General features: G+C 44.9%; 4 protein-coding genes and 1 pseudogene across 5 annotated transcripts in view; 2 read left to right on the top strand and 3 right to left on the bottom strand.

The window, feature by feature from the left end:
- Positions 1 to 11,357, bottom strand: part of LOC119521238 (cytochrome P450 2G1) — a 22,008-nt gene extending 10,651 nt beyond the window's left edge. The window contains exons 1-7 of the mRNA XM_037819311.1: positions 11,063 to 11,357; positions 6,684 to 6,904; positions 5,103 to 5,265; positions 3,777 to 3,926; positions 2,618 to 2,778; positions 2,194 to 2,370; positions 1,333 to 1,474 (exon numbers count right to left, since the gene is read on the bottom strand). Of these exons, the coding sequence (XP_037675239.1) occupies positions 1,333 to 1,474; positions 2,194 to 2,370; positions 2,618 to 2,778; positions 3,777 to 3,926; positions 5,103 to 5,265; positions 6,684 to 6,904; positions 11,063 to 11,174 (1,126 nt within the window). The 5' untranslated portion in view covers positions 11,175 to 11,357. The remainder of the gene's footprint in view (positions 1 to 1,332; positions 1,475 to 2,193; positions 2,371 to 2,617; positions 2,779 to 3,776; positions 3,927 to 5,102; positions 5,266 to 6,683; positions 6,905 to 11,062) is intronic.
- Positions 11,358 to 33,963: 22,606 nt separating this feature from the next.
- LOC119521167 (cytochrome P450 2B1-like) lies at positions 33,964 to 49,948 on the bottom strand. The gene is given in 8 exon segments (XM_037819221.1): positions 33,964 to 34,283; positions 35,751 to 35,892; positions 36,953 to 37,088; positions 37,090 to 37,132; positions 38,015 to 38,207; positions 41,567 to 41,743; positions 48,984 to 49,144; positions 49,858 to 49,948. Coding segments are annotated over 8 exon segments (1,125 nt in total). The 3' UTR covers positions 33,964 to 34,101.
- A 1,971-nt stretch (positions 49,949 to 51,919) lies between these two features.
- Positions 51,920 to 68,049, bottom strand: LOC119521229 (cytochrome P450 2B11-like). The gene is made up of 9 exons (XM_037819294.1): positions 67,836 to 68,049; positions 61,126 to 61,288; positions 60,835 to 60,984; positions 59,121 to 59,281; positions 57,447 to 57,623; positions 56,735 to 56,876; positions 55,229 to 55,416; positions 54,884 to 55,025; positions 51,920 to 53,012 (listed from the first exon to the last, which is right to left on the bottom strand). Exons 1-9 carry the CDS (start codon positions 68,004 to 68,006, stop codon positions 52,831 to 52,833), a joined length of 1,476 nt encoding a protein of 491 aa, XP_037675222.1. The 5' UTR covers positions 68,007 to 68,049; the 3' UTR covers positions 51,920 to 52,830.
- Positions 68,050 to 75,408: 7,359 nt separating this feature from the next.
- LOC119521467 (enolase-phosphatase E1-like) lies at positions 75,409 to 76,561 on the top strand. Of its 2 annotated transcripts, XM_037819786.1 has the most exons (2): positions 75,409 to 75,491; positions 75,669 to 76,561. In XM_037819786.1, the coding sequence occupies exon 2, from the start codon at positions 75,849 to 75,851 to the stop codon at positions 76,362 to 76,364; it is 516 nt and encodes a 171-aa protein (XP_037675714.1). In that variant the 5' UTR covers positions 75,409 to 75,491; positions 75,669 to 75,848; the 3' UTR covers positions 76,365 to 76,561. The 2 variants fall into 2 exon arrangements, with proteins under 2 accessions (XP_037675714.1, XP_037675713.1); XM_037819785.1 differs by lacking the exon at positions 75,409 to 75,491 and having other exon boundaries at positions 75,526 to 76,561.
- A 27,887-nt stretch (positions 76,562 to 104,448) lies between these two features.
- LOC119521166 lies at positions 104,449 to 135,694 on the top strand (annotated as a pseudogene).
- The last annotated feature ends 8,485 nt before the right edge of the window (positions 135,695 to 144,179 follow it).

Raw genomic sequence — 144,179 nt, 5'->3', positions numbered from 1 at the left:
AATAGTTGCAAATCATATATCTGTTTAGGGATTAATATCCAGAATATATAAAAACTCATACTATAAGTCAACAAAAATAAGACAAACAACCCAATTTAAAAATGGGCCAAGAATTTTGATAAACATTTCCCCAAAGAAAATATGCAAATGGCCAGTAAGAAAATGTAAAGATGCTCATCATCATTATCCATTAAGGAAATACAAATCAAAACTCCGGTGAGATACCACTGCACACCCACTAGGATAACTGTTATTTTAAATACAAAAAATAACAAGTGTTGGCCAGGATGTGGAGAAATTGGCATTCTGGTGGGAATGTGAAAGTTCAGCCACTGTCAAGAACAGTTTTATCATTCTTCAAAAACTCAACCGTAGAATTACTGTGTGGCCTGGCAATTCCACTCCTGGATATATATGCCAAAGAATTGAAAGCAAAGACTCAAATAGATATCTGTATATCAATGTTCAAAACAGCATTATTCACAATGGCCAATAGTGAAAACAACCCAAGTGTGTATCAACAGATGAATGGATGAAAAAACGTGGTGCATATACACAATGGAATATTCCTCAGCTATATAAAGGAATGAAGTTCTGATATGTGCTATGACATGGATGAACCTTGAAAATACCACGCTAAATGAAATAAGCCAGACACAAAAGGGCAACTATTGTATGATTCCACTTATATGACATATCTGAATTAAGAAAATTCAACAGACAGAAAGTAGATTAGAGGTTACCAGGGGCTAAGAGGAGGGGAAATGGGGAAGTATTGCTTAATGGATACAGAGTTTCTATTTGGAGTGATAAAAAAGTTTTGGTAATGGATGGTGGTAACAGTAGCACAACCTTGTTAATAAAATTAATCCCACTGAATTGTACAGTTAAAAATGGTAAAATGCAAATTTGATTTTATATATATATAAAACAACAGTAAAATATTTTAAAAAGAAAAGCTAGGACAATGGATGTAAGACTGGAAAAGTTACAGTTTTGGAAACTGGTTACTCTCCCATCATCTGTATCAGGATGGATCTTTTGACTTGTTTTTTGTACTTCATTTTTCAGGACTTAAGGAAAATAATTAGTTATTAATCCTTGGAGTTACCCAAACAGACCAGATTACCACTTAATAGAGATGGAGTATACTTGACTCAGTCACCAAGTAGAGGAGTGAATGAAATAGCCTCCCAGGGCTGCTAGTCTGAGATTCTGTCTTCATAATATGCCGAAGAGTCTGAAACCATGGGATTCTAAGGTTTCAAGAGTATGTCTTCCTAATGTTTAGGAATGGGGGACACCCAGGGAGCAGATTGGGGTCCCCCTCACCTTCCACCTCAGGATGCTTCATCAGCAGCAGGAATCCGTAGCGGAGGGTGGAGCTCACGGTCTCCGTGCCAGCAAAGAAGAGGTTGAGGGTGGTGAGGACCAAGTTCTTAAGGTTGAATTCCGTGTGGGGGTTATTTTTATCCTGAAAAGGAGGCAGATGATAAAGAGAATCACCCTTTTCTGTCTTTATCTTCTTACTTCCTCCCTGTGTTCAGGGAAGGACTTTGGGAAAAGACTACCTGTCTAAACCAAGTGTGTACCTGGGCAGAAGAAACAGTGAGAGCCATGATCCTGAGGCGGGAAAGTTCCAGGAAGATTAGAGAAACAGCAGGGAGGCCAGAGTGGTTTCAGTGAAGTAAACAAAAGGGAGGCTGAGGGAGAAAAAAGTAGAGAAGCTTTGCAAGAACAAAAGTTCTAGGACACTAAGGTATATGCTTCTAAACTTCCAAGTGAAATAAGAATATAAATTTCTAAATTTCTAAAATGTAAGATTCTACAAGTCAGATGTATTAATCTTCTAAATTTCTAAATATCTAAAACTTTAAACTTATAAGTTTCTCAAATCCTGAGACTAACTTTATCGTTCTGCTTTTCAACAGTTTGAAGTCTCTGGCACACATGATTAGAAAAGAGTAAGATTTTAAGTTCCCATGATTCTAAAATGTTTAGATTCAAAGATTTATTCCAAGTTGTAAGAGTTTATACTTTTTGGAGTTTCTGTATTTTATCTTTGGATATAAGTGAACCATTGAAAATAATGCTTGCTCATTTGTCTGCAGCATGTTTACAGATGGGTTTAGAGGGTGGGCCCCTTGGATTGAGGAGATGAGAGAACAGAATTGGGGGAAAAGGTGAAGGTACCTGGTGCATCTTGATGAGGAAGCAGTCAATGAAGTCCCGAGGATTTTGGGGGTCAAGGGATGCTTCATTGATCTTGACCCTGGAGGCAACGAAGTCCTTGAGCTCCTCTATCAGATAGTAAATGTGATTGTGTCTTCCTGGCAGGTACTGCATGACTATGGAGTACATGTCGTAGAGCTGTGAGGAATGGGATATGGGGCTTGTCAGCGGTGGGCACCAGGGTCCAGCACAGGCTGAGTCTGCAGGTGACAGCTGGCACAAGGTCCAGCACTGCGTCTGAGACTGGGCAAGTCCCTTTGCTGCTTGGAGACTCAGACATTGCTACTTACCTCGCAGGGCTGTGGGGAGGATTAGGTGAGGCTTAGGAAGGGGCTTAGGTAATTAAGGTTTGGGGGAGGTGGGCAGAGAGGTGGCTGGTGGGCACCTGTGCCCAAGATGTGCTCATCTCGATGAAACTCTCATTGATAAGCCTCAGCAGGCTCAGGAACTGCTTGTCCTCATAGTCGAAGCGGCTTCCGAAGACAACAGAACTGATGACGTTGGAGACGGTGCGGCTCAGGAAGAAGGTGGGATCAATGGGGGCACCTGGTAATGGGAATTTTCTATATTGAGGCAATGATTAGGACCATGGGGTGTGGAATCACTCAGTCCTAGGTTTGAGTCCTAGCTTAATTGCTTATTAGCACACGAGTCACTTCATTTTTGATGTGTTGAGCCTAGACATCCCATCTGCAAGTAACCACTTTATTGATTTATGAAGATTTGATATATTATGCATTTTGAATAGTTAACATAATGCCTGGTATGTGGTAAGCATCAACACATGCTAATGGAGCTTATTTTTTTTTAATTATTTATATGTGTTTGTGGATAGAAGTCACAGATTTGGTAAAGAAGTGCTGAATACAGAAAAGATTGCCTGGATGGTGGGTCTAGCTCCATCACTGATTCCATTTAGACTGTTAAGAAAATCCAGGTCTCATTTGCTCCATCTGTGAAATAGGGCACTTGGTTCAGGTCATTGGATTTGGGAATATGGCCCCCAGAACAGTGCACATACATATTGACACGTTTTCAAATGATTTCTGTGGGATACATGGACATGTAAAGCATGTAGACCCCGTTAAGCATGTGTGGAGTTCAGGTGAGGAATTCTGATTTAGAGAAAATTTTATGTCTATCTATTCATCTCTATATACCTCAGCTTCTGTCTTTTCTTTCTAGACTCCAGTGGTTCCTGACCTTATTTCTGGGTCATACTTTCATTATATTAAAAAACAAATGTGGGATCCTGTCTCCAGAAAATAGAAGAAATTCACATATGGCCCGGTCTGCATACAATTTCAGGGGCTCCCTGAGATCCACTGAGATTCAAGTTCTCTGAAAAGGAGTATCTCTCAAGATTTTCACATTAACTTTTTAACACGGAACCTGGTTGGGAATCTCTGTGAGTCCTAGATCGGTCTTTTCTCATGCTCTCCCATTCCAGAGCTCCCTCCTACCAAGGTCTCACCCTTAGAGACTGAGCTCTCTACATCCACCCTGTTCCCTTGTAGACCCTTGTAGACTTGTGGCCTCTGTACCCTTGGTCTTCCGAAATTCCTCCATTAGGAAGCCGGCCTCCTCCTGGATCCGCATCTCAATGCTCCGCTTCCCCATCCCGAAGTCCCGAAGGATGGTGAGGGAGAAGCGGCGGAGAATCCTCCATCGTTCACCGTTGGCCAACGCTACACCTGCGAGATCTCAGTGTCAGGCTTCTGCCATCTGCTCCCCCTTTTTGCACCCAACAAGGTGCTGACCAGGAGTGGGGCAGGTTGTGAAACTCTAGACTCTACTCTCAGGAACCCCCTACTGACCTCCAGGGGTGGGGAAGACTAAGGTTGCCTCCCTATAAGACCCTCAAAAACCAGCCCAGGACTGAAGTAGAGGGAAAGGGAATCAAAATAGGAAGGATTGGGAAAGATCACGGAGAGTTTCTCAGAGGACAGAGAGTTGGAACTGGATAAATAATTTGATGGATGCAAAGATGGAAGGAGGGGTGGATAGACTGCTATATGGAATACCCTGGGATGGGGACGCTAGCTGTATACTTTCTAAATAGTACTATATTTTCTACATATATATATGTATATACATACAAGCTCAGACCTGGGCATGAATATAAACCTACACAAAAGGAGTTTCAATGTAGTAACAAATATTCAGAAACTATCACGTGTGAGTGGACTGGTGAATGGAAAGAAGAGTTTATGTCTGGATTTATGGATGGATGGATGGATGGATGCATGGATGAAAAAGTTAATGGATGGATGGCTTGAAAACTGAATGGAAAAATGGTTGGAAGATGGACACATGTAAAGATTCATAGATGGATGAATGACTAGCTAAAGCATGTGTAGATGGATGGATGGATGGATGAGTGGATAGACTGAAGAAAAGGTGTAGAGATAGATGGGTAGATGAATGGATGGGTGTATGCATGCATGGGTGGATGGATGAATAGATAGATGGATGAGAGGAGTGGTGTGAGGCTACTTGGAAGATGTGAACAGGAAAGGGAGCTACCTAAACGGGGCAAGGCCTATGTGTGTGTGTGTGTGTAGGAGGGTAAGAAGCTTCCTTCTTAGAAGGTTGGCTATGAGGGCTTGAGGGAGTACACAAAGAATGGAGTTAATCCATTAAAAGAATAACACATAATGTGGAGTAAAATGTCTAGGATACATGTCCTGGTTCTACCATTTCCTCACTGTGTGATATTGTCTAATCTTTCTCACCTTCAGCTTCCTCATTTACAAAGTTAGTATAATACACAGTCAATGCAATACTGCATGTAGAGTACTTAAAAGAACCTGGGGCATAGAAAGTATATTATAAACATATTTGTTGTTATTAGTTTTGTCTTTACCTACCGTGACCTTGGAAGTTTCGCTCTAAGGAAGCCATTTCTCCACGGCCACTGAATTCATCTGCTCGGTCTACCAGGGCCTCCTTCACTGCTTCATGTCCACATAAAACAACCACTGGCCGGGGACCCAGGTACACGGTGAACACTGGGCCATATTTCTTGCTGAGCTAGAAGCAGAGGAGAACAGTAGAGGAGGCGGTTAGTTGGTGCACCATATACAGACCAATCAAGGATTTTAGAGTGTTTCAGAGGGAAGACAGAATTAAAGGTAAGCCCTGAGGTTGGCAGTACTACTAAGAAAAAAGGTGCACAAGCCTTGGCTCCTGTGACACGGGGCAAATCCCCTCCCAGCTCACCGGCAAGATTAGATAAATCCTAAGGGTTTAGGCTTCTCTCTCTGAAATGCTAAGTTTCTAGCATCCTGAGATTTCATGATAATGAATCTTGAAACTCTAAGACAACCTGACAACGGTTGTAGTTGTCCTTAAGAATTTAAGGTACTGTTGGTGGGAATGTAAAATGGTATAGCCTGCTGTGGAAGATAGTTTGGCAATTCCCCAGAAAGTCAAGTATAGAATTACCATATGACCCAGCACTCCCGCTTCTAGGTATATACCCCAAAGAATTGAAAAACAGGGACTTGAACAGAAATTTGCACATTGGTGTTCATAGCAGCATTATTCACAATTGCCAAAAGATGGAAGCAACCCAAATGCCCATCAACCGATGATGGATAAGCAAAATGTGGTATATACACACACGGAATGTTATTTAGTTGTAAAAAAGAATGAAGTTCTGATACATGCGACAACGTAGATGAACCTTGAGGACATCAGGTTGAGTGAAATCAGCCAGACACAAAAGGACAAATATTGTATGATCTCACTGGTATGAAATCATTAGAATAAGCAAATTCATAGAGTCAGAAACAAGAATATAGGTTACCAGGGGCTGGGGTGGGGGTAGGGAATGAAGAGTTAATGCTTCAATTGTAGAGTTTCTACTTGGGCTGATGGAAAAGTTTTGGTAAGGGAGGGTGGTGATAGTAGCACAACACTGTAATGTAATTAACAGCTCTTATATATATTTGAATGTGGTTAAAAGGGGAAATTTTAGGTTTTGTGTATATTACTAAAATAAAAATTTAAAAAACACTTACTTATGACTGACTGTATGATACAAACAGGGAACCTGAATATAAACCATGGATTATAGTTAATGGTACAATTATAATAATATTCTTTCATCAATTGTAACAAATGTACCACACTAATGTAAGGTCGTAATAGTAGGGGTGGAGGTACGTGGGAACTCTGTATTTTCTGCATGATTTTTCTGTAAATCCACAACTTTTATAATTAAAAAAAAAAGAATTTAAGTAATGTGATTCCAAAGTCCTGAGATTGTTAAGAGTCTAAAGTTCCAACATGCTAAGGTTGTGTTTTCAAAATAATAAGATTCTGCAATTACTGAATTATAAGCTTCATAAAATCTGAGTCTCCCATAACCCTGTAAGTTTCTAAGCATATCTGGCTAGGAAATTAGGTGCGTCCAGCACGGTGCAAGAGGAGGGAGAAAGACTCACCTTCATGAGAGACTGATAGGTGGCATCTGTGCGGACTTGGAGCAGGTTCCCCAAAAAAGGCAGAGGTGTGGGACCAGGGGGCAGCTTTCCTCCCTTGTTAGTCCGTTTCCAGGCAACGAGGATGAGCAGACACGACAAGCAGAGGGCCAGAAAGATGGTGAAGGCCCCTCCAAGCTCCATGATGTAGGCCAAGAAGCTGTATCCAGGGACCCGGATCCTGGCTAAATAGTTTTTGGGAGATCAGTTAGGCAGAAATATGAACACCCTGAGATTGAAGCTTACTGGGGCCAACAGGGAAGAGATTGCTTTGTGTAGGGCTGGTTATATAACCAATTAGGATTAGTCCTCTTTCATCATATTTCCAGCCTCCCAGTTCTTCTTTCCCCAGCTCAACCCCTGGTTTCAACATCTTTTGGTAGAGTGTGGGAAGCGGCTGAACATCATTGTTAGGCTCTTGCATTTAGGATCAGATCATCTGGGTTCAAGTTTCAGCTTTATCCTTTTCCTCATTTTCTGAGTCTCCTAAGCTTTCCTGAGCTCAGTTTCCCTATCTGTCAAATAGAGTAGCCATATTGATTTACAAAGTCTTGCTAGAGAACATAGCGACTCCTTACTCTTTGCTAGACCCCAATCAGCTTTTTATTTAATGAAGGAAGTTGATGCAAAGAATACCAACAGAAATAAATCAGTCAAAAGAATTTTATTCAACAAATTCTTTTGTCCTCATCTCAAAATTAATATAACTAATGATAATAATAATAGTGTTACTTGTGTTGGTTTATCAGAAGTTTGCTGTTGAGTGTGTGTGTGTTTGTGTGTTCAAAGTCTAAGATACAGAGTCCACGTCTCAGTCCCTATCTCTTGATGGGGAAACCACCTCCTGAGACAGGGCCTGGTGTTGTTCTCCTTAATAACCTAAATAAGTGTGGTTCTCCACAGTTTTTACAGCAAATATTTGTAAATCTTCTTTATTGTCCTGAGATGAAATTACTGGGTATCATATCCTACTGTTACATATTATTAAACAAAATCCAGTGCCCTTCTCATGTGTCTGGACTCTCAGGCTTGGAAATGAATCCCTGAAGGAAACTAAAGATTTGGGGAATAGGATTTGGCTGGCTGGGCAGAGGTGTCCTGTATCCTGAGCATTGATGGGAATTCTGGGAAAACTGAATGACTCATACAGCTCCATCTTCTGGGTTTTGGATCTGCTGCCGAGGTTGTCTTTTCTTGGGTTTGAGACTCAGCTCTAGGCTGCCTCCTCTTTGATTCTCCTAGTCTTCACCTCTCCCTCCCAATCTGACCCCCCTCCACACCCATGGATTGGTGTATCAAACCAGATACCAGTGAAGACATTACCCCCAAGCACTCCAAAACATTTGAATGCCTTTTTTTCTGGTAGGCAAGGTATTACTCAATGGTCCATACTATTTCAGGGAGTTTCACAACTCCCTCTCCCCCAACAAACTTCCACCCATTCAGGACTGGTCTAACTGTCCTGTGGTGGGATGTGTGTGTGCGGAGGGGAATCTGGTCTTTGTATTCAGTCAGGAAGGGGTGGTGAAAGTATCCTTGAAACAGTCCCCTTGCCATCCCCACTACAGGCAGGCAGCCAAGAGTAGAGGCACTTGAACTAGGGTGGGAGCATGTTCAAGAGGAAAAATAATTGCAGAGGACCTGCGACAGAGAAACGTATAGAGGCAGGTCATGCCAGGTGTCATGACGTGGAAATAGAGACCAAGATTGAGAGAGGCCAAGAGTAAAGAGAGGGGCAGAGAAACGGAACAGATGAGATCAATATAGAGTTGGGAGAGAGTAAGAGAGAGAGATTGATTCAATGAGTCAACGATAGAGAGAGACCCAGAGACCAAAGGAAGTAAAAAAAAAAAATTAAAAAAAAGACAGAGAGAGGGAGATACAATCAGAAAGAACCACACACCCCTGGGGGTAGTTTCAGCGAGACATAGAAGGAGACTAAGGAAGTGGACTTAGTGGGCGAGGGAGAAACAAAGGAACACAGACATCTCAATCTCTCTCTCTCTCTCTCTGTCTCTCTCTCTCTCCCATGAATCAAAGACCCAGAGAAATAAATAAACAAACAGAGGCAAAGAAACAGAAAGAGACAACCCTAGGGCTTGAGATGGAGAGAGGGTGATTTGGGTTCCATGGATGTGTACATGAAATGGTACCTGAGTCATTTTATGCCTCATCCATGCCTCTCCCTTTGAGGCTAAGAAATGCTGTGATGCTTTCCAGGGCTGTCTTTATTTATTTGAGTGTCACATGTGTGCCAGACACAGAGCTAAGTGCTTGACAAGCAGTATATCTTCTAATCCAAACAACTAGCTAATAAGGCAGGGTATGGTATGTGGCCAGAATGACTCAAGTCACCTTAAAACAAATGTTCTGGTAGCCTGGGGCTGCTGGATGGACTTTGTTGGGGGAGAGGGAGTTGTGAAACTCCCTGAAATAGTATGGACCATTGAGTAATACCTTGCCTACCAGAAAAAAAGGCATTCAAATGTTTTGGAGTGCTTGGGGGTAATGTCTTCACTGGTATCTGGTTTGATACACCAATCCATGTATCATTATATTTGGCAAAAGGTTTATATTTCAGAAACAACTAGATGTCCCCTAATATCTGTCCCCCTTCTTCCATAGTAATGGAATTCTATACAGTCACTTGGCTATCCAAAATAGACTACATTTCCCAGCCTCCCTTGCAGCTTGGTGTGGCCATGTGGCCAACTTCTGGCCAATGGGATGTGAGCAGAAGTGGTGACAGCAACTTTTACTTTGGGCTCTCTTAAAGGAAGGGAGCAGGTTTTCCTTCCCTCCAGGTGGAAGGGGGGTGTGGAAATGGCAAGGGCAGCACCCTAAGGAGGGAGGAGTAGCAATGTGGAAGGAGCCTGGGTCTTTGACACCATTTGACTTCCTGATCAGCCCTGGATTGCTTACAGGTGAGCAGCTTTTAACTGAAGAAAATTAAACTTTCATCTTATGTCAGCCCCTTTAAACTGTTATTTTGGATCTTTGTTATAGCAGTTAACCTATTTCCTAGCAAAGGCAGCTTCTACTGATCAAGAATGCTTGAAAATCACTGGACCAAATAAGTGTTCCTCAAACATCATCCATTTGCCTATTATTTTTTTCCATGTCTGAATACTACCAATATATTTATTTAATATGTTTAAATTGATTCTCCTTATAAGAACTTAGATTTATTTAATTAAAATGGACTCTCTATATCCCTCCCTTTAATGGAAAATTAGTTGTCCTCTATCACAACCAGAAAATACCTGTGTATTAGTTGTCTAATACTGCATAACAAAACACCTCAAAACTTCGAGGCTTACACAATAATAATAATTCATCAGTTCCCATAGTTTCTGCACGTCAATTTAATTCAATGCCATAATTTCATGTGCCCATTGGAGAATGCTCCTGGTTCTTACACCTGTCCCCAACCTCTTATCCACGTCTCCTCTCACTCTCAAATTCCAGCTCTGGGTGTCAGCCTAGGACCACAGCATGTCAGAGCCTGAAGGGGCTTGAGAAATCTTTTTAGTTCCAAGTTTCTCAAAAGGTATGAAATGCATAATATGAGCCAGTCCCAGCGCAGGGTATAGAGAAGCAGTTGTGAGGTATTGCAAGATGCGTTGGGGAGAGGATGTATGTATGGATTTGGACATTGCCAGTGGAGATGTTAAAAATGTTTAACTACTGGTGCAGCACAGCTGAGCATGCATTTGAGATAGAGCAGGGTCCTGGCGGCCCCTTTAGTTGCTGCATTATGGTGATATTGGTGAGAGGTAATCCTGGAGAAGGGGCAGAGTTAGTGGGTTCCTAACGTCTGTCAAAGGAGGCCTCTAACCACCTGTAGGACCACACCTGTACCTATGTGCTGAATTCTAGCCCTTGCCATTGTCCTCAAGCAGCTCCCTTCTCCCCCCGGTGGGGCTGTCTGTAGAGTTTGATGCGGAACTTGTAGGTTAAGGGAGTGGTGTGCTGGAGTTGGCGCAAGAGCTGATTATTAATTTTTCAGGAATTTTGTGAGCTGGTTGTTAAACACAGCCATTATTAAAAATTAAATTACACAAACCAAATTAAATACATTGTATTAAAAACAAAGCTAATAAACACTCAAAGCTCATCACTTCCTAACTACCACATTTTACTATTATCTATGCTCTTGAGGTTATTTATGCCAGTTTCTATCTGTTGGTGGAAGGACATCTCTTCCTACATCCATGTTCAACAATATCACATTGGTTCGTCACTTGAAATTAGCCATGGTGGATGAATTTATGCCACAGAAGTCTGCAAACTCTATAGATTAAAGCTCCCCCCACCCCAAGAGCTGATTGTTAAACAATTACCAGCATGCCACAGGGGTTGCATTTCCAAAGCTGGAGATCCAGGTTTGCAATGCGTGTCAGGTCTCAAGGGAGCACGTGGGAAGTTCTTCAGATGCTGCGATCGTGGCTGCATTCAATGTACATTTGGGGTGTGCCTGCCAACTGCTGGCTGCTGTTGTGCATCTGTCGGATTGTTTCACGCCTCCTCTGCTTCTCCCATAGAGAGAGCCAGAGGAGGAAGCTAGAGGTGGGATTCTGAGACCTGGTGAGATTGCAGAGGCTCCTAAGACCACCGAGACTCTTCAGATGCCATGGAACCTCCTTGGCCTGGAATGTGATGTCCCAAGCGTCTCTATGGATTCAGTTGCCCCCGGGTCATCCCTTCTGTGTGGTTTTGCTCTGTTGCCTGAGTGATATAAACAGTAAAATGATACCAATTCTGAAACAGCCAAGACTAGGAAAACTGGGTAGCTACGATACAGCTGGGAGCTTAAACAGCAGCACGCAAACAAATGTGCTCGACGGGTGCAGCTCATAGCCCCCGCATGAGCCCCATCCCCAGACTGGGCTCCAAGGATGCTTGCACCACTTTTTTTTTTTTTTAAATCTTCATTTTATTGAGATATATTCACATACCACACAGTCATACAAAACAAATCGTACTTCCGATTGTTTACAGTACCATTACATAGTGGTACATTCATCACCCAAATCAATCCCTGACACCTTCATTAGCACACACACAAAAATAACAAGAATAATAATTAGAGTGAAAAAGAGCAATTAAAGTAAAAAAGAACACTGGATGCCTTTGTTTGTTTGTTTGTTTCCTTCCCCTATTTTTCTACTCATCCATCCATAAACTAGACAAAGGGGAGTGTAGTCCTTATGGCTTTCCCAATCCCACTGTCCCCCCTCATAAGCTACATTTTTATACAATTGTCTTCGAGACTCATGGCTTCTGGGTTGTAGTTTGATAGTTTCAGGTATCTACCACCAGCTACCCCAATTCATTAGAACGTAAAAAGGGTTGTCTAAATTGTGCGTAAAAGTGCCCACCAGAGTGACCTCTCGGCTCCTTTTGGAATCTCTCTGCCACTGAAGCTTATTTCATTTCCTTTCTTTTCTTTTCTTTTTTTTTTTTTTTCTTATCTTCATTTTATTGAGATATATTCACATACCACGCAGTCATACAAAACAAATCGTACTTCCGATTGTTTACAGTACCATTACATAGTGGTACATTCATCACCCAAATCAATCCCTGACACCTTCATTAGCACACACACAAAAATAACAAGAATAATAATTAGAGTGAAAAAGAGCAATTGAAGTAAAAAAGAACACTGGGTACCTTTGTCTGTTTGTTTCCTTCCCCTATTTTTCTACTCATCCATCCATAAGCTAGACAAAGTGGAGTGTGGTCCTTATGGCTTTCCCAATCCCATTGTCACCCCTCATAAGCTACATTTTTATACAACTGTCTTCGAGATTCATGGGTTCTGGGTTGTAGTTTGATAGTTTCAGGTATCCACCACCAGCTACCCCAATTCTTTAGAACCTAAAAAGGGTTGTCTAAAGTGTGCATAAGAGTGCCCACCAGAGTGACCTCTCGGCTCCTTTTGGAATCTCTCTGCCACTGAAGCTTATTTCATTTCCTTTCACATCCCCCTTTTGGTCAAGAAGATGTTCTCTGTCCCACGATGCCAGGTCTACATTCCTCCCCGGGAGTCATATTCCACGTTGCCAGGGAGATTCACTCCCCTGGGTGTCTGATCCCACGTAGGGGGGAGGACAGTGATTTCACCTTTCAAGTTGGCTTAGCTAGAGAGACAGGGCCACATCTGAGCAACAAAGAGGCATTTGGGAGGAGGCTCTTAGGCACAACCATAGGGAGGCCTAGCCTCTCCTTTGCAGCAACCATCTTCCCAAGGGTAAAACCTGTGGTAGAGGGCTCAACCCATCAAACCACCAGTCCCCTATGTCTGTGGTCATGTTAGCAACCATGGAGGTGGGGTAGGCGAATACCCCTGCATTCTCCACAGGCTCCTCAAGGGGGCACTACATCATTTTTTTTCCTTCTTTTTGTTTTCTTTTTTTTTTTTTTAATTTCCCTTCTTTTTTAAATCAACTGTATGAAAAAAAAGTTAAAAAGAAAACAAACATACAATAAAAGAACATTTCAAAGAGACCATAACAAGGGAGTAAGAAAAAGACAACTAACCTAAGATAACTGCTTAACTTCCAACATGTTCCTACTTTACCCCAAGAAAGTTACCTAATATAGCAACATTTCTGTGAACTTGCTCCTACTATATCACTCAGAAATTAACAGACCATAGTCATTCCTGGGCATCCCCAGAACGTTAAATAGTTTATCTGTTCTTCTTGGATTATTGTTCCCCCTTCCTTAATTTCTCTCTATTGCTAGTTCCCCTACATTCTACATTATAAACCATTTGTTTTACATTTTTCAAAGTTCACATTAGTGGTAGCATATAATATTTCTCTTTTTGTGCCTGGCTTATTTCGCTCAGCATTATGTCTTCAAGGTTCATCCATGTTGTCATATGTTTCACGAGATCGTTCCTTCTTACTGCCGCGTAGTATTCCATAGTGTGTATATACCACATTTTATTTATCCACTCATCTCTTGAAGGACATTTGGGTTGTTTCCATCTCTTGGCAATTGTGAATAATGCTACTATGAACATTGGCGTGCAGATATCTGTTCGTGTCACTGCTTTCCGATCTTCCGGGTATATACCGAGACGTGCAATCGCTGGATCGAATGGTAACTCTATATCTAGTTTTCTAAGGAACTGCCAGACTGACTTCCAGAGTGGCTGAACCATTATACAGTCCCACCAACAATGAATAAGAGTTCCAATTTCTCCACATCCCCTCCAGCATTTGTAGTTTCCTGTTTGTTTAATGGCAGCCATTCTAACCGGTGTTAGATGGTATCTCATTGTGGTCTTAATTTGCATCTCTCTAATAGCTAGTGAAGCTGAACATTTTTTCATGTGTTTCTTGGCCATTTGTATTTCCTCTTCAGAGAACTGTCTTTTCATATCTTTTGCCCATTTTATAATCGGGCCAACTGTACTATTGTCATTGAGTTGTAGGATTTCTTTATATATGCAAGATATCAGTCTTTTGTCAGATACATGGTTTCCAAAAATTTTTTCCCATTGAGTTGGCTGCCTCTTTACCTTTTTGAGAAATTCCTTTGAGGTGCAGAAACTTCGAAGCTTGAGGAGTTCCCATTTATCTATTTTCTCTTTTGTTGCTTGTGCTTTGGGTGTAAAGTCTAGGAAGTGGCCGCCTAATACAAGGACTTGAAGATGTTTTCCTACATTATCTTCTAGGAGTTTTATGGTACTTTCTTTTATATTGAGATCTTTGGTCCATTTTGAGTTAATTTTTGTGTAGGGGGTGAGGTAGGGGTCCTCTTTCATTCTTTTGGATATGGATATCCAACTCTCCCAGCCCCATTTGTTGAAAAGACCATTATGACTCAGTTCAGTGACTTTGGGGCCTTATCAAAGATCAGTCGGCCATAGATCTGAGGATCCATCTCCGAATTCTCAATTCGATTCCATTGATCTATATGTCTATCTTTGTGCCAGTACCATGCTGTTTTGGCAACTGTGGCTTTATAATAAGCTTCAAAGTCAGGGAGTGTAAGTCCTCCCACTTCGTTTTTCTTTTTTAGAGTGTCTTTAGCAATTCGAGGCATCTTCCCTTTCCAAATAAATTTGATAACTAGCTTTTCCAAGTCTGCAAAGTAGGTTGTTGGAATTTTGATTGGGATTGCATTGAATCTGTAGATGAGTTTGGGTAGAATTGACATCTTAATGACATTTAGCCTTCCTATCCATGAACATGGAATATTTTTCCATCTTTTAAGGTCCCCTTCTATTTCTTTTAGTAGAGTTATGTAGTTTTCTTTGTATAGGTCTTTTACATCTTTGGTTAAGTTTATTCCTAGGTACTTGATTTTTTTAGTTGCTATTGAAAATGGTATCTTTTTCTTGAGTGTCTCTTCAGTTTGTTCATTTCTAGCATATAGAAACATTACTGACTTATGTGCATTAACCTTGTATCCCGCTACTTTGCTAAATTTGTTTATTAGCTCTAGTAGCTGTATCGTCGATTTCTCAGGGTTTTCTAGATATAAGATCATATCATCTGCAAACAATGACAGTTTTACTTCTTCTTTTCCAATTTGGATGCCTTTTATTTCTTTGTCTTGCCGGATTGCCCTGGCTAGCACTTCCAGCACAATGTTGAATAACAGTGGTGACAGCGGGCATCCTTGTCTTGTTCCTGATCTTAGAGGGAAGGCTTTCAGTCTCTCACCATTGAGTACTATGCTGGCTGTGGGTTTTTCATATATGCTCTTTATCATGTTGAGGAAGTTTCCTTCAATTCCTACCTTTTGAAGTGTTTTTATCAAAAAGGGATGTTGGATTTTGTCAAATGCTTTTTCAGCATCTATTGAGATGATCAATTGATTTTTCCCTTTTGACTTGTTAATGTGTTGTAATACATTGATTGATTTTCTTATGTTGAACCATCCTTGCATGCCTGGAATAAACCCCACTTGGTCATGGTGTATGATTTTTTAATGTGTCTTTGGATTCGATTTGCAAGTATTTTGTTGAGGATTTTTGCATCTATATTCATTAGGGAGATTGGCCGGTAGTTTTCCTTTTTTGTAGCGTCTTTGCCTGGTTTTGGTATTAGATTGATGTTAGCTTCATAAAATGAGTTAGGTAGTGTTCCATTTTCTTCAATGTTTTGAAAGAGTTTGAGTAAGATTGGTGTCAGTTCTTTCTGGAAAGTTTGGTAGAATTCCCCTGTGAAGCCATCTGGCCCTGGGCATTTATTTGTGGGAAGATTTTTGATGACTGATTGGATCTCTTTGCTTGTGATGGGTTGGTTGAGGTCTTCTATTTCTTCTCTGGTCAGTCTAGGTTGTTCATATGTTTCCAGGAAATTGTCCATTTCCTCTACATTATCCAGTTTGTTGCCATACAGTTGTTCATACTATCCTCTTATAATTTTTTTAATTTCTTCAGGATCTGCAGTTATGTCACCTTTTTCATTCATTATTTTGTTTATATGGGTCTTCTCTCTTTTTGATTTTGTCAGTCTAGCTAGGGGCTTGTCAATCTTGTTGATCTTCTCAAAGAACCAACTTTTGGTGATATTTATCCTCTCTATTGTTTTTTTGTTCTCTATGTCATTTATTTCTGCTTTAATCCTTGTTATTTCTTTTCTTGTACTTGGTTTAGGATTGGTTTGCTGTTCATTTTCTAGCTTCTTCAGTTGATCCATTAGTTCTTTGATTTTGGCTCTTTCTTCCTTTTTAATATATGCGTTTAGTGCTATAAATTTCCCCCTCAGCACTGCTTTTGCTGCATCCCATAGGTTTGGTATGTTGTGTTCTCATTTTCATTCGTCTCTATATATTTAGCAATTTCTCTTGCTATTTCTTCTTTAACCCACTGATTGTTTAGGAGTGTGTTGTTAAACCTCCAGGTATTTGTGAATTTTCTAAGTCTCTGATGGTTATTGACTTCTAATTGTATTCCATTGTGGTCAGAGAATGTGCTTTGAATAATTTCAATCTTTTTAAATTTATTGAGGCTTGTTTTATGTCCCAGCATATGATCTATTCTGGAGAAAGTTCCATGAGCTCTAGAAAAGTATGTGTATTCTGGTGATTTGGGATGTAATGTCCTGTATATGTCTGTTAAATCTAATTCATTTATCAGATTGTTTAGGTTTTCAATTTCCTTATTGGTCTTCCGTCTGGTTGATCTATCTATAGGAGAGAGTGATGTGTTGAAGTCTCCCACAATTATTGTGGAAACATCAATTGCTTCCTTTAGTTTTGCCAGTGTTTCTCTCACGTATTTTGTGGCACCTTGATTGGGTGCATAGACATTTACTATTGTTATTTCTTCTTGCTGAATTGCCCCTTTTATTAGTATGTAGTGGCCTTCTTTGTCTCTCAAAACATCCCTGCATTTGAAGTCTATTTTATCTGAGATTAATATTGCTACACCTGCTTTCTTTTGGCTGTAGCTTGCATGAAATATTTTTTTCCATCCTTTCACTTTCAGTTTCTTTGTGTCCCTGTGTCTAAGATGAGTCTCTTGTATGCAACATATTGATGGTTCATTTTTTTTGATCCATTCTGTGAATCTATATCTTTTAATTGGGGAGTTTAATCCATTTACATTCAACGTTATAACCGTGAAGGCATTTCTTGAATCAGCCATCTTATCCTTTGGTTTATGTTTGTCGTATTTTTCCCCTCTCTCTATTAATATTCTTTATTGTACCCATACCGAATCTCTTTAGTACTGAACCTTTCTCCAAGTCTCTCTGTCCTTTCTTTGTTTCTCTGTCTGTAGGGCTCCCTTTAGTATCTCCAGTAGGGCAGGTCTCTTGTTAGCAAATTCTCTCAGCATTTGTTTGTCTGTGAAAAATTTAAGCTCTCCCTCAAATTTGAAGGAGAGCTTTGCTGGATAAAGTATTCTTGGCTGGAAATGTTTCTCACTCAGAATTTTAAATATATCGTGCCACTGCCTTCTTGCCTCCATGGTGGCTGCTGAGTAGTCACTACTTAGTCTTATGCTGTTTCCTTTGTATATGGTGAATTGCTTTTCTCTTGCTGCTTTCAGAACTTTCTCCTTCTCTTCTGTGTTTGACAGTGTGATCAGTATATGTCTCGGAGTGGGTTTATTTGGGTTTATTCTATTTGGGGTTCGCTGAGCATTTATAATTTGTGTATTTATGTTGTTTAGAAGATTTGGGAAGTTTTCCCCAACAATTTCTTTGAATACTCTTCCTAGACCTTTACCCTTTTCTTCCCCTTCTGGGACACCAATGAGTCTTATATTTGGACGTTTCATATTATCTATCATATCCCTGAGGTCCATTTCGATTTTTTCAATTTTTTTCCCCATTCTTTCTTTTATGCTTTCATTTTCCATTCTGTCATCTTCGAGGTCACTGATTCGTTGTTCAACTTCCTCTAGTCTTGTACTATGAGTGTCCAGAATCTTTTTAATTTGGTCAACAGTTTCTTTAATTTCCATAAGATCATCCATTTTTTTATTTAGTCTTGCAATGTCTTCTTTATGCTCTTCTAGGGTCTTCTTGATTTCCTTTGTCTCCCGTACTATGGTCTCATTGTTCATCTTTAGTTCTTTGAGTAGCTGCTCTAGGTGCTGTGTCTCTTCTGATGTTTTGATTTGGGTGCTTGGGCTTGGGTTATCCATATCGTCTGGTTTTTTCATATGCTTTATAATTTTCTGTTGTTTTTGGCCTCGTGGCATTTGCTGAACTTGATAGGGTTCTTTTAGGATTTGTAGACCAATTGAAGTCCTTATCTCTAATTTTTCAGATCTACAGCTTTGTGGAGTACACTGTCTCTAACTAACCAGCAGGTGGCGTCCACAAGGCACCTGTTCTCCACAAGCCAGTTCTCCCCTTCTTAGCCTTTTTGGTGAGTGGGGGAGTGAGTCTTGTGGGGTCCAATTGGTGTACCAAGCTTGCGTGTGTAGTTGGTGTTGCCCGCCCTGTATATGGGGCGTGTTTCTGGGCAGTCAGGGGGGGGGGGGTGGCTCTAACAATCAAATCTCCCTGGTGATCCTAGAGTTTTAAAGCTGCTGCAATAGTCTAATCCTTCAGTTCAGTCCTGCCACAGTTTGTCTCTGCCACTGACCCACAAGTCCTTGGTATTGGCGTATGGCTCCTGAGACTTGCAAGTGGGCCCCTCTTCCAGGCCGTGCACCCCGGGTCCTCTGTTGAGGGATGACTGTGCTATGTCACAGGTGAGTGCCGTCCCCCCAGGGCAGTTCTGGGCTGCTGGGCTGTGTAGGGAGGCTCCCAGTCTGCTCAAATGATGGCTGAATGGGGCTTTGTTAATTCACACTGCTCTACCTTCCCAACTCTGGGACAATCAGCTGAGGTTGCAGGGAAGGCTAATGTCCACGCCCAGTTTTGTGGTGTGTGCCTGTTATTTGAAGCACTTCCGTCACACTGAGTTGTCTGGGGCAGTTCTGGGCTATGGGGCTGGCGATGGGCAGGAGTGTTTCCTGTCCACCAGGATGATGGCTGTGAGCAGACACCCCCCTTTTCTTTGGAAGTTGTGGTGTTTAGTGAATTTTCTCAGCCACTGGATTATTGCGTTTTGTCTCAGAGCTCTCCTAGTTCTGCTCTTGACTTGACCTGCCCAAATTGCAAGTCTTTGAAGCTTTCTGTATTGGGCTTCTTAGAGTAATTGTTTTAGAAAAAGAAAAAGGATTAAAAAAAAAAAAAAAAAAGGGCCCTCCTCAGAGATCTAATGGGTTATTGAAATGCTAAGAGACAAAGCAACCAGGGCCATTAAGGAAAGGTCCACAGGGCAGAGAGATCAGCTTTTGTTGGGGATTTGCATATGCGCCTCAGGGCCTGAGCTTGGGCCTGAGCTCTGCCCTTCCCCTTTCTATGCTCACCAGAACTCCAAAAATCCTCTGCTTTTATTTTGGAGTTTTTCGTGTTGTTTTTTTTTCTATGCCTGTCTCCTCTCTGCTGTGCTGGCTGCTCTCAGATTCTCTGGTGTCTGGTCTCCGTCTAGCTATGGTTGGAGTTTGGATCAGCAGAATGAGTTTTCGATAAGGGCTGCCACTGCAGTTCTCCCTTCTCCTTCCCGGAGCTGACAGCCCCTCCTCCCACGGGACTGAGCCTGGCAGGGAGGGGCGTGGGTCCCCTGGCTGCAAAAACTTACAGATTTCACTGATCTCAGCAGTTCCACGTTTTCATGAGTGTTGTATGAAGTATGCCCAAAGTCAGACTGCTCTGTGGTGTCTAGTCCACGCAGTTCCTGGCTTTCTACCTACTTTCCTGGAGGAGTAACTAAAACATACAGCTCACCAGTCTGCCATCTTGCCCCGCCTCCTCATTTCCTTTCACATCCCCCTTTTGGTCAAGAAGATGTTCTCCGTCCCACGATGCCAGGTCTACATTCCTCCCCGGGAGTCATATTCCACGTTGCCAGGGAGATTCACTCCCCTGGGTGTCTGATCCCATGTAGGGGGTAGGGCAGTGATTTCACCTTTCAAGTTGGCTTAGCCAGAGAGAGAGGGCCACATCTGAGCAACAAAGAGGCATTCGGGAGGAGGCTCTTAGGCACAATTATAGGGAGGCCTAGCCTCTCCTTCTTGCACCACTTTTATGTTCCAGTTAATCACTGGAGACCCTGAGTGCCTGTGTTAGCAGGAATCTAGTATTTACCTCTCTCCTCCAAACTGCCCAGGAATCCAGGGGCTGGCTCCATCCCAAGGTGTCAGTTTTGATTCCAGGAACCAGGCAGACAGAGAACAGGTGAGTCCCACCAGTCCACGTCTGTCTTCACTCCCAGGTAGCGTGTGAATTGGGTGCTGCCCACTCGCTCCACTGCAGTGTCAGTGTCCTCTCTTGTTGCCAGGACAACACAGATGGCACATTCATAGGGCTTAACCAAGCGGAGATCAACAGTGGGCCAGTCTACAGAGGTGTAGGCAGAGTTAAGGGAACCGTTGGGGAGTGACGAGGCACCCAAAGAGAAGCAAGGGTGGGAAGCGGTCACCACCTCTAAGCTGAAGGGACAAGGCAAGGGAGAGATGTTACTGGAACCACGGAGGAGAAGCCCTGGACCTGTGGCTGGACAAGAACGTAGCCACTGCCAAAACCATGGTGAGGCAGGGAAGGACCCCTCTCTCTCCTTCTGGGGCCTCCCGTTAGCTGAACCCAACTGGCAACCTTAAGTCCAAGGATGCTGCAATCCATAGAAGTCAGCAGCCACTACCTTCTTGCCTTGGGGCAGAGAATGGAGCTGGGGGAGGGGCCCAAGAGGATGTCTAGCACACTCACCTGGATGTCTGTGTAGACAGTTGTGGTATCACACCTGGTCTCCAAGGCTAGAGCCTTTGTAGCTCAAACCCACACTGTCTGCAGCTGTTCCCCAGAGCAGGATCGTTGCCTGGATCCCAGTGTCATTGGTCCACCATGTTGAAACAACTCTCACCATGGGTTTCCAGGTCCTGATATTGAGGTCAAGTCACCAACCTGTAATTCCGCTTCTCTCGTGATAGTTCCCTTTGAGCCCTGAGTATCCTCTTTCTGCTAGAAAACCCCGGTCAGAGCCATTGCAGTCCCCCAAAGGTGTTCTTATAACACTCAACTCCAAAATGGAATGATGGCATCTTCCCTCCCAAGTCCACTAGACTCCAAATAAGCCAGATTTCACTGTAAGTCTATGGTAACAACAACCCCTCAAATCTCAGAGGAGGCTGTCTGTCATGTGTCCCTCATGCTGTTTTGCGCCACACATTTCATACACCACAGTGGGACCCAGAGGAGGAAGTATATAGGGCGGAGTCAAAAAACTAATTTTAGAAAATTCTAGAAAACTATCACTCATGTTGCATGCCATCAACTGGGGCTCTGCTCCATTGTCTTCTTACTCTGGCACCACAGTGAAGGGGCAGCCCCAAGTTGCGGCATGCTGTAGAGGTGACAAGCAGAGACTGAGATGAACCACAAAACCCCATTAAAGCTTCAGCTCAGATGTGACATACAGCATATCTGTTCATATTTCATCGGTCAAAGCAGGTCACATGGCCAAGCCATACATGTGTGTGTGTGTGTGTGTGTGTGTAGGGACATATGCTAAATGGGATTTCTTACATGGGAGGGAGCACTCATTGAGAACAAGAATACAATCTACCATGACTCCCAGGCAAACAGCCATGATCCCCAGAAGAGTTCTCAGATCAGAAACCAGGTAGATAAAACACAACATAGGAATAAAAACCAGTTACTCAACGTGGCAGAGTAGAAAGATAGAGGCACCCAAGTTCTTTTTTTTTTTTTCTGTCTTTATTTTATCACTCATCTGCCCAAACGCTGGATAAAGGGAGTGTCAGTCACAAGATTTACACAATCACATGGTCACACAATAAAAGCCATATAGGTATACTATCATCATCAAGTTCAACTGTTTCAAGTATTTCCTTCTATCTAATTCTAATACACTCGGAACTAAAAAGGAATATCTATACAATGCATAAGAATAACCTCCAGAATGACTTCTCGACTCTATTTGAAATCTCTTAGTCACTGAAACTTTGTTACATTTCTTTTCCTTCTTTTGGTCAAGAAGGCTTTCTCAATCCCATGATGCCAGGGCCAAGCTCATCCCTGGAAGTCCTATCCCACATTGCCAGGGAGACTTATATTCCTGGGAGTCTTATTTTTTTTTTTTCTTTTCCCAAGTTCTTAAGTATTCATGGAGCCCCTGGAATGCCCACCTCCAGACTTCCTTTACAGGGGAGAGAAATAAACTTTTATCATGTGCAAGCCATTCTTAATTTAGAGTCTTCCGTTACATTCAGCTGAGCCTAATCCTAACTAATATACCCAGTGTCTTTCTAATATATTACTTTTCTTGCTTACATCAGCTCACTTGGGCCTTCTGTCCCTTGAAATCTGAAGAACATTTACCAATACAGCCTACAACATGGTGACAGGAGCTAATATCATCTAACGGTTACTAGCACTTACAACCTGCCAAGCACTCTTCTAAGTACCATACATATAGTTACTGATTTTATTCCCAGAGCAACCCTATGAGGTAGGTTTTATTTTTAGCCCAGAGGTGTAAACCAAGGAACAGAGAGGTTGAGTAATTTGCCCAAAGTCACACAGCTAGGAAGTGGCAAAGGTAGGAATTTGCCAGGCAGTTTGGCTCTAACACATAACATAAAATTGACCGTTTAAAGTGAACAATTCCAGACATTTAGTACATTCGCAATGTTGCACAACCACCACTTCTATCTAGTTCCAAAATATTTTCATCCACCCCAAAAGGTAACCCCACACCCTTTAAGCACTTACTCCACATTTCCCCTTTCCCAGCCCCCAGCAACCACCAATTCACTCAACCACGGTGATGTAGAGACTCCACCGAGAGAGCACAAGTGAGGAGGTCCGGTTTCTCTGTCTATGCCTTTGTGTCCGTTTCTAATTCTCTCCTTTATTTTCTCTGCCTCTCTCTCCCTTCCTCTCTCTGCCTATGACTTGGTCTCTTTCGACTCTCCCAGTGCATGTCTTTCTGGATTACTGCAGAATTTCTGCAGCTGCCTGATTCAGTGCTCTGCTTGTCCATTCCAAAGTCCTGTTCACAGGGTGAGTGGACAAACCACAGAAGAAACATTTAGAACTTTTAGCATTGGAAGAGCTCCTTGGGTGGACAGGGGAGGTGAGGAGGAGAGACATGGAGGGAGAACTATTATGGCTTTGCTCCTCATGATGGAGTCATGGCTTCTTGCACCAGTGTTCCCTGCCCAACTTTGTGCAAGCTCGTTTTTCCTGGTCTCTTCCAAATCCTCTTGTTGCAATCCCGGTGGGAAAGGGAAGGACCTAGAAGCCCAGAACACACTTGCTGTGTGACTTTGGAAAAGTCTCCCTTCCCTGATAGCTGGGCCTCAATTCTCCAAAATCTAAAAAGCAGATGTTCAAAATTAGGAACTGCATTGATAGGTCAAAGGAGAAAAAAGATATGATCTTACTGTGAGCCAGGCAGGGTTGTAGACACTGGAGATCCTGCAGAAAGCCAGATGCAGTTCCCACTTCTATCACGCTCATTGCTTAGAGGAGGTAGACAATAAAGAAATCAGCAAGTACATGAACAAGGTGTCAGCTAGGGAACATGTAATAAAATAAATCAGAGTAAGAAGATTAAAAATAACGGGGAAGAAAAGAATTGAAAAGCAGCGACTCGAACAGATATTTGTATATCAATGTCCATAGCCACACCATTCACAATAGTTAAAAGGTGGAAACAACCCAAGTGTTCATCAACAGAAGAACTGGTAAACAAAATATAGCATATCCATCCAACAGGATATTATTGAGTTGTGTTCCAGTTTGCCAGTGCTGCTGGAATGCAAAACACCAGAAATGGACTGGCTTTTATAAAGGGGGTTTATTTGGTTACACAGTTACAGTCTTAAGGACATAAAGTGTCCATCAACAAAGGGTACCTTCAATGGAGAAAGGCCATTGACATCCGGAAACCTCTGTTAGCTGGGAAGGCACGTGGCTGGTGTCTGCTTGCTCCCAGGTTGCGTTTCAAAATGGCGTTCTCCAAAATGTCTGCATCAGCTTCCAACAGCTGTCTTCAAAATGTCTGTCTCAGCTCCAGCTAGCTATGAGCTCCTTCTGTCTGAGCTTATATAGAGCTCCAGTAAACTAAACAAGGCCCATGCTGAATGGGCGGGGCCACACCTCCATGGAAATTATCCAATTGGAGTTATCACCTACAGCTGGGTGGGTCACATCTCCATGGACACTGAACCAGTAAGTCCCAACCCAACCCACACTAATACATCTACCTCCACAAGAATGCATTAAAGAATATGGCTTTTTCTGGAGGACATAAATATACAAACTGGCACAAGTTGAAAAAGGAATGAGGTTCTGACACATGCAATAACACAGAGAACCTTGAACTGAAAATAGCCAGACAAAAAAGGACAAATATTGTATGATTGCCCTTACATGAAATACCTGGATTAAGCAAATTCACAGAGACAGAGAGTAATTTAGAGATTACAGGGGCTGGGGGAGATGAAGGCGGCAGGCAAGAAATAAGAAGTCATTACTTAATGGGCCAAGTTTTTGTTACGGGGTGATGAAAAAGTTTTGGTAATGGATGGTAGTGATGGGAGCAAGATATGATGAATGTAGTGGGACTGAGAGTATCTTCTTGGCCAAAAGGGGGATGCAAAATGAGACAAAATAGTTTCAGTGGCTGAGAGATTCCCAATGGAGTCGAGAGGTCACTCTGGTGGACATTCTTATGCACTATATAGATAACACCTCTTAGGCTTCAATGTATTGGAATAGCTAGAAGTAAATACCTGAAACTACCAAACTCCAACCCAGCAGTCTGGACTCCTGAAGACAATTACAGAATAATGTAGATTACAAGGGGTGACAGTGTGATTGTGAAGACCTTGTGGATCACACCCCCTTTATCTAGTGTATGGATGAGTGGAGGAATGGGGATAAAAACTAAAGGACAAATGGGGTGGGATGGGGGGATGATTTGGGTGTTCTTTTTTCACTTTTGTTTTTTATTCTTGTTCTGGTTCTTTCTGATGTAAGGAAAATGTTCAGAGATAGATTGTGGTGATGAACGCATAACTATGTTATCATACTGTGGACAGTGGATTGTATACCATGGATGATTGTATGGTGTGTGAATGTATTTCAATAAAACTGAATTTAATAAAAAAAAAAAAAGAAAAAAAAAGATATGATGAATGTAATTATTATGACTGAATTATACACTTGAAAGTAGTTAAAATGAGAAATTTTGTGTTTATAGATGTTCTCACAATAAAAAAAAATAAGTAATTTTTTTTTAAAGTCACTGGGAGGGCTACTTTAAATAAGGTGGTTCAAGCAAGGACTCTTTGAAAAGGTGGCCCGTATGCAGAGAGCTAGAGGATAAAAGAGAAGTCAGTAAAATAAAAACGGAATTAAGGCGGAAAGAGAACTGCAAGAGAAGAGCAAGGTCAGCCATCCTGAGGCTTGGAAAGGGCTGGGTGGGAGCAGGGAGCAGAAAGAAGGCAGCAGAGCGGGGTTGTGACGAGTGTGGGGGGCAGTGGCAGACGCCAGATTGGGGAGGCAGACAGGGGCTTGGTCCTAGAGACTCCTGTGGGCCCTGGTAAGGAGGTGAGGGTTTCATCCTTTGTGTCACTCCACTCGAAAATCAGAATCCAGAGAGAAGTTCCTTGACTGATCTAGGTTGGCTCCTATGACCCAGGGGCCCACGCACGGGGCATCTTGATTGACATTTGCAACAAGATTGTGCCTAGTTGGCAATGGCAAGACACTCAGTGTGAAATCCAGCTGCTGCAACCTGAAGAGGGAGGAATGGCAGCTGGGGCAGGTGTGTGTGTGTGTGTGTGTGTGTGTGCACAAACAGTAGTCATCCATGATACATGTGCCCATCCCCAGTTTTTCAGTGGGAAGAAAAAATTTCTTAACGGTAGCAATTATTTCAAAATGATGTTAACAATAATTTCTCTTTTGTCCTGGCTGTGTGTGATTCAGCCACCCAGACAGCTTTTATATGTTTGTTTCTCTCTCTATCTGAGCACGCTTCTTTCTCTTTTCACGCCACTCTTTGCTCTCCTGTGAACCTTGGGAGAGTCTGTCAGAAGTCCCCGTTGTTCAGTGCGAGGAGAAGCGGCCACATGCCATCAAGCTCATTCCCTCCTCAGCCCGACAGACAGCGGCCCATGGTCCTTCCTTTCTCTCCCAAGCCCTTCTGACTTTGTGGCGATTTTAAACCATGTCCACAAATTTCCTGACACTCCTCCCATCACGGGAGAAATACATGGGCCAACGTTACTGGCTGGCGTCTGATGACAGAGCCTAACTGGGTCGGTTAAGTCAGGATAATCTCCCTTTGGATGTCTGCAGACTGACTAGAGACCTTAATTATATCTGCAAACGTTGCTTCGCCTATGCTATATTCTCTTGGCTGGAAGCAAATCACAAATCCCCGCTCACACTCAGCTGAGAAAGGAAAAATTCCCACCCCCTGGAATCCAGGAGCAGACTTCATCCCTCAAGCCGGGTCTTGGCATTCACTGGTTGAACACAAACAATCTCACAAAACATCATCATCTGACTGGAAAACTCCGTGCCTGTGGTGAATCAAGACAAAAGCAAGGTCACTCCCCCATCATGTCTGATCACAGACGAAACATGAATATTGCCCAAACCACAAAATACCAGATACCCGCCTCTCCCAGCTAACACGACTGACTGCTGCTTCTTTTGCCAATTACAGCTTGACTTCAGCCTCGTCTGCCCTCCCCATAGATAAGGGTTATTATTAAGATACCCAAGCACAGAATTAGCCCTGCTTCCTGACAGCATCCAATCCAGAGAAAAACCCCATTTTCTTAAAACCTATCCCCCCACCCAAATCACCTAACACAAACTGAAACCCTCTAAGTCCTTTCTAACACCCTCTTGCTGAGATGTTCCGCAGTTCCCCACAGTGTCTGTTCTCTCTCACTATAATGAGCCATGAACCATAAACCCAACTTGTGTAATACAGGTGTATTCCTCACAGTCTTTGGCTGGAGGGCACTGACACTGTCTTAGGGACTATTTGCAGGAAACAGAGACCCAGTTTTAAAAATGCAAATAGAAAGCTGCAAAGGAATTTCATGAAACCTCTTCTGGAAATAGGGCTCCATCCCAGTCTCTCGTTTTTCACCTCTCTCAACCTGCCTGCTTATTCTCCTCTCTGTAGATCAGCTCCTCCTAGAAGCCTTTAAATTTGTGATCATCCAAATTATGGCTCAAATATGTCTGGCTTTCCCTGCCATTGCAATTTACTCAAGCAGAGTGATTATGGGTTCAAAGTCTCAGTGGAGAGGATGGATTGATTCAACCCCTGAATCGGTTCCCTGCCCCCTCTCCATGCCAAGTGTTCAACTTTAGTCCAAACTGCTGTGGTCAAGCAGTGAGGTAATGCAGTAAAAATTACATGACTGCCTAGGACATCCCTTTGGCAGAGGCTATGGGTGGGAAATAATTTCCAAAACAACCCTTTAGCCAGAGTCCTGCCAACCCCATGGACTGCTCATCCAAGCTCAAGAGAGTTGCCTTTTGGATTTTGTGTCAGTCTGGAAGCTGTGGACCAGGGGACAGGACACATGATGTATATGGCGGACACTTAGGCAGAAGGGGCCAACCATCCCTTTGCTCAGAGAGGGTGGGTGGGTGTGCAGATACCAAGACTCTTACAGCTTCCTCTCTGATATACTTTACCAAGTATTTTCTGGACTCTCTCCCAAGCACTGAATCTTTCAGCATTCCTAAAACGGGTGGGAGAAACAGGGAAGACCTGGATGTGGTGGTCTATGTTAACCTCAAGGTGGGACCCTGTTGCAGCCCATGAGGGCTTTGCCAGTCCAGAGGCCAAAGAAGACCCCAGGCATCGTCTGATACGTGAACTTTTATTCAGGGCTTACCAACAGGGTGAGAAGTCGCGGAGAGATCATGACAGCTCTCTTACACCGGGTGGGCATTGCATTGCAGGGAAGTCGACCGCACGATTAAAGAGGACAGCAAGCCAGTTATAAGGATTTGAGACAAAGACATTCCTAAGGGTACAAGCATGGGAAAAGAGTCTTGACAGGGGGAGGAGGGTGGTGATCGATAAGGGGGTGGTGATCGGTAGATAACTACAACATTTGGGATCCAGGAAGCAGGTGGACTAGATTAACATTTGGTGGCGGAAGGTCTGGGGTTACATTTACATCTTGCTCTTCTGTGAGACCAAGAGTTTCTCAGCTTCTGCTTACTTCCCGTTTCACATTTTAAAGGTACATTTTAAGGTTAATTCACCTTTTCCTCTTTACTGGCTAACAAAGATGATAGGTTAAACATTTAGCTGCCTGGGTCACTCAGACTGCTGTGCACCAGGATCTGCAGGCCTGTTTTGCTCAGGCCATGGACTGCCACAGACCCTGAAAGAACTCAGATGCTGAAGGTTTACGTATTCTTGTCCTCCTCGCCTTTAAGTTCCTCCACGCCTTCTTCTCTGTGTTCTGTTTTCTTCACATACTTTCTTTTGTCCCTATGTCTGTCTTGCCATCTTTTTCCTCCAGTTTCCCCACTTTTAAAATCTGTCCATTCATTTCCTGAAGGGAGACCGAATAAGAAGTGAACACTTTAATTTTTATTCTTATTACTTTTGTGTGTGTGATAAAGAAAATGTTCAAAAATTAATTTTGGTGATGGACGCACAACTATATGGTGGTACTGTGAACAACTGATTGTACACTTTGTATGACTGCATGGTATGTGAATATATCTCAATAAAAAGAAAAGAAAAAAAGAAGTGAACAACAGCTGAAGGCTTCTCACCGGCCCAGTGGGAGCTCAGACCCCCACCCCTATTCAGTGTGGACTATTGGGGCAGGTCTGCTTACCCCAAAAGAACAGAATAATGGCCTTATCCTCCTCAAACGTCTCTTCCTCATCCAGATGGTAGCGGGGAGAAGATTTTGGCTTTTCATAACAGTGAAGTTTTGAAGGCCTGCACTCAAAGCAGGGTATACCTGGGGTTGGGAGGTCATAAGAGAGTGGCACAAAGTCCTGTTCTAAAAGATAGCCTGGATATGCATGCAGGGACCCCCTGAGGAACTGGGGGAAGATGTGGAGGTGTTGGGCTTCCTCACCTGGATTGTTGCTGATGTTCTCACAAACACTGAGGACTGGCGGTTTGGTGTGTTGAGCCCTCTATCATGGGACTTGCCGTTATGAAGCTCGTGACTGCAAAGGAGAGACTAAACCTGCCTACAGTTGTGCCTAGGAGTCTCCCCCTGAGTACCTCTTTGTTGCTCAGATGTGGCCCTCTCTCTCTAGCTAAGCCAACTTGGCAGGTGAACTCACTTCCCTCCCCCCCTACATGGCACCTGACTCCCAGGGGTGTAAATCTCCCTGGCAAAGCAGGATATGACTCACAGGGATGAATCTGGACCCAACATTGTGGGATTGAGAACATCTTCTTGACCAAAAAGGGGATGCAAAATGAAACAAAATAAAGTTTCAGTGGCTGAGAGATTCCAAATGGAGCCAAGAGGTCACTCTGGTGGGCACTCTTATGCACTACATAGATAACCCTTTTAGGTTTTAAATGGTTCTGTAGGCAGAAGTAAAGCCCTTTGTGAACATTACAATGGAATTAATGAAATGTGCACTTTTCAATAAGGAGAGTCACTTCATAACAATGCAATTTGCCAAGGTTTTGTGTAAACTGCAAACTTGCTTATAAATTGCTTGTAAACTTCACAGTGCTTCCAAATGCTCAATCCTTTATAAAATCTAGAATCATTGTAAATTTTCAAGTACTTTGCCAATTTTAAAGTATTTTAGATCTACAAATTGCTCTATAAACAACAAGTTCAGTATAATGCAGTATACTCTGTACACATCAAAGAGTTTTCCTAAGGGCAAAGGATTTTTAAAAATGCGAGGTGATTTATCGCCATTGAATTGTTTTGTAATGATAAAGTGCTCTTGAATTGCAAAACACTTTATAATTTGGAAAGATAAGTAAATAGCTTTGGGCTTTCTAGTGATCAAATTATTTACAAGAGGCAAAGTCCCATACACAGTGTAAAGTACCGAACATGCTAAATAATTTATAAATAGCAGTGTTTACCAATGGTAATGTGCTTTGTTAAGCACATGATTTGTTAATTATAAAATAATTCTAAAGGGTATAGTTTTTGAAGGTCTTAACCACCTGAAAAATGGTCTTGAATACCCTAAAATAGTTTGTCTACAAGTGCCTAAAAAAATGTTTATTAAGTAAAAGGATAATTTGGATTTTTTGCAAACTCTAAAGTACTTTGCAAACCATACAATGATTTGAAGCACCATAAATCTTAGTAAACATAGTTGTACTATAGATTGTAAATTATAAGGTTTTTGTAACCAAATTGATCATAGTTGAAAAGTGTTTCGTTAATTGTAATGCACTTTGACAACTCCACACTTGCTTTGGAAAATACCTAAGGGCATGCAAACTGACAAGCCCTTTGTTTTTAAAACCCTGAGCCCACCCTGAAGTGGTTTAAAATGGCTAACTGCTTCATGAACAGATAGAATGCTTTGTAAAGAGTAAAAACGCTTTTAAAACAGCTAACGCTTTATTAAATCCATTCATCGGTAAAGTGATTTGTAAAGGACAAAGTGTAAGCAACTTTCTACATTTTACATTTAATTTTAAATCTAAGGTGCATAAAAGATAAGGAATCCTGTAAAACTGTTCCTTCTAAATTATAAAATACTTCGTAGATGAAAATGTGATGCTTCTTCAATTATAAAATGCTTTGCAACCCATAAAGCGGTTTGCACACAAGGTATTTGTAAACTGGAAAGTGTTTTGCAAGTGACAGCATTTTCTAACATGCAAATCACTACAGGTACCCTTACTATTTTTACGGCCAATAAGAGCAGCAAAACCTTCCCCGCCCACAGTGGGTCCAGACAACCCCACTTCGGTCACAAAGACATAGTCTCCACAGCCCCCCTGTGGTTGACATCATCTCTGAATCTTTGACTCTGTATGTCTCTATTTCTCTCTTTCTTCTTTTGCCTCCATGCTCCCTTCTTCATGTCTCTTTCAGTTTTTCTGTCTCTCATACTCACTCTTTCTTTCTCTCTTGAATTAGGTTTTTCATTATTTCCACCTCCGACTTGTTCTCCAGCCTCCTCCAGCAGGTGTGGCACCTCCTAGTGGAGTCTGTCCCCTTTGCACCCCTTCCCAACCTGGACTCCCCCCTTCCCTTTTTCATGGCCCAGACGGGCTGCCCAGGCTGCCACACGCCTGCCTCTCCCAGTCGTTGGAATCCCGGCTTCACCCGCCACTCATTGATTTGCTTGAGGCTGGTTCAAGCATCCCAGTCTCATCCCTTTTGGGGAGCCCCTTGACTAGTCCACCCATCTCTCCTCGGTCCCACATGGCAGAGCCCTTGGCAGAAGGACGATGCCCTGTTTTCTGTCCAAAGTTGTGGCTTTCACAACTCTCCTTCCAGCCGCCTCTTCCATTTGAGCCTGAATCCTGCTGTTTGTAGCCCCAAAGAAGAGAAGGAACTTCTTTAACTCCACTTGTGACCTCAGGCAAGTGCCCTTTCCTCAGCTGTAAAGGGGGAGCTCAGGCTCCCTAAGACCCATATTTTGAGATTCTCCGCCCCTGCCCCCAGCCCCTCTGCTTTGGCTCACGTGCTGGCCTCTGGGTGAGGGAGAGAAGGATGGAACAGGGTAGAGAAGGAGGGCACTCTGGCCAGCTGGGAGCCCCTGTCCCCACATCCATCTGACAGCTGGATAAGTAGAAAATATTCAATATAATTCTTTAGCTGGAAAATGGTTAGTATAGTCTTCAACAGCCAATAGAGGAAAAAAAAAACTGTTTATTAAGATCACTTCACTCAAGCAGCTCTGAGTTATTTTGACCATGAAAAGCCCTTGTTAAAATAATTTGCTGTTGCTCTAATCTCAACAACAAAAACTTATTCTCTGCTCCCAGGAACTTTCCCAGCGTTGCCTGCAGTAAGATATGAGGGATGTAACCATATGGTCTCATAATCAGGACCTTGAAAAACAAGCCTGAATGAGGGGAGGACCTGAAGATAACAAGGAGATGCGGACCAACCAGCTTTCTCCCTTCTATTTTTTTTTTTTTTTTTCCTTTCTGCTTTCTTCTGGCTTCTGGCCATTTCTTTGTCTATTTGGGGTTATAAAAGCCCAGATAATTCTTCTCACTGTGAACTGGTCTTGGAAAGCTTTTTTTTTTTTACCTTCCAGTTCCTTGTTGATGCGTCTTCAATAAACTCACCTTTTCACCAAAGCAAAGAGACTTGTTTCTCTTTTGATGCGGGATCGTGTGGGCCTGATTAGAACCGTGTTTTCAAACGGTAACACATCCCTTCTGCCCTTCTCCCTGAGACAACCTTCACAGGGCTCTCCAGAATGGACAGGAGGGAAACTGAGGCACAGTGCTGATGGGAAAGGCCACCCCTCCCCATGGCACCCCACCCTTCCTTCCTTATGGGCCAGCGGCCTCCAAGTTTAAGAGCTCAGGTCGGGTGCCAGCGGACCTGGGTGCGAGTCAGGCTGTGACCTCCGGCTGGTGGCCTCTCCTCGCTGAGCCTCAGCCCTAAGACAAGGTTTACTGACTGTCAGTCACTCAAACAGTATTTCCGCTGGGCGGGTGGGCGTCTAGCCACTGTCTAGGTGTCCTCTCACCGAGTCCTCGTAACCGCCCGGGAAGAGCATCTGCAAGGGGAGGTCTGGCTCTCGGGTCTGAAGGCGGAGATGGAAGAAGGCCTTCCTTCCTGCACCCCCACAAAGAGCAAATCAGGGACAGCCCCTGCACCCCAGGTCCATGGCGGCCAAAAGGGGAGTGGACTCAGGTGTCCGTCAGCTGATGAACAGTTAAACAAACTCGGCTTAGAAATACAAAGGCATATTGTATTCATACAACCCATGGTATGTTAGAGTTTACAATATGGGGAATGGAACACCATTCTTCCATAAAAAGGAATGAAGCACTGATCCACGCTGCAGGGTAGAGAACCTGGAAAACCTGATGCTGAGTGGAAGAAGCCAGGCACAAAAGGCCACGTGCAGCTCGATTCCATTTATATGAAACCTCCAGAATAGGTAAATCCAAAGGAGATAGAAAGCAGACTGGTGGTTGCCAGGGGCTGGGAGAAGAGGGCAATGGAGAGCAACTGTCTAATGGGTCCAGAGTTTCCTTTTGGGGAGATGAAAATGTCGTGGAACCAGCCAGAGGTGATGGCTGCACAACACTGTGAATGGACTAAATGACACCGAATCGTACACTTTAAAATGATACATTTTATGTTATATGAAATTTACCTCAATTTGTTTTTTTAAAGGCAAGGCAGCACAGATAAGCATTTGGCCCAGAAATAGTGGAACTTTATGTTGACCTCAGCAGTTGGAAGGGATGAAGTCAGAGAGGCAGGGGAGGTGTTTTAGAGTCCCATGGTGCAGGGCTCAGAGACTGAACCGGCCTTTTCAACCTAAGGAAGACGCAGGAAGGAGGGGGTGGGGAGGGTGGATGGCGGGGAGGCAGGGCCACGGGTTCTGCCATTGCAATCCTGTACAAGCCTGGACCAAATTTGGGCCTCAGTTTCTCTAACTTTGCCAAGGGTGGTGTGAAGAATAAATTATTGAAGGTTTCTGTTGGCCCTGAAACCCTAAGGCTTTATCCTCGGTCAATTGTGAAGGCATCTGAAGATCAACGGTGACTACAGCAGGCTGCACGGAGGACAGACTACAGAAGGGACTTCCCACAGGGCAGCGTGAGCAGGGGGAAGGAGTTCGCCAGTTCCAGAGGCTGGAGGAAGGATCCTGAGGGGGTTCTGCACCCCTTCTCCCCCTCCTTAGCCGGGCAGGAAGCAGAGCTGGTACAGGGGAGGCACCTTTCCCAGCCCGTTCTCCCGGGGTGTGAGGTTGATGTCTTCTGGGGCCTTGGGGCCGCCCAAGGAGAAATTCTGCAGAATCGAAGTGAAGAAGAGAAAGAGCTCGGCAGGGGCGACATTCTCTCCCAAACACAGGCGTTTCCCTGGGGGGGGGGAGGGATTGAAGATAGGGTGTCATTGGGGAGAGGACCCAGTTTCTCACCCCTACACCCCCAGGGCATTTGCCTGCTCATTTACATGGATTTCCATGTGAGATATTTCTGTTCATATTGTCCTCAATTCAAAGACCCTGGTTGTCTCTGTCTCTCTCTCTCTCTGTCTCTCTCTCTTTCTTTCTTTCTTTCTCTCTCTCTCTCTCTTTCTCTCTCTCCTGCCTCAGCCTGTCCCATAACGTCCCCTTTTCTGTCCCTTTTGGTCCCTTGTCATTGCCTGACTCACATTCTGTCTTTCTCTGTGTGTCTTGGGTTAGGGACATCAACAACTAAGCCAATTAGCTTGACAAAGTGGGAACAGTGCATGAGTGCCTGTCAAGGTGCCCGGCTCGCAGGCAGCAGTGAGAGCAAGTCGGGGGAAGCCGAGCCCCCCACTCCGGAACTGCTACTGCAAGGGGGCACCAGCACACCTGTCCCGGCTGGTAAAACACTGAGCTACTTCTGAACAGGTTGGTCTACAGATACTGCCCCAAGCTCCAGAGGGCCGCCTCGACCCCTCCCCCAAATCCCCAGGCGCACCCCGCAATCAGCCAGAGGGGTAAGCCTCCCACACCCACTGGTCGCTGCTGCTCGCCCTCGCCCTTGGATTTCTCCTCTCACATCCCCCACTCTTCCTGCAAGACGGGACCACCCAGTGCAATCGTGTCCCATCTAGTAGCCACCGTCTCCAGCACAAGCTTGCGCACGTGCGGCAAGAGTAAAGGATGGGCCGCGAAGGTGAACTGGGCTGGGCCACAGCTGGGGCTGCATCCTGTTACAGGATTTAAACAACGGACTAACAAAAAAACAAAAAAGAAATGTTCCTTCTCTCCCCTTCCGTTCCCTTTCTTTCTTCCTTCCTACCTTTCCTTCATCTATTTTCCTACCTACCTATTATCTATCTGTCAATCCATCGATCTATCACTTACCTTTGTGCGTGTGCACACATTTAATAAAAAAAATTGGGAAAGACATACTCTGAAAAATGAACAGATCTGTTTCTGCCTGATGAATCGCAGGTGAGTGTTTTACTTTCAAATTTATTTCTTGTGGCTTGTATAAAACTTGGGGAAAACAGGGAAAAAAACAATAAAGTTATTTTTATTCTGAAAGCGAAAAAAAAGCACTTTTCCCATTTCTTGGCACACAGCAGTTGCTCGATAATGGGTCCTTTATTTGTCCGCGGTTGTGCATGTGTGAGCACCATTGGTTTTCACTTCTGACACTATCACAGACTTGGCCTCCGTCTTCCTCCTTCACTGTCCCTCCTCTCTTTGCTTCCCCTGCACACTACCTTTGTTCTACAGATGTGTTGCTTTCTCTTTCTTTCAGAAGCCTCATCTTTTTAAAAACAATGTTCATCCAGTAGAAGAGGAGGTGAGCGCTGGCCCCTCACGGGGTGAGAAGAGTACCACTTACCCAGGGAGAATGGAACAAAGGCTTTCCGCTTCTTAGAGTTGCCCTCCACACTCAGGAAGTGGGCAGGATAGAAGGCATCTGGTTTCTCAAAGTGCCGTGGGTCATGGAGGATGCAGCTTATGACGGGGTACACAGCAGTGTCCTAAGAGGGCATCAAAGGCAAGGGGACCCGCGTGGCCGGCAACAAGGAGTGGCCAATTTAGTGGCAGCACGTCCACAGGCACTATCAGCTGCACTCCGTGTGTGGCCTACCGTTGGCGGCTAAAATATTGAAATGTCTGCCCTGTTTGGTTAAGCATGTCTGCTCCAATCCCTCCAGGCCCCGCACTGACCACCCTGACCCCTCTTCCCTGAGACCCTCTGGAGTTCTCCTTGATCCATCAACTAAAAGGTTCAATCTGGCCCAGCAGAGGCCTCCAATGCCCCAACTCCAGTACTAGGATCAGAATCTAATCTGATGGGTTGTTGCCCGGGGGATGACTGGATACTGCAACTGTCACCCCTAGGAATATCCATAGTCAGGAATATACTGAAACCATGAAAAAAGAATGAGTTAGAACCATAAGTATGGACCGGAAGATATGCCCAGATGTACAGTTAAATGAAAAAAAGGAAAGCCCTCTCCCACACACATATATACACACAGAGAAAGATAAAATGGAAAACAAAGTGCAAAATGTGTTCATACGCACATAAAGACAGTTGTGTAAAGAAACTTGCCACACTATGAACACGGATGCAAAGTGAAGGATGGAGCATGAACATCGCGATTTGGGGGTATAGATGTTGTATATGTCCGTATGAATGTGAAACACAGTATGGAAGAGAAATATCAAACTGTAAACACCTTCTCATGAAGGAGGAAGGTAGGGGAGAAGATGAAGTAGCTTAAAAAAAACAGGAGGCTCTATTATAGAACAACTTTCAATAAGTCTGTGGTACTTTCTCAGTAAAAGAAAATCTACCTAATAAAGCTTAAAGCTAATTTCCTGTAAATTTGAAATTATTTCAAATTTAACAGTTTAAGAAAAAGAAATAAGACAGAAGAGAAGGGCGAGGGCTTTGGTATATTTCCAAAATCTCACTCCTCCTCTGCCAGAGAAATCTGGAAAAAAAATTCTCATTGTAATCCAGTGACTGTAAGACACAGGCAGCTGGCATCCTCTGTCCAAGATGCTATGGTCAGAGAATCTTGGTCTCACCTTAGAGAGGAGATATCCCTGGAAGTGGGTGTCCCTGATGACAGCGTGGGGGATGGCGATGGGGACGAGGTCACTGTATCTCTGAATCTCGTGGATGACGGCATCCCTATAAGGCATTTTTGCCCTGTGATGGAAGGCGATGGGGACCGATCACCCTGTCAATCTCTGTTTGGACTTTCTCTAAGGATGGACAGAAGCATCATGAAGTGTCCAGAGCAGTGGGCACAACCACAGCACCACAAAATGCCCTGCAGGCTGGGGGGGGGGCATTAATATAAAATGTTGGGTTGTTGCTCCTTCTCAATGAAAACAGCAGGAAGGAAAGTTATTGGCTTCTTTATGGGGGAATCTTGCTTGAGGTCTCCCCTGTAGTTACTAGAAGGGTTCACTTTGGGTAAAGATGATTGGGTAGAAACTGGATATTCAACACTGAAAGTCAAGTTTTTCTCTTCAACTAAGAATGAGTTGGGGCTGGGACTGGCATCAGATCCTGTCCTCCCACCAACCTGCTGTGTGGTCTGGGTAAAGTCTCTTCCCCACTCTGGATCTTAAATTCCTTACCTAGAAAATAAGGGTTCTGACTAGATGCAGCCTTTTAAATTTGTTGGAAACAGGCAATCTACTCCAAATAGTCAAGTTCCTCGTCAACCTCAAAATGAGCTGTCAAGAGCCAAGTGCTTTTGTAGACTGCAAAATGCTTTGAAATTATAATTCCTTGTGACAATGACATGTTTTGTGAACTGGAAAGCACCTTGAAACCATCCAAGTGGTTTGCAAGTTGCAAAAAACACTTCAGAAAAAGAAAAATATCTTCTAAACCACAGGGTGCTTCAGCAAATGAAAAATATTTTGTGAACTGTAAAGAGCCTTGTCAAATTCAAAGGGCTTTGCAGTGGCAAAGATTTATCATAATTTACAAATCCCTACAGGGGTGGACTTTTATTATTTTTCAGACTAGCCAGGACAGAGCTGTCTGTCCCACCCATCACCCAACAACCTTCCACCACAGCCACAGAGACCCTCAGCTCTCCCCTGTCCACACCCACCATAAGCCCAGCTAACCTGAGACATCAGGGTGCTTGAGAAGGAGTAAAATCCCATAGCGGAGGGTGGTGCTAGAGGTCTCGGTGCCAGCAAAGAGCAGTATGAGGGTGGCGAGGACGAGATTTTGCGGGTGGAAGTCACTCTCAGGAACGGAGTGGAAGAGGACATCCTTAATTTCTCCACTTGCAAAGATTTCCAGTTCCTGGGTGTTCTAGTTTGCTAATGCTGCAGAATGCAAAACACCAGAGATGGACTGGCTTTTATAAAAAGGGGGTTTATTTGGCTATACAGTTACAGTCTTAAGGCCATAAAGTGTCCAAGGTAACACATCAGTAATCAGGTACCTTCACTGGAGGATGGCAAATGGCGTCCGGAAAACCTCTGTTAGCTGGAAAGGCACATGGCTGGCGTCTGCTCCAAAGTTCTGGTTTCAAAATGGCTTTCTCCCAGGACATTCCTCTCTAGCAAGCTTGCTCTTCTTCAAAACGTCACTCACAGCTGCACTGAGTTCCATCTCTTTGAGTCAGCATGTTTATATGGCTCCACTGATCAAGGCCCACCCTGAATGGGTGGGGCCATGCCTCAATGGAAATGTCCTATCATCTACAGTTGGGTGGGGCGCATCTCCATGCAAACAACCTAATTCAAACATTCCAACTTAATCCCCACTATTCTGTCTGCCCCACAAGATTGCATCAAAGAATATGGCTTTTTCTGGGGGACATAATACATTCAAACCGGCACATTCCACCCCCTGGACCCCAGAAAAACATATTCTTTCCAAGTACAAAATACATTCATTCCATCACAATATCACAAAAACTTAAATCATTTCAGTAACAAAAGTTAAGTACAAGTTCCCATCAAAATCAATTACAGGCATGGTGGGTCCTAAGGCACAATTCTCCTTTAGCTTTGGATCTGTGGACTTAGAACAAGTTATATGCTTCCAATATACAAAGGAGGGACATTCACAGGATAAACATTCCCATTGCCATAAGGGGAAAGAGTAAGGAAAACAGGGTTAACAGGACCAAAACAGTTCCTAAAACCTGCAGGACAAACTCCATTAGATTTCAAAGTCTGAGTCATTTATAGAACAACGTTGCATCCTTGGGGCTTGAGAGAGCGGGAGTCTAACCCTTCCTAAGGGCCTTTTCGGCAGCCCTTTCCTCTCCAAATGCTTAGGTGAGTGCTCCAACATACCCACACATTGGGGAGACCACCTTCTTGGCCCCACCCTCCTCAAACATTGGGGCAGCTCCCGGATTCCCTTCCATCTCCGGGGCACAAGCTCAACCCCTTCCGAACAGTGTGGTGGCAGCCAGGCTCTCCCCAATTCCCTGGGAATGTGTTCCACCCTCTTTGGGACCTCAGGTGGCAAAACTCTTCCAGAGCATCAAGGTGGAAAGCCCACCCTCGACCTCCGGGGCAAACTCACCCTTTCCATGTGTGTGGGCTGCTCCACTCTCTCAGCCCGAGACCTCCTGACTCCAGACCTCAACCTCCATGGCTCTGTCTTTGAAGAGATTTTTCCTTTAATTTTTTCCTTGTCTGTCTCCTCCAGTCCAGACCGGCAATGGCTCTGTCTATAAAGATCTCGCAAAAATTCTGTTGGCTTTGCATGAAGCACACAGGGGTCAAAGCCATCAGACAATAGGACTTTCCACAAATCCTTTCTGCTTAACTCCTTTTCCAATCTTGGCTCCTACTGAAATGGCGGCTGGGTTCCACGTTTGGTTACATCCTCACGTTGGGCTGTAGCTTCTGGGATTCCACCCCCTGGAAGCTTGTAATTTTCCAAGCCATCAACTTCTGGTTTCTTTGAACCCAAGAGTTCAGTTCTAAGTTTATCTCTCTCTGCTCACATTTTACTATAAGCTGCAAGGAGAAGCCAGGATACATCCTCCACATGTAGTCTGGAGATCTCCTCAGCTAAGTATTCCAGGTTGTTGCTTCCAGATTCTTCCTTCCATCTGACACCAGGACTCAATTTTGCCAAATTCTGTGCCACTTTAAAACAAGGATCGCCTTTCTTCCAGTTTGCAACAACACATTCATCATTTCTGCTCAAGTCCTCATCAGAAGTATCTTTAGAGTCCATATTTCCACAAACAGTCTCTTTAAAGCAGTTTTGGCCTTTTCTATCAAGCTCTTCACAATTCTTCCAGAAACTTCCCCTTATCCATTTGAAAAGCCATTCCAACATGTTTGGTATTTGCAGACTCAGCAGCAAAAGCACCCTACTTCTGGTACCAAAATCTGTTCTAGTTTGCTAATGCTGCAGAATGCAAAACACCAGAGATGGACTGGCTTTTATAAAAAGGGGGTTTATTTGGCTATACAGTTACAGTCTTAAGGCCATAAAGTGTCCAAGGTAACACATCAGTAATCAGGTACCTTCACTGGAGGATGGCAAATGGCGTCCGGAAAACCTCTGTTAGCTGGAAAGGCACATGGCTGGCGTCTGCTCCAAAGTTCTGGTTTCAAAATGGCTTTCTCCCAGGACATTCCTCTCTAGCAAGCTTGCTCTTCTTCAAAACGTCACTCACAGCTGCACTGAGTTCCATCTCTTTGAGTCAGCATGTTTATATGGCTCCACTGATCAAGGCCCACCCTGAATGGGTGGGGCCATGCTGCAATGGAAATGTCCTATCATCTACAGTTGGGTGGGGCGCATCTCCATGCAAACAACCTAATTCAAACATTCCAACTTAATTCCCACTATTCTGTCTGCCCCACAAGATTGCATCAAAGAATATGGCTTTTTCTGGGGGACATAATACATTCAAACCGGCACACTGGGTCTTCTTTTCAACCTGCTCACCCCCAGATACTCTGTGCCAATTTTTTTCGTTTTCGTCTCACATTTTTTTTTTTTTTCCTTTCTCTATTCAAGGCGAACAGAGAGGCAACAAGAGTGGTCCTGGGAACCAAACTGCATGGACTCAAATGCAGCCCCTCCTCCCTTTACAAGGTGTATATCTTTTTTCGGGCAAAGAACTTAACCCTTCTACTTCCATTTCCTCATCTGAGGTTGTTTTGATATTATGTATGTAAGTGCTCAAGAAACATCAGTGACTAATATTTTCATTATACTATTATCATTATCCTTCTCCGTCCTTGGATGTCTTTATTGCCCTGATCGACCCTCGTGGCTGTCCATCTAGAGGAGATAATATTTGAAAATGTTTGAGGAGTATAGTACTTGCCAGACCAATCAGAATAGACATAGGCCTCCAACCAGTCAGAATAGACATGGGCCTCCAACCAATCAAAACAGACATGGGCTTCCAACCAATCAGAATGGGAGGAAGGGGGGGACGTCCCAGAGGTCCCCTGCTGGACCAGACATTAACTGTTTGGTTGCCGCCTCTTTCCTGGGAGAGGCTGAGGCAGGCAAGAGGTGGGTATGGGGAGGCTCGGGTCGGTGGCTCTTTTTCCAGTCCATAAAAGAAGTATTTCAGTATTTAAGCAACACATACATCGTACCCAAACCTACCAGCTCATTGCCAGTACCGTGCCAATCGCTCTCTTTCCCACCCACCCCCAATCCAGCCTGGCCCTTGCCTTGTCCATCCGGAGCAGGAAGGAATCGATAAAGTCCTGCAGAGTGCTGGGGTCCAGGGTGTGTCGGTGCTTCTCAATGTTCTCAGTGATAAAATCTTTCAGTTCTTGAAAGTGGCTGGACAAATGTGTGTGCATGCTGGGAAAGTATCTCAAGATGACAGAGAGGAGCTCAAACACCTAGGGGAAGCAGGGAAGTTCCCAGAACCTGTTCCACCCTCTCTGGGCTAGGGCTGGGGGCCCAGGGCTTCCACCGTGGGGGTTGAGGTTGTGCACTGCACAACCTAAGGGGAGTCAGTCACCTGTAGCCTTAGGGAAGGCGCCTCCCAGCCGAGCTTACACACACTGCACACACACACTCACATACACACACACCCAGTGGTACCTGCACAGCTGCACTGTCGCAATCACACTCCCCATCTGCTGAGGGTCCTCCCGGTTCACTGCTAGGAGGGTGTAGGGGTTGAAGTGTGCACTCAGCTGGTGGCATGTGGACCTTGAGGTCTGTATTAGTTAGGGTTCTCTTTGGAAACAGAATCAATGAGAGATGTCTCTGATTATCAAATTGTAAAAGTGACTCACGCAACTGCAGGAGCGCACAAGTCCAAATTCTGCAGAGCCGTCAACAAGCTGTCAACTCCAAGGAAGACGTCCGACGAACTCCTCAGGAAACGAACTGGCAACTTCGACGAGCTCCCCAGGAAATGCTTCACTGAGCAGCTGAAGAAGAAGTGAAGGTTCTCTAACCGTCCGGCTTATAAGCCTCCAACTGATCACCCGGACCAAATCCAGCCAATTGCATTCTCTCACTGTGGAAGCATGCCCCTTGATGAGTCATCAGTCAGCTGCAGTCAATTGACTGATGATCCGACAAACCAGCCCGTTGGTTTATTAACCAGCCTCAAATATCCTCACAGCAATCGTCAGGCCAGTGCCCGCTTGACCAGACAGCTAGGCCACCTAGCCAAGTTGATACATGAACCCAACCATCACAGTCCACCCCTTGTCAACTTGGCATTTGTACACATCACCTAAAACCATACCTTCAAAATGAACGTTACAGCTTATGCCTTATGATAAGGGGATAAGACAGAGAAGAAAGCAAAAATATTTTCTTTACAGACAAATACAAACATAATCATAACAAACGAGGAGGAAATATTCATGTCATCATAGTCCTCGTTTCTGTAACTGGTCACGTGGCCGTAGTTCATATTTATCACTACCTTCTTCCACTACCCATTCCATGTTCCCTTTACCCTCAGCAAGCACTTCAGCTGGCTGTGGTTCTTTGCCTGGTGGGGTGACCCAAACCTTCATTCCTGAAGTTTCCTGGCTATTGATAGTCCTGCCTGGATTGGGTTGTTGCAGTTTTCCATTGACTTGAATCACGGGGCATGGTAGTACTAAGAGACGCCCCAGGGGATCTCCTGTATGCCAGGAAAACTCTTCTTTACTTCCATTGTGTAGTTGCAGTGCTATTTCCCCTTGATAGTCAGGATCAATCACCCCAGCCAGTACAGTAATCCCCTTACTTGCCTGTTGATTCAGAGGCATAAGAAGCCCAAAGTGGCCAGGTGGCAGTCTTAACTTCCAGTTCAATGGGATTATTGTTGTGTTTCCTGGTGGAAGCACTCCTCCTTTTGGAACCAAGACTTGTAGACCAGCAGAGCTTAAACTTGCAGGGACAGGAAGCAAAAATTTCCCTAGTGGATCACTAGGAGTGATAGTGAGTGGTGCTACTCCTGTTTCCACCCCTTGATTCCTGGACCCATGAATCCTGGCTATGGGAGAAACAGCACCATAGAGTGGACGCTGATTCAGAGCATACACAGCCTCCTGGAGAACACTGCCCCAGCCCTGCAAGGTACTGCCACCTAGTTGGCGCCGTAATTGAGTCTTCAATAGGCCATTCCACCGTTCTATCAACCCAGCTGCTTCTGGATGATGGGGAACATGGTAAGACCACAGAATTCCATGAGCGTGTGCCCATCCCCTCACTTCATTTGCTGTGAAGTGGGTTCCTTGGTCCGAAGCAATGCTGTGTGGAATACCATGACGGTGGATGAGGCATTCTGTAAGTCCACGTATCGTAGTTTTGGCAGAAGCATGTCGTGCAGGGAAGGCAAACCCATATCCGGAGTATGTGTCTATTCCAGTAAGAACAAATCACTGCCCTTTCCATGATGGAAGTGGTCTGATGTAATCAACCTGCCACCAGCTAGCAGGCTGATCACCCTGAGGAATGGTGCCATATCGGGGACTGAGTGTGGGTCTCTGCTGCTGGCAAATTGGGCACTCAGCAGTGGCTGTGGCCAGGTCAGCCTTGGTGAGTGGAAGTCCAAGTTGCTGAGCCCATGCATAACCTCCATCCCTACCACCATGACCACTTTGTTCATGAGCCCATTGGGCAATGACAGGAGTTGCTGGGGAAAGAGGCTGATTGGTATCCACCAAACGGGTCATTTTATCCACTTGGTTATTAAAACCTTCTTCTGCTGAAGTCACCCTCTGGTGAGCATTCACATGGGACACAAATATCTTCATGGTTTTTGCCCACTCAGAAAGGTCTATCCACATACCCCTTCCCCAGACTTCTTTGTCACCAATCTTCCAATCATGTTCCTTCCAAGTCCCTGACCATCCAGCCAAACCATTAGTAACAGCCCATGAATGAGTATACAGACGCACCTCTGGCCAGTTCTCCTTCCAAGCAAAGTGAACAACCGGGTGCACTGCTCGAAGTTCTGCCCACTGGGAGGATTTCCCCTCACCACTGTCCTTCAGGGATATCCCAGAATAGGGGCTGCAGTGCTGCAGCTGTCCACTTTCGGGTGGTACCTGCACATCGTGCAGAACCATCTGTAAACCAGGCCCGAGTCTTCTCTTCCTCAGTCAACTGACTGTAAGGAACTCCCCAAGATGCCATAGCTGTGGGCTGGGAAAGAGAAGGTAAGGTGGAAGGAGTAGGGGCCATGGGCATTTGGGCCACTTCCTCATGTAACTTACTTGTACCTTCAGGACCTGCTCAAGCTCTATCTCGTATATACCATTTCCATTTTATGATGAAGTGCTGCTGTGCACGCCCAACTTTATGGCTTAGTGGGTCAGATAACACCCAGCTCATGATAGGTAACTCAGGTCTCATGGTAACTTGGTGGCCCATGGTTAAGCGTTCCATCTCTACTAAGGCCCAGTAGCAGGCCAACAGTTGTTTCTCAAATGGAGAGTAGTTATCTGCAGAAGATGGTAAAGCTTTACTCCAAAATCCTAAGGGCCTGCGTTGTGATTCTCCTATAGGAGCCTGCCAGAGGCTCCAAACAGCATCTCTATTTGCCACTGACACTTCCAGCGCCATTGGATCAGCTGGATCATATGGTCCAAGCGGCAGAGCAGCTTGCACAGCAGCCTGGACCTGTCGCAGAGCCTCATCTTGCTCCGGTCCCCTCTCAAAACTAGAAGCTTTTCTAGTCACTCGGTAAATGGGCCGGAGCAGCACACCTAAATGAGGAATATGTTGTCTCCAAAACCCAAAGAGGCCAACTAAGCATTGTGCCTCTTTTTTGGTTGTAGGAGGGGCCAGATGCAGCAGCTTATCCTTCACCTTAGAAGGAATATCTCGACAGGCCCCACACCACTGGACACCTAGAAATTTTACTGAGGTGGAAGGGCCTTGTATTTTTGTTGGATTTATCTCCCATCCTCTGCCACGCAAATACCTTACCAACAAATCTAGAGTAGTTGCTACTTCTTGCTCACTAGGTCCAATCAACATGATATCATCAATATAATGGACCAGTGGGATGTCTTGTGGGAGGGAGAAATGATCAAGATCCCTGCGGACAATATTATGACATAGGGCTGGAGAGTTGATATAACCCTGAGGTAGCACGGTGAATGTAAACTGCTGGCCTTGCCAGCTGAATGCAAACTGTTTCTGGTGGTCCTTGCTGACAGCAATAGAGAAAAAAGCATTTGCCAGATCAATAGCTGCATACCAGGTACCAGGGGATGTGTTGATTTGCTCAAGCAATGATACCACATCTGGGACAGCAGCTGCAATTGGAGTCACCACCTGGTTAAGCTTACGATAATCCACAGTCATCCTCCAAGACCCATCTGTTTTCTGCACAGGCCAAATAGGAGAGTTGAATGGGGATGTGGTGGGAATCACCACCCCTGCATCCTTCAAGTCCTTAAGAGTGGCATTAATCTCTGCAATCCCTCCAGGAATCCGGTATTGCTTCTGGTTCACTACTTTGCTAGGCAGGGGCAGTTCTAGTGGCTTCCACTTGGCCTTTCCCACCATAATAGCCCTCACTCCAGGATTCAAGGAACCAATGTGAGGATTCTGCCAGTTGCTGAGTATGTCTATTCCAATTATGCATCCTGGCACTGGGGAAATAACCACAGAATGGGTCCGGGGACCCACTGGACCCACTGTGAGACGGACCTGGGCTAAAACTCCATCAATCATCTGACCTCCATAAGCCCCAACTCTGACTGGTGGACCAGAGTGACGTTTTGGGTCTCCGGGAATTAATGTCACTTCTGACCCAGTGTCTAATAATCCACGAAATATCTGATCATTTCCTTTTCCCCAATGCACAGTCACCCTGGTAAAAGGCCATAGGTCCCCCTGGGGAAGGCTGGGAGGAAGATTAACAGTATAAATTTTTGGCAGTGTGACAGGGTCCTTCTCCAAGGGTACCCGGCCTTCCCTTCATTCAAGGGGCTCTGGATCTGTAAACTGTCTCAAGTCTGGGAATTGATTAAGGGGCCGTGACTCTCTGCTTTTGTAATTCAAGGGAGATTTTTGTTCACGTGGCCTAGAATTCTTCTGCTTATATAGTTCAAACAAGAATTTAGTCGATTGCCCATCTATTTTACTACTTGGTACTCCATGATCCAGTAGCCAACGCCACAAGTCTCTACGAGTCATGTTATTTTGATTGCTGCTTTGAGCCTGTTTTCCATTATGGTAGCCCTGTCCACCTTGTCTGTGGCGATTAACTGCAGCCACTTGGCTTCTGCTGACTTGGGACCCGATTATCCCCATTGTGTTTAAGGATTCCAGTTCAGTGACAGCAGTTCCTACAGTAATATCTGACCTACAGAGAAGGGCGACTACAGAGCTCTTCAGGGATGATGGAGCTAGTTTCACAAATTGATTCCTTACAGTCCTGGTAAAAGGTGTGTCCTCTGGACATTCCAGGGCTGTGTGAGCAGGTCTTCCATGATAAATCCACTCTAACATTCCAATCTCTCTAAGCCTTTGAATCCCCTCCTCCACATTATAGCAGGGCAGTTCTGGCATTTCAATCTCTGGTAATGCCTGCCACCTTTTGATCCATGTTTCAGCCAGCCACCCAAACAAACTGTTAACACCCTTTCTAACCCCTCGAGCTACAACACTGAATGCAGAATCTCTGCTTAGTGGGCCCATATCAGTAAATTCAGCCTGATCCAACCTTATATTCCTTCCACCATTATCCCACACTCTCAATATCCATTCCCACACATATTCCCCTGGTTTCTGTCTGTATAAATTGGAAAACTCATACAGTTCTTTTGGAGTATAGCATACTTCCTCATGGGTCACACTTTGTACCTCACCCTTTGGGGCTTGTTGGGACTTGAGCCTAGTTATAGGTCTTGAAGCAAAAACTGGTGGTGGGGGTGGGTCATGAAAAGAGTTAGAATTATCTCTCAAGCCATTCACCTCAGGGCACTCTGTTGCATTTTCATCTCTTAAAACACGATTAATCTCTCCAGACAAAAGAGTGAGGGCTGCTTCCTCAGGGGAGGTGATTACAAGATTAGCAGGCATTGAAGGGTCAATCTCCTTAGGTGGGAGTTGCATGGCAGGCTCCTTAGGTCAGACTGGAGGCAGAGAAGCTGTTTCCCCAGGACAGCCCTCTACAGGTAACTCTAACAATGACCCAGCAGAATCCAGGGTTCCAATGTCCTCACTGTCATTATTATCAATCCATATGTCCCCATCCCAAGTTTCCGGATCCCATTCTTTTCCAATCAATGCCTTTACTTTAACAGCAGACACCCTGAGAGGTTGAGATTTTAGTTTACGCTGTAAATGTGCTACTCGCACAATAAGAGACTGCGTCTGATTTTCAGAAACCTCCATCTGCGGGCACAGGAAATAAGATTTTCTTTCAGGGCACAGATGGAACCCTTTACGTCTGTCATACGGTGTTCAAGTTTTGAATTTGAAGCCTTTAGCTCATCCCTTTCTCTTACAACTGTATCCAAAGTATCTAAGAGCAGCCAGCCAACATCATTATACCTCTTAATACTGCAAAACTCCGTGAAAGTGTCGAAAACACTGTCACCCAGAGCCTCGCTTCGTACTAGAGCACAATTAGGAGAATCAAATGGTGCTATTTTGCATATTTCCTTTGCCAACTCCTGCCATGGACTGTTAGTACCCTCTTGATTATTGGAAATAGAGTCATTAGTGCCTCTGAATCTAATCAGAGTAGAAAACAAATTGTAAAAGCCCATTTTAAGATACCATTTCTCAAGAACCACTTCCAGTACCAAGTTGTATTAGTTAGGGTTCTCCTTGGAAACAGAATCAATGAGAGATGTCTCTGATTATCAAATTGTAAAAGTGACTCATGCAACTGCGGGAGCGCACAAGTCCAAATTCTGCAGAGCCATCAACAAGCTGTCAACTCCAAGGAAGACGTCCGACGAACTCCTCGGAAACGAACCGACAACTTTGACGAACTCCTCAGGAAACGAACCGGCAACTTCGACGAGCTCCCCAGGAAATGCTTCACCGAGCAGCTGAAGAAGTGAAGATTCTCTAACCGTCCGGCTTATAAGCCTCCAACTGATCACCCGGACCAAGTCCAGCCAATTGCATTCTCTCACTGTGGAAGCACACCCCTTGATGAGTCATCAGTCAGCTGCAGTCAATTGACTGATGATCCGACAAACCAGCCCGTTGGTTTATTAACCAGCCTCAAATATCCTCACAGCAATCCTCAGGCCAGTGCCCGCTTGACCAGACAGCTAGGCCACCTAGCCAAGTTGACACATGAACCCAACCATCACAGGGTCCAAGGATGTGTGTGTGAATAAAAGTGAGAGTCCATGTGTTCATGTAACTGGACTTGGAAAGCTCTCCTGGACAGAACTTTTCAGGCTGTGCAGTAGTAAACTAATTTCAGCAATGTTTTCCCTTGAGGAAGGGTGTCATTTTCTAATTCCCACAAAGGCCCCATGCAAGCTACTAGCAGTCTCTGGGAGGTTACTAAGTAAGCAATTTCCTTCCCTTCCAGAAACAGAATTCTTCATGCCCTCCTGCTTCCTTGCTCAGAACCAGAAGCACCTTGTCGGCTTCCCAGGATCAAACCACCCCAATTCCTGACCTGCCAGGGAATCTTGGCCTCACCTGGCTGTAGAAAGAGCTGCAGTTGAGGAAGGCTTGGTTCAGTACATTCAACAGCCTTAAGAATTTGGGGTCCTGGTAGTTAAAGCGCTCACCAAAGATGATGGAGCACATGATATTGGCCGTGACAGAGTGAAAGTGGAGCGTTGGGTCCAGATATGCCCCTGGGGAGGAGAGGTCTGTCACGGGGGAGTGCGGTCTCTGTGTCCTTGGGGTGACTCTGATCCGGCTGGTGCTAGCTTACCTTGTTTTGCTGGTTTCTCTGTCTCCCAGGCACCCCTTCTTTTACGAGGCCTCTGTAGCTCGGCTTTTCTCTCTGGGCGTGTCCCTCCCTGTGCCCCTCATGGTTGGCTTGGTCTCTGGCTTGGGCTGGCCTTCTTGGTGCCTCTGTACATCCCTCTGGCCTTTTCTGGCTCTTTCTTTGAGACACAGTCCCTTCTTTTCATTTCTTCTTTCTCTCCTCATGCCCCCAACTCTCCTGTATCCCTCTGTCTTCTATCTCACTGACAATTTGTCTCTTCCCTGGACTCTTTTTCTTTTTATTTCTTCATCTTTTTCTTGAAGTTTCTGCTTCTAGATCTACTTTATCAGTGTCCTCAGTTCTTTCTCTGTTGCTTCTCTCTGTGAGTCCCCGTCTCTCTGTTTCTCCCTGCTTTCTCTGCCTCTCCCTCTCTCCCTCGCAGTCTCTGTCTCTCTTTGTCTACTTCATTCTCTTTCTCTGTTTCTGTCTGTCTGTCTCTGCTCTCTTTCCCTGAACCTGTCTCTGCATCTCCCTACCTCTGTCTCTGTCTCTATCAGTCATATTCTCTCTCCCTCTGTCTGTCCCCATCTCGGCACCCCCTGCCCCAGCCCCCAGCCCCCTCCCCATCAGGCTCACCCTGGGATTTCTGCAGCCCCTCCACCAGGCACTGAGCCTCCTCCTGGATCCGCTCCTCGATGCCCCGCTTCCCCATCCCGAAGCCCTTCATGCTGGCCAGTGAGAATCACCGGAGGACTTTCCAAGAGTTTTCTTTGGTGAAGGCCACATCTGGTTGGTGAGGCATGGAGGGAAGGTTGGGAGGACGCATTGGAGGCTCCCTCGTTCTCTACCTGGTCCCTGGACATGTCCCCCACTCACCAGACCCCTGGAAGAGCGGGTCAACCACGGAGACTTTCCCTCGGCCTGAGAAAGCCTCAGCCTGTTCCACCAGGGCCTCCCGCACCGCCTCGTAGCCGCACAGGATGACGGCCGGCTGGGTCCCCAGGTAGACGGTGAACACGTCCCTGTATTTCTTCTGCAGCTGTAGGGGCAAGGTCCATCAGTCTCTAACTCAAGAGAAGGGCCTTATTCTCTCATGCCTGGATCACACCTTCCAGTTCAGCCTCAACCCCACGGGCTGCAGCCCCATCAGGAAAGAATGGGGACACTCTGTGGCCTCTGTCAAGCGCTCCACCCCGACGCCTTGGCCCAAGGGTTCTACTGCTCAGCTTGTCCAAGAACCTCCAGTCTTTGAATTTTAAGAAAAGCGAAGACTCCCCAGATCTGATCTTCAGTGCATCCAGCCTCCTTCCAGGACCCCAACTCAGAGCTTCAAGCCTTTGAGAATTTCTCTCTCCAGTCTACCTTCCCTCCATCATATCTCATAGGAATTGCAGAAGCTTCACTAGTGGCCAGAATAAGAGAGCTCTCAAGCTCTCTTGCAAAATCTCACCCAGAAGTTTGGCCTGCATCCCCCTTGCCACCTCTGAGCTCTGTTTCCCATCCACCCACCTCCTGCCTTTCCATACCCTCCCCTCAACCCCCATATCACCGTCTGGAAGGATTTGAAAAAGCCCTTGCAGTTTATTTGCAAAATGTTCCCCAGAAATGGCAGAGGCCAGGGCCTGAGAGGGAAGTGGCCCCTGGAGCAGGGGTGGCCCCAGACCCAGAGCAGCCAGAGGCCAACGAGGGCAAAGAGGAGTGGAGAGACAGGAGCATCATGGGCCCCACCGTCCCTGCTTCCATTCTGCTGCCCCTTTCCAAAGGCAGGCTGCTCTGCTTGTTGGTTTGTTTCTGCCCTTGGTGGGGGAGGCTGCACCGGGCATCTTCCTTGGCAGAGCTCCTGGGAACATTCCAGAAGCTACCATGGTGTTGCTCTGTCAAGGTGGCAGGTGCTGAGGAGGTTAGAAAGCCAGTTTCCCATTGGCCACTGGCCAGCTGGAGATATCTTGGGTGGGCAAGCTTTGAACAGAGACACCTCCTTCCAGGAAGGGTTGCGATGCCAGCTGGTGGGTTGTGTGGAGGTGGGTTTAGGTTACTCTACTGCGAAAGTGGCTCTCCACCAGTTTGGTCAGAGGGTACTATTGCAACATGAGGGATCAAGAGGAGCTGGCGGGCAGATTTAGGAGCATCCTGTGCCCACTGGGCATCAGAAAAGAGTGAGATATGGAGAAGGAGACAAGGTCTGATGGGAGAGGACTAGCTCCATTTTGGGTGGGTGGGGATGCTGATTTAGCCATTCATTCATTCATTCATTCATTCATTCCTTGGCAAACACTTTGAACACCTGTCACATGTGTCACAACCCACTCCATGTGCTCAGATGAGCAAGGCAATGAGTTGCCCTTCAAGGACACTGGCATCGAGATGAGCCAGAGGTTCTCTGGGGAAGATCCCATGGGACCTGATAATAAGTGGGTCACTCTCAAAGTTGCATAGATTTCAGGCCAGAGGTGTGGGGCTTTGGGTGTTTATTTGATTCTCAGGGGATCTACAGGGGAAAATCAGGGAGGCCAGGGCATCAGTTTAGAATCACACAGCTCAGGGGCGCAGGGGCTGAGGAGGCCCTTTCATGGAAAGGAGAAGTAGGTGAGATTCAGCCAAGAATGAGGGTGAGGGAGGACTATTCCTGATCTTGTGGGGTATAACGTGGGTACACCTCGAAAACATCCTGCTAAGCGAAAGAAGCCAGACACCAAGGTCCCATATTGTCTGAGTCCATTTATATGAAATATCCAAAACCCATCAATCCACAGATACAAAAAGCAAGGTGGTGGTTGCCAGGGGCTGGGGGCAAGGGGAAATGAGGAGTGACTGCTTAATGGCTTGGGGTTAATAAAAATGTTTTGAGGCTAGATAGAGCTAGTGGTTGAACAACATGGTGAATGTACACATTCTACTGAATTATACACTTGAAAACGGTTAATTTTGTTCTGTGAATTTCATCTTGATTTAAAAAAAAAAGTAAAAAGAGGCTGTGGTGAAGAGTTTGGGTTCTAGAGTCAAACAGAGGGTAAATCTTGCTTTGCCAGTCTCTAGTCATGTGACCTTGGCTAATGGCTGCCCCTGCCTGGCCTCCGTTTTACTCATCTGTAAAATGGGCATGATCATAGCATGGGGCTATCAGAAGGAGGATTCAAGTGGGATCACGTATGAAGAGCCCTTTGGCACAGATCTGGAGCAGAAGGAGTTGAAAAACAAGGGTTGTGGTTCTGTGTAAGGGGCAAAGTCACCCAGCATGAACTGCAGCCTGGGAGGTGGAACTGCTGAGGGACCCTGAGCCAAGTTTCCTCTCTTAGGCCCCAGTTTTTTCTATCCTCATCAAGGAAGGTGTTGGACAGTTTTGAGGTTGCTTCCAAATTCTGTATTTCTATTTCCAGGGGAAAGGAAATGACCTCCTAGAGTCTAGAAGAGTTGCAGCATGATGGAAGGAGGTGAGACTGCAGAAAGGACTTCCCAATGGAGGTGGGAACTAAGGTGGGGAAAGGATACCAGCTTATAGCAGGTCTCTCAGAAGCAGGAAGACTTGGAGGGAACCAGGGGTCATTCTCTACAGAGGTGGGGGCCCTGGATGATGCTGGAAAGCTTGGACTCCTTCTCTTGCCCCCCTCCTCAGCGAGGCAGGAAGCGGAGCTGGTAGTTCGGGGGCAGTTTGCCTACCCCACACTCCCGGGGTGTGAGGTCAATGTCCTCAGGGGCCACAGGGCAGGACACGGAGAAGTGCTGGAGGATGGTGGTGAAGAAAAGGAACAGCTCCATGCGCGCGATGCCTTCGCCAAGGCAGATCCGCTTTCCTGCAGGCAGAGGGCGGGGCGGTCACCAGGGAGGGCGCGGGGCAGGTGCACACTCTGCACGGAAGCTGCCACCCTGCGACATCCCACAGCCCAGACACCTGTGTCCCTGGCCACAGATTTGCATGGGGCTGACCTTGAACCTGCAGTTCATGGTGGATGTTGAGGGGTTTCCTGAACCCTCTGAAACTAACTGGCTATGAATCTTTGGGTGGATGGACCAGGTACATTTTTCCAGGAAAGAGTTTGTCATTTCTATTTGATTCCCAAATAGACCACTGGCCCCCGGGTGTAAGGACACATTTCTGGTTCGGCTCATGTCTGTCTGTCTGTCTCCATGTGTGTAGGTGTGTGTATGTGTGCCGGTTTGAATATATTATGTCCCCCAAATGCCATTATCTTTGATGTAATCTTGTGTGGGCAGATGTTATCAGTGCTGATTAGATTGTAATTCTTTGAGTGTTTATCTGGAATTCACCCCACCCAGCTGTGGGTGATGACTCTGATTGGATAATTTCCATGGAGGTGTTGCTCCGCCCATTCAGGGTGGGTCTAAGTTGATCAGTGGAATCTTATAAATGAGCTGACAAACAGAGGGTACTCAGTGCAGCTGTGAGTGATGTTTTGAAGAGGAGCTTCAGCAAAGAGGGACACTTTGAAGAAAGCACAGGAGCTACAGATGAGAGACAGTTTGAAGATAGCCGTTGAAAGCAGACTCTGGCTCCGGAGAAGCTGAGAGAGGATAAATATCCCAAGTGCAATTAAGAGTGACATTTTTGAGGAACTGCAGCCTGGAGAAGAACATCCTGGGAGAAAGCCATTTTGAAACCAGAACTTTGGAGCAGACGCCAGCCATGTGCCTTCCCAGCTAACAGAGGTTTTCTGGACACCACTGGCCATCCTCCAGTGAAGGTACCCGGTTGCTGATGTGTTACCTTGGACACTTTACAGCCTTAAAACTGTAACTGTGTAACCAAATAAACCCCCTTTATAAAAGTCAATCCATCTCTGGTGTTTTGCATTCCAGAAGCATTAGCAAACTAGAACAGGGCCAATGAGTGGAGAATGGAGACAGAGCCAAGTCAGAGAAGTGAAGGCCCCCTCCGGCTCCCAGCATCCTCGGAATGAATCCAAACCCCTCCCCACTGCCTTCAAGGCCTTGCCCTGCTGAGTTCTTCATACTTATCCCCTTGGTAATCCACCCTCCAGACTAAATGGCCGTGCCATGAATGCTCTTTCCAGAGGCTGGTTGATACTTGCCCATGAGGTCTTATCTTAGAAGCCAGTTCCCCACATGAGCCTTTTCTCACCAACCCCCAAGATTAATCAGTACTTTCCATTTGGTGCTCCTAAAATCCCCTGTCCAACGTTTCTCACAGTTATGACTAACTAATAATAATAACAATTGTCTCTTATGAGCACTTACCTTGTGCCAGACCGTTCTAAGCACTTCACGGGTATTAACTCATTTAATTAAATAATTATTTGGTGAGTATCTGGTGAATGCCCATTTCCCCTGCTGGACTGTGAATTTCCTAGGGTGGGGACTGTGTCTCTGTGATTAGCTTCAGCCCCCAACAGAGCACTGGGCTCAGAGAAGTGCTCCACTGAAATTTGCTTTTGAAGGAAGGAAATAAACTGAGGTTGAGAGAGTTTAAAATATGTGTCCAAGGTCCTGCTTACCTGGATGTACCTTTGGGACGTGATCTCACTTTTCAAGTCCCCTCAGAGAGTCATAGTGAAGGGGGAATGAGATAATGCAGAAAAAGCGACTGGCATATACTAAGTGCTCAGGAAATAGGACTGTCATTGTTTGAGTAGGGGATGGGATCTGCGCTCTGGGGTCTGGGGAAGGGGGTGTGAGTCCAGCTTACCTAAGGAGAAGGGGATGAAAGCGTCATTCTTCTTCAGTGCACCACTGGCATCCAGAAAGTGCTCAGGGTGGAAGCCGTCGGGTTTTTCAAAGTAGCGTGTGTCATGGAGGGCAGAGCTCAGGATGGGGAATACGTTAATGCCCTGGGGGGCCAGGCACAAGAAATAATATAAAGATATGCCCCCTCAATCCCCTACCCCTACCCCAAAAAAAGTGAAAACAAAAGCAAGGGAACCCCACTGTAAACCAACAAAAGGTGGTAATCCTCGGTAATCCACCCTCCAGGCTAAATGGCCATGCCCTGAGAGACAAGAGACGTGACACGTGGGAACCTGGTCGCTCTCACCTTGGGGAGGAGGTACCCGCGGAAGTAAGTGTCTTTGGTAACCACGTGGGGCAGGCTGATGGGGAGGAGGTCCGAGAATCTCTGAATCTCGTGGATGACAGCGTCTGTGTAGGGCATTCTGGCCCGGTCATCCAGGGCTGGAAGGCGATGGGGGCCAATCACCTGATCGATTTCCTTGTGGATTTTTTCTGCACAAAGAGGGGGGACCAGTGAACCCCATTTCAGCAGGGGCAGTGCTTTCTGTGGGCCAGTGAGCCAGGAAAAATCTATAGTCAGCTAGAGGGAATGGCAGCGAGGAAGCAACAGGGACTTGCACCCTTTAAATCTAAGGAATGCTCTGCATTCTCTCCCCACATGCACATATGCGCATGTGTACACACATGCTACAATTTTGCATACTATTTCAGATTAAGAACTCTAGGCTATGAACTTTTGATTTAGAGGGAACTCATGTTTGACTTTCCCTTGTGAGTAAAATATTCCTGAGGATTCAAGATTATCTGTAGAAGAGCTTCAAGTTTTGTCAAAATGCTCCCTCTAAGAGGAGGAGGAAATAAACCAGTATTATTGTGTGTGTTGTATGTAAGGCACTGTGCTAGGTCCTCAGAAATATAAGAGTGGACTAGATCAATAGATTAATCCTTGAAACTGGATAAATAAGTGAATAAACACATCAATCAATCAATCAATGGATGGATCAATTCATGAATGAAAAGACTGATGAATGAACGGACAAATCAATGAGAGGATTGTGTGTTTGTACGTCAACCAAGATGGATCAATGAATGAATATTATTTATAAATGATCCATAGCCAAATAAATTGATGAACATGATAAGTGAATAAATCAGATGAATAAATAGATGGCCAGATTGATAGAGGAATAAATAAATGAATAAATTAGTGAATGGATGGGTAAAAAAAGGAACAGATGGATGAATTGAATCATAGATGAATAAATAAATAAATTCATGAATAAACAAGTGAATTATTAAATGGATAAAGGAAAGAATGGATGAATAGATGGACCATAGGAAGATGAATTTAAAGAATGATTGATGGAAGGGTTAAAGAATAAAACCTAATTCATAGATGGGTGAATGAATGAATGCACCAATGAATCACTGTATCACTGTTTCAAAGGATCGACAGGGTGAATCAATCAATCCAAATAAATGAATGGAAGGGTAGACCCCTGGATGAATCATACATGAAATAATCAGTGAAGTCAGAGATTAATTAATGGATTAAAGAATGGATGGATGGATGGATGGATGGATGGGTCAATCCTTACAAGATGGGAGAAAACAGTGGCAGAACAAAGTGATAGATTCTTCGTTCATCCATCCATCAACAGAACTGGCTGAGATGGGGACCAGTCCAAAGCCTGCAGCGGCCCAGGCGTCACAGGCCAGCCCTCTCATCCGCGCAGACCCCTACCCCGCCTTCCGCCGCCCAAAGGGGAATCCGACGGTCCCTCTGGATGGGCTGCCGGGGCCCGCGCACCTGTGACCTGGGGGTGTTTGAGCAAGAGCAGGAATCCGTAGCGGAGAGTGGTGCTGGTGGTCTCGGTGCCCGCGAAGAAGAGCGAGAGCCCGGTGAAGATGAGGTTGCGGTGGTGGAACTCGCTGTCCGGATTCGATTGCTCCTGGCGGGCGCGGGGGCGCGTCAGGGGCGCATCGGGGGCGCGCGCGGCTCCCCGGGCTCCCTGCCCGCGGCTCCGGGGCCCCCACGCCAGGCGGCGCCTTTGCTTTTCTCTGCCCCTGTGTGTCCGTTCCTCTGTCTCTTTTCTCCCTGTCTGGCTCGATTTCTATCTCGCCTCTTTGGCGAGCTGCACTTTCTTTGCCTCCAGCTTCTTGCCTCTTTTGGTCTTTTCTCCTGTTTCTGGATTTCTGGCTCTTGCCCCGTTTTTCTTCCTGGACCACCCCTCCCCACGCCCTGGTCGCGCTCTCGCTCTCTCTCTCCCTCCCTCCCTCCCTCTCCCTCCCTCTCTGTCTGTCTCTCTCCCTTTCCCTCCCTCTCCCGCCCATTTCCATCTCAGTTTCTCCCATCTACGGCTTCCTTCCTTTCACCTCCCCCTTCTTTCGCTTCCACATCTCCTCCCCATCCTCAGCTCCCCCCTCCCCCCTCTTCCCTAAGCACCCCCTCCCTGCTTCCCTGCTCTTCCTCTCCCCCTTTCCTCCCTCCCTTCCCCCCTTTCCTTCCCTCCGGGGCCCACTTTGTCCATGCGCAGCAGGTAGGTATCGATGAAGTCCCGGGGAGCGTTGGGGTCCAGGGTATCCCGGTGCTTCTCCACGCTGCGGCCGATGAAGGCGTTGATCTCCTGCAGCTTTTTGCAGATTTGCCGGTGTGCGCCCGGGAAGTGCTTCAGGAAGCCGGGGAAGAGCTCGAACACCTGAGGGGAGGAGGGCCTGGGAGGTCCCTGCGCGGAGGGAGCCGCTCTTCTGCCCACCACCCCTCCCCACGCCCCTTGTCGGTCTCCTCTCCCTCTCATCTCTCCCTCTCCATCTATATCTATCTTTTCCCATCCTGTCTCTTCTCTTCTTTGACTTGGACTCCTTGCATCTGGGTCTGTCTCTTTCTGCCCTCTCTTTTCTTTGCGCTGTCTGTGTGTGCCCGGTGTGGTCTTCTATCTGAGCCCCTCACTCTCTGCTTCTGTGTCTCTGACCTGTGCTTCTCATAGTTTTCTCTTGCAGTGTCTTCCCGCCTCATCCTGCTGTTTCTTTGTCTCGGCCCCACGACCCTGCCTGGGTTTCCTGTCGCTCTGTGCCTCGGTGCCCACCCCAGCCTGCTAACCTCTTTCTCCGGGGCTGTCCTCCCCACTTCTCCGCCTCTCTTGCTGTCAGACGCCGGAGAAATGGTGCTTCTACAAGGTGATCCTGCCAACTACTTGGAACGATTCATTTATTTTGGAGATTTTTTTCTATTGCTTTGTCTGATGCTAAATGCAATACCTAACTTGTTGCAAATTTTTTTTTAATACAGAAATTTGTAGAATAAAATGAAAAATTCCTCCTTAATCCCTCCTTCTAGAAATAACCACTGTTAATTGTTTGGTAGGTCTCCTTCCAGACTTTTCTCTCTCTGTGGGAGCAGAACATTAGAATCACCTGCTGTGCTTGTCAAAAGTCTTTGCCCTGATCCCAGACTTTCTGGATCCAAACCGTCCCTAGGAAGTCCTGGGAATCTGTATAGGTGACTCCTGTGCGTGACTCTGATATACACCCCTGTTATACCATTTAATTTTTTAAACTTAACTTACGATGGAAGTGTGTCCAGGTTAGGAGTTAAAGAGAAAATTTATAATTTTGTTTTGAAAGGAGCATATTAATTTAAAACCTCGAAGAATTAAAAAATAAAAACAAAGGAAGAAAAGGAAAAATGGAAAGAATGAAGAAATGTGGAGTCTTATTTGTATGTATCCTCGAGTTTCTTTGGGTGAGGAGCTTTGCTTGATGCAGAGGGACAGAAAGTCAGAGGATGTAGGGATCAGAAAAGTAGAAACCTTGAAAGTCTGATTCCTTTCTCTCTCTCTCCCCATTCTTTTCAACTTTGCCTCTCCAGATCTCTATCCCTGCCCTTCTTCTTGCTTTCTCTCTATCTTCTCTCTCTCCCATGTCTTCCTTCTTGTCTCCCAGTCTCCCTCTCTCCAGGCCTCAGTCTCCCTGTCCGTCTGTATCGTCTCTATCGTCTCTGCCTGTCCGTCTGTATCGTCTCTGCAGCCCCCTCCTGTCTGCCTGTCCGTCTGTATCGTCCCGAAGCAGCCCCCTCCTGTCCGCCTGTCCGTCTGTATCGTCTCTGCCTGTCTTCCTGCCCTCAGCTGCCCCCGAAGCAGCCCCCTCCTGTCCCCGACACTGGCTGTCCGCCCCGCCCCACCCCGCCCCTCCCTGACCTGGCTGGAGAAGGAGCTGACGAGTGCAAAGGACTGGTAGAACAAGTCCAGCAGCCGCAGGAACTGTGGATCTTTGTAGGCAAATCGTTCTCCAAAGATGATGGAGCAGATGATGTTGGCAGTGATGGCGTGGAAGAAGAAAGTGGGGTCCAGGAGGGCTCCTAGGGGGAGGAGGCAGGTCACGGGACACGGGCTCCAGGGCCTAGGGAACATTTGCCCGCCGCCCCACCTCTGTGTGGCTGTCCTCCACAGCTCGGTAATGATAAAGATGAGAATAACAATAGCAGCGAACCCTCACTGGCACTCACTATGTGCCAAGGACTTCCCCTCTGATTTTATTAAATCCTCACCTCATCTTGTATGGTGCAGTTCTATAATAATCCCCATCTTACGGATGAATAAACAGAGAGGTTAAGCCATTTGATGAAGGTTACACAGCTACTAATTGCTGGGGCCAGGACGGAGACCCGGTTTGAGCTGGGTGGCCCTTACCCTGTGTCACCTCTTTGGTCTCAGTTCTGACTCTGTGAACAAGTAACGTCCAAGGGGCAGGAGATGGGGCATAGCAGGTATCCCATCAATTGCTTGTGCAAATTAAAAGGCTCTGATCTCTATCCCTGCCTGTCACTCTTCTCTCCACTTCTAGGACTCTGGTTTTTGGGGACTTGTTCTGCATTTCTTCCTTGATGCCTGTGTGCGACAGGCTCTGCTCGGTCAGGCTGGGGACCGTCAAGCATCAGATCGACGTGGCCTCTCTCCCTGGGTCTCACCATGTCTGTCTGCTCTCCTCTCTCAGCAGCCCCTTCTCTGTTTCTCTCGTTTTCTCTGTCTTGGTTTCTTTCTGCCTTTGTTTCTTTCTGCCCATCTGAGCCTCTTCCACTCTCTCTCTTTGTCTCTGCATTTCTTTCTCTCTGTCTTTGTCTTGGTCCCCAACTTCTCTGTCTGTGTCGCTCTGCTTGTTTCCCCCTGCTTTTCGTCTCCACCTATCTGTCCCTACCTCCCCATCACTCCCTCTATGTCTGCTTCTTCTGCATCTCGCTCCCCTTCCTAGCCTCTCTGTTTATGCCTCTCAATCTCTTGAGACATTTTGATAAGGGAGATGGGAAAGACCTGGTACAAATGAGATGGAGAGGCCAGCAAAGGACATTGTCACCACTATGTCCCAGCTCCACACTCCAGCTCCTCTGGAGAATCCATAAACAACTGAAAGAGTTGCTTTGGCAACACATCCAGCTGCCCGAGAGCAGAACCCCTGCCTGTCCCCTTTGATCACTGTCAGCTCATCAGCGGTTCACCCAGGGGAAGGAAAACAACTGGTTGTTTTCAAAATTCCTGCAGTTTCTACTTTCTTCTCTTCCCTTTCTTTTGTATAAATCCTGTTGTTGCCTTTGATAGATAGAATTAATCCATGCACTGGTTTCCTTTGAATGCAAGTAAATTGCATTCTCATAACTAAGTGTATGTCTTTGCATTATTCTTTGACACTGTCTATGCCACCCACCACCCTAACTCTCGGCTTCTCTCCTACTCATCTCTGTCTTTCTCATTTCCCCTTTTTCTCTGTCTCTGTCTCTATCTGGTGCCCTCTGTGTCTCTGTCTTTATCTCTTCTGCTCTTTCCTGCCCACCGTACATGCTTCTCTATTCTATGCCCCCCACATCTCTCTCTATCTCTCAGTGTTTCTTTCCTATCCATCTCTCCATCTCTGGCTCACCCTGAGTTTTCCGTATCTCCTCCACCAGGGACTGGGCCTCCTCCTGAATCCGCTCCTCGATGCTCCGCTTTCCCATCCCGAAGTCCTTCATGGTGGCCAAAGAGAACCTCCGAAGGGTCTTCCAGCGGTCCCCGTTGGCAAAGACCACACCTGGGGGGTGGGGGGAGGCAGGGGGTGCAGAGCAGATTGGAAGGAGACCCTGCATCCCTCTCCACCCCATCCTCCCCAGGCTGATCCTCCCTGATTCCCACCCTCCACCCTGCCCCACCGCGGTGCCCTTGATGTCCTCACCATAGCCCTGGAAGAACTCGTCAACGACAGCAATTGGTGCCCGGCCGGAAAAGTCCTCGGCTTGGTCCAGCAGGGCCTCCCGGATGGCGTCCGTCCCACACAGCATGACCACGGGCCTCTGCCCCAGATACACCATGAATACGTCCCCGTATTTCTCTCGGAGCTGCCAAGCAAACCCAAACACAGGGTTGCGGGTTAGTCATTAGCCATGGCCCCAAGACCCCCTTTTCCAGGACCCTATAGCTAAAGGGTTAACCCTTGGCCCAGCCAGGGTCTGATGTGACTGTTTGGTGTCCCAAACAGTACAGGTGGTTAAATATTTCTAAGCTCACCCTTGCCCATACCCTTGAGTCTGGCCAGATCTCCCTGGCATCCTTCTTGTGACCATCTTTAACCCTTTATCTGCCTCCTGACAACTTCCCCCAGAGAATGACCCTGAGCAGCCCAATCTGTAGACATGAAGGAAATTGATGGGCCTCTGATGGTCAGCATGAAATTTGAAAAATCAAAATATCAGCACAGCCACTTGGGAAGCTGCTTGGCAGCACTGCCTAAAGCTGAATGTATGTATACTCAGTGGCCCGGCAATTTCACGCCCAGGTACATGCCCGACAGAAGTGTGTACCTTTGCTCACCAAAGAGGAAAAGATGGTCATTGAGGCCTTATTAATAAAATGCTCATCAACAGAGATAGAGAATAAATAAATAGTGATGCATTCACACAATGAAATACTTATACAGCATAAAAAGGACACGCTTCTGCCATATACAACCACATGGGTGAATCTCGTAGGTACAACATTGAGCGAAAGAATCCATATTTCATGATTCTATTTATGTGGAATTCAAAACCAGACAGAGCTAGATACACTGTCAGGATAGCGGTGAACATGAGGGGGGCTTTGGGGACTGGTAGCGTTCTGTTATGTAATCTGCGTACCAATTCCATGGGTGTGTTCAGAGCTGTGTACTTAATTTGCACACTTGTTAGGATGATGTTAAACTTCAATAAAAGTTTACTTTAAAATCATATAAATTGTTATGTTTAACTTAAAAATCTTTCCCATTGATCTCTGCAAAGCCTCCTCACTGGTCTCTCTGCTTCCATTCTTTACATCACCATTTCACTCCCTGAAGCCAGAGTAATCCTATGAAAGTGTAAGTGAATTAATCTCCCTAACCTGTTCCAACACTCTAATGCTCCTACTGCACTGAGAATAAAATCTGAAAATCCTGAACCAGGAGGGTTCCCACAGCCTTTTATGACCTGGCCCCATTACCTCCCTGACTTCTCCTCCCACTACCCTCCTTGCTCACTCAATCCCAGCCTCCACATCGTTCCCCAAACATGCCAAACTTGTTCCTGCTTCGGGAGTTTTGCAATGGCACTTGCCTCCTGGTGCCTTCCACGTGCATCATTTTGTTACCTGCCTGGTAACAAAGCAAAGGCTGAGTCTTTCCCTGACCTCTCAGTCTAGAACCGCTCCAAAATCTCACCCTGCTTTATTTTAATTGTAGTTTTTATCTGCCTAATATTTTCTTGATTAATTTTGTGGTGGTGAATCTGTCTCTTCCAGTGGAACTTCCATGAGCCTAATGACCTTGTGTGCCTTGCCGAGTGCCATCTTGTCAACATCTAGACTATTCCCTGATGCATAGAAGGCGCTTGGTAAATTGTTATTGAATCAAAGAATACATGAATGAGTGGGTCAAGATAGCTGCTGTTTAATGAGCATTTACTATATCCCAGCCTCTATGCAATATCCCATCTAACCCTCACAACAACCATGAGAGGTGCTCATTCTTACTGTCACCGTCCCATTTTGCAGAAGGGAAAGCCGAGATTCTGTGATTAAGAGTTGACCTGGGGGGAGAACCTAAGATGGCAGCTAGGTGAGACAGGGCAAAAAAAACACCTCCGTGAAAAATACTAGATAAAAACCAGAAAGTGACCCAGAACACCAGTTTTAGCGATGCACCAGCTGGACAAGGTCTGCTAAAACCACAGGGACCGTGCACTTGGTGAAACTGGGAGTCTGCATTCTGAAACGAGTGAGTAAGCCGGCTGAAAGTCCAGCGGCCATGCTGTGGTGTGGGGAAACTGGGGGTTGATGTTTGGAGATGAACTAGTGCTTTAAAAAAAAAAAAAAAAAAAAAAAACCAGGAGCGGCTGCAGTTACGACGGTGAGAACCACGCAGTGAAGCACGACAGGAGCAGACTGTGCCAACCTCTCGGTGTCTGGCGTGGAGGATAGACTGCTGCTGATTCCCTTAGGGCCAGGGGGTCAGAGGGGAGAGCCAAAAGGAGAATGAAACCACGCTGCTTGCAGCTGGCTCCCCAGCAGGCTGGAGACACTCCTGCCTGGGGCCGGACCCACAGCCCAGAGCCGTGCCAGGAAACCCAGTCTGATGGGGAGTGTATCCCACAGCACCCACACACACACCACAATATCGGCCGAGGACAGTGGCCTTGGGTGCATACACAGCTAGTTGTCCCAGAGCTGGGAAGGCAGAGCTGTGCGAAAAAGGGGGGATTGAGATGCCCCATTCAGCCATCTTTGCATCAAGCTGGGAGCGCCCCTGTACAGCCCGGCGGCCCGGGGCTTCCCTTGAGGGACAGCATGCACCTGTGACGTAGCACAGCCTTTCCTCAGCAGAGGTCCTGGAAGATCACAGCTGAGAAAGGGGCCTGCTCGGAAAACCCAGGGACACTACGTCAATGCCGGCGACTTGTGGGTCAGCCGCAGAGAAAATCTGGGGCAAAATTGAAGTGAAGGCTTAGACTCTTGCAACAGCCTTGAATCTCCAGGAACATCTGGGGGGTTTGAATAGCAAAGCTGCTCTGCCTCCTTAACCACCCAGACACATGCCCCACATCCAGGGCGGACAGCACCAAAATCACACCCAAACTGAGTTCATCAATTGAACCCCACAAGAATCATTTCCCCACACACCACAAAGACAAAGTTGGGAGAACTGACTTGAGGGGAATAGGTGACTTGCAGATGCCATCTGCTGGTTAGTTAGAGAAAGTGTACACCACCAAGTTGCAGATCTGAAAAATTAAACTGGTATTTTTTACTACTTGAAAGAACCCTATCAAGCAAAGCAAATACCAAGAGGCCAAAAACAACAGAAAATCTTAAAGCATATGATAAAACCAGACGATATGGAGAACCCAATCCCAAACACCCAAATCAAAATACCAGAAGAGACACAGTACTTGGCGCAATTAATCAAAGGACTACAATCAAAGAACGAGAGCATGGCAAAGGCTATAAAGGATATGAAGAAGACCCTAGAAGAGCATAAAGAAGAAATTGCAAGTAAATAAAAAAATAGAAGATCTTATGGAAATAAAAGAAACTGTTGGCCAAATTAAAAAGACTCTGGATACTCATAATACAAGATTAGAGGAAGCTGAACAACAGCTCAGCCTCCTTGAGGACCACAGAACAGAAAATGAAAGAACAAAAGAAAGAATGGGGAAAAAAATCGAAAAAATCGAAATGGATCTCAGGGATACGATAGATAAAATAAAACATCCAAATTTAAGACTCATTGGTGTCCCAGCAGGGGAAGAGAAGGGTAAAGATCTAGAAAGAGTATTCAAAGAAATTGTTGGGGAAAACTTCCCAAACCTTCTATACAATATAAATACACAAAGCATAAATGCCCAGCGAACTCCAAATAGAATAAATCCATATAAACCCACTCCAAGACATAGTCTGATCAGACTGTCAAATACTAAAGAGAAGGAGCAAGTTCTGAAAGCAGCAAGAGAGAAGCAATTCACCACATACAAAGGAAACAACGTAAGACTAAGTAGTGACTACTCAGCGGCCACCATGGAGGCGAGAAGGCAGTGGCATGACATATTTAAAATTCTGAGAGAGAAAAATTTCCAGCCAAGAATACTTTATTCAGCAAAACTCTCCTTCAAATCTGAGGGAGAGCTTAAATTTTTCACAGACAAACAAATGCTGAGAGAGTTTGCCAATAAAAGACTGGCGCTATTTCAGATACTAAAGGGAGCCCTACCAACAGAGAAACAAAGAAAGGAGAGAGAGAGATAAGAGAATTTTAACAGATATATATAGAACCTTACATCCCAAATCACCAGGACATACATTTTTCTCTAGTGATCATGGATCTTTCTCCAGAATTGACCATATGCTAGGACATAAAACAAGCCTCAATAAATTAAAAAAAAAAAACAAAAAAAAAACAATTGAATATATTCAAAGCACATTCTCTGACCACAATGGAATACAAATAGAAGTCAATAATTTTTGATTGGTAACTCCACTATTTACTTCCTACATGATATAAAATATACAAACTCTGATGACAAATCAGTGGTTTTGGACTCAATGTAAAATATGTAATTTTTGACAAGAACTATATAAAGGTGGGGGAATGGAGGAGTATAGGAACATAGTTTATGTGTCCTATTGAAGTTAAGTTGGTATCAAAGGAAAACAAGATTGTTAGGGATTTAAGAGGTTAATTTTAAGCCCCACAGTAAACACAAAGAAATTATCAGAGAATATGCCCATATAGATGAAAAGTAGAGTATTGGTTACAAGAAGTGTGGGAAGGTGCAATGGGGAGTTAAGAAATGAGTGTAGGGCTGCTGTTTGAGGTGAAGGGAAACTTCTTGTAATGGATGGTGGGAAGGTGATAGCATTACAACATGCTAAAAGTAATTAATCCCACTAATGGAATGCTAGGGAGGGGGTGGAATGGAAAGATTTAGGCTTGTATATATGTTCCCACAATTGAAAAAAAAAAAGACAATCTAAATAGATGACAATTGAATGCCAAGGATGATCCTGGATGGGATCTGAGGATGGAGGAGAAGAGGCTCAAAGGGACACAGTTGAGACATAAGGGAAAAAAAGAAAGGAAATATAGAATGTAAGCTTTGTATCAATGTTGAATTTCTTGAACTTCTTAGCTGCACTTAATGGGATTGCATAAAAGAATGTTCTTGTTCATGGGAATTGTATATGTGAATTATACTGTTTGTTCAAGGATGTGTGCAGCTAACTCTTATATGTTCAGAAGACAGAGCAATAGATGATGGATGATAGATAGGGAAGGAGGGAGGGAAAGAGAAACGGTGGTGTGACAGCATGTTAAAGTTGATGGATCGGGGTATCGGGGGAGGGGGGTCAGGGAATGCTGGAGTTCTGTGTATGGGGTTTGTACTGTTTTTGCAACTGTTCCTATAACTTTGAATTTATTTCAAAATAAAATTTAAAAGAAAAAAAAAAAAAAAAGAGAGAGTTGACCTGGGATGGGAACCCGTGTCCGTCTGACTCCCAGAAGGGTTTTGGAGCTTATCGGGGAATGGAGAAGGGACTGTGCCACTCTCCTCAACTTGTCCCATCATCCTTCTCTCTCCCTCCCACTTCCTTCTCTCTCTCTCTCCAGTCCCCCCATTCCTCTCTCCCTCTCACTCTCTCCTGAAATGTACAATGATAGTGAGGGATGGTAAATGCTTGTAGAATCCCTGGATCCCTACAGGGTCCGTGGAAGAGCTTTAGTGAGTCTGTGACCCCGCAAAATTATATTCAGAAATGTGCATCTTTGGGGAAGAGAATTTTAATCAAATTCTCAAGGGATTTAGCCATCCCAAATGTGCTAAACAGCTTTGGTCTATGAGGACACTGGAGGTAAACAGACACACACACACACACACACACACACACACACACACACACACACACACACGCCGCCCCTTGCTGGCTCCCAGCTCCACCTCCTGCCAGCCCTGGGACTGCGGACAGGTAACCTCCCCACGAGAGCCCATGATGGGGACGGCAGCTCCTACAGCACACGGGGCTGTTGTAAATGAAACCCGATGAACTCCAGCCACCATGGAGACGGATCCCAGCCCCCAGAAAGCTGGGTGAAAAAGCCAAACATTGCAATACATTGAAAACAACTAAAACTAAAAAAATACAGATGTAGAGCATCTACATATGTGACAAAGTGTTCTCTCTAAAAGGCAAAGGGCTGGTAAGCCCAAGACTCAGGCCTGGGGTCGCCAAGGCAGGGGAGGGGGCTGGAGAGACGCAGGGCAGTCGACATTCTGGGTCTCCTATTGGGTCATGGGTTCGTGGGTGCTGATTATACTATTAATAAAGAAATCAATGATTTAAAATGAGATGGTGCATGGAAAGCAGCATCAGCTCCTGTGACTCTGCTCCCAACCTTCCGTCCTTCCCTTCCCTGCCCCCTCACCGCCTTCCCCACTGTCCTGGCACCAACGTGGGCTGGGCTTTGTTCTCTCTTGTTGGCAGAGGAGAAATCTGTTTGATTGATTCTTCTTTCTCCTCCTCTTTTTTCCTCTCTGCCAGTGGCACGCGGGCACTGGGGGACTCGGGGACACATGGACACATAGGGAGGCAGGAGAGTGAAATTCTACACCTGTGGCTCCCACCCAGATGTCACACCCCTAGCCCGCCCTGGGGCGAGTGCCCACTCTTCCAGTTGAGCAGAAATGCCTTCTGGCCACCCAAACACCCCCCCACCCCACCCCACCCCACCCCACCAGGCCTCAGCTCCTGGCCCCTTCCTCCCCAGCCATCATCGGCCCCAGCCCTGAGCCTGGAAGGGGGCCCCATCCTTTCTAGTGAGTGGTCCCCAAGTACAGGGGCAGGGACTGGCCCACCCTCGGACCCCGTCCATCCAGGGCTCACCCTCAGGAAGGAACGGAGCAGACCTCTTCTGTCCATCTGCAGAAGGTTTCCCAAGAAGGGCAGGGGACGGGGCCCTGGCGGGAGGCGGCCTTTGGCCTTCGGGTGGCCCCTGGCCAGGAGAAGCAAGAGGCCTGTCAGGACAGCGAGAAGGAGCAGGACGCTGATCTCCATGGTGCTCTCCTGTCGTCTTCCACCCCACTGCGGTCTTGAGCTGGGCCTTTTATTGCTCAGCCCGGCTCGCCACCCACTTATGTAACTTCATCCACTCCCCCACCCCACCCCCAGCCCATCAATGTCAGGGGGGGTGAACTAGAACAAGAGGTGCTAAGGGACCTATACTTCCTGCTTGGGCAGCCTGGCAACCTGTCCCCTTACCCACCCCGCACCCCCACCCTATGTTTTGGCAGAGATGCCAAAGTCCACATGAGTGTTGTCTGAGTGTGTGGGTTGTGGGTGTGGCCGAGCATGCCCTTGTCTGCTTGGTTTGGGCTGGGTTTGTGTGATTGTGTGCCCGTGCTTGCTTGCATCTGTGTATGCTTGTGTGGTTTTTTGGAGGGATGTTTGTACATATGCAAATGTGCCGATATGTGTTTATGCGTATGAGTCTGAGGGTGCTTGTGTGCAAACTCCTGCACGTGTGTAGGCTCATATGTATTTGCAGTGGTTGTGTATGGAAAAGTGTGCATGGACTTTGGTGATGGTGGTGGTGAGGTTTGCTATCCTCAGCGTGAGTCTGGGTGCACTTGTGATTTATATGGGAAGGTGTCAGTGTGTTTCTATGGTGGTGTGCAGGTTCCCATGTGCAAGTCTACATATGTGCTTGTGTGTGTGTGTGCATCTTCCAGTCCCTGCCTTTGGATGCTCTGCCCATGCCCCATGCTCCCTGTGTCTCTCTCTAGCTGCCCACTCCCTCCTGTGAGAGCCTCGGGCAGGGACGAGGGCAGAGGGAGTGACAAGTGTGAGACCCAGAGGTAGAGGGGCTGCCTCTGGGACTCGGGCTCTGTCTTCCCAAGATGGGGGCCTTTCTCTGACCCTCCCTCGCAATCTGTGCTTGTGTGTCTCTCTTGCAATCTGCGTCTGTCTCGGAGTCTCTGCTTTCCCCTTTTAGACTCCGAGCTCCAGGAACAGAGACCGGGTCCGGTTGGATTGGGCTTCCATCTGCCTTCATCGTTCCTGGGATCGTGCACCCGCCCAGCCCCTGGCAGAGGCCGGTCCATATTTGCTGAATACGTAAATGAACATGCTCATGTCTGCCGCTCTCCGCTGAGGTCTGGCTTTCGACCCCCTTCTGTCCTCTCCCTTAAAGGAGCAGGAAGGGGCAGCATCTTTTGTGCAATGTTAAGTAAACCCCTTGCAAGATTCAAGGCATTGACCCAGGCAGCTGGGTCACTCAGTGCTCCTTTGACCCAGACAGGGGACAGATTAGCCCATGCTCTTTAAGGTGTGGAGCCTGCACTTCCTGACTTGGAAAAGTGCCACCATGGACTTCCCTGACCCCCAGATCTGGCTCCCTCCTTATGAGATAAAGCTTGGGTCCATATTCCAGCCTGGGGCAATCACGGACATAGGTGGCACACAGTGTTTACATAGAGCAACTCACTTAATCCTCACCCTTTGCGGTAAGCGTTGCTGTCATCCCCATTGTACAGATGATGAGAATGAGGCACAGAAAGGTTGAGAGTTTTACCCAAGGTCACACAGTGGGTCAGAGCTGCGTGTCCAACACAGTAGCCACTTGTGTGAGGCTATTAAGCCAACAAGATGTGGCTGGTGAAACTAATGAACTAAATTTTTACTCTCATTTAATTGTTTTTTACTTTTTATTATAGTAACATATATACAACTCAAAATTTCCCGTTTTAACCATTTTCAATTGTACAATTTGGTGGTATTAATTATATTCATAATAGTCGGCTACCACCACCATCGTCCATTACCCAAATTATTCATCTCCTCAAACAGAAACTCTGCACCCACTAGGCAACAACTCCCCGTTTCCCTCACCTCCAGCCCCTGGTAAGCTGTGACCTACTTTCTTTCTCTATTAACTTGCTTATTCTGGTATTGCATATCAATCATATTTCATTCAACATGATGTCTTTCCAGGTTGATCCATCTTATAGCATGTACCAGAATTTCACTCCTCTTACCACTACTTTCACTTAATTTTAATTGATTTAAAGATAAAAGTTGATACACAATTCAGTTACTGGAAAACCTTGACGGATGTTTGGAGCAACTTGAGTATGTGAATCTTTTAGTGCTATAAGTTTTATGAAATCTAAATTCAGATTGAGTATTTCTGAGGAAAATTTAGTGTCCTGATTGAGATGTGCTCTGGGTGTAAAAAACACCCTGGATTTCAAAGATTTAGTATGAAAAAAAAAAGCTACGTTGTGAGGCAGAGGTGGAAACACAAAGAAAAGCAGAGGCAGGGAGAAACCAAGAGGTAAACAGGATGTAGATGTGGAGACAGGGGTAAGAGTCACAGAGAGGGAGCGAAAAGGCAGAAATAAAAAGGCGCAGGGAGAGGCGGGGCAAGACGGCGGACTGGTGAGCTGTATGTTTTAGTTACTCCTCCAGGAAAGTAGGTAGAAAGCCAGGAACTGCGTGGACTGGACACCACAGAGCAATCTGACTTTGGGCATACTTCATACAACACTCATGAAAATGTGGAACTGCTGAGATCAGCGAAATCTGTAAGTTTTTGCAGCCAGGGAACCCGCGCCCCTCCCTGCCAGGCTCAGCCCTGTGGGAGGAGGGGCCGTCAGCTCCGGGAAGGAGAAGGGAGAACTGCAGTGGCAGCTCTTATCGGAAACTCATTCTACTGATCCAAACTCCAACCATAGATAGACTGAGACCAGCCACCAGAGAATCTGAGAGCAGCCAGCCCAGCAGAGAGGAGACAGACATAGAAAAAAACAGCACGAAAAACTCCAAAATAAAAGCGGAGGATTTTTGGAGTTCTGGTGAACATAGAAAGGGGAAGGGCAGAGCTCAGGCCCTCAGGCTCATATGCAAATCCCGAAGAAAAGCTGATCTCTCTGCCCTGTGGACCTTTCCTTAATGGCCCTAATTGCCTTGTCTCTTAGCATTTCAATAACCCATTAGATCTGTGAGGAGGACCCTTTTTTTCTTTTTTTTTTTTTTAATCCTTTTTTCTTTTTCTAAAACAATTACTCTAAGAAGCCCAATACAGAAAGCTTCAAAGACTTGCAATTTGGGCAGGTCAAGACAAGAGCAGAACTAAGAGAGCTCTGAGACAAAAGGCAATAATCCAGTGGCTGAGAAATTTTACTAAACACCACAACTTCCCAAGAAAAGGGGGGTGTCCGCTCACAGCCATCATCCTGGTGGAGAGGAAACACTCCTGCCCATCGCCAGCCCCATAGCCCAGAGCTGCCCCAGACAACCCAGTGTGACGGAAGTGCTTCAAATAACAGGCACATTCCACAAAACTGGGCATGGACATTAGCCTTCCCTGCAACCTCAGCTGATTGTCCCAGAGCTGGGAAGGTGGAGCAGTGTGAATTAACAAAGCCCCATTCAGCCATCATTTCAGCAGGCTGGGAGCCTGCCTACACAGCGCAGCAGCCCAGAACCGCCCTGGGGGGACGGCACTCACCTGTGACATAGCACAGTCATCCCTCAACAGAGGACCAGGGGGTGCACGGCCTGGAAGAGGGACCCACTTGCAAGTCTCAGGAACCATACGCCAATACCAAGGACTTGTGGGTCAGTGGCAGAGACAAACTGTGGCAGGACTGAACTGAAGGATTAGACTATTGCAGCAGCTTTAAAACTCCAGGATCACCAGGGAGATTTGATTGTTAGAGCCACCCCCACTCCCTGACTGCCCAGAAACACGCCCCATATACAGGGTGGGCAACACCAACTACACACGCAAGCTTGGTACACCAATTGGACCCCACAAGACTCACTCCCCCACTCACCACAAAGGCAAAACAGGGGAGAACTGGCTTGTGGAGAACAGGTGGCTCGTGGACGCCACCTGCTGGTTAGTTAGAGAAAGTGTACTCCACGAAGCTGTAGATCTGATAAATTAGAGATAAGGACTTCAATTGGTCTACACATCCTCAAAGAACCCTATCAAGTTCAGCAAATGCCAAGAGGCCAAAAACAACAGAAAATTATAAAGCATATGAAAAAAAACAGACGATATGGATAACCCAAGCCCAAGCACCCAAATCAAAAGATCAGAGGAGACACAGCACCTAGAGCAGCTACTCAAAGAACTAAAGATGAACAATGAGACCATAGTACAGAATACAAAGGATATCAGGAAGACCCTAGAAGAGCATAAAGAAGACATTACAAGACTAAATAAAAAAATAGATGATCTTATGGAAATTAAAGAAACTGTTGACCAAATTAAAAAGATTCTGAACACTTATAGTACAAGACTAGAGGAAGTTGAATAATGAATCAGTGACCTGGAAGATGACAGAATGGAAAATGAAAGCATAAAAGAAAGAATGGGGAAAAAATTGAAAAAATTGAAACGGACCTCAGGGATATGATAGATAATATAAAACGTCCTAATATAAGACTCATTGGTGTTCCAGAAGGGGAAAAAAGGGTAAAGGTCTAGGAAGAGTATTCAACGAAATTGTTGGGAAAACTTCCCAAATCTTCTAAACAACATAAATACACAAATCATAAATGCTCAGCGAACTCCAAATAGAATAAATCCAAATAAACCCACTCTGAGACATATTCTGATCACACTGTCAAACACGGAAGAGAGGGAGCAAGTTCTGAAAGCAGCAAGAGAAAAGCAATTCACCACATACAAAGGAAACAGCATAAGACTAAGTAGTGACTACTCAGCAGCCACCATGGAGGCAAGAAGGCAGTGGCACGATATATTTAAAATTCTGAGTGAGAAAAATTTCCAACCAAGAATACTTTATCCAGCAAAGCTCTCCTTCAAATTCGAGGGAGAGCTTAAATTTTTCACAAACAAATGCTGAGAGAATTTGCTAACAAGAGACCTGCCCTACTGGAGATACTAAAGGGAGCCCTACAGACAGAGAAACAAAGAAAGGACAGAGAAACTTGGAGAAAGGTTCAGTACTAAAGAGATTCGGTATGGTACAATAAAGGATATTAATAGAGACAGGGGAAAAATATATATGACAAACATAAACCAAAGGATAAGATGGCTGATTCAAGAAATGCCTTCACGGTTATAACGTTGAATGTAAATGGATTAAACTCCCCAATTAAAAGATATAGATTTGCAGAATGGATCAAAAAAAATGAACCATCAATATGTTGCATACAAGAGACTCATCTTAGACACAGGGACACAAAGAAATTGAAAGTGAAAGGATGGAAAAAAATATTTCATGCAAGCTACAGCCAAAAGAAAGCAGGTGTAGCAATATTAATCTCAGATAAAATAGACTTTAAATGCAGGGATGTTTTGAGAGACAAAGAAGGCCACTACATACTAATAAAAGGGGCAATTCAACAAGAAGAAATAACAATCGTAAATGTCTATGCACCCAATCAAGGTGCCAAAAAATACATGAGAGAAACACTGGCAAAACTAAAGGAAGCAATTGATGTTTCCACAATAATTGTGGGAGACTTCAACACATCACCCTCTCCTATACATAGATCAACCAGACAGAGGACCAATAAGGAAATTGAAAACCTAAACAATCTGATAAATGAATTAGATTTAACAGACATATACAGGACATTACATCCCAAATCACCAGGATACACATACTTTTCTAGTGCTCACGGAACTTTCTCCAGAATAGATCATATGCTGGGACATAAAACAAGCCTCAGTAAATTTAAAAAGTTTGAAATTATTCAAAGCACATTCTCTGACCACAATGGAATACAATTAGAAGTCAATAACCATCAGAGACTTAGAAAATTCACAAATACCTGGAGGTTAAACAACACACTCCTAAACAATCAGTGGGTTAAAGAAGAAATAGCAAGAGAAATTGCTAAATATATAGAGACGAATGAAAATGAGAACACAACATACCAAAACCTATGGGATGCAGCAAAAGCAGTGCTGAGGGGGAAATTTATAGCACTAAATGCATATATTAAAAAGGAAGAAAGAGCCAAAATCAAAGAACTAATGGATCAACTGAAGAAGCTAGAAAATGAACAGCAAACCAATCCTAAACCAAGTAGAAGAAAGGAAATAACAAGGATTAAAGCAGAAATAAATGACATAGAGAACAAAAAAACAATAGAGAGGATAAATATCACCAAAAGTTGGTTCTTTGAGAAGATCAACAAGATTGACAAGCCCCTAGCTAGACTGACAAAATCAAAAAGAGAGAAGACCATATAAACAAAATAATGAATGAAAAAGGTACGTAACTGCAGATCCTGAAGAAATTAAAAAAATTATAAGCGGATACTATGAACAACTGTATGGCAACAAACTGGATAATGTAGAGGAAATGGACAATTTCCTGGAAACATATGAACAACCTAGACTGACCAGAGAAGAAATAGAAGACCTCAATCAACCCATCACAAGCAAAGAGATCCAATCAGTCATCAAAAATCTTCCCACAAATAAATGCCCAGGGCCAGATGGCTTCACAGGGGAATTCTACCAAACTTTCCAGAAAGAACTGACACCAATCTTACTCAAACTCTTTCAAAACATTGAAGAAAATGGAATACTACCTAACTCATTTTATGAAGCTAACATCAATCTAATACCAAAGCCAGGCAAAGATGCTACAAAAAAGGAAAGCTACCGGCCAATCTCCCTAATGAATATAGATGCAAAAATCCTCAACAAAATACTTGCAAATAAAATCCAAAGACACATTAAAAAAATCATACACCATGACCAAGTGGGGTTCATTCCAGGCATGCAAGGATGGTTCAACATAAGAAAATCAATCAATGTATTACAACACATTAAAAATTCAAAAGGGAAAAATCAAATGATCATCTCAATAGATGCTGAAAAAGCATTCGACAAAATCCAACATCCCTTTTTGATAAAAACACTTCAAAAGGTAGGAATTGAAGGAAACTTCCTCAACATGATAAAGAGAATATATGAAAAACCCACAGCCAGCATAGTACTCAATGGTGAGAGACTGAAAGCCTTCCCTCTAAGATCAGGAACAAGACAAGGATGCCCGCTGTCACCACTGTTATTCAACATTGTGCTGGAAGTGCTAGCCAGGGCAATCCGGCAAGACAAAGAAATAAAAGGCATCCAAATTGGAAAAGAAGAAGTAAAACTGTCATTGTTTGCAGATGATATGATCTTATATCTAGAAAACCCTGAGAAATCAACGATACAGCTACTAGAGCTAATCAACAAATTTAGCAAAGTAGCGGGATACAAGATTAATGCACATAAGTCAGTAATGTTTCTATATGCTAGAAATGAACAAACTGAAGAGACACTCAAGAAAAAGATACCATTTTCAATAGCAACTAAAAAAATCAAGTACCTAGGAATAAACTTAACCAAAGATGTAAAAGACCTATACAAAGAAAACTACATAACTCTACTAAAAGAAATAGAAGGCAGCCTCTTTCTCTACTTCCAGGTGCACGGAGGTGGCCTCTTCTCCACACGCAGTTGTCGGCTCCGAGGTCCTCGCTGGGCTGTCGGACGCTCAGGTCGGTTCTGGGCGAGCAACCGCCGCCGCCGCCGCCGCCACCCTCCGCCCTCCCTACCAGTGGGCTGATTCGGTAGTAGCATCCGGCAGGGAAATGGTCGTGCTTTCGGTGCCCGCCGAAGTCACTGCGATCCTGTTAGATATCGAAGGTACCACAACCCCGATTGCTTTCGTGAAGGACATTTTATTTCCATACATCAAAGAAAATGTTAAAGAGTATCTGCAGACACATTGGGAAGAAGAGGAGTGCCAGCAGGACGTCAGTCTTTTGAGGAAACAGGCTGAAGAGGATATCCATCTGGATGGGGCTGTTCCAATCCCTGCAGGATCTGGAAATGGGGTGGATGACCTGCAACAGATGATCCAAGCTGTGGTAGATAATGTGTGCTGGCAGATGTCTCTGGACCGAAAGACCACGGCATTGAAGCAACTGCAGGGCCACATGTGGAAGGCGGCATTCACAGCAGGGCGCATGAAAGCAGAGTTCTTTGAAGATGTAGTTCCAGCAGTCAAGAAATGGAGAGAGGCTGGAATGAAGGTCTATATCTATTCTTCAGGGAGTGTAGAGGCACAGAAACTACTATTTGGGCACTCTACAGAGGGAGATATTCTTGAACTTGTCGATGGTCACTTTGATACCAAGATCGGACACAAAGTGGAGAGTGAGAGTTACCGAAAGATCGCAGACAGCATTGGATGCTCAACCAACAACATCCTGTTTCTGACAGACGTTACTCTAGAGGCCAGTGCTGCCGAGGAAGCAGATGTGCATGTAGCTGTAGTGGTGAGACCTGGCAACACAGGATTAACAGATGATGAAAAGACTTACTACAGCCTCATCACATCCTTCAACGAACTGTACCTGCCTTCTTAAACCTAGAGAAGGATTTCTCACTGCTCATGCTGTTCCTCAGAGTTCTCTTTATAGTCTAGTTTTATTCTAATGGTAAAAGAAACTTAAAAACTAAAAAAACACATATATATGCACACACATATATGCAAGTGTATGTATGCATATGCTCAAATTACCTTAGGCACATAAGTGAAAAAAAAAAAAGAACCTCAGTTCAGTGAAATGGAAGCTTATTTAAAAATGTATTGGTAGGCGGGGCAAGATGGCAGACTGGTGAGCTGTATGTTTTAGTTACTCCTCCAGGAAAGTAGGTAAAAAGCCAGGAACTGCGTAGACTGGACACCACAGAGCAATCTGTCTTTGGGCATACTTCATACAACACTCATGAAAACGTGGAACTGCTGAGATCAGCGAAATCTGTAAGTTTTTGCGGCCAGGGGACCCGCGCCCCTCCCTGCCAGGCTCAGTCCCGGGGGAGGAGGGGCTGTCAGCTCCGGGAAGGAGAAGGGAGAATTGCAGTGGCTGCTCTTATCGGAAACTCATTCTACTAATTCAAACTCTAACCATAGATAGACTGAGACCAGACACCAGAGACTCTGAGAGCAGCCAGCCCAGCAGAGAGGAGACAGACATAGAAAAAAAAACAACACGAAAAACTCCAAAATAAAAGCAGAGGATTTTTGGAGTTCTGGTGAACACAGAAAGGGGAAGGGCGGAGATCAGGCCTCGAGGCGCATATGCAAATCCCGAAGCAAAGCTGATCTCTCTCCCCTGTGCATCTTTCCTTAATGGCCCTGGTTGCTTTGTCTATTAGCATTTCAATAACCCATTAGATCTCTGAGGAGGGCCGTTTTTTTTTTTTTTTTTTTTTTAAATCCTTTTTGCTTTTTCTAAAACAATTACTCTAAGAAGCTCAATACAGAAAGCTTCAAAGAATTGAAATTTGGGCACGTCAAGTCAAGAGCAGAACTAAGAGAGCTCTGAGACAAAAGGCAATATTCCAGTGGCTGAGAAAATTCACTAAACAACACAACTTCCCAAGAAAAGGGGGGTGTCCGCTCACAGCCACCATCCTGGTGGACAGGAAACACTCCTGCCCATCGCCAGCCCCATAGCCCAGAGCTGCCCCAGACAACCCAGTGTGACGGAAGTGCTTCAAATAACAGGCACACACCACAAAACTGGGCGTGGACATTAGCCTTCCCTGCAACCTCAGCTGAAGGTCCCAGAGATGGGAAGGTGGAGCAGTGTGAATTAACAAAGCCCCATTCAGCCATCATTTGAGCAGACTGGGAGCCTCCCTACACAGCCCAGCAGCCCAGAACTGCCCTGGGGGGACGGCACTCACCTGTGACATAGCACAGTCATCCCTCAACAGAGGACCCGGGGTGCACAGCCTGGAAGAGGGGCCCACTTGCAAGTCTCAGGAGCCATACGCCAATACCAAAGACTTGTGGGTCAGTGGCAGAGACAAACTGTGGCAGGACTGAACTGAAGGATTAGACTATTGCAGCAGCTTTAAAACTCTAGGATCATCAGGGAGATTTGATTGTTAGGGCCACCCCCCCTCCCCGACTGCCCAGAAACACGCCCCACATACAGGGCAGGCAACACCAACTACACACGCAAGCTTGGTACACCAATTGGGCCCCACAAGACTCACTCCCCCACTCACCAAAAAGGCTAAGCAGGGGAGATCTGGCTTGTGGAGAACAGGTGGCTCGTGGACGCCACCTGATGGTTAGTTAGAGAAAGTGTACTCCACGAAGCTGTAGATCTGATAAATTAGAGATAAGGACTTCAACTGGTCTACAAACCCTAAAAGAACCCTATCAAGTTCAGCAAATGCCACAAGGCCAAAAACAACAGAAAATTATAAAGCATATGAAAAAACCAGACGATATGGATAACCCAAGCCCAAGCACCCAAATCAAAAGACCAGAAGAGACATACCACCTAGAGCAGCTACTCAAAGAACTAAAGATGAACAATGAGACCCTAGTACGGGATATGAAGGAAATCAAGAAGACCCTAGAAGAGCATAAAGAAGACATTGCAAGACTAAATAAAAAAATGGATGATCTTATGGAAATTAAAGAAACTGTTGACCAAATTAAAAAGATTCTGGACACTCATAGTACAAGACTAGAGGAAGTTGAACAACGAATCAGTGACCTGGAAGATGACAGAATGGAAAATGAAAGCATAAAAGAAAGAATGGGGAAAAAAATTGAAAAACTCGAAATGGACCTCAGGGATATGATAGATAATATGAAACGTCCGAATATAAGACTCATTGGTGTCCCAGAAGGGGAAGAAAAGGGTAAAGGTCTAGGAAGAGTATTCAAAGAAATTGTTGGGGAAAACTTCCCAAATCTTCTAAACAACATAAATACACAAATCATAAATGCTCAGCGAACTCCAAATAGAATAAATCCAAAAAAACCCACTCCGAGACATATACTGATCACACTGTCAAACATAGAAGAGAAGGAGCAAGTTCTGAAAGCAGCAAGAGAAAAGCAATTCACCACATACAAAGGAAACAGCATAAGACTAAGTAGTGACTACTCAGCAGCCACCATGGAGGCAAGAAGGCAGTGGCACGATATATTTAAAATTCTGAGTGAGAGGAATTTCCAGCCAAGAATACTTTATCCAGCAAAGCTCTCCTTCAAATTTGAGGGAGAGCTTAAATTTTTCACAGACAAAGAAATGCTGAGAGAATTTGCTAACAAGAGACCTGCCCTACTGGAGATACTAAAGGGAGCCCTACAGACAGAGAAACAAAGACAGGACAGAGAGACCTGGAGAAAGGTTCAGTACTAAAGAGATTCGGTATGGGTACAATAAAGGATATTAATAGAGAGAGGGAAAAATATGGCAAACATAATCCAAAGGATAAGATGGCCGATTCAAGAAATGCCTTCACGGTTTTAACGTTGAATGTAAATGGATTAAACTCCCCAATTAAAAGATATAGATTCGCAGAATGGATCAAAAAAAATGAACCATCAATATGTTGCATACAAGAGACTCATCTTAGACACAGGGACACAAAGAAACTGAAAGTGAAAGGATGGAAAAAAATATTTCATGCAAGCTACAGCCAAAAGAAAGCAGGTGTAGCAACATTAATCTCAGATAAAATAGACTTCAAATGCAGGGATGTTTTGAGAGACAAAGAAGGCCACTACATACTAATAAAAGGGGCAATTCAGCAAGAAGAAATAACAATCGTAAATGTCTATGCACCCAATCAAGGTGCCACAAAATACATGAGAGAAACATTGGCAAAACTAAAGGAAGCAATTGATGTTTCCACAATAATTGTGGGAGACTTCAACACATCACTCTCTCCTATAGATAGATCAACCAGACAGAAGACCAATAAGGAAATTGAAAACCTAAACAATCTGATAAATGAATTAGATTTAACAGACATCTACAGGACATTACATCCCAAATCACCAGGATACACATACTTTTCTAGTGCTCACGGAACATTCTCCAGAATAGATCATATGCTGGGACATAAAACAAGCCTCAATAAATTTAAAAAGATTGAAATTATTCAAAGCACATTCTCTGACCACAATGGAATACAATTAGAAGTCAATAACCATCAGAGACTTAGAAAATTCACAAATACCTGGAGGTTAAACAACACACTCCTAAACAATCAGTGGGTTAAAGAAGAAATAGCAAGAGAAATTGCTAAATATATAGAGACGAATGAAAATGAGAACACAATATACCAAAACCTATGGGATGCAGCAAAAGCAGTGCTAAGGGGGAAATTTATAGCACTAAACGCATATATTAAAAAGGAAGAAAGAGCCAAAATCAAAGAACTAATGGATCAACTGAAGAAGCTAGAAAATGAACAGCAAACCAGTCCTAAACCAAGTACAAGAAAAGAAATAACAAGGATTAAAGCAGAAATAAATGACATAGAGAACAAAAAAACAATAGAGAGGATAAATATCACCAAAAGTTGGTTCTTTGAGAAGATCAACAAGATTGACAAGCCCCTAGCTAGACTGACAAAATCAAAAAGAGAGAAGACCCATATAAACAAAATAATGAATGAAAAAGGTAACATAACTGCAGATCCTGAAGAAATTAAAAAAATTATAACAGGATATTATGAACAACTGTATGGCAACAAACTGGATAATGTAGAAGAAATGGACAATTTCCTGGAAACATATGAACAACCTAGACTGACCAGAGAAGAAATAGAAGACCTCAACCAACCCATCACAAGCAAAGAGATCCAATCAGTCATCAAAAATCTTCCCACAAATAAATGCCCAGGGCCAGATGGCTTCACAGGGGAATTCTACCAAACTTTCCAGAAAGAACTGACACCAATCTTACTCAAACTCTTTCAAAACATTGAAAAAAATGGAACACTACCTAACTCATTTTATGAAGCTAACATCAATCTAATACCAAAACCAGGCAAAGATGCTACAAAAAAGGAAAACTACCGGCCAATCTCCCTAATGAATATAGATGCAAAAATCCTCAACAAAATACTTGCAAATCGAATCCAAAGACACATTAAAAAAATCATACACCATGACCAAGTGGGGTTCATTCCAGGCATGCAAGGATGGTTCAACATAAGAAAAACAATCAATGTATTACAACACATTAAAAACTCGAAAGGGAAAAATCAATTGATCATCTCAATAGATGCTGAAAAAGCATTTGACAAAATCCAACATCCCTTTTTGATAAAAACACTTCAAAAGGTAGGAATTGAAGGAAACTTCCTCAACATGATAAAGAGCATTTATGAAAAACCCACAGCCAGCATAGTACTCAATGGTGAGAGACTGAAAGCCTTCCCTCTAAGATCAGGAACAAGACAAGGATGCCCGCTGTCACCACTGTTATTCAACATTGTGCTGGAAGTGCTAGCCAGGGCAATCCGGCAAGACAAAGAAATAAAAGGCATCCAAATTGGAAAAGAAGAAGTAAAACTGTCATTGTTTGCAGATGATATGATCTTATATCTAGAAAACCCTGAGAAATCGACGATACACCTACTAGAGCTAATAAACAAATTTAGCAAAGTAGCAGGATACAAGATTAATGCACATAAGTCAGTAATGTTTCTATATGCTAGAAATGAACAAACTGAAGAGACACTCAAGAAAAAGATACCATTTTCAATAGCAACTAAAAAAATCAAGTACCTAGGAATAAACTTAACCAAAGATGTAAAAGACCTATACAAAGAAAACTACATAACTCTACTAAAAGAAATAGAAGGGGACCTTAAAAGATGGAAAAATATTCCATGTTCATGGATAGGAAGGCTAAATGTCATTAAGATGTCAATTCTACCCAAACTCATCTACAGATTCAATGCAATCCCAATCAAAATTCCAACAACCTACTTTGCAGACTTGGAAAAGCTAGTTATCAAATTTATTTGGAAAGGGAAGATGCCTCGAATTGCTAAAGACACTCTAAAAAAGAAAAACGAAGTGGGAGGACTTACACTCCCTGACTTTGAAGCTTATTATAAAGCCACAGTTGCCAAAACAGCATGGTACTGGCACAAAGATAGACATATAGATCAATGGAATCGAATTGAGAATTCAGAGATAGACCCTCAGATCTATGGCCGACTGATCTTTGATAAGGCCCCCAAAGTCACCGAACTGAGCCATAATGGTCTTTTCAACAAATGGGGCTGGGAGAGTTGGATATCCATATCCAAAAGAATGAAAGAGGACCCCTACCTCACCCCCTACACAAAAATTAACTCAAAATGGACCAAAGATCTCAATATAAAAGAAAGTACCATAAAACTCCTAGAAGATAATGTAGGAAAACATCTTCAAGACCTTGTATTAGGAGGCCACTTCCTAGACTTTACACCCAAAGCACAAGCAACAAAAGAGAAAATAGATAAATGGGAACTCCTCAAGCTTAGAAGTTTCTGCACCTCAAAGGAATTTCTCAAAAAGGTAAAGAGGCAGCCAACTCAATGGGAAAAAATTTTTGGAAACCATGTATCTGACAAAAGACTGATATCTTGCATATACAAAGAAATCCTACAACTCAATGACAATAGTACAGACAGCCCAATTATAAAATGGGCAAAAGATATGAAAAGACAGTTCTCTGAAGAGGAAATACAAATGGCCAAGAAACACATGAAAAAATGTTCAGCTTCACTAGCTATTAGAGAGATGCAAATTAAGACCACAATGAGATACCATCTAACACCGGTTAGAATGGCTGCCATTAAACAAACAGGAAACTACAAATGCTGGAGGGGATGTGGAGAAATTGGAACTCTTATTCATTGTTGGTGGGACTGTATAATGGTTCAGCCACTCTGGAAGTCAGTCTGGCAGTTCCTTAGAAAACTAGATATAGAGCTACCATTCGATCCAGCGATTGCACTTCTCGGTATATACCCGGAAGATCGGAAAGCAGTGACACGAACAGATATCTGCACGCCAATGTTCATAGCAGCATTATTCACAATTGCCAAGAGATGGAAACAACCCAAATGTCCTTCAACAGATGAGTGGATAAATAAAATGTGGTATATACACACGATGGAATACTACGCGGCAGTAAGAAGGAACGATCTCGTGAAACATATGACAACATGGATGAACCTTGAAGACATAATGCTGAGCGAAATAAGCCAGGCACAAAAAGAGAAATATTATATGCTACCACTAATGTGAACTTTGAAAAATGTAAAAACAAATGGTTTATAATGTAGAATGTAGGGGAACTAGCAGTAGAGAGCAATTAAGGAAGGGGGAACAATAATCCAAGAAGAACAGATAAGCTATTTAACGTTCTGGGGATGCCCAGAAATGACTATGGTCTGTTAATTTCTGATGGATGTAGTAGGAACAAGTTCACTGAAATGTTGCTATATTATGTAACTTTCTTGGGGTAAAGTAGGAACATGTTGGAAGTTAAGCAGTTATCTTAGGTTAGTTGTCTTTTTCTTACTCCCTTGTTGTGGTCTCTTTGAAATGTTCTTTTATTGTATGTTTGTTTTCTTTTTAACTTTTTTTTTCATACAGTTGATTTAAAAAAGAAGGGAAAGTTAAAAAAAAAAGAAAAGAAAAGAAAAAAGACAAACAAGGAAAAAAAAAAAAAAAAAGATGTAGTGCCCCCTTGAGGAGCCTGTGGAGAATGCAGGGGTATTTGCCTACCCCACCTTCATGGTTGCTAACATGACCACAGACATAGGGGACTGGTGGTTTGATGGGTTGAGCCCTCTACCATAAGTTTTACCCTTGGGAAGACGGTTGCTGCAAAGGAGAGGCTAGGCCTCCCTGTATTTGTGCCTAAGAGTCTCCTCCTGAATGCCTCTTTGTTGCTCAGATGTGGCCCTCTCTCTCTGGCTAAGCCAACTTGAAAGGTGAAATCACTGCCCTCCCCCCTACGTGGGATCAGACACCCAGGGAAGTGAATCTCCCTGGCAACGTGGAATATGACTCCCGGGGAGGAATGTAGACCCGGCATCGTGGGATGGAGAACATCTTCTTGACCAAAAGGGGGATGTGAAAGGAAATGAAATAAGCTTCAGTGGCAGAGAGATTCCAAAACGAGCCGAGAGATCACTCTGGTGGGCACTCTTACGCACACTTTAGACAACCTTTTTTAAGTTCTAAAGAATTGGGGTAGCTGGTGGTGGATACCTGAAACTATTAAACTACAACCCAGAACCCATGAATCTCGAAGACAGTTGTATAAAAATGTAGCTTATGAGGGGTGACAGTGGGATTGGGAATGCCATAAGGACCAAACTCCACTTTGTCTAGTTTATGGATGGATGTGTAGAAAAGTAGGGGAAGCAAACAAACAGACAAAGGTTCCCAGTGTTCTTTTTTACTTCAATTGCTGTTTTTCACTCTAATTATTATTCTTGTTATTTTTGTGTGTGTGCTAATGAAGGTGTCAGGGATTGATTTAGGTGATGAATGTACAACTATGTAATGGTACTGTAAACAATCGAAAGTACAATTTGTTTTGTATGACTGCGTGGTATGTGAATATATCTCAATAAAATGATGATTAAAAAAAAAAAAAATGTATTATATGTAGAAATTGTTTGAAACCACAACTCTAACCCTTATTAAGGGCAAAGTGTAGTTGATAGAAGAAATTACTAAACTGTAGATCAAAATATAGATCAAATGTGTTAGGTTTATTAGGTCATATACCAAAATGGAAAGCTAATTTTGAGAATTTATTCAAAAGCCTCGTTATTTTAAAAAATCAAAGAATTATTCATAAAAATTATTCATAATTTTCAAAGAATTATTTCAAAGAGTTATTCATAAAAATGATTCGTTGTTCCATTTAATTGTTAGTTTAGCTGTTAGAAGATTACAACAGCTGTATTTCACAATATTTGCCTCTCTGTGTTCACAAGACAAAGTTATTTGTTTCTGCTCCAAAAGACAGCAAAATTGGAAACAAAACTCACTTTAATCTTGATCAATTATCTGTTACTTAAGAGAAACTTATCGACACCCACAGCAAGCAATTGCCTTACCAGTGAAAAAGGTGCATTGATATAACAGCTAAAAGAGATTAACATTTGTTAATGTTTAACAAAACAGCCCTAATCCTGCCAGTTGTTATCATTAGAGATTTTATAGTTGTCTTTCTAACTACTTAGTACAGTTTGAAGATACATGTTAATTGCTGTTTACTTTTTTAAAAAGACCAAAATGGTTTTACTGAAATCAGTCCTTAAGGTCAGTAAGAGTTGTAACATGTAATCTTTTCCTCTGAAAAGGATAAGAGAAATATAAATTCTTAGCAGCATTATTTATCCTTGTTCTATTCTAATAGGATGTCATGTCAGTTTCATGTTGTGATTAATAAAAACATTTTCTTCTTCACTCAGTTTTATGTAGGTCCCTAAACTATATCACAAACTGCCGTAAGCAAAAGAAAAACTTAGACTGAAGAGAGAATGAAAAATAAGAATTTTGATTTTTGCCTTAATCATGTGAGGGGTGTGTGTATGTAATGTGTATATGTATATATGTGTGTTTTAATGGAATGCCAGTGGAAAATGATTATTATTCACATGTGCATATATAGCTAGCCTAATTGGTTACTATTTCATTTGGAAAGTAAGCATTCAGGATGTGAGTTGGGTTTCTTAGATATTTGAGAATCTTATATATGAAGTATATAAGATAATGCTTGAAGGAGGCAGTTTTTCTCCTAATAAATCAAGAAAAATTGTAATAAAAAAAAAAAAAAAAAAAAAGAAATAGAAGGGGACCTTAAAAGATGGAAAAATATTCCATGTTCATGGATAGGAAGGCTAAATGTCATTAAGATGTCAATTCTACCCAAACTCATCTACAGATGCAATGCAATCCCAATCAAAATTCCAACAACCTACTTTGCAGACTTGGAAAAGCTAGTTATCAAATTTATTTGGAAAGGGAAGATGCCTCGAATTGCTAAAGACACTCTAAAAAAGAAAAACGAAGTGGGAGGACTTACACTCCCTGACTTTGAAGCTTATTATAAAGCCACAGTTGCCAAAACAGCATGGTACTGGCACAAAGATAGACATATAGATCAATGGAATCGAATTGAGAATTCAGAGATAGACCCTCAGATCTATGGCCGACTGATCTTTGATAAGGCCCTCAAAGTCACTGAACTGAGTCATAATGGTCTATTCAACAAATGGGGCTGGGAGAGTTGGATATCCATATCCAAAAGAATGAAAGAGGAACCCTACCTCACACCCTACACAAAAATTAACTCAAAATGGACCAAAGATCTCAATATAAAAGAAAGTACCATAAAACTCCTAGAAGATAATGCAGGAAAACATCTTCAAGACCTTGTGTTAGGCAGCCACTTCCTAGACTTTACACCCAAAGCACAAGCAACAAAAGAAAAAATAGATAAATGGGAACTCCTCAAGCTTAGAAGTTTCTGCACCTCAAAGGAATTTCTCAAAAAGGTAAAGAGGCAGCCAACTCAATGGGAAAAAATTTTTGGAAACCATGTATCTGACAAAAGACTGATATCTTGCATATATAAAGAAATCCTACAACTCAATGACAATAGTACAGACAGCCCAATTATAAAATGGGCAAAAGATATGAAAAGACAGTTCTCTGAAGAGGACATACAAATGGCCAAGAAACACATGAAAAAATGTTCAGCTTCACTAGCTATTAGAGAGATGCAAATTAAGACCACAATGAGATACCATCTAACACCGATTAGAATGGCTGCCATTAAACAAACAGGAAACTACAAATGCTGGAGGGGATGTGAAGAAATTGGAACTCTTATTCATTGTTGGTGGGACTGTATAATGGTTCAGCCACTCTGGAAGTCAGTCTGGCAGTTCCTTAGAAAACTAGAAATAAAGTTACCATTCGATCCAGCGATTGCACTTCTCGGTATATACCCGGAGGATCGGAAAGCAGTGACACGAACAGATACCTGCATGCCAATGTTCATAGCAGCATTATTCACAATTGCCAAGAGATGGAAACAACCCAAATGTCCTTCAACAGATGAGTGGATAAATAAAATGTGGTATATACACACGATGGACTACTACGCGGCAGTAAGAAGGAACGATCTCGTGAAACATATGACAACATGGATGAACCTTGAAGACATAATGCTGAGTGAAATAAGCCAGGCACAGAAAGAGAAATATTATATGCTACCACTAATGTGAACTTTGAAAAATGTAAAACGAATGGTTTATAATGTAGAATGTAGGGGAACTAGCAATAGAGAGCAATTAAGGAAGGGGGAACCGTAATCCAAGAAGAACAGATATGAAATTTAACGTTCTGGTGATGCCCAGGAATGACTATGGTCTGTTAATTTCTGATGGATATAGTAGGAGCAAGTTCACAGAAATGTTGCTATATTAGGTAACTTTCTTGGGGTAAAGTAGGAACAGGTTGGAAGTAAAGCAGTTATCTTAGGTTAGTTGTCTTTTTCTTACTCCCTTGTTATGGTCTCTTTGAAATGTTCTTTTATTGTATGTTATTCTTTTTTGTTTTTTTGGTTTTTGTTTTTTTTTTTTTTTCCATACAGTTGATTTAAAAAGGAAGAAAAGGTTAAAAAAAAAAAAGAAGAAAAAAGGAAAAAAATATGTAGTGCCCCCTTGAGGAGCCTGTGGAGAATGCAGGGTTATTGGCCTACCCCACCTCAATGGTTGCTAACATGACCACAGACATAGGGGACTGGTGGTTTGATGGGTTGAGCCCTCTACCACAGGTTTTACCCTTGGGAAGACGGTTGCTGCGAAGGAGAGGCTAGGCCTCCCTATAATTGTGCCTAAGAGTCTCCTCCCCAATGCCTCTTTGTTGCTCAGATGTGGCCCTCTCTCTCTGGCTAAGCCAACTTGAAAGGTGAAATCACTGCCCTCCCCCCTACGTGGGATCAGACACCCAGGGGAGTGAATCTCCCTGGCAACGTGGAATATGACTCCCGGGGAGGAATGTAGACCTGGCATTGTGGGACGGAGAACATCTTCTTGACCAAAAGGGGGATGTGAAAGGAAATGAAATAAGCTTCAGTGGTAGAGAGATTCCAAAAGGAGCCGAGAGGTCACTCTGGTGGGCACTCTTACGCACACTTTAGACAACCCTTTTTAGGTTCTAAAGAATTGGGGTAGCTGGTGGTGGATACCTGAAACTATCAAACTACAACCCAGAACCCATGAATCTCGAAGACAATTGTATAAAAATGTAGCTTATGAGGGGTGACAATGGGATTGGGAAAGCCATAAGGACCACACTCCACTTTGTCTAGTTTATGGATGGATGAGTAGAAAAATAGGGGAAGGAAACAAACAGACAAAGGTACCCAGTGTTCTTTTTTACTTCAATTGCTCTTTTTTACTTTAATTATTATTCTTGTTATTTTTGTGTGTGTGCTAATGAAGGTGTCAGGGATTGATTTAGGTGATGAACGTACAACTAACTACGTAATGGTACTGTGAACAATCGAATGTACGATTTGTTTTGTATGACTGCGTGGTATGTGAATATATCTCAATAAAATGAAGATTAAAAAAAAAAAAAAAGGCGCAGGGACGGGGAGCCTGGGGGAGCCCGCACTGCCCACCCTGTTCCTGTGGTTGAGCAACCCGCAGAGGTCGGGGGCTGCGACGTGTCCACACCTGTCCCATCGCCCCAACGTGCTCCCCAAAGGAGTGCAGGGGCGCAGATGGGACCAGCACCCGTGAAAGTGCTTGCTTTGATACAGGAAGGTGTGTTTGTGTTAATATTTGTTTTTATGTTGAACAGCTTTACTGAGGCATAATCGACATGCAATAAACTACCTGTTGTGCATAAAGTGGACAATTTAATAAGTTTCAACATGGGATACACCCATGAAGCCATCACCACATCAAGATAACGAGCAGAATCATCACACCCAAAGGTTTCCTTGTGCCCTTTGGTATCTCCTCTCTCCCCCGACACCAGCCCCTCTTCCTGCACAACCACTGATCTGCTTTTGTCACTAGAGGTTAGGTGGCATTTTATAGAATTTTCTGTGTAAATAGGATCATACAGGATGTACTCTCTTTTTCTGCCTTCTGTCACTCAGCATAATTATTTTGAGGTTATAATGCTGTTGTCTGTACCAGCAGTCCATTCCTTTACATGGCTGAGAATATTCCTTTGCATAGATACGCCACAGTTTATCATTCACCAGTTGGGTGGTTTCCAGTTTGAGTGGGGCTATTACAAATAAAGCTGCTGTAATTATTTATGTACAAATCTTTGTGTGGCTATGTGCTCTCATTTGCCTTAGGTAAATACCTAGGAGTGGAATGGCTGGGTCATATTGTAAGTGTTTCAGTTTACTCAAGTTGCCAGAATGCGACATACCAGAAATGGATTGACTTTTACATTGGGGGTTTACTAGTTCACAAATTTACAGTTCTAAGGCCATGAAAATGTCCCACTTAAGGCATCAACAGGACAACACCTTCTGTGAAAAAAGGCCAGTGGCATCTGGGGTTCCTTTGTCACATGGGAAGGCACGCGGCTGGCTCTGCTGATCCTTCACTCTCAGGTTTAGCTTCTGGTTTCAGTGGCTTTCTCCAAAATGTCTCTGGGCTTCTGCCTTAGCTTCTCCCTTAGCTTCTCCCAAGGGCAAACTGGATTACATAGCTTAACTTCTCTCCAAAATGTCTCTCTCAGCCTCTCGGAGCTCTCTTTCTCTGTGAGCTGTCTTAAAGGACTCCAGAGAAGGACTAAGACCCACCTTGAATGGGCAGGGTCACATCTCTATGGAAACAATCTCATCAAAATGTCCCACCCACAATAGGTCTGCCCCCTACAAGATTGTATTAAAAGAACATGGCCTTTTATAGGGTACATAACAGATCCAAACCAGCACAGGAGGAATATGTTTACTTTTATAAGAAACTGCCAAATTTTCCAAAATGGCTCTACAATTTCACACTGTGTGAAAGTTTCAAATGCTCCATACCCTCACCAATACTTGGAATGGTTGGTCTTTCTAATTGTAGCCATTCTAACAAATGTATAGTGGTATCTCTTTGTAGTTTTAAAAATTGCATTTCCATAAGGACTAAGTATGTTATGCGTCTTTTCATGTGCTTATTTTTCAAATGTGTGTCTTCTTTGACGACGTGTCTGTTCAGATCTTTCAACAATTTTTAAAAATTGGGCTGTTCATTTTCTTATTATTGAATTTGAGAGTTCTTAATGTATTCTGGACGCTAGTCCTTTGTAAGACATGTGATTGGAAAATATTTCTCCCAGTCTATGGTTTGTCTTTTTATTCTCTTAACAATGACATTTGAGGAGCAAACATTTTTGATTTTGATGAAGCTCAAGCTATATTTCTTTTATGGATTGTGATTTTAGTGTCATAGCTAAAAAAATATTTGTCCAACCCAAGGTCACAAAAGTTTGATCCTCTGTCTTCCTCCAGAAGGTTTTTAGTTTGAGTTTTACATTTAGTGTATGACCCATTTTGAGTTAACTTTTGTATGTGGTGACAGGTATGAATTGAAGTTCCTTTTAGGCATATAAATATCCAATTTTTCCAGCACCATTTGTTGAAAATATTGTTTCTCCACTGAATTGCCTCTGCACCTTTGTCAAAAAATCAGTTGAAGTATATGTGGATTTATTTCTGGATCTCTATTCTCTTCCATTGATCTATTTGTTCCCCTGATCCCAGTACCACATTGTTTTGATTACTGTAGATTTCAATAACTCCAGAGATCAGATAGTGTTAGTCCTCCAGCTTTGATCTTCTATTTCAAAGTTTTTGGGGTTATTTGAGGTATTTTGCATTTCTATCTGAATTTTAGAAGCAGTTTGTCAATTTAGTCCCCCCAAAAAAGCCTTCTGGGATTTTGACTGGGAATGCACTGGATCAATAACGAATTGATATCTTAACAATATGCATTTTATGACTCATAAAAATAGTATCTCTCTCCATTTATTTAAGTCTTCGTGGTAGACAGAATAATGATCCCCTAAAAAAGGCCATAAAAGCGTCCAAACTAAGGCATCAACAAGAGGATACCTTCACTGAAGAGTGGCGACGGCATCCAGAACAACTCTGTCAGCTGGGAAGGCACGTAGCTGGTGTCTGTTGGTCCTTTGCTCCTGGGTTCTGGTTTCAAAATAGCTTTCTCCAAAATGTCTCTCTCAGCTTCTCTCAGCTCTCTGCTTGGTTCTCCTGGGGTGTTTCTCTCAAAGCATCTGGGAGTCCTCTCTTAGCTTCTCCAGGGCAAACTCTGGGCTTCATCTCTTAGCTTATGTGCCAGTTTGGATGTATTATGTCCCCCAAAATGCCATTATCTTTGTTTGATGCAATCTTGTGTGGGCAGATGTATTAGTTGATTAAATTGTAATTCTTTGATTGAATGTTTCCATTAGATGCCACCCACCCAACTGTAGGTGATAATTCTGAGTAGATAATTTCTATGGAAGTGTGGCCCCACCCATTCAGCTTGGGCCTTGATTAGTTTATTAGAGCACTATATAAGCTTAGACAGAAGGCATGAGCTTTCTACAGCCAAGAGGGACACTTTGAAGAATGCACAGGAGCTGAGAGAGGAGCTGCAGCTTACAAAGACATTTTGAAGATGGCCTTTGAAAGCAGACTTTTGCTCCAGAGAAGCTAAGAGAGGACAAATGCCCCAAGAGCAACTGAGAGTGACATTTTTGAGGAGGTACAGCCAAGAGAGGAACATCCAGGGAGAAAGCCATTTTGAAACCAGAACTTTGGAGCAGACGCCAGCCACATGCCTTCCCAGCTAACAGAGGTTTTCCGGACACCATTGGCCTTCGTCCAGTGAAGGTACCTGATTGTTGATGCATTTACCTTGGACACTTTATGGCCTTAAGACTGTTACTGTGTAACCAAATAAACCCCCTTTATAAAAGCCAATCCGCATAAAAGAATGTTCTTTTTCATGGGAATTGTATATGTGAATTACAGTGTTTGTTCAAGGATGTGTGCAGCTGGCTCTCATATGTTCAGAAGACAGAGCAATAGATGATGGATGATAGGGAGGGAGGGAGAGAAAGAAATAGTGGTGTGACAGCATGTTAAAGTTGGTGGATTGGGGTATCAGGGGAGGCGGTTCAGGGCATGCTGGAGTTCTGTGTATGGGGTTTGTATTGTTTTTGCAACTGTTCTTATAACTTTGAATTTATTTCAAAAAAAAAAAAAAAAGGCAATCCATTTCTGGTGTTTTGCATTCCAGCAGCATTAGCAAATCAGAACAGCTTAGCATCTCCAAACGTCCTTCTGCCTGCATCTCCCAGCATCTCCAAGCGTCTGAGTCTGTGTGGGCTCTCAGCTCTCATAAGGACTCCAGTGATCTAATTAAGACCCACCTTGAATGGGAAGGTTCACACCTCCATGGAAATAATTTAGTCAAAAGGTCTCACCCACAGTTGGGTAAGTCACATCTCCATGGAAACATTCAATCAAAAGGTCCCACCCCACAAGAGTGGATTAAAAGATCATGGCTCTTCTGGGGTCCATAACAACGTCATACCAGCTCCTGAGGTTTTCCTAGATTATCCAGGTAGGCTCAATATAATCACAAGGGCCCTTAAAAGTGGAGGAGGGATGGTCTTGACTTGGAGGGAAGATGGCGGCAAAGACAGGAGTGGAAGCTAAGTAGTCCCCCTGGAACAACTACAAAAAACCAGAAACAACTAATGAATGATCCAGAATAACTGTGGGGGGGCAAATGAAACTGTCCACTCATCATACACCAACCTGAATTGGGAGGAATGCCAATCACAGCATAAAATCTGTAAGTAAAACCAAGTCATGAGACCCCCTCCCCCATAGCCTGAGCTGCAAAGCCTCATGGTGCCAGAGAGAAGCTCTCTCCCAGCAAGCAAATAGAGCTCAGCTGAGCTCCAACTTGGGTTTTAAGTAGCAAGTGTGAACTGCTCACTACAGGTACGAAGCCCCAAAAAATAGACAGAGGCTTTGGGTGACAACTGACCTTGGAGAGCCGGAAGGTCGCCTTGGACTAGGTCTGAAGGGGACTATCTGTTTCTTTTTCAGCTCAGTGGAGAAAGCCCCAGCCATTTTCAGTTTCCAGGGCTGTGACTCAGAGAAGGGTGGAGATAGCACAAGCAGAGAGTGAGAGACCACTGAAATGCTAATGACCTCCCTCTAGGGGGTCTATCTTCTCCAAGAGGAAAGGGGTGGGGCCCTTTCCATTCAGGACCAGACCCCAGAGCCTGGGGGAACACGGCCATACCTCCTCACACCAGTCAAGAATTATAGGCTAAAAAGGAGAAAAAAACACATGACTTGCAGCCATCTGCCCAGCGGGCAGGGGCACTCCTGCCCAGGGCTGAACCCACAGCACAGAGCCGTGCCAAGAAACCCAGTGTGACAGGGAGTCTTTCCTGCAGCACCACTCACACGCCACAATATTGGCCATGGACACTGGCCTTGAATACACCCACGGCTGATTGTCCTGGAGCTGGGAGGGCAGAGCTGTGCTGAAGGGGGAAGTTAACGTGTCCCATTCAACCATCTTTGAAGTGCGCAGGGAACGCCCTGCACAGCCTGGTGTCCCAGGGCTTCCCTGGAGGCCGGCATGCACTTGTGACATGGCACAGCCCTCCCCCCCTCAGCAGAGGTCCTGGAAGAGCACAGCAGGGAAGGGGAACCACTCAGAAATCCCAGGGAACCTACGCCAATACCAAGGACTTTGGGTCAGTGGCAGAGAACAGCCTTAAATCTCCGGGAACATATGGGAGGTTTGATTATTAAAGCTGCTCTTCCTCCCTAACTGCTCAGACGCACGCCCCTCATTCGGGGCGGATGGCAATGACAGCACACCCAAATTAAGTGCACTGAGTGGACCTCACAGGGGTCAGATCCCCACACACCACAAAGACAGGGTTGGGGAGAGCTGACTTGAGGGGAATTGGCGACTCACGGATGACATCTGCAGGTTGGTTGGAGAGAGTGCAAAAACAAGCTGCAATTCTGACAAATTAAAGATCAAGTAAAGCAAATGCCAAGAGGCCAAAAACAACAGAAAATCTTAAAGCTTATGATAAAACCAGATGATATGGAGAACCCAAACCTAAACACCCAAATCAAAAGATCAGAAGACACACAGTACTTGGCACAATTAATCAAAGAACTAGAGTCAGGCAATGAGAGCATTGCACAGGATATAAAATACATAAAGAAGACCCTAGAAGACCATAAAGAAGATGTTGCAAGAGTAAATTAAAAAATAGAAGATCTTATGGAAATTAAAGAAACTGTAGGCCAAATTAAAAAGACTCTGGATACTCATAATACAAGACTAGAGGAAGTTCAACAACAACTCAGCCTCCTTGAAGACCACAGAACATAAAATAAAAGAATAAAAGAAAGAATGGGGAAAAAAATCGAAAAAATTGAAATGGATCTCAAGGATATGATAGATAAAATAAAACATCCAAATTTAAGACTCATTGGTGTCCCAGAAGGGAAAGAGAAGGGTAAAGGTCTAGAAAGAGTATTCAAAGAAATTGTTGGGGAAAACTTCCCAAACCTTCTACACAATATAAATACACAAAGCATAAATGCCCAGCGAACTCCAAATAGAATAAATCCAAATAAACCCACTCCAAGACATATTCTGATCAGACTCTCAAATACTGAAGAGAAGGAGCAAGTTCTGAAAGCAGCAAGAGAAAAGCAATTCACCACGTACAAAGGAAACAACGTAAGACTAAGTAGTGACTACTCAGTGGCCACCATGGAGGCGAGAAGACAGTGGCATGACATATTTAAAATTCTGAGAGAGAAAAATTTCCAACCAAGAATACTTTATCCAGCAAAACTCTCCTTCAAATTTGAGGGAGAGCTTAAATTTTTCACAGACAAACAAATGCTGAGAGATTTTGCTAATAAAAGACCTGCCCTACTTCAGATACTAAAGGGAGCCCTACCAACAGAGAAACAAAGAAAGGAGAGAGAGAGATAGAGAATTTTAACAGACATGTATAGAATATTACATCCCAGGTAACTGGGACACACATTCTTCTCGAGTGATCACGGATCTTTCTCCAGAATGGACCGTATGCTGAGACATAAAAACAAGCCTCAATTAAAAAAAATGAATTTGTTCAAAGCACATTCTCTGACCACAGTGGAATACAAATAGAAGTCAATAACCATCAGAGACTTGGAGAATTCACAAACACATGGAGGATAAAAGTGAGGGGGAGATGAAAACATTCCTGGATAATCAAAAGCTGAGGGACTTCATCACCAGTAATCAGTCCTATAAGAAATGCTAAAGGGAGTTGAGCAGTCTTAAAGGAAGGGACACTAAACAATTGACTGAAACTACATGAAGAAACAAAGACTTCCAGTAAAGATCACATGGTAAATATAAATACCAATACTACTGTATTTTTTATTTATAACTCCACTATTTACTTCCTACAGGATCTAAAAAACATAAACTGTAATGATAAATCAGTGGTTTTCAACTCAATGTAAAATATGTAATTTTTGACAAGAACTACATAAAGGTGGGGGAATGATGGAGTATAGGAAAATAGTTTATGTGTCATATTGAAGTTAAGTTGGTATCAAAGAAAAACAAGATTGTTACAGATTTAAGATGTTAAATTTAAGCCCCACAGTAAACTCAAAGAAATTATCAGAAAATATGAACATAGAGATGAAAAGTAGAGTAGGGGTTCCAAGAAGTGGGGGAAGGAGCAATGGGGAGTTAAGAAATGAGTGTAGGGTTTCTGTTTGGGGTGAAGGGAAACTTCTAGAAATGGATGGTGGGAAGGTGATAGCATTGCAACATTCTAAATGTGGTTAATCCCACTAATGGAATGCTAGGGAGGGGTGGAATGGGAAGATTTAGGCTGTATGTATGTTTCCACAATTGAAAAAAAAAAAAAAAGTCTAAATAGATGACAATTAAATGCCAAGGATGATCCTGGATGGGATCTGAGGATGGAGAGGAGGCTCAAAGGGACACAGATAGGACACAAGAAAAAAAAAAGGAAATACATAATGTAAGCTTTACATCAATGTTGAATTTCTTGAACTTCTTAGCTGCGCTTAATGAGATTGCATAAAAGAATGTTCTTGTCCATGGGAAAGGTATATGTGAATTGCATTGTTTGTTCAAAGATATGTGCAGCTTGCTCTCATATGTTCAGAGGACAGAGCAATAGGTGATGGATGATGGATAGGGAGGGAGGGAGGGAGAGAGAGAGGGAAAGAAACTGTGGTGTGACAGGATGTTAAAGGCGGTGGATGGGGTATTGGGGGAGGGGGGTCGGGGTATGATGGGGTTTGTACTGTTTTTGCAACTGTTCCTGTAAGATTGAATTTATTTCAAAAAAATTTTTATTAAATTAAAAAAAAAAGTGGAGGAGGGAGGCAAAAGAGAAGGGTCTAAAGGAGATGTGACTATGCAAGAATGGTCAGAGGGATAAATGTTGCTGGCTTTGAACTTGGAGAAAGGGGCCCAGGAGTCAAGGAATGCAGGCAACCTCTAAAAGCTGGAAAAGGTCAGGAAACGGATTCTCTCCTAGAGCCTCCAAGAAGGAATGCCAACTCTGCTTGATGCCTTGGTTTTATCCTAATAAGATCCATTTCATGCTTCAGACCCACAGAACTATAAGATAATAAATTTTTGTTGCTTTAGGTCACTACGTTTGCGGAAATTTGTGACAGCAGCAAGAGAAAACTATTAGTCTTCCTTAATTGCTCTCACCAATGTTTTCTCATTTTCAGTGTTTGAGCCTTTCACATATTTTGTCAGATTCATCCCTAAGTATTTCATATTTTTGAAGATATAGCAAAATTCCTTTTTTTTTCCTTTTTAATTTTTATTGGGATTGTTCAGATACCATAGAATTATCCAAAGATCCAAAGTGTACCATCACTTGCCCCTGGGTACCCTCATACAGCTGTGCATCCATCACCACACTTAATTTGTGTTCAATTTTTAGAAACTTTTCATTACTCCAGACAAGAAATAAAGTGAAAGATGAAAAAAGAAAAAGAGAAAAGGAAACTCGAATCCTCCCCTATCCCTAACCAACCCCCCTCAATTGTCAATTCGTATTGCTGATATAGTACATTTGTTACTGTTTATGAAAAAATGTTGAAATACTACTAACTGTAGTATATAGTTTGTAATAGGTATATATTTCTTCCCTATATGTCCCTCTATTATTAACTTCTAATTGTATTGTCATACATTTGTTCTGGTTCATGGAAGTGATTTCTAGTATTTGTACAGCTGATCATGGACATTGCCCACCATAGGATTCAGTTTTATACATTCCCATCTTTTGACCTCCAACTTTCCTTCTGGTGACATATATGACTCTGAGCTTCCCCTTTCCACCTCATTCACACATCACTTGGCACTGTTAGTTATTCTCACATCTTGCTACCGACACCTCTGTTCATTTCCAAACATTTAAGTTCATCCTAGTTGAACATTCTGCTCATCCTAAGCAACCGCTCCTCATTCTTAAGCCTCATCCTATATCTTGGTACCTTATATTTCATGTCTATCAGTTTACATATTATAATTAGTTCCTATCAGTGAGACCCTGCAATAATTGTCCTTATGTGTCTGGCTTATTTCACTCAGTATATTGCCCTCAAGGTTTTGTCATCAACCCATTTTTTTTTAATATGATTTTTTTCACTCACCATACATTCCATCCTAAGCAAATAATCGATGGTTCTCTGTATGGTCATATATTTATGTGTTCACCACCTTCACCACTATCTATATAAGAGCATCTACATTTCTTCCACAAGGCAGGAGGGAGAGTCAAAGAAGATAGAGAGGCAAAAGAAAGAGGAAAAAAAAAATGACAGCTAGGAAGCAGCAAAAGGAAAAATAACCTTAAATCAAAGTAGAGTAAAGAATCAGCCAATACCAGACAGGGGGCAAGATGGCAGCATAGAGAGGAGTGGAAGCTAAGTAGTCCTCCTGGAACAACTACAAAAAACCAGAAACAACTAGTAAATAATCCAGAATAACTGCGAGGGGACAAACGAGACCATCCACTCATCATACACCAACCTGAATTGGGAGGAATGCCCGAGAACACAGCATAAAATCTGTAAGTAAAACCTGTGGATTCAAGTCGTGAGACCCCCTCCCCCTTAGCCCGAGCTGCAAAGCCTGGTGGTGCCAGAGAGAAGCTCTCTCCCAGCAAGCGAATAGAGCTCAGCTGAGCTCCAACTGGGGTTTTAAGTAGCGAGTGTGAACTGCTCACTACAGGTACACATCCCCAAAAACAGACAGAGGCTTTGGGTGACGACTGACCTGGGAGAGCCGGAGGGTCGCCTTGGACTGGGTCTGAAGGGGACTATCTGTTTCTTTTTCAGCTCAGTGGAGAAAGCCCCAGTCATTTTCAGTTTCCAGGGCTGTGACTCGGGGAAGGGTGGAGACAGCACAAGCAGAGAGGGAGACCATTGAAATGCTAATGACCCCCACCTGAGGGGTCTGTCTTCTCTAGGAGGAAAGGGGTGGGGCCCTTTCCATTCAGAACCAGACCCCAGAGCCTGGGGGAACACGGCCACACCCCCTCACACCAGTCAAGAATTATAGGCTAACAGGAATCACCTGCTGGGCAGAAAAGCACAGTGACCTGAGGCATCACAGGGTGGAGCAATTTTCTAAGACACACCCGCAGGGAAACCAGATACTGAATATTTCTTCCCTCTGGGACCTGAGCCTGCTCTGGTCTGAGAAAACCTGAGTTGGATAACCAAGGAAACCATGCCTAGACAACAGAAAATTACAACCTACACTAAGAAAAACAAAGTTATGTCCCAGTCAAAGGAACAAACGTACACTTCAACTGAGATACAGGAATTTAAACAACTAATGCTAAATCAAATCAAAAAGTTTAGAGAAGATATTGCAAAAGAGATAGAGGCTGTAAAGGAAACACTGGGCATATATACGGCAGAAATCAAAAGTTCAAAAAACCTACTAGTAGAATCTACGGAAATGAAAGGCACAACACAAGAGATGAAGGACACAATGGAAACATACAACAGCAGATCTCAAGAGGCAGAAGAAAACACTCAGGAACTGGAGAACAGAACACCTGAAAGCCTGCATGCAAAGGAGCAGATGGAGAAAAGAATGAAAAAATATGAGCAACGTCTCTGGGAACTCAAGGATCAAACAAAGTACAAAAATGTACATATCATTGGTGTCCCAGAAGGAGAAGAGAAGGGAAAGGGGGCAGAAGCAATAATAGAGGAAATAATTAATGAAAATTTCCCATCTCTTATGAAAGACATAAAATTACAGATCCAAGAAGCGCAGCGTACTCCAAACAGAAGAGATATGAATAGGCCTACGCCAAGACACTTAATAATCAGATTATCAAATGTCAGTGACAAAGAGAGAATCCTGAAAGCAGCAAGAGAAAAGTGATCCATTACACACAAAGGAAGCTTAATAAGACTATGTGCGGATCTCTCAGCAGAAACCATGGAGGCAAGAAGGAAGTGGTGTGATATATTTAAGATACTGAAAGAGAAAAACCGCCAACCAAGAATCCTATATCCAGCAAAGCTGTCCTTCAAATATGAGGGAGAGCTCAAAATATTTTCTGACAAACAGACAATGAGAGACTTTGTGAACAAGACACCTGTCCTACAGGAAATACTAAAGGGAGCACTACAGGGTGATAGTAGACAGGAGTGCGTGGTTTGGAACACAATTTGGGGAGATGGTAGCACAACAATGTAAGTACACTGAACAAAGGTAACTATGAATACGGTTGAGAGAGGAAGGTGGGGAGCATGTGAGACACCACAAGAAAGGAGGAAAGATAAAGACTGCGACTGTGTAACTTGGTGAAATCTAGAGTGTTCAACAATTGTGATAAAATGTACAAATATGTTCTTTTACGAGGGAGAACAAGCAAATGTCAACCGTGCAAGGTGTTAAAAATGGGGAGGCATTGGGGGAGGGATGCAATCAGCATAAACTAGAGACTGTAACTAATAGAATCATTGTATTATGCTTCCTTTAATGTAACAAAGGTGATATACCAAGGTGAATGCAGATAAGAGGGGGGGATAGGGGAGGCATGTCAGACACTTGACATTGGTGGTATTGTCTGCTTCTTTATTCTACTTTGATTTAAGGTTATTTTTCCTTTTGCTGCTTCCTAGCTGTCATTTTTTTTTCCTCTTTCTTTTGCCTCTCTGTCTTCTTTGACTCTCCCTCCTGCCTTGTGGAAGAAATGTAGATGCCCTTATATAGATAGTGGTGAAGGTAGTGAACACATAAATGTATGACCATGCGGAGAACCATTATTTACTTGGGATGGAATGTATGGTGAGTGAACAAAACCATATTTAAAAAAAATGGGTTGATGACAAAGCCTTGAGGGCAATATACTGAATGAAATAAGCCAGACACATAAGGACAATTATTGCAGGGTCTCACTGATAGGAATTAATTATAATATGTAAACTCATAGACATGAAATATAAGGTACCAAGATATAGGACGAGTCTTAAGAATGGGCAGTGGTTGCTTAGTATGAGCAGAATGTTCAATTAGGATGAACTTAAATGTTTGGAAATGAACAGGGGTGTTGGTAGCAAGATGTGAGAATAACTAACAGCGCTGAATGGTGTGTGAATTAGGTGGAAAGGGGAAGCTCAGAGTCATATATGTCACCAGAAGGAAAGTTGGAGGTCAAAAGATGGGAATGTATAAAACTGAATCCTATGGTTGGCAATGTCCATGATCAACTGTACAAATACTAGAAATCGCTTCCATGAACCAGAACAAATGTATGACAATACAATTAGAAGTTAATATTAGAGGGGCATATAAGGAAGAACTATATACCTATTACAAACTATATACTACAGTTAGTAGTATTTCAACAATTTTGCATAAACAGTAACAAATGTACTATATCAATACTATGAGTCAACAATTGAGGGGGTGGTTAGGGATAGGGGAGGATTAGCGTTTCCTTTTCTTTTTTTCTGTTTTCATTTTTCACTTTATTTCTTGTCTGGAGTAATGAAAAGTTTCTAAAAATTGAACAAAAATTAAGTGTGATGGATGCACAGCTGTATGAGGGTACCCAGGGTCAAGTGATTGTACACTTTGGATCTTTGGATAATTGTATGGTGTCTGAACAATCTCAATAAAAATGAAAAAAAAATTTTACAAAAAATCCATGGAACTGTACTACACAGTGAACCCTAAGTTAAACCATGGGCTTTAGTTAACTGTCCAATTATAAACATGTGCTTTCATCAATTTTAACAAATGTGCCATACCAATACAAGGTAGAATCCTGTATTCTAAGTATGATTGTTCTGTAAGCCCATAACTTCTCTAATAAAAATTTAAAAAAAAAAAAAAAAAAAAAGAATCAGACAATATCACCAATGTCAAGTGTCTGACATGCCTCCCCTATCCCCCCCTCTTATCTGCGTTCACCTTGGTATATCACCTTTGTTACATTAAAGGAAGCATAATACAATGATTCTATTAGTTACAGTCTCTAGTTTATGTTGATTGCATCCCTCCCCCAATGCCTCCCCATTTTTAACACCTTGCAAGGTTGACATTTGCTTGTTCTCCCTCGTAAAACAACATATTTGTACATTTTATCACAATTGTTGAACACTCTAGATTTCACCAAGTTACACAGCCCCTGTCTTTATCTTTCCTCCTTTCTTGTGGTGTCTCACATGCTCCCCACCTTCCTCTCTCAGCTGTATTCATAGTTACCTTTGTTCAGTGTACTTACATTGTTGTGCTACCATCTCCCAAAATTGTGTTCCAAACCACGCACTCCTGTCTTCTATCACCCTGTAGTGCTCCCTTTAGTATTTCCTGTAGGGCGGGTGTCTCGTTCACAAAGTCTCTCATTGTCTGTTTGTCAGAAAATATTTTGAGCTCTCCCTCATATTTGAAGGACAGCTTTGCTGGATATAGGATTCTTGGTTGGCGGTTTTTCTCTTTCAGTATCTTAAATATGTCACACCACTTCCTTCTTGCCTCCATGGTTTCTGTTGAGAGATCCACACATAGTCTTATTAAGCTTCCTTTGTATGTGATGGATCGCTTTTCTCTTGCTGACCACACAATGGGGTGGCTTGATGATAGGAATTTATTGGCTCACAGTTTGGAAGGCTGAACGTCCAAAATCAAGGCACCAGCAGGGCCATGCTTTCTCCCCAAAGTCTATAGTGTTCTGGTGCTGGCTTGCCACAATCCTCAGGGTTCCTTGGCTCACATCTCCGCCTCCCATCACATGCTGATCTCTTTCTCCTTGAGCCTGCTCTTCTCTGCTGACTTTTGGCTTCTCACTTCTCCCTGTGTCTTTCTCTTTATAAGCCTCCTGGTAATATGAGTTAAGAACCACCCTGATTCAGTTGGCCACAACTTTACTAAATACAACATCTTCACAAGGTCCTATTTACAAATAATTTCACACCCACAGGAACATGCATTAAGATTAAGAACATGTCTTTTGTTGGGGTGCATCATTCAATCTACCACATTGATGTCATTAGGCTTAAGTCTAGCAACTTACTTGCTCTATCTGCTCTTCATTCTCTTTCCCCTCTGTTTATGCCTTCTTTTGGATTAATTAAATATTTTTATGATACCATTTTGTCTCCTGTCTTACTAGCTATAACTATTGTTGTGTTTTGTTTTGTTGTGGCTGTTTTAGGTTCACAGTACCCATTTTTAACTTATCACAGTCCACCTTCAAGTGATGTTATACCACTTCATGTACAGTTTCAGAACCTTACTATAGTATATACTTGACCTTTGGGATATTATTGCCATACATTTTACTTTTATGTATGCTGTAAACCCCAAACTACATTGTCATTATTTTTGTTTAAACAGTCAAATATCTTTTTAAAAGGTTTAAATAACAGGGGAGAAATCTGATCTATTTATCCATGTAGTTACCCTGTCTGGTGCACTCCATTACTTTATGTAGATCCATCTTTCTATCTGATATAATTTTCCTTCTGCCTGAAGGACTTCCTTGAACATTTCTTGTACTGCAGTTCCACTGGTGACAAATTCCTTAAACTTATAAATATCTGTAAATGTCTTTATTTTTGCCTAAAAGGGTTTTTAAAAGATACTTTTGCTATATATAGAATTTGAGGTGGATAGATTTGTTATTTCAATACTTTAAAGTATTGAAGTAAAGACAGCACCACTGTTTTCTCACTTGTACTGGTTCTGATAAGAAATCTGCTATTATCTTTGCCTGTTATTGCTGCCTGCTTTTAAAAATTTCTTCTTAACACTGGTTTGGAGCAATTTGATGATGATGTGTCTTAGTATAGTTTTTATTCATGTTTCTTATGCTTTTGGTTCCTTGAAATTAAATGTCAATTTTAATCAAATTTGGGAACCCTTTCAGCCGTTATTTCTTCAAATATTTTTTTTCTGTCTGTCCCCACCTCTCTTTCTTTCTTTTTGGGATTTCAATTACACTTGTTTTAGGCCACATGATGCTTTCCCACAGCTTGCTGATGCTGTTTTTGTTTTTGTTTTTTCAATTCTCTGTTCTCTGTGTTTCATTTTGAATAGTTTCCATTGCTGTGACTTCAAACTACTAATCTTTTCTTCTGCAATGTCTAATCTGCCATCAATCCCATCCAGTGTACTTTTCATCTCACTTGTAGCTGTGTGTATGCTTACATAAGCTTGTATGGTTTTAAGTGGGAAGGTGTGTGTGTATTTGGGTGGTGGTGGATGTTCTTGTGCGTGAGTCTGTGTGTGCTTGCCGTGTTTGTGTGAGTGCTCATATCCTATCTCCGTCTTTGTGTGACCTGCAGATGCTCAAGGTCTATCTCCTTCCCCTCTCCTTTCCTGTGACAGCCACAAAGACAGAGATGATGAGCGAGGTGGCAAGAGGGGATGGAAAAGACAAAATTGGTGAGACCTCGAGGCAGGGGTGGGACAGGCAAGGAAGGGCACAGAGGCTGAGATCTGGGAACATCAAGACACAGACGGTTGACTCTTTGGCATCTCTCTGACCGAGCTGGACAGTTCTCTCCCTGACGTCTCTCTGTTTTTGACTGTCACTGTGCAGGTGCTTTTCTCTGACTCTATGGTCTCTATGTCTCTAGACTCAGAGTCCCAGAGTGCAGAGACTGGGTCCAATTTGACTGATGTCTACTAAACTCAGGCCTATCTCCATCATCACGTGAACTGCACCTGCCTTGCCCCTGACAGGGGTCATCCACATTTACCAAATACATGAGTGTCTGTGTCCATGTTTGCCTGTCTCTGGCTTGCTATCAGCCTCTCTTCCTCTCTCTAAAATGGGGAGCCACCTTGTCATCTCCAAGGTGGCCTAGGGCGTGGGGGCAGCTGAGTTACACCATGTGCAGAGGGGTGAGCGGTACTTTACCTGGGTCTAAAAGTCAAAGCTGCCAGTCTTTATCTGAGTCTAAAGGTCAAAGCCTCACCCCCAAACACCTCTGACCCAAGAGGAGGAAAGCAACATTTTTGATCTCTTGAAAAGGTACAATGTGCACTTTCCCAACCCTGGAGAGGTGCCACTGTGGACTTTTCTGACCTCAGGCTCTGGCTCTCGCTGTATCAGACCCAGCCCTGGGCTTGAGACCACATTCCAGCCCCAGGAATCATGGAGGGGATGGTGTGAAGTGTTTTACATAGAGCAACTCATATAATCCACACTCTTTGAGGTAGGTATTGTTATCCTCAATACATAGATGGGGAGAATAAAGCACAGAGAGGCCAAGGCCTTCCCCTAGGCCACACAGCAGGCTAGAGGGAGAGTCAGGCTTCAAACCTAGGCAGCCTAGTTCCAGAACCTACTATTTTAACCATTTCTTTATGCTGCCTTTCTGGGAGAGATTCAGAGACACACACAGAGATGGCAGAGAGTGAGAGTCAAAGAGAAAAGTAGATAGAGGCGGTGAGAGGCAGAGGAGAGTAAGTTCTGGGGAAAGGGTTCTTAAGGACAAATGAACAAGAGAGAGCCTGGGTCAAACAAAGGTTTCTTTCCTGCAGGACTTCTCAGAGCCTTGAGAATGTTAATGTGCATTGTCAATGCCTCTCCAAGAGACAGGGGGTGGACCCCTCAGCCCGTCTGACTTTTCAGACTGCTTTTCCTTGGTGCACTCATCACCATCTCCCAGGCCCGGGACTCCACCTGGCACACTCTGGGAAGTGCCAGCGTGGCAGGTAAAGGCACTAATTATTAGGGTCAGACTCAGGTTCAAATCCCAGCTTTCTCATTTATTCGTCATGCCAGCTCAGGCGAGTGTCTGCTCCTCTTTGGTCCTCAATATTCCGCATCTGGAAAGCTTGGATACCCACTTTATCAGTTTCCCATTGCTGCTATTATAAACTACCATAAACTTAATGGCTGAAAGCAACACAAATTTATTAGCTGAGAGCTCTGGAGGTCAGAAGGCCGAAATGAGTGGCACGGGCTAAGATCAAGGTGTCAGCAGGACTGCGTTCCTTTGGGAGCTCTAGAGGAGAATCCTCTCCTTGCCTTTCCTGGCTTCTGGAAACTGCCTGCACTCCTTGGCTCATGGCCTCTTCCTCCATCTCCAAAGCCAGCCACGTAGCACCTTCTCTCCTCTCTGTCCCCTGCTTCTATCCTCCCATCTTCTCTCTCCAACGCTGACCCTCCTGCTTCCGTCCTTCAAGGACCCTTCTGATTACACTGGGCCCACCAGGAAACTCTCAAGATTCTTGGTTTACTCACATCTGCAAAGCCCCTTTGCTGCGTAAGGGAACACAGGCACAGGATCTGGGGTGAGGACGTGGACCTCTTGGGGGGCATTACTGTATCTTCCACACCTCCCCGATAGGGTCAAGAGGTGGAAATGAGAACCAGTGCACAGAGGGTAGCTTGGCACCCGGTAAGCCCTTGGTGAGGGCAGAGCTGCTCAGGGAGAGACATGGAAGGGAGATTTGGAGAAAGAAAAACCAACAAGGGCAAAAGAGCAGAGAGAGCCAGTCTCACGGCGTACCCCAGAGGCAGCCAGAGGAGGATGCATGACGGTGACACAGCAAGGGACCACAAGCAAGGCAGTCACTTAACATTTACTGAGCACCCTGTGTGCTGGACCCTAAGCCCTGGAGATCCGGAAGTGAACAAAACAGGTTAAAAACCCCTGCTGTCATGGAGCCGTTATTCCAGTGTCAGGCACTGATCACAATGAAATAAAGATAAACACGGTGACAAGGCAGTTTTCAGGCGTTTTGCCCAGCGTGGCCTTCCTGGTGGTTCCCTGCCAGCGTTCTTTGGTTGGGTCAGCTCCCTTGCATCCTCTGAGTGTGATGCATGTTGATCATTTCCCTTGCAATGTGACAAAAGTGTTATTACCCCGGTGGGAGTCATGGAGTTGGAGGTTGTGATTGATAGACACCCGAGGGGGTGAGAAGAAAACCGAGGTAAAGGAGCAGATGGAGAGATGGTGAGAGACAGCGAGAGACGCACAGAAGCCCAGAGAAGGCATGACAGACAGACAGAAGGAATGCAGACTGAAAGTCAGAAAGAGAGGAGGAGGGGGTGCTGAGGAAGCCAGAGAGGGGGCCGCCCTCTGACTGGGAGCTGAGGGAAAAGCAGCCTGAGGGCTCAGAGTGAGACCCCGCGGCGCCGACTCCCTCTCCCCGTCTCCCGGGCCTGGGCGGGGCTCTCCGCGCGGGGGCTCGCGGCCGCCTCCCCCTCCCTCCCCGAGGCCCCGCCCCTCGCCGGCTGCCCCCGCGCCTGCTGCGCCTCCCGCGTCTGCGCAGGCGCCCGCAGCTGAGAGAGGCCGAGGGGCGAGTGGCAGGGCCGCTGCGGCCCAGGCTCCCTCCGCCGCCCGCTCCCCTCTCCCCGGACGCGGGTGGAGGAGAGGGCGGGGCGGGGAGGGACTGAGGGAGTTTCTAATCAGAAATACCCAGAGACAGAAACATGGAGAATCCCAGAGACAAGGAGACAGGGAGAGGGAAGGAGAGGGATGAGGGAGGGGGGAAGGAGAGGGATGAGGGAGGGGGAATGGGGAGGGGGAAGCGGCAGGATCATTGAGTGAGAGAGACACGCAGACAGAGGACAGACTCTGAGAGAGACCAGAAGGGGGAGAAACACAGAAATAGAGGAGACCAGAGGGAGGCAGGCTGAAGGGAGCAGTGAGGGGGAGACAGAAGCCGCAGAACAGGGAGGAGCCCTCAGACGTGGAGACAGGTGCTCAGAACCAGGTAGAGACCCACAGAGAGAAAGAGAGCGCTGGAACCCGGAGAAAGGGTGGGATGGAGGCCCAGGGGGAGGCAGCTACTTCCCAAGAGACATATGGACACAGTTGGACGGACAGGCATGTTAGATCCCAGAAGAAGAAACTAACATGTAGAAGGAGTTTCTAACTCAGGGGCCCCACAGCTTATCTCACAAGAAAACAGGTGCCCCATAGAGTAGAGAATGAAGGCTGTTCAAAGCTGTTCAGGGCCGTCCCAGTGGCCCCTCAAAGGCGGGTAAGGCAAGGTCAGATAGGCCCATAAAATAAACAACCAAAAAGACCCACTGTCCCTAGCTAGATAACGCAGCTGCTTTCCTAAAAAGAATATTGTCTCAGAATTCTACCAACCAGTCAGCCCAAAACTAGATAGGCACTTACCCAATCGAGGCACAGGACATCACAGCAGACACCCTACCTAACGTGGGTTCCTTTTCTCGTTAAAAAATGCTGCTCTTGGATAGAGAGCGAGAGCCATTATATTTTTCTTCTTTTCTGCCGGCTCCCATCTGCTTTCTTCCTCTAATAAATCTTGAACTTTATACTTAAACTTTGACTCGCTGCATTGTGTGGATTCTTGAATGGCTCCAGGCCTAACAAGGCACTTAGCAATGCCGGGGGAACTCAAAGCCACCCGCCCTGTCCCTGCAGGTGCAGGCCAGTCCGGGCGGTGTTCCCCGGCCCCTGGGCCTGTCCCGCACGGGGCTGCCAGCGGGAGGATCTGCTGGAGCCTCGGGAGGACGGCGGAAGTGGCCATTTCCAAGAAGACTGGCAGGGGCTACAACAAGGCTGGGGACCGCGGGGTGGTGGAGGGCACCGCCTCTGGGCCAGTTGACCACACAGTGGTTAAGTGTGCATATGCTGGCACCAGAGGGCCTGGGTTCAAATCCCCGCCTGCCACTTTCTAACTGTGTGACCCCTGGCAGGTTACCTAACCTCTCTGTGCCTCTGTTTCCTCCTCTGGAAAATGGAAATAACTGTGCCCACTCCCTACACCAGGGATGTTGGCACATTCAGTCAGTTAATATATGTAAAGCACTTCAGTGAGACCCTGGCGCAAAACACGGGCTCAGTAAGCACCCCTCGTGCCTCAGGCCCACGGCACACCTTTCTCACCCCATTCACCCCTCGCTCCTACTCCAATTTGAGTTCCTAGTTAGTGGCCACCTCCCCTGGGAAGCACAGATTGGAAAGTTCCTCCTGCTCTCTGATCCCAGGGTCCCTCCCTGCAGGCATCACCGTCAGGCAGGGCCAGAGAGGAGGTTTGCCCAGCTCTCTCCGGGACCTGGTGCCCGGAAAGTAGAGCCCAGAGAAGCAGATCGGATCTGGAGGAAGCCAGCTGCCTGGAGAAGCTGAGGAAGATATGTGCTGAGAGCCAGCGTCTGGAAACAGGCATGTGTGTGTGTGTGTGTGTGAGTGTGAATGTGTTTATGTACGTGTGCACAGGTGTGAGTGGGTGCTGTGTGTGTGTGTATTGCATGTAGGTGTGCACTGCACTGCGTGCATAGGTGTGCAGGTGCATGTGTGCTCATGTGTGTTCATGTGCATGTTTGTGTGTGTGTGCCCATGCCTTATGGTGAACACGTGCACACATGTGTGTGTCTGCATGTGTATACTTGTGCAAACTCCATCTTCTCATCCTGCAACTTCAGACAAGCCCCTTCCCCTCTTGGAACCTTCATTTCCACATCCCTTTCAAGGGCAGTTGAACTCAATCCGCATTTCCCCACTGTTGGTTTCCATCCCCTCAGGGACACTGGAAAATGCCCCGGGGGGGTCCTATCCTTAAAGGTAGTCCTGGCCTTTGCTTCCATGCCTTTTCCTTAAACAGTCTATGCAATCATAAATTACAATATTAACACTACATGATGTTGAGAGCCATTGAGGGCAGGGCCCCCCCCCCCAGCCCGCATGGTGCCTTCTGTGAATTAGAAAAGGCAACCCTGTCTCACACCCCAGACTGCCGTCTTCCAGACAGTTGTCATAATAAACATGTAAATCCAGGATATCTACCATGTGGTTGGTGCCCCTCAGATGTGACACTGTTGTGCAGTGCACAACCTGTGCATCCTTCCTGGCACAGGTCCTTGGAGCCTTCACGTGGGCTAAACCCTTGGCCTGGAATGTGCTTTCTCTTTTCATAACTTGGGTAACTGCTACTCCTGCCTCTAGTGGCAGTTCAGATGTCCACTCCTCCAGCTGGACTCCTCCTGACCCCCCCCCCCAGCTCAGGGTGGGTTCCCAGGGGCTCTGTGCTTACCCCCATCCCAGCCCTGACCCCTCTGCCTGGGCCTCCCCTGTACCAGCTCTGACCCTCTGGTCTGTTTTCCCCATCATGGGCCAAAGTGCTCTGGGCTCTGAGCAGGGAAGCCCTGAGGAAGCTTCTGACCAGGGCTAGGAGGGGCTTCAGGGCAGGCTTCCTGGAGGAGGTGACTGAGCTGACTATTGAGGATGTGTAGAAGTTAATCAGTTTGGGGAGCGAAGAAAAAGGCAGAGGAAGCAGCGTGAGCCAAGAGCCAGAGGTAAGAGGAAGTGCCTGACGCAGCCTGGAGGCAGGGAAGGCTTTCTGGAGGACACTATATCTAAGCTGAGACCTGAGTGGACAGGAATAAGCCAGCGAAAGGGAGAGGAAGGATGGGGGCGGTAGTTAAGGTGGAGGGAGCAACGGGTGCCAGGTCGCACGCTCTCCAGGACCTCCTTCTTCCCTCCGTTGTGTGGCCTTTCTCCCCCTCTGCTGGGGCATCTTCCCGGGCTACACAGTCAGCTCTTTGGAGTCTCTGAGGAGGAGAAGGATTTCATGGCACACACAGCGAGGGAGCAGGAATTCTCTCCGGATGCATCTTGGCACCGAGACTTCATCGATGCATCTCGGCACCGAGACTTCATCGATGCTTTCGTCGTTTGCGTGCAGCAGGTGAGACTTGGAGCAAGACTCCATCCCATCCTGGGATATGGGGACCAAGGGTCTTGGAGCATCTTTGCGATGGAAATCAAGAGACTAAGCTCTGGTCTGCATCTCAGTTTACTCTGCAACCAGGTGTAATTTTCTCCCCATCTCTGGGTCTCAGTTTTGATACTGAACAAAAGTGATGGGTTCTCTGCCTGATGTGCTTAACAGCCAACCCACGACACCAAGGTTTCAAAGAGAGAAAGAGTTTATTGCTAGGTGAGAAGCAGGGAAACAGATGGCCTCTGAGCCTAAAAGTCTGTCTCTCCAAACTGCCGTAACTCTGATGGTTTTATAGTATCATAAGTTGGGCAGGTTTTAGGATAATGAGCACAACATCTCCAGGTGATGAGGTCAGAGATGATTTGGAATTGGGGTGAGTTAGTTCTGAGCTGACTCAAGGCCTTTCCTTAACAGACATTAGGAACTGTCATTAGTGATCATAAGACTCTAAAGTTGAAAAACAGGATAAGGGAGTATAAGTGAGGATCAGTCACAAGGTTTCTACAATCACAAGACAAAGGCTCTGCATTATAAAATCATTATCAGAGATCAAGGCAGCTGGATTCCAGTTCAGAGATTTCAGGTATTTCCCTTTGTCTACTCTAATATACCAGAAAGTAAAAGGAACATCTACATAATGATTCAGTAAAATCATAATCATCCCTTAAGTCCTAAATTCTCGGTTACAGTTTTTCTACCAGTAGAATTAATGTGTTAAAGGTGGAGCCATTGGACCAAATCTGTGACTGTAAATAGGCTTCATTGCATATGTCAACTTTCTTTGTTTGCTAATCCTGAGAAGGATTAGGAGGTTTAGTCCAGAAGATGGTGGCAATGCCTGCTGTGGGCAAAGAATAAGGAAGTGAATGTATTAGCCATCCCTGGTCTTGTTTTCTGTCCTCATTGCTAAAGCAAATACCATGCAATGGGTTGACTTCAACAATGGGGACTTACTAGCTCCTGGTTTTGAGGCTAGGAGAAGTCCAAATCAAGGCATCATCAAGGTGATGCTTTTGTCCCAAAGACTGACATTGTGGGGCTGGCGGCTGGCGATCCTTGGTCCTGGGCTCCTCTGTCACATGACAAAGCACATGGCGGCCTCTACTGGCCTCTCCTTTCCCTTCCGGGTTCCACTGACATTCGGCTTCTGGCTGCTCCCTCTGTGACTTTTTTCTCTCTGTGTGACCTTCCCTACAAGGCCTTCAGTAATAGGGTTAAGACCCAGCCTGGGCCACACCTTGTCTGAAGTAACCTCATCAAAAGGTCCTATTTACAAGGGTTCACACCTACAGGAATGGATTAAGTCTAAGACCATTTTCTGGCATACGTAGTTCCAAACCACCACACAGCTCTTCTGTAACTCAGACATTCTTTTCTTCTTGTGTGTAGCACCAAGTAGACCTCCCCACAGAATCTGATCAAGAGAATTTGCTCAATTCCACTCTTGACATCTTTTTGCTGAGATAGAGACAACCAGCACCAGGCTTAGGTCTGGGCTCCTGATCCTCTTGCAGTACCCCCAGGTCACAGGTTCGGACCAGCCCTTTCCCTCCTCAGCCTGACCTCGTCAAGCTGGCCTGGGCTGGCTGAGCACAAGGACCAAGGACCCCCATACATTGGTGTGGAGGGGACAGCACCCATTGGAGGATGGAGGCTGACTGCAGCTAATGCAGTTCTGAGTTTGAAGTCTGGGAAGTTGGGGACAGGGGTAGGTGCCCAGAGCAATAAGCCTTCCCACGGTCAGGACTTTCCTTGTCCTGTCCCACTCCGGATGGAGCAGAACTCCACCCTCAAACAGTATAGATTTGTCCCTCTTGGATGCAAGGTAGGGCATGCGGGGCTGCCATCCACCAACCCCGACCTGAGCAGTTTGGGCCACGCTGGGAGACCAGCCACCGTGGGATCTCCTCCCCTGCTCTCTTTGACCCTTTGTGCTATGTAGGTAATCAAGTGGTCATTTGCTGAAAGTTTCTCTTGTGCCCTGAGCCTGTGTTCCCATGATGCACCATGGACCAACTCGCTCCATAGAGCAGGGTACGCAGGGAGCAAATGCAAGCATAAATATGAATAGCCATAGATAATTTTTAGAAATAGATCATCTTATGTATTCCATTATGGACTTTTTTTTTTTTCATTTATCCATCCATCTCAGATACTGTTTCATTGCAATATGTACAGTTCTGACTCATTCTCATTGATGGCTGCATGGCTTTCTATGTTTGATGTGCCATCATTTATTCACCCGTCCCCATACTGATGGGCATTCAGATTGTTTCCAGTTCTTCACTTTGCTCCAGTGTACATTGTCATGCACAGGTCTTGGGCCAGACCCGGAAGCGTTTCTGTAGGAGCAATCCCTGGAAGTAAACCCCTGGGTCACATATATTCATTTAGGAAGCTACTGTCTGATTTTACAGGCTATTATGGAAAGATGAGCCAAAGCAAGGATAATCCACAGCTGTCCCATCTGACTTCTCAGCGTATTTACAACCTGGTTGATTCTGGGGTCTTTGAAAGCCACAGCACTCAACTGTGGTCCTCAGGGAAGATGTCAGAAGTGCTGCGGTTTACCTCCCCCTGGACCGAGATGGGCAGCTTCCCCTCTCCACACTCTAAGGTGACTGCGACGGATTGAACTGTGTACCCCAGTGTGGACATGTTCTTGGTCTTGGTCTGCATTCCAGGTCTTGGACCCATTGTGGATAAAATCTCTTGAAGATACTACTTCGTTTCAGGTGTGGCCCCACTGAATCAGACGACTGGAGGCCTTTGTAAGCAGAGTGAAAGTCAGACAGCCAGGGAAACCCTGGAGAGCGTCCAGAGGCTGGAAGTCAATGGAAACCCGAGGAGAAAGGAGAAGATGCTGCCGTGTGCGTTGCCAGATGATGGAAAAACCAAGGAACCCTGAAGATTTGCTGACTGGCCAAAAGATATGCACCCCAGGGGGAAGCAAACCTTCCAGCCTCTGAAACCATGAGCCAATAAATTGATTCCTGTTGTTAAGCCAACCCATTGCATGGTATTTGTTTTAGCCGCCAGAAAACAAACAAGGACAGAAAGGAAAACAATGACTGACTGCCAGATAGTGTTCAGACTTCCCTCCCAAGTGGGCAATAGTATATGGTGCTTGGCTTATGGGAGAACGAAGGTGTCTGTTTAAGGTTTATTGGGAAAGATTTAGCTGAAATCACACAGTCTGAAACTTATCAGTGGCTCAGGAATCATCTCTGCTCTTACCCTCCACCATCCCTATTCCGTGTCTCTCTTTCTAGGTCTCTCCTCATCTCTCATCTGTCTCCCTCATCCCTGTCTCTCTGTCTCTCATTGTCTCTGATCTCTGTCTCCTTCATTCACCCTATCCTCTGTGGCTACTTCTCTTGATCTCTGATCTCTACCTCCTCCGACAGCCCCAGGGCTCCAAGCGTGCCCCAGAGAGCCCCTGGCCCTGGCTGAGCTCTTTTGCTATGCGGAGTGACTTCTGCAGCACTTTCTCCCACCTCACCTGTGGTCCTTGACTTGCAGAAGCTGCTGCCACCCTTCCAGGTCACCCTACAACCACGACAGTTTCTGCAGACCTAAGCCCACCTCCCGCCCTGACCCTGCCCACCGTCTGGCTGGCTGTGCCCTTGTTCCCTCCTCCCACTGTCTGGGCCTCAGCTTCCCCACACACCCAGAGGTTTTATCAGGTCCATGTGTAGGCTCCAAAGCTATTACCTCAGTTTGGAATTTCCTTCAAACATTCGCTGTTGTATCCCAGTTCCTAGCATGGCACCTGGCACACAGTAGGTGCTCAACAAACACATGCTGAATAAATGAATTTTTCTAGTAAATCCTGGCTCTCATACTCTACTGTGTGAGCTCAGTCAAGTGACTTCCACTCTCACAGCCTGATGTGTGAAATGGGATCATAAAAATACCTGCCTCGGGGGCCGTGGATAGTCTTCATTCTGCAAGTATTGAATTTTCGAGCACCTGCTACCTCCTAGGCACTGGGACTACAACAGTGAATAAAACAGACAAATCCCCTTGCCCTTGTGGAGTTGACATTAGTGTGTGTGTGTTGGAAGAGGGGAGACAATAAACAAGAGACAGAGGAAATAACTCAGTTGTATGGGATGTTAGAAGATGATAAAAGCTATGGGGAAAATAAACTCGGAGCAGGGGGAGGGGCCAGGAATGTAGAATGCGGCCGCGTGTGATTTTAAATAGGATGGTGAGAAGAGGACATTTAAACAGAAACTTGAGCTCCCTTTGCGTGGAGACCTGAAGGAAGGGCGTTCCAGGCAGCGGGAACAGCCAGTGCGGAGGCCCTGAGGCAGAAGGGCACCGGGAGCTGGGAGCCACAGCCGGCGTGGCTGACACGGGACACGCGAGGGGGTCAGTTGCAGGAGAAGAGGGGCAGGGAGGTGACAGGGCTGATCCCGGAGGACTTCGCTTTTACCCGGAGTGAGACAGAACCCATGGGAGGGTTTCCAGCAAAGGTGGGACATGATCTGATCTGTTTTAAAAGGACTCCTCTGGCCCCTCCGAGGCAGATGCAGGCTGGGGCAGGATGCAAAGGCTGGCTTCCCACGCACGCTCTCGCCTCTGAGCCGTGGAATGTTTGAGGGGACGCATCAAGGGCTCTCACCCGACTTCCGCATAACTCTTCTGTCCCTGACAAAGGTCTGTTACATAAAGGGAACTCGCCGAGCTACTGAGCAGAGAGCCTCTTTTGTAGCCCTGTTTTGTAACATCCGCTGAAGGACTCCTGAATTACCGCGAGAATCCACCTGAGCCGATCCGACAGATGCCCCGTCCCAGCTTAATTATTAATAGTGTCCCTTTCACTCTCCAAACAAGCCCAAACAGGCCCAGTGTGGGAAAAAACAAATTTATAAGGGCCCTAAGTTTTCACGCACTTTGATTTTACAGCCCAGAAATCTCAGAAAAAAATGGATTTAGACGCTTTGAAGGATTAACACCAAATAGGTTGAATGTTAGAATCGTGGGCTTTTCAAACCACAAAAATAGCTGGCCTCTGTTAATCACTTACTCCATGCCGGGCAGTGTTGTAAACATCGAACAGTTATGAATTCAATTGACCCTTCACCTCTTTAAGAGGGAGGTGCCCAGATGCGGCCTTTCTCTAAGCCCACTCTGCAGGTGAACTCACTGCCCTCCCCCGCCATGTGGGACCTGAGTCCCAGGGGTGTGAATCTCCCTGGCCACGCAGGATATGACTCCTGGGGATGAGCCTGGACCTTGCATCCTAGGATTGAGAACATCTTCTTGACCAAAAGGGGGAAGCGGAATGAAACAAAATAAAGTTTCAGTGGCTAAGAGATTTCAAATGGAGTCACGAGGTCACTCTAGAGGGCATTCTTCTGCACTTTATCGATATCTCTTTGTAGTTTTTAGTGTATTGGAATAGCTAGAAGGAAATACCTGAAACTGTCAACTGCAACCCAGTAGCCTTGACTGTTGAAGACGAGTGTATAACTATGTAGCTTACACGGTGTGACTGTGTGATTGTGAAAATCTTGTGGTTCACACTCCCTTTATCCAGTGTATGGACAGATGAATAGAAAAATGGGAACAAAATTTAAATGAAAAATAGTGTGGGATGGGGGGAATGGAATGCTTTGGGTGTTCTTTTTACTTTTATTTTTATTTATTTGTTTATTTATGTATTTATTTTTGAGGTAAGAAAAGTGTTCAAAAATTAACTGTGGTGGTGACTGCACAGCGATATGATGGTACTGTGAACAGTTGTACACTGTGGATGATTGTAGGTTATATGACTGTACCTCAATAAAACCGAATTTAAAAAACAGAGGCAGGTGCCATTATCTCCATCCTACAGATGAGGGATCTGAGGCAGCGAGATTACCAGCTGGTGAGTGGGGAGGCCAGGATTTGCTCTGTCCTACGTCACAATGCTACACTGGCTCTTCAGTCATGGAATCGTGACAATTTAGAGTTCTATATTATAATTGTGACAGCAGCGATTTGTAAATATTGAACGTTCAGCAGGCCAAGAGCTCTTTGTGGATGGTCTTATTGAGTCTTTACAACAAGCCAGTGGAGTAGATGTTATGATCCCCACTTTAGTGTTTTTCATTCATTCATTCACTCACTTGATAGAGATTACTGGGGGCCTGCTATGGATGTACCTGGCACTATAATTGCTAATAAATTGGCAAAACACACACACACACACACACACACACACAAAACCCTGCCCTTAAGTTGTTTACATTCCAGTGTGTTTAGTAACAGATAATAAACAAACAAATAAAATCTATGGCATAGAAGATGGTGACAATGGTGCAGACAAAAATAAAGTAGGGTAAGGGAATGTATGAAATGTTCGGGGCAAGGACGGGTTATAAATTTAAAATGAGGCAAGGAAAGGCCTCTCTGAGAAGGTGATTATTTGAGCAAAGACCTAGAAGAGGGGAATGTGGGAGCCATTTGGAGAGGCTGGAAAGACTGGAATTGGATATACTGGGGAAAAATTCTGAGAAGGGTCACCCAGGGCCAGGGCCCTGAGGTGGGAGCCGGCCTGGAGCGTTCCAGCTCCAGCAAGGCTGGATTTTTGTGAGTCAGAGGGAGAGGGGCATGTGAGGGGAGTGGAACTCAGAGAGGCCAAGCGCCTTTCTCAAGGTCACACAGCTAGTAGGTGGCAGACCTGACACTTGAACTGGCTCTGTCTGACCTCAGAGCTCAAGCTCATAATAAACATGGCATCATTTTATCTCCCATTTATTGACCATTCTTTCTGTGGTACACCCATGCTCACAGGTGATGTCAAAGTGCCGTTTTACACATCACAAAATGGAAAGTCCAAGAGGTGAAGGAACTGGCAGAAAAGAGCCAGAGCTGAGGGTAGTTCTGCCTGAATTTTTAAGTCTGGGCTTTTACCTACTGTTGCTTCACAGAATACATACAGCTACGAAGTCCTTAAAGGATGGACTGTCAGCATTTTAGAATCTTGGGGCCAAGGCTGACACAGCACCAGAAGGAGAGATGTTGGTTAAACATCGAAGTGCCTCCCAGGCTGGCTGGGAAAGGCCACCGTCCGAGGCTCCCCACCAGTGCCCAGGTCCAGCAACTAAAGGGTTAACACGTGGCTCAGCAAGGAGCCTCCTGACCCAGCTCCTGCCAAGTATGGATCGGGTATCTACTCTGATTGTACTGGTTTTAGACCTTTGTAATCTCACCCCTGCTTGAAACCATATTTCCAGAAGGAGGTGAGCAATGCAGTTCAGAAAAGTACCTCTCAAGTTCACCCAACAAAGGTGTGGAGAAAGGCACCAAAGCCAGGGTCCTCTTCTCAGCTGACATTCTGGAGCCTGGGTCCCCTTTGAGGGCAAATAAATGCCTTGGGCAATGAGCCCTTAATCCCCTGAGGATTCTGTTGGAACTGGGCCCTGAAATCAGACCATGCATCCCACCCTGCAGAACACTACCTAGAACCTGCCCGTCTGCCCCGGGTTGACCACCTAAGTGCTTCAGCCCTCAGTCCATTCCTACCCCGTGGGGGAAGGACCCGGGCTCCTCTACCACCTATTCTGACTGACTTTGCTCAAACCCCTCTGAGTACTGGTTTCCCCGCCTGTGTGGCTGAGGCAGAGGCCACTAATAACCACTAAAATGCAGCTTCTCTTCTTCCCAGGCATTCGGTTAGACATTTCCCAGCCTCCCTTGCTGTTAGATGCAGTTGTGCAACTGAGTTCTGGGCAATGGAACATGAACAGAAGTAGCGTTTGCCAGCTCTAGGCCTGGCACACACATGCACACACATGTGAACTCCCACATGTATCTCTGTCTCTTTACCCCTAAATGGCAAAGACACTATATGTCTAGGAAAGGATGGAGCCACAAGAGGGAAGGAGCCTGAACAAATTAAAATCCACCCACCAATGAAACTTTCATTGAGTTAAGTTGAGGGGATTTGGGGGTCTGTTTGTTATAGCAACTAGTGTTACTTATCCTAACTAAATCAATAGTGTTATGAATTTTGGAGTCAACAGCTTGGGAAATCTCCTCATTTCTCTGACTCTGTTTTCTCATCTATGAATTGGGGATAGTGATACCCATGGGTAGTTGGGAGGATTAATATTTCTGGGTCATAGATGTTTGAGTTCAATCCATGTTCACATTCCCCTTCCTTCTCCCATCCTTTCCCTTCCCTCCTCTTCTAATATGCTCAGAAGAGAAGCTACCAAAAGGAGGGGAGTCGCTATGAAGGGAGGCCTCACAGGAGTCTGGGCATGTGGTGCTCCCTGGATGGGCAGGAGGTTGTGGAGGCAGGGGCATGGCCCCAGTGACCTCTGGGGAAATCCATACTTGATGCCCCAGGAGTTGGATTATCTCCCCTGGCCGTGATTGAGTAGAAGATGGAAGATCTCCCAAATAGTAGATCTTCCAGGAGACCAGAAAGTTAGCAGCCTTCCCTCCTTCTCTGGCTGGGACATTCCAGGCAGAAGAAATGGCAGGAGCACAGAGTGGTTGGCGTGAAAATGTGTGGCACATTTGGAGTCTGGTGAGGATCATGGGTTACATACAAAAGAGATACCATGGGGTGAAGATCATGGGAGAAGGAGCTGGGGTCTGAGGATGACAGTCTTCAGTGTCAGGCTGGAAGGTGACTGTCATCCCAAGAACAATGGGGAGGCCACAGAAGGTGTTAAGCAGGCAGTGACCTGGTCATGTCTGTTTTAGAAAATTCACTGTGGCTGTTATGTTATGTTAAAGGATGTTAATATACATGATGCTACCAGGAATCAAATGCTCCACCCCACCTCCACCAGGGACCTGGGGAAGGTAGTGGGGGACGAGGTAGAGGAGTGTGGGCTCTGTGCACACCCATCTCCCTTTCAAATTAGACATTCAAAGGCCAGGGTGTGAGAGATGCCGAGAAGGAGGAAGAAGGTGTGGATAAGGACCGGCAAGGACAGCTACACGCCATCCCCTGACAGGTGATTGCAGCTCCGTGAGGGCCTGTTGCAGCTCACAGGGAGCTCTGCATGGACCCTTTACCCCAATTCTGGAAAGAACATGGAGTGTGAATGCATGATGCGTTGGATGATTGACTAGCTGCCCATTCCCGACTAGCCCACCTGTAACGCAGGAGAACTAACTGAGGGGTTGAGGGTGTGCAAGGTTGTCTCACGTAGCCACCCGCTGTTTTGCATGTGAGAATCACTGTTTTGAAGAAGCCAATTTGGGCCAGAGTCCCAATTCCCACCTTCTTGAAGTACAGTGATGGTGGTGATAGTTGGGGGGAGGAAATCCGGTGAGAAGTAGCTTTTCTTTGTAAGTATGCATGGGTTTATGGGGGTGAGAAATATGGCGGGAGAGTGTTGTGCAGGATGTCTTCCATTTGCCCCCCAGATCCCACTTCAACCTTCTCCACCTGCTTTCTGCATCCCCCACCACACCCCGGGGACTTGTATTACCCGATGCCCCTGACTTCTGTTTTACAGTTAAGTTTGGTTAATGGTGAACCACAGCTTCAAATTAGAGGAAGGGAAGAAGGAAGGAGACAAAGAGTTGAGTAATTATTTCCTCAGTTCTCTCCTCTGTTGTCCCATGAAAGTCGTGGCTCTGGTCAGGTGACCTTCTCCATCCATGTCCTAGCATCCTGAGGATGCTGTAACAAAGTGTCACAGATTGGTTGACTTAAACAAGGGAACTTTATTGTCTCACAGTACTGCCGGCTGGAAGTCCAAAACCCAGGTGTCAGCAGGGCCATGCCTCCTCGGAAGTCTCTAGGATTTGGCAGTGGCTTCCTGGCAATCCATGATGATCCTTGACTTGTAGCATAACTCAATCTCTGCCTCCATCACATGGACATCTCTCTCTCTCTCTCTCTCTTTCTCTCTCTCTCTCTATGTTCAAATATCCTCCCCTTATAAGGACACCAGCCACATCAGATTAGAATCCAGCCTAATCTGGTTTGACCTCATCTCAATTAATAACGTCTTGAAATATCCTATTTCCAAGTAGGATTGCATTCGTGGGACCACGGGTTAGCACGTGAGCCTATCTTTTGAGGGGACACAATTCAATCCTCTCTTACTCGCTGCCCTCCTGTCTTCAGGGTTAAGATACTTCACCATCCCTTGTTGCTTCTTCTAAACCTGTTCTCACCTTTGTACTATTAAACTCACTTGAGAAAGCTAGCTTGACAACATGTGCATAATGTTTAGCCGGGTCAAACTTAAATGTTTGGAAATGGATAGAGGCAACGGTAGCATGTTGGTTTTTTTTAACTTTATCAAAAAATTAAAACAAACAAACAAAAACACAGCATTTCAAACAAAACAAAGCAAAGGATTAAGGAAAACAAATAACCTAAAATAACTACTTTGCTTCCAACATGTTCCTACCATACCCCAAGAAAATTAACAAACCATAATCAAAGGTATAAGAAAAAACAAATAACGTAAAATAACTACATTGAAGCTAATTTTTTAATGCAATAGCTTTGGTAACACGTTATTGTGAATATAATTAACAGTGCAGAATTGTGGGTGAATGTAGGGGAAAGGGGATGTTTAGAGTCATGTGTGTCACCAGAAGGAAAGCTGGAGTTTAAAACATGGGAATGTATAACACAGTGACTCTTGCAGTGGTTGATGACTGTGATTAATTGTTGAAATATTAAAAAATTATTTCATGTAGTAGAACAAATGTAAGGTGCCATTTACAAGGAGTTAATAATAGAGGGGTATATAGGGAAAATGTACCTATTGCAAACTGTGGACTAGAGTTAACAGTAGCATCTTAGTGTTCTTTCATCAACAGTAACAATTGTACCCATCAATGCTAGGGGTAAACAATAGCAGGGAATAAGGGACATAAGGTGTTTGGGGTTTTTCTTTTTAGTTTTATTTCTTTTTCTGGAGGAATGAAAATTCTAAAATTGATCATGGTGATGAATGCACATCTTTGTGATGATACTGTGAGCCATTGGTTGTATGCTTCAGATGGGTTGTATGGTGTGTGGACATATCTCAATAAAATTGAATTTTAAAAAATGAAACAAACATACAAAAAAGTTAGCTTGAGCGTGCTGTTTATTTTCTGCCAGCACCCTAACGGAGACAAATACTAACCAAGGCTGTGTTTCCATTTGAATTATTTCTGTGTCTCTGGTTAAGGAGATTTTGTGATAGGACATGAAAGTCAATCCAACAGTGGCCTGCGTAGACAGAGGCCTGTCCACAGTTTGGACTCTTATCCCAAGATCAATGGAAGGTTTTGAGCAGAGAATGGAGGAGATGTGTCTCTAGTCCTTTGGCCATTCGGCCAATAAGGATATTTTGCCATTTCTCCTTCAGGGAAGGGATGGCATGGTAGGAAACAGAGAAAAGAGGAGTCTTTCTTTGTCTTGAGTTTTCAAACTCTAACCCACAGTGGGATTGTACAAATTCAGGCAGAAACGAGATATGAGAGAATACAGTCTATTATGCCCATAAATTGGTAAAGATTTTCTGAATTCGAGGGAAGGAAGGAAAAGGAGGAGTGGGACAATGTTGCGTCTCCCTGAAAAAGGGAGAGCCTTTACCCACCTCCGTCTGCCCATGCACCATCTTGAACTTGACTGGTTCTGGTTCCAACAGAACTGCTGGAGCCACACTGATTGGTCAGGATGTGGGGTGGGCTTGGAGGCCTCTGGAAGAGCCCACTGGCAGCCTGAGTCAGGCCTCTTGTTCGTGGAGTATGGCTTGGCCTAGAGGATGGGGAGGCCGTAAAACACAGAGTGGTTTGGGAACTCTGATGCAGAGCGACTTGACTGTTAAATAAAACCCATTGACAATGGCAAGACCCCAAAAATGAAATGTCTGGGTAGAGGTCTTCACAGACAACCACTCAGAGCTCATCCGTACATTCCCTCATTAATCCACAACTTTTATATCCATTCCTTACCCTCACAGAGCTGACGTTATCACTGGAGACCCAGACAATAAAAACATAAACAAATACGGAACATCGGGTTGTGTCATGTCACACGCTATGAAGATAAACAGAGAGAGATGGAGCTACTACTTGGCTTGGCGGTCAGCCAGGGGGATGGCATTTGAGCAGGCCTGAAAATGCACCAAGGCCAGGAGGGAGTCAAAAGCACCCGGTGACTGGGCAGGAAGGTTAACCCACAGGTGAGGGACTGCCCACAGTTTAGATATTTTATGCCAAGAGAAATGGAAGGTCTTCAGCCGAGATGGGGACATGGTCAGGCCTGCATCTTGGTGAGAGGCCGTGGCTACACTGAGGACAGTGGGTGGGTGTGGGGGGCAAGTGGACCACTTGGGAACCAACACAGGATGCGGGTGACGGGCTTGCGCCGTGGTGGTGGGGATGATAAGTGGACATATTGGAGAGACAGTGAGGAGAGTAAAACAGGCAGGACCCAGGGGTGGCTGCACAGGGGCAGGGAAGGAGAAGGAGGGGTCAAGGAAGAAGCTGAGGCCCGGCCGGGACAGTGGGACAAACAGGGAATTCCTAAACACGTGGAAGGCTGGGGGTCGCTCTGGTCTTGCCGCTGTACCCGGGGGTTAGGTTGGGGACAGGGGGCAGCCTCACTCGGGGGGAGACGTCATCCGGAGCCGGGGCTGCCCTCAAAAGGGTGGAATCTGCAGGAGGAACCCCCAATACTGACCAAATCTTGAAACTTCATGATGAATTATTTGAGTCTCCTAGAACCTCTTGAATTTCTTGGACACTCTTTAGAGCCACAGGGTTTTAGAGTGAACAATTTTCATTCATTCCCTGTGTAACCCTCAGTTACCTTCTGGGTCAGAGATCCCCTTTCTCCAGATGCAGACAGAGGCTCAGAGGAGTCAGAAGGTGGCCGAGTTGGATTTGACCCCAAATCTGCCTAACGCCAAAACCCTTTAGCAATGAGACTTCCTGTCACGACTACTGACATTAATACTTTTAACAACAGTCATAAGAACAACAAGAATGCTCTTCTTATGGAGCTTGCCCAGCATCAGCCCCACACCAGGCATTTGACATGCATTGTTGAACCTCACCTTTGTTTCACAGATGAAAAAACTGAGGCTCAGAGAGGCTGAGCCACCTGTCCAAGATCACCCAGCAAGTAGGTGGCAGAAGTGTGGCTGGAATCCACCTCTGTCTGCCTCCAAACCCATCTTGGAACTGCAGAAGAGACCACCTCACCTACCCTGACATTTGGAGATGGAAGTTGCCTGGGCCAGAGAAGGAAGGATCCAGTGCAAGGCCTCCTGGCAAGCTGTGGCCTGGGGAAGGGTGACAGGGGGCAGAATGGGGCTTGGCTCAGAGTCCAGTGTTTGTGGACATTCCTGTGCCTATTTGTCTCATACCCTTCTTGAGAAGGACATAAACACTGTGGACAAAGCAGGCCTGGGCCCTTAATCTTCTCAGGAATTCTTCTGGAACTCTGCTCTGAAGCACTCAGTCTCCAAGCACTCTGCCTGTCCAGGTATGTTCCTCCACCCAATGGCCACTAAAATATCCCAGGTACTTCTCTGAGCCTTCAAAAGAAGGGAGACTGGGTTTGAGCCTTAGGCCCTGTCCGAATGGTCCTGATCAAGACCCTTTCCCTCTTGTGCCTCAGTTTCCCCATCTGTAAAATGAGAGTGTATGGGAGCTGTGCCAGAGAGGGTAGATCTGAAGTAACCAGTCTACACTGGAGTTATGCACAAGCTGCTTACAAGCCACATGAAGCTGAACAAATGTCTTCACCTCTCTGTGCTTTGTTTCCTGATCTATAAAATTGGGAAGATAATCAGATTTGACTCAGTGAAGACATGTGAGTAGGCCTGGCAGATTGGAGTCACTCAAGAAAGTTTACTTCTCCTCGCTCCTCTTCTATTGAACAAAATGCATTTATGGAGGAATCTGAGGCACTGGGGTAGCTGGACAAGGAGAGGACCCAGGACTCCAGGGACAAGCAAGGAACTGCTCTCTGGTATCTGAATGGACCAGGGCTCAGATATCTCAAAGTAGCAGATGATGGCAGGCCAGTAAATATTCTGAGAAAATGAAAACTTGGCCATCTGAACCCCACGTGCTACCTCAGCCTGAGCCCGGACCCCAGCTCAGGGTCACATTCTGAGACCAGAGCCTGGTCACTCAGTGAACGCTGACCCTCGTCACACATCAGGACCTAATGGAGCTTCTGACCCCTCATTGAGCCAGAGATTTGGCTGGAGCCATGTGAAGGAATAAAGATCTCCAGTAAAGATAATGACCTGGGTAAATGTAAATACCAATACTACTGTATTCTTTTTAACTGCACTTTTTTCCTTCCTACAGGATCTAAAAAGCAAATGCATAAAATGTGTAAAATGAAAATGGTTTTGGATCCATAATGTATAAATATGTAATTTGTGATAAGAACTACAAAAAGGTGGGGGACAGAGGGGTATGGGAACATAGTTTATGTGATATTGAAATTGTTAAGCTTGTATCAAGGCAAATAAGATTTAGGATATTAAATTTAAACCCCAAGGTAACCACAAAGAAAATATCAGAGAATATGCAAACTCATAGAGGCAGAAAGTAGAGTACAGGTTGCCGGGGATGGGGTGAAAGGGCAATGGGAAGCTAATGCAAAATGTGTGTAGGGTTTCCCTTTGGGGTGAAGGGAAATTTCTAGTAACGAATGGTGGTAAGAGTAACACCCTTTGACAGCCAACATGACTGCCCCTAATTCTCTTCTCTGAATAGTTATTTTGCACCTTGTCCTCCTTGTCCAGTCTGAGGGGAGTTTAGAGGAGGGATTTCCCTTCTGGGGTTGGTCAGCTTTAGCAGATCACTTCTTCTTGTCCTGGTTTCTGTGCTCTCAGAATTGCCTTGATCACCCACAGGCCCCTAATTGCCATATACAGGGTCTATTTGGACAACTCCTTAAACCTGCAATAGGGAGATGCTTTGATTCTTGGGAATTCCACAGAGGTTGCCAGTTACAGCAGAAACCTTGACAACTTGTGGTTCTTAAATCTGAGCTCAGGGCCAATAGGATGACTTAGTGTGGATTTTTAAAAAGGCACCCCTCAGGGTGGATGAATTAGAAAAAGGATTCGATGTGGACAGATCCATTCCTCAGAAGGCAGTTTGAGGAATGTCAATTTCTTGAAGGAAAAAAAAAAAAAAATCTCCCTGAGGTTGGAAGCAGCCCTGCACCAAGGGGTCTGACTTGGCAAGTGAGGTGTGAGGAGGATTGCAGTCCCTAGTCACTCCTTGTGCAGTGAACAGCCTACACAACCATCCACTGTTTGCATCCACCCTCAAGATTCCCGCCTCTCGGCAACACTCCTCAGAGCTCCGGACCCCTGAGGGATGTCAACAAGACTGGACCCACTGACAGACGTTGGCCTAGTTACTGAAGGCTGGAAGGACCAAGGGGATCTATGGGATCCTCTTAGGTAGGCAGGTTGTCCAAGGTGGTGGGGCAGCTCCTTCCATGTGGTCAATCAGGGACCCAGGTTCTTTCCATCTTGTTGCTCTGCTGTAGTTCTGTGGTTCTCAAAGTGCAGCCCCAGGACCAGCAGTATCAGCATCACCTGGAACGTTTTAAAAATGCAAATTCTCAACCCAACACAGAACTACTGAATCAGAAACTCTGGGGATGGGCCTAGCAATCTGCATTTCAACAAGCCCTCCAGTTGACCCTGACTGCATGCTCAAGCTGGAAGTTCACTGTTCTGCAGTTTTGTCCTTGTCGTAATAGTGAAAGAGCAGGAAGGTTTTGAACTTCTTTAATCCTCCCATTGTTTAGGCAATGACTGAGGAAAGGGTCCTCTGGCTGTTCAAAGACCTCAGGCCCAGGAAAAAAACTTGAATTCTGGGCACTCAACATAGTTTGAGAGGACTAGCATAATGGTGACCATGGTTTCCGGATTCAGGCTGCTTGGGTTTAAATCCCAAAGTGGCCACGTACCACTTGAGATCTGGGCATGTAACTTCTCCTTTCCAAGTCCCAGTTCCCTCTTGTCTAATACGGGATCATAAAGGCATCTATCTCTTGGTGTTACTAGGAGAATTCATGGTGCTGTTATGTGCCTGACACATAATAAACCCTCAAAGCATTAGCTTCGTTGTCTTAATATTTTCATGTTGATGGGAGCTGCTGTTTGTACCAGGCTTGTACTAAACGCTTTAGCTACAACATCACCGAGTACTTGTGAAACTATTGTAACAGGTGTACGCTGTATAGAGATAGTTTTCATTCAAATATTCATTTTTATGAAGGAGGAAACTGAGGGGCCGACTGGTGAAGCCACTGGTGTAAGGCCACACACCTGCAGGTGCTGAAACGGAATTCTAACTCGGGTCTGACAGGTAGAGCCTCCAATCTTGAGCAGGAGTGCAGCGACCCTCGGCTTCCGGGAAGACCGCGCCACCTAGTGGCCGCATGGCTGAGCTGCGGCGGGGATGGACGGGGCAGACAAGTCTTGCCTCCGAGAAAAGGACTCACCTCCAAGCAACTTTTCTCATTTTCCAAACGACTTCCTGTTTGTTGGCTCCCCTGATTTTCACAACCACTTGGGAGAATCCTCATAGGAAAGACAAGGAACAGTGAAGCCCAAAGGCAGAGCAGCCCCAGAGACAGGTGTCAGGGTAGGTGTGCACCCTTACATCGCTGTCTCTGAATCATCCTAAAAACTCGAAAGTTGGTACTACCATTGTACCCATTTTAGAAATTAATAAAATAATGCTCCAAGATATTAAATGTCCAGGGTCTCAGCCAAGAAGCAGCAGAGCAAGATTCAAACTCAGGGCCAATTACCTCCTGACCATGAGTTCCCTATGACTTTGGGAGACAGTAGTTTATATATACTCTGGTGCTGCCTGGTCTGAGCTGCTTCTGGAGCAGGGTTGGGGGAGACAAGATAAAAATAATCATGGCTAATACACAGCATTTACCATGTTCTAAGGGCTTGATTAATTTCCTTACTCCATCCTCATAGCAACCCTCAAAGGCAGGTAATTTATAATCTCCACTCCTCTTCCAGTTTTATTTTACTTTTCTTTCTTCAAAAAATGTTTTTATTGTGAAAGATTTCAAACATATACCAAAGTAGACATAATGGTGTAATGAACCCACCATCCAGTTTCAAAAACTGTCAACTCATGACCAATATTGTTTCATCTATACTCCCAACAATCCGCCCCCCAAAAATAATAATCAGGATTATTTTGAAGCAAACCCCAGGCATTTATCAATTCACCTTGTAAATATTTTCAGTATGTATCCCATTTTACTGTTGGGGAAACTGAGGCACAAAGGAGCACATACTTTTATCAAGGTCGTTTTGCTGATGGGGTTCAGAGCCTGGATCAAATCACAGAAGTCTGGTTCCAGGGCCTCTGCTTTTATCTATTGTGGTGCTTTTGGAAACGAGACTTCAGTGAATCTTAATTGTAGCATCATTCAGATAGTAACACAAGTCTGTCATTTATTTGCAAAGTTATCAAATTGTTTCTCAAATTGACAAAATTGGATTACGAGTAGAGATTAGCTGAAAGTATTGTGCCAATGCTAAATTTATTGACATTGATAACCGAACTGCAGTTATGAAAGAGAATAACCCTAGACTCAGGAAATATGCACAAAAATATTTAGGGGTAAAGGGCCACATTTGTGTAACTTACCCTAAATCATTCAGAAAAAAAGTATTATATAGACAGACATATAAGCAGATATAAACATAGACCAAGTGATATTAGAAAGGGGTTAAAATGTTAGCAATAGCTAAATCTGGATAAACAGTATCTAGGATGTTATTTGTATTACATTTTATTCTTGAAATTCTTCTATATGTTTGAAGTTATTTCCAAAAAAATTTCAAAATTTAGAAAAAGAATGCTTACCCTATATACTATATGATTTCATTTATGTGAAATTTAAAAACAGGCAAAAGTACTGTAGATGGTAGAGGTTAGAATACTGGCTACATTTGATGGGCATCCGCTGGGGAAGGGGCATGATGAACTGTCGAGGGCTCTATAAATGCTCTATAGCTTCATCTGGTTTGTATCTACTCAGGTGCATGAACATGTTTCATTAAGATGTATGCTTAAAAGCTTTACACTTTACTGTTTGTAGGTTATAACTAAACAAAAATGAAGAAGAAGGAGCAGAATCAATCGTTGTCATATATTTCAAAATGGAATACTATAAAGCAAGGAAAAATAAACTGCAGCGTTATACAATAAAAAGGATGCATCCCATCCTGGCAAAGGAGCCAAGCATGAAACAATACACATTATGCTCCATTTATGCAAAGCCCACAAAAAGACAGGTATTTAAAGATGCATGCTTAGAAGGTAAAATGCTAAATGCAAGCAAGAAAGGGATTACTATAAGAGCCCGGAAAAAATGCTTTTCTTTAAGAGGAGGGAGGTGGTTGTGATGGGGGGGCACATAGAGGGGTTTCTGGGGTTCAGACAACATTCTGTCTCTTAACCTGGTGTTCAGCTTATAATAATTCATTGAGCTATACTCATTTGTTATATGCGCTTTTCATATGTATTGAAATAAAAATATATAAATTACTGTCACATCTCAATCATGAAACACTAAGGGATAAATTTAATAAAATATGTGCAAGACATACCCTGAAAACTGCAAAACACTGAGGGAAATTGAATAAAACTTGAATAACTGGGGAAATGCACCATGTTCAAGGATCAGAAGACTCAACATATATTGTTAAGATGTCAGTGCTCCACTGATCTGTAGAATAAATGAATCCCGATCAAAATGAAATCCCAGCTGGCTTTGTTTCTTTTCTTTTTTTTTGTAGAAAATGTCAAAATGAGACTCAAATTCATATGGAAAGGTAAAGGATCAATTGACAAACCATTCTGAAAAAGAAGAACAAAATTGGAGGACTCACACTTCCTGAAGTCAAGATTTGCTATACACCTACAGCAAAAAGGAAAGGTACTGGCATAAGGATAGAAATATTGGTGAATGAGCTAGAATAGAGTCCACAAATATGTGTCCATTGATTTTTGACAAACGTGTCAGGATAACTCAGTGGGCAAAGGATAGTCTTTTCAACAAATGGTAGTGGAATAATTGGATATCCATATGGAAAGAAAAGGAACCCTACCTTTTACTTCATATCATATACAAAAAAATAACTTGAAATGGATCATAGACCTAAAAAGTGTAAAAAGCATAACTAAAACTATAAAATTTCCAGAAAAATATCTTCATGACCTTGGGTTAGACAAATATTTTTATACAAGACATGAAAATCACTAACCATAAAAGAAAAAATTGATAAACTGGACTTAATCAGAGTTTATACTTCTGCTCATCAGAAGGCAATTAAGAAAATGAAGGAGCAACATATTCACGATACATGTTTCTCACAAAAGACTTGTATCTTGGATATATTAAAAACTCCTGCAACTCAGTAATGAAAACAAAACAACCCCCCAAAAATGGCCAATAATCATAGGAAAAGGTTCTTAATATCATTAATCATTGAGAAATTACACATTAAAACCACAATGAGATACCAGCACATACCCTCTAGAATGGCTAAATTGAAACAGGCAAACAGCACCAAATGATGGCAAGAGCATAGAACACACTGCTAGTGGATGCATAAAATGGTACAACTACTTTGAAAACCTTTCTGGCAGAGTTTCTATTTGGGATGATGGAAAAGTTTTGGTAATGGATGGTGGTGATGGTCACACAACATTGTGAAAATAATAAACAGCACTGAATTATAAATGTGAATGTGGTTAGAAAGGGAAATTTTAGGTTGTATATGTTACTAGAATAAATTTAAAAAAAAAAATCCATGGAGCTGGATAACACAAACAGACTATAGTTAATAGTACAATTATAAAAATGTGCTTTTCATCAATTGAAACAAATGTTCCACACCAATGCAAGGTGTTAATTATCAGGTGGTTTGTGGGAATACTGTATGTTATGCATGATTGTACTGCAGCCCACCACTTCTCTAATTAAAAAAATTTAATGCCTCAGAGCCTAATGGTCACAAGAAATTTAAATTATATTTAATTTCAATTTATTTACATATACTTGTTGGGCAGAAATAAGATGATCACTAAAAGTTATTTAAACATGAAAATATATTAGAATAAAATTCTGCAGAGGAAGTAGAATGAAATGCACATTCAAAGAAAACAAAGAAAATGCAAAATTAAAGAAGAGTGTGCTTCTGTATTTTTTAAATGGTGAATAGTACACCCCAAGTCTCTATGCTATTCCAATTCCACTGGATACATTTAAAAAGTGGTATATCTTTTACTTTTTAAATGTCAATATTTACAATACTCCAAAAATTGCAACATTTAAACTTAAGAAACTTAAGAAAATAGTTTGTCATCAACTTAAAAATGTGCGGGGACAATTACATGGAACTTTGAATAGGTTAGTACAGGTTAGAGTGAAAAAGTGACACATCCCAAAGTAATTTGGGCAGAGAATAAAAAATATATTTATAGACACCCCCCCTGCCCCCTGCCTGAGGAGCTGGGGGAAGGTGCATAAGTGTTGTACTTCCTCACCTGGACTGGTGTTGATGTTGTCACAAACATTGGTGCTGGCAGTTTGATGTGCCGAGCCCTCTATTGTGGGACTTGCCCTTTTGAAGCTTCTTACTGCAAAAGAGAGGCTAAACTTGCATATAATTGTGCCTAAGAGTCTCCCCCAAACACCTCTTTGCTGCTCAGATGAGGCCCTCTCTCTCTCTAACTGAGCCACCTCAACAGGTGAACTCACTGCCCTCCCCACTACGTGGGACCTGACTCCCAGGGGTGCAAATCTCCCTGGCAACACAGGATATGACTCCCAGGGATGAATCTGGACCCGGCATCGTGAGATTGAGAATATCTTCTTGACCAAAATGAGATGAAATAATTTCAGTGGCTGAGAGATTTCAAATGGAGTCTAGAGGTCACTCTGGTGGACATTCTTATGCACTATATAGATAACACCTCTTAGGTTTTAATGTATTGGAATAGCTAGAAGTAAATATCTGAAACTACCAAACTCCAACCCAGTAGTCTGGACTCTTGAAGACGACTGTATAATAATGTAGATTACAAGGGGTGACAGTGTGATTGTGAAGGCCTTGTGGATCACACTCCCTTTATCTAGTGTATGGATGGATGAGTAGAAAAATGGGGACAACAACTAAATGACAAATAGGGTGGGATGGGGGGGATGGTTTGGGTGTTCTTTTTTAACTTTTATTTTTTATTCTTATTCTGATTCTTTCTGATGTAAGGAAAATGTTCAGAAATAGATTGTGGTGATGAATGCATAACTATATGATCGTACTGTGAACAGTTGATTGTATACCATGGATGATTGTATGGTTTGTGAATATATTTCAATAAAACTGAATTAAAAAAAATGTGTGGGGAGATGCAAAATTTTCCAAAAGCATTTTATGTGGTACATAAGCAAAAAAGACTCCTGCTCCAAGGCAACAGAAAAGAACTCAGTCAAAATTGTCACACCAAATTTAAGGGTCCATGTGGCAGGATCCTAAAAGCCATGATTTTTTAAAAATACTCAACTCTGATGAAAAAATTTACAATAGTAATGAAACCTTCCTAGAAAATGCAGGATATTCCTAGAAAATGGATGTATATCCATACAGTTATCTCTAAGACTGGCATAAAATTCTAAAAAGAAAGAAGGGAGGGAAGGAGGGAGGGAGGGAGGGAAGGAAGGAAGGAAGGAAGGAAGGAAGGAAGGAAGGAAGGAAGGAAGGAAGGAAATTTAATGCAAAAGAAATATTAGCCTTCCATGATTTCTGAAAGGAATTATAAAATGCAGGTCCCAGTGGGGAGTTGGCTGAGAACCTCCACTCCAACTTGCTTGTGGTGGCATTGCTCCACCCCCGGGGGTCCGTGACTCCCCTACTGCACCTCCAGATGCTGGGGTTCCTGGGGGGCCAGGACCTGGGCTCTCTCCTTTGTCCTGGGGGAGTCAACCATTTGCAGGGCTTTGAATGCAGCTGCATGTAAGCTGAGGGCTCCCAAACCCATGTCCACAGCCCAGAGCTCGTGTGACCTGGCCCCTGCCTGCCCCTTCCCCACTTTCCCCATGAGGGCCTTGCTGGAATGTTTGATCCCCTCTTTCCTCCCAAATTCTGCCCCTCCCCAAGGTGAAATCCACTTCCTCACTCCCTCCTCCAGCCTCTGTGCTGGAGTATTGAACAACTCGGCCCTCCTATGCTCCCCTGCAGAAAACTCTTCCCCAGGACCTTCCTTTATGCATTCTTCCTACTTAATTTACCCCTCCTCCAGGAAGACCTCCCTGACACCCACCACTGCTGGCTGGGCCAGGTAGCTCCTCTGGCTCCCACAGCCTCTCTGCTTTTTCCATCCCTGCCAGGCCCCTCTGCCTGGGCCTCCCCCATCCCAGCACCCACCACTCTGTGTGGCCAGTGCCTGGGGATGGGTCTGTCTCCCGGTTGGACCGTGAGCTTCCCGTGGCCAGCTGGCATCAGCTCTGGGTGTGAGGAGATGACAGGTTCCCCTGGGAGCCTTCAGTGCCCGGCCCAGGTGGAGGGGGCATCCTCACCCTCTTAATCTTCCCAGCCGCTCCTCATCCTGGAGGCGGGGATATGTTGCAATAGAATCCAGAATTACACGGAGACGGATTTACTTTAGATTTAGAGACATGGGTGCACAGAAGGAGATGTGATGTCCCAAAGTAACACGCGGCCTCCTGATCCCAGGCCTGGCCTTTCCCCTGCCCTTAGAAGTGGATCTCACCTTCCAGAAAGATAAGGAATGATGGAACCAACCAGTCGGGGTGAGTTCAGCCAGCTGAACCCAGAACCTCAGGAGGTGCCGGGGATTGATAGCTGTGTCCAACCAGAGATAGACCACAATCCAGAACCCAGGGCGTGAGAAGGGAGAAAGGAAACTTTTCCTGCAGTCTTTGAAATTTTTTAATGAGCACATAATCACCTATTACTTGTGTGACTGAATTTCCATGAGCAGTTATAATAAAGTGGAGATGATAATGGCACAGACTTCGGGGCTGCTGTGAGAATTTAGTGCCACACCTGGCACCTCATAGGCACCCAGAACAAGACGGCCCCGAACTTCAGCCGGCACAGTGACTGTGGGCCAGGATTTGCCTACACGCTGTACGGGCATTAATCATCCGATCCCCCATTATTAATTCTCAGGGCGGGATTAATACATTCTCCCCAGCTAACCAGTGACGAAATTGGGGCAGAAGGTCACCTGCAAAGGGCGCACAGCTCCTCCAGGCCAGTCGGGGATTTGAACCTTGGGAGCTCCAGGTCCCACAAGGCTGATGGAAGAGGAGGAAGGGAAGGGGGGAGTGTGTAATCTGTCTTTCCTTCTTTCTCTGGTTCTACTTTCTCCCATAGGGTTTTCCATCTCCCTTCCATCCTCTTCCCCTCTCCCGCCCTCCACCCCCAAAGCTATGACCTGTGGGGCCGGGGGTGCCCCCTGTGGGAGCTGTGTTGAGTGGGCAGGAACCAGGGAGTAGGAGGTGGGAAGGGGATGGGGGGGCATAGGGAGGGTCTCGCCAGGATGTAGGGAGGTGGGCCGCTCAGTCATTCCGTCCTCACGACTCGGAGCCACCAGCATGGGCTGGGCGTGGGGGATAGAGGTGGAATAACAGAATAAAACGGGAAGGTGTAGAAACATCCCAGAACAATCAATGCTTGGAAAGTGGAAACACAGAGCAGGATCCCCAAGGAGATTCCTTAACCCAGACTGGATTGGGGAAGAGGGGATGGAGGGCGTGAGGGGCTGGGGGTTAGTATTTTGTGAGCCTCTTAAGCTTGGGGGTCCAGCCCTAACAAAAAACTCAGCCCCTGTTCTGGACTTTCTGTGGTTATTAGAACTGCATTTTCTTATTTGATCTTGACCACCTTCCCGAGAGGTGGGTACAATTATGATCCCAATTTACAGACGAGGAAAACGGAAAGGCCAAATCGCTTGGCCAAAGTCACCTAAAGAAGCAGCGCCCCTCCGCCGGCGCCCGACCCCCGACCCCCAGCCCCGGGGCGAGGCTGTGCGGGGGCGCAGAGTCCGGCTGCCCCCTCGCGGCCGCGCGTGTCTGCTGCCTCTCCCGGTGCGCAGCCAGGCGCGCGGTCGCCGCTCCCGCCGCTGCGCCCCCAGGGCGCGGTGCAGCATGAACGAGTGGCTGGTGGCAGGACAAGTTCCGGTTATTTCCCCAGACATCGTGGGCAGAGCTCGAGGACGGGGACGGTGTGGGGGTCTACGCCACCCTCGGGATAGGCAGGCAGCCCTTGGAGAGATTCCTCGGCCTGCCCCTGAGCCGGTGGCTGCGGATGCGGGTTTGGGCCAGGAGGTGCCCAACGCCACGCTGGAGAAACCCTTCCTCGTGCAAGGACAGAGATCCAAGGCGCCCCAGCTGGCCCTCCTGACCGCCCCGTGTGGCTCCACGCTGCCGCAGAACCAACGGCGGCTCCGGGACCGCCGCAGCCTGGAACGGTCCTGCCTGATCACGAAGTTCTGTGGAGCCAGCTGGAGGCTTTTCTCCTTCGTGGCGGTTTGTCGGTCCTGTGCCAGCAGTCATGGCTGTGGGCGCCGTCAAGGAGCTGGGACAGGTACCCGGCGCCGACCCTGAAGCCAACGCCTGCGGGCGGTACCTCCGGGAGCTGAGTTTCCACATCTCACTGCTGGTCACGCGGCCCTTCGACGTCAAGCGCCTTCTCCTACAGCAGCGCCTCCTGCTGGAGGCCTGGAAGAGGTACAGCTACGCGCCCTGGGGGCAAGTGTGCAACGCTCTTGTCTTCTACAACGCGCCTCGCGCTCTTCCCCGCCCAGATCCCCTACTCAACGTCCATCATCAACAGCGGCCCCTTTCTTGGCTCCTACTTCTGCAGTGCTACACGTGTTCTGGTCTTGCCTCGTCCTGAGCACGCGCCACAACTTCATGAAGAAGGGCCGGGTACCACCAGGCAAGGGTTAACCCAGGGGTGCCTCCCTGGAGCCCCTATCCCAGCCCCTCCTCCCTACCCTGAGCTCTGTCCCCCTTCCCCCTGCCCAGCCTCCCTTCCTCCCTTTGGGCAAGTAGACAGAGCGCCCTTACCTCACCACCCCCCACCTGGGGGCTGTGGTGAGTCCCAGGCTGCAGGGGCCCAATAAACCTTGAAGGGAGCCTAATTCTCTACCCAAAAGCTCGTAAGTTCAGTGTCCCTGTTACAGCTCTTTCTCCATCTGGGGAGGCCCCCAATAAGCCAGAATTGGATATACCCCACTGTTTTGGTTTGCTAAAGCTGATGAAATGCAATAGACCGGAAATGGACTGGCTTTTAACCATAGGGATATATTAGCTTCCAAGTTTATAGTTCTAAGGATGTGAAAATGTCTAAATTTAGGCATCAACAGGATGATACCTTCTCCCCAAAGAAAAGCTGCTGGCAATCCACGACACCTCTGTCACATGGGGAGGCACACGGTGATGTGGACGGGTCCTTCTCTCCCCGGTTTCGTTGTCTTCAGCTTCTGGCTTCGGTGGCTTCCTCCCTCAACGTCTGCGTGTCTCCTTGTCTCTCAGCTTCTCTGCGTGTTTCTCCCTCTTTTTTGTGTGTCCTTTTTCCTCTTATAAAGGACTCCAGTAAGAGGATTAAGACTCACCTGGAATGAGGTGGGTCACATCTCAATTGAAACAACCTAATGAAAAGGTCCCACCTACAATAGGTCTACACCCACAGGAATGGATTAAAAGAACATGATCTTTTCTGGGGTACAAACAGCTTCAAACTACCACACCATCTACTAGGATACTCACTGCCACCCCAGGCTGCATGGACTGGGAATGGAGTGGACATGTACCCATTCCTGGTGGGAGCAAGCCACACACAAAGCAAGTCAGCCAGCTCCTGAGACAGGTCACCTCTTTTAACTCTCAGGGCAGCCCTTGGAGAGCAGATGAGAAGGTATTAGGCTCAGAAAGGTCAAACCCTTTTCCCAAGGTCACACAAAGGGCAGAGGCCAAGAGGAGAAGTGAGGGAATGTCTGTGCCTTTCTCTGCATCCCCTGCTCAAGTTTGGCTGGAGCCTCATCCTCATGGTCTCGGGGCCTCCCTGGAGATAGGAAAATGGGAGCAGGGGATCAGTCCCTGCCAGCTTTCTAGGGGTCAGCCTGGGCAAGGTCACTGTCTCTTCAGGGGCTCTGCAGTAAGGTGTCTCCCAGACCAAGGCTGGGGGGCCAGCATCCCATACCCCAGATGTCACAGCCACAAGATGTAGAGATGGTCCTTAGGGGGGGAAATGCAAAATGACCCTTAAGCAAATTAAATGTTAGCCAACCTCCCTCAATGTCAGCAAAGTGCAGATTAAAACCACCCTGATATACCATTTCTTGCCTGCTATGCTGGCAAAATTACAGTGACAGCGCCCTGTGTTGGTGAGATTACAGGGAAACCAGCCTTCACACACTGCGGATCAAGAGAAATTTGGCATTGTCTAGCAAAAGTAAATGCATTTTCTCTACAGATACACCTAGGTCTTCCTACTACTCCTGTAAATCAATAAGAAAAGGACAACCAACCTAAAAAGAAAATGAGAACAAAAGATAACGGTGGACGTTTAGAGAAGAGAAAATACGTATGGCCAATAAATTTAGGAAATTCTATCTCATTCACAATCATGGCAATGTGAATCAAGACCATGAGATCACCCATCCGATGGACAAAAATAAAGAAGTTGGACAATAGCAAGTGTTGGAGATGACGAGGGTCAATAGGAATCTCACAGATATTTTGCTGGAGGGTCTGAGTATGACTTGGTACAACCGCTTTGGAAAACCATTTAGCATCATGCAAAATTGTTGACCAGTCTGTAAAGTTCAAAGGCAACTCTAAAAGGTATATTGTTCAGGCCTACATATCCAATCCAGCCAGTAGAATTACTTCTTTAATAACAGAGAAAATGTAAACACAAAATTCAGCTGTGCTGGTTTGGATATATTATGTCCCCCAAAATAACATGTTCTTTGACGTAATCTTGTGGAGGCAGGCGTATTAGTGATGATTAGGTTGGAATCCTTTGACTGAGTGTTTCCATGGAGATGTGACTCAATCAACTATGGGTGAGACCTTTGATTGGATAATTTCCATGGAGGTATTACCCCACCCATTCGGGGTGGGTCTCAATTGAATCACTGGGGTCCTATAAAAGTGTTCATAGACAGAAGGAGGTGCTGCACTTTGAAGATTGTACTGGAGCTGAGAGAGGAGCTGGAACACAACCTGGGATTAGCAGACGCCAGCCACATGCCTTTCCAGCCAACGGAGTTTTTCCGGATGCCATTGGCCTTCCTTCAGTGAAGGTATACTTGTACTGATGCCTTCATTTAAACATTTTCATGGCCTTAAGACTGTAACTTTGTAACCAAATAAACCCCCTTTATAAAAGCCAATCCATTTCCGGTATTTTGCATAATGGCAGCATTAGCAAACTGGAACATCAGCCTAAGTGATTTTACCTTTGATCTGGAGAGGCAGGAGGATGAGCTACAGCTGGATATAAATTACCTCCGCTGTTCTAGTTTTTGAAGTTTGCAGGTGTGGTGATATATACTCTCTACATTAAAAAATATAATTTAAAAGGGACATGAGTGGGGTCAGCCTGTAGAGTGGGGGGAAATATTTGCAGGCCATGGGTACTGGGAGTGCATGAAGAACTCTTACAATTTAAAAGAAGAAAAAAATTAAGGAATGGCTGGGGGGCTTGGGTAGACATTTCTCTGGAGGGGGTTGTGGGAGGTACAGGGTAAAGGTCTGGGCCACAGTGGGCTGTCACTTCACGCCCATGGGGATGGCTATAATCCAAAGGATGGAGGGTGAGTGTTGGTCAGGATATGGAGAGATTTGGGGCCATGTGCATTGCAGGTGGGAATGTGGAGCTGCTCAGCTGCCGAGGGTGGTGTTTGGGAGTTCCACTCAGACAGTGGAATGTGAAATTGTCATGTGGTCCTGTTGCCAGCATTGAATTCCTAGGTTTTTGACCATGCCATGAGAATCCACAGCACAGCACAGATCAGGCAAGCAGGTAGAAAGTTTATTAAGTACATGTGCAAGAGGAGTGTGTGGGCACTCTCGCAAGAGGAGGAAAGCAAGAGGCATGTGACACCATGGGAAGGGTTTGCTTTTACAGTTTTTTTTTTTTTTTTGGTCCCTTCATGGTTTTTCTTTTTGTTTTTGTTTTTGTTTTAAATTCAGTTTTATTGAAATATACTCACATACCATACAATCATCCATGGTATACAATCAACTGTTCACAGTATGATCATATAGTTATGCATTCATCACCACAATCTATTTCTGAACATTTTCCTTACATCAGAAAGAATCAGAATAAGAGTAAAAAAATAAAAGTAAAAAAAGAACACCCAAACCATCCCCCCATCCCACCCTATTTGTCATTTAGTTTTTATCCCCATTTTTCTACTCATCCATCCATACACTAGATAAAGGGAGTGTGATCTACAAGGTTTTCACAATCACACTGTCACCCCTTGTAATCTACATTATTATATAATCTTCAGGATTCCAGACTACTGGGTTGGAATTTGGTAGTTTCAGGTATTTACTTCTAGCTATTCTAATGCATTAAAACCTAAGAGGTATTATCTATATAGTGCATAAGAATGTCCACCAGAGTGACCTCTCAATTCTGTTTGAAATCTCTCAGCCACTGAAACTATTTCATCTCATTTTGCATCCCCCTTTTGGTCAAGAAGATATTCTCAATCCCACGATGCCAGGTCCAGATTCATCCCTGGGAGTCATATCCTGCATTGCCAGGGAGATTTACACCCCTGGGAGTTGGGTCCCACGTAGGGGGGAGGGCAGTGAGTTCACCTGCCGAGGTGGCTCAGTTAGAGAGAGAGAGAGAGGGCCACATCTAAGCAACAAAGAGGTACTCAGGGGGAGACTCTTAGGCACAATTATATGCAAGTTTAGCCTCTCCTTGCAGTAACGAGCTTCATAAGGGCAAGTCCCACAATCAAGGGCTCGGCACATCAAACTGCCAGTCCCAATGTTTGTGACAACATCAACACCGGTCCAGGTGAAGAAGTCCAACAATTCTGCACCTTCCCCCAGCTCTTTTGTTGATGCTTGAGTGTAGATGACTCACTCAGGCCAGGTCGGCTGGCCCCAGGTGCTCTTTACTGCTGTTCTTCGCAGAGATATCTTTCTCCTTGCAGCCTGACTGCTTCCTGGAATTTGCTCTTTGCTCAGCCACGCCACTTCCCTAATTCTAACCCTATCTCATTTCCCCCTCAGAGTCTTCTAACTCTTCTTAATCTTAAGGGAATTTGGGCCAATGGTCCATCTTCTCTAGCCACTTCAAGCTGTCAATGGGTCGCAAGCCCTGCTTGTGGGAGCATAGAAGTCTCTGGCTATGCTATTAAGGGTGGCTGGTTGAGTGTGGGGAACGGAAGCACAGCCTCTGGCAAGGGAAAGTTTGTTGTGCAAGGCTTCTAATCTGGAAGAAACAAACTGGGTGAGAAATTTCAGTATACACAGTCCAAACGGAAGCAGGAACAAGATGAAGTTCAGGGCATTCTTTAGAGTTTTCAGGAACACTGTTGGTAGGGGTGTGACATACTGTGGCAGTTTGCAATATTTGGCTTAAATTTTCATAAGAGAAACTTCCAGAATGACTTTTCAATTCTATTTGAAATTTCTTAAGCACTGAAACTTTATTTTTCCTTTTTGATCAATTGATCTCACAATTATTTCCCAGGCTCATCTGAGGGACTTAGGTTTCACATTTTCAGGGAGACTTACACCCCTGGAAGTCATGTTCCATGTAGTGGGGGGAGGAAGTGAGTTTATTTGCAGAGTTTGGCTTAGAGGGAGAGACCACATCTGAGCAACAAAAGAGGTTCTCTGGGGGTAACTTTAGGCATTAATTATACGTAGGCTTAACTTTGCTATTACAGAAATAAGTTTCATAATGGCAAGCTCTGTGATTGAGGGCTTGGCTTATTAAATTGGGAGCCCTTATTGCTTAAAAGAATAGCAGGAATTCCCAGGTGGGGAAGTTTAATGTTTCCATGTTTTTCTCTAGTCCTTTAAGGGACTTTGCAAATATATGTATGTATGTGTGTGTGTCTGTATATATATATATATATATATATATATATATATATATATATATATATATTGCTTAAAATGCTTTGGAATGCATTAGGGTGTTTACATTAACTTGTACATAATATTAAGATTTTATTCTTTACTCTCGGTTCTATGTCAAATAAAGATGAATTAGGTTTTTAAAAAAAATAATGGTTAAAGCTCAGTAGTAAATGTGACTGCTGTTAAGAACTTAAAATCTAGGCCTTAATTTTTTATAAGCATTTTTAAATGAAGCCACTTTCAGATATAAAAAGATTTGACAGTTGTGTTATATTGAGGTCATTAACTACAAACTACAGCAGAAGTTTTGTCCTGTTTCACTTCTACACATTTACTAGGGTTGTGTTAATTAACAGGTATGTACTTGTCTTGTTTCTCTGTTGAAACCTTTTTCGTTGAAGATGAAGTTCTGACTTATAGCTGCCTACGTGTACTTTTAGAGAAGCACTAGAGCAAAATAGTGTAACTGATAAGTAAATCTGGTTGTTTTTATGATCTGCAAATTTTTTCTAAGAATAACTGAAACTATGACTAACCACATCATCCTGTCGTTTAAATCATGCCAATCGGTATCAGGACATAACATGGACAGGGAGAACATTGTTAAGTTTTTAGGAATTTCTCAATAATTCTCTTCCCATTTAAAGGGATATTGCTTTCAGTGGGGAAGGGGCACTCCAGACTTGGCCTGAATATAGACAGGGGCTACTCGGTGGGCTCACCCGGGGATGCTTTCATCCCATACAGAAGGGTCTACTTGCTGAAGGATCTCCTTTGGAATACTGAGAGGCCTCGATCTAGTGGGGGCCTTGGAGCAAACAAGGGGGTGAACACTGGTGGGGCATGGGGCATTCAAGGGCAAAGAGAAATTGTTGGGACACCAGAATGTCCTTGAGCCTCCCATAACTAGGCAAGTCCGAGTGGAGGTAGGTCCAGGGTTGCAGTTCAGGACAGAGTAAGTGGCTCCAGTAGTAATTAATAAATCAATAATCTTGCCTGCCACATCGAGTGTCACCTGGGGCTCCTCTAGGTTGATGATCATATGTGAAGTCAGCAGAGCCATACACGGCCTTGGGCACCTTAGTCCTCGTCCTTTGCCATGAGCAGGGCTCGAGGGGCTGTTCTGCCCCCTTGGGAGATGATGCGGTCTCTGGGCTGATGCTCAAGGCCCCAGTGGGTCCCGAGGTCAAGGGTTGTCTCAAGGTTTCTGGCACCCTCCCTGCCAGTGAACGTCTGACTCACTGTTGAAGAAAGGCCCTTGAGGCTTGGAGCACAATTCGGGTGACCTGAAGGGGTTAGGGCACTTTTAAAAGCAACTGCAGTAAGTTGAGCCTGTTGTCTGTTTTTTTTCTTAGTTCTCTTTGCCCTTTCTTCCTCCTCAGCCTTGTCTCTACGATTAAAAACAGAAAAGGCAGTTTCTAACAGGTCATTAGTGGGGGTTTGTGGGCCCATGGAGGGCTTTAGCAGCTTTCTCTGAATGTCAGGGGCAGCCTGGCTGGTGAAATCAGTGCCAAGCAAAATCTGACCTTCCTGGGAATCCAGGCTTACATCAGTATACTTTTTTAGGGACTCTACTAACCTCTCCCTGGAACAGGACTGGTTTTTCCTCTTTCTCCTAAGTGATCTCCCTTAGCTTATTATAACTGACTGGTGTGGTACATTTTCTTATGCCTTCTAGCAAACAGGTGACTATACACACCCTATTGGCTTAAAAGGGGATCATCAAGAAGATTTTCTTTTCTAATGGAAATTGAGACATGGGCATAAACACAAGTGACGAGTCCTTCTCAGGTCCTTGTTTTGATAGAGAACTATAAACATCTGGGCATAGGGAACTTCTGACTACTCTCCCTGCCTCTCACAGACTGGAGGGTGCTGTTGTAATTGAGAGTCCCACTGGAAGGCTGTGCTTCTCCATCTTCTAGCTTATTCTGCAGCCATGCAGCTTTCCATGGGGGAAAGATCCTAGTTCTTTAGGAGGACTGTTAGCATTTCCCATTTTCTCTGGACCCAACGTGCGTCAGAACTAAGTTTTTTCCTTCTCTGCCTGCCCAATGCCTTGGGATCATGGAGAGTAAAGTCACTGGGTGCCCCTGGGACACTTCCTGAGAGATGTCCGTACCTACGCTTCTGGAGGGTTTAAACACAGGTCAGGGACTTGAACCCCACACCCAGAACACATAAAGGTGTACAGGTCAGAGCAAGGGGGATCATTCTGGAAGCAGGAGCCAGGGCTTCAAGCCCAGGTTGAGGGGACTCGAACCACTGTACTAACATCCCGATCTACTTTTACCTTGATGACCCACTCACCCAGTGTTCCTAGTTTGCTAAAACTACCAGAATGCAAAATACCGGAAATGGATTTGCTTTTATAAAGGGGATTTATTAGGTTACAAATTTACAGTTCTAGGGCCATGAAAATGTCCAAATTAAGGCATTAAGAGGAAGATACCTTCACTGCTGAAAAGGCCGATGGTGTCTGGAACACCTCTGTCAGCTGGGAAGGCACATGGCTGGTGTTTGCTGGTCCTTTGCTCCCGGGTTGTGCTGCATTCAGCTTCTGATTCCAGTGGCTTTCTCCTTAAGCATCTGTGGGTTCTCACTTAGCTTCTCTGAGGCAAACGCTGGGCTTCATCTCCAAATGACTTCTGTCTGCATCTCCAAGCATGTCCAAGCATCTGGTTCTGTGTCAGCTCTGAGCTCTCTTAAAGACTCCGATAAACTAATCAAGACCCATCCTGAATGGGCGGGGTCACATCTCCATGGAAACAACCTAATCAAAAGGTCCCACCCACAATATGTCTGCCCCCATAAGATTGCATTAAAGAACATGGCTTTTTATGGAGTACATAACAGATTCAAACCAGGGCACCCAGTCAGCTGTCCTTGCCCAGAAGAATTCCGGGACAATGCTCTTGAGGAGTCCTTCCTCTCTGCCAGCCCAGTGTCTCGGGAACCTGGGGAGTCGCCTGGCATCCCCAGGACATTCTCCCTGGAAGATGTCTAGCCCTAAGCTCCTGAGGTTGAAGGCCTGCCCCATCTGAGAGAATAGGACAGTACTCCGGGAATACCTTGTCCTCTAGTTTCCTGTTTCCTGAGGGCTAAAAAGCAAGCATGCTCTATAAGAAGGGAGGCTTCAGGTGCAGCCAGAATGGGTCTCAGTAGAGATTAAATGATCAAGGCCTGGAGAGGAGACACTCCCATTGGACAATACTCAAGTCCCATGAGCTTAGCCCAGAGGTGACTCCCTAGAATGTCAAAGACAACACCTTGTTTGGTACAAGAATCCTTAGCGCAGAGTCCTGTGTTACAGAAGATGGAATGTCTCTGAAGCCATTGAAAGCCAGACAGAGGAGAAAGAAGATGCTCATGGAGGCAGGGGCAAGGCCCTCTGTCAAAGAGGGGAAAAGAGGAACAGATCCAGCGGGGTGCAGGGTCTGAGGGGCAAGGGAATGCTATTAGGTGAGCAAGGACCAAGAGGTGGTCCCCAGGAGGGAAGAAAGGAGAGAGTGTGGAGAGAGAGGGAGGAAAATGGGGGTGCTTGATGTGGTGCACAACTTGGGGAGGAGCCCCCAGTCAGGTCTCAAGGGCAGCATCGCCTGCTGCTCCGAGTCCTTGGATCTGCGCGGCATGGAGATGGGCTCCTGCCACCTCCAAAGAGGGAGCCGGAGAGCTCAGAGTGGACCAAGATCATGTCCTGGGGAGGCCGAGCCAGAGTTCCCAGATTCCTAGAGACACAGGGTTGCATGAGGACATAGCTGGGGAAAAGCAAAAGCACACCAAGCCTCCCAGTTAGCAGCCATGACTCACCAGTCCAGACAGTTCCAGGGGACCTGAGGACTGGTACCCCACGGGTCCTTGTGCACACAGAGTTTGTGGCCACAAGGTGGAGGTGTCCATCGGC

The sequence above is a fragment of the Choloepus didactylus genome, chromosome 27 (assembly GCF_015220235.1).
Source record: "Choloepus didactylus isolate mChoDid1 chromosome 27, mChoDid1.pri, whole genome shotgun sequence".
Classification (NCBI taxonomy): Eukaryota; Metazoa; Chordata; class Mammalia; order Pilosa; family Megalonychidae; genus Choloepus; species Choloepus didactylus.
This window is presented reverse-complemented; position numbering and strand designations above follow the sequence as displayed.

Bases quoted from the DNA above. Each gene is read 5' to 3' on its own strand.
- LOC119521229 (XM_037819294.1), bottom strand. From the start codon at position 68,006: ATGGAGATCAGCGTCCTGCTCCTTCTCGCTGTCCTGACAGGCCTCTTG. The intron at 60,985-61,125 runs GTGAGGACATCA...CCCACCCCCCAG, and splicing joins CGAGTTCTTCCAGGGCTATG to GTGTGGTCTTTGCCAACGGG. The intron at 55,417-56,734 runs GTGCGCGGGCCC...CTCTTTGTGCAG, and splicing joins CAAACACCCCCAGGTCACAG to AAAAAATCCACAAGGAAATC.
- LOC119521467 (XM_037819785.1), top strand. From the start codon at position 75,585: ATGGTCGTGCTTTCGGTGCCCGCCGAAGTCACTGCGATCCTGTTAGAT.